Consider the following 121,896-nt stretch of genomic DNA (forward strand, 5'->3'; position numbering starts at 1 on the left):
TGGCAACGTAACAGCGCCACAGGTAAGTCGCCATTTCTCGAAGAGGCATTTAAGCGTTTCTATCCTACATTATAGTTCTGCGGGGAGTATATTTAGACCAGGTAATATGAAACTGTCGGTTAGCATCACCAGCAGAAACACAGTCTGAAATATTTGCTTAGGGGGAGAGGGGGGAAGGTTCAGTCAACATTTATGTATGCCTGTGCCTGTGTTTGCATCTTTGCGGGAGTATATATGCATACAAAAGTAAAGCCTTTGGAAGAAAGTGTTCGGCCCCACAGAATGTCCTCTCTCTCCCCTGCCCAGGCGGTGCCTATGAGCGCCAGCATTGCTAAATGAGATGCATTTAATGCTACCTAAAGTGAACCGTAGGTACATGTAATTTTCATTGCTGAAATAAAATATCTCATTCGTTTAATGAGATTGTGGCAAACCAAATATTATAAGAGTGGCGATGTTCGTGAATGCATTTCTGGGGCACCAAGTGGCAATATTTACTGCAGCACACACTACGCCCAACTTCAAAACAAGTCATCATTCAATGTACAGCTGTGTCGGATAAAATATACTGTTCTGGCATTGCAGAAAATGAGCTAAGGTGCGGAGAGATCAACAAACCTTGTGAAATAGTTACTGTTTGCTTTGTGCTTGGAGAGCGTACTGAGATTACAGTTCTGCGTTTACCTCTTGTGTTTTCCGGATAGCTGTCCAGACAATGTTCCACAATGAACGAAATCCTTTCATTTATCACGTCGTAATCTTTACAACGAACTTCTTCTTGTAGTGCTTTGAGAAAAACAGTTCAACAGCTGGTACAACGATTTACTCTAGCTTATGCAATTGGTCCCTCAGAAGAAACGCAGATGCAATTTATCGTGTGAGCGCATGTGTAGCAGCAGTTCTAGGCTTCATGAAACACGGCTGGAATCACTTGCTCTAAATTTCAACGTGCGGTGGGATGCCACTCTTTCTGTGCAGCCTACCTACTCCAGTCGTACACTGAATTTTATTCAGTTAATCCATACTTTGAAATAAATATCATGTTAGTAGTCAATGCGACTTTTGAGACCAGAGTTTAGTGAGCGCGCCGCTCACCTTTGTTCACTTTCGATTGTTTTTTGTCCCCCTTTTATACCACTGTTCTGCGTGTGCTCGAATCTGGACGTGGTCCCTTGCTGGATTCGTAAGATACTTCACGGCTGTTACTTCTAAAAATGCTCAGTACGTGGCAGTTCTGAAAGTGAATACAGCTCAAACTTGAATTATAGAAGCGTCGATCGCACTCAAATCATTTCATTAAATAGAGCAGTTCGTAAATTTTAAGAATGTGTATTTTGGTCCTTGGAAATCCACAACTGCACCGTAGCGACGTGCAAAGCTACCAGGACATTGTTTTTGCGTGAGCCCTTGCCTACGCGTGTAAAATGTCCGCTTTATATCGTCGATTTCACATGGCACTTCCCATGTCTCCCATGTCGGGCACCATGTCTCAACCATGCAGGTTGTAGGCTGTAGCTTGAGGCTATGGCAAGCTACCAGTATGCAAAAACGCAGAGAAGGCAGTGATTGCGCAAGGAAGAATGCAGTGAATGTGTTAACAAGTTGATTGATTAAGTTGCAGGGGCACAATCAGTGCTCTCTGTAGTATGAACGACGAAAAAAACTGAAGGAGCCACCACCGCCCCTAGCACAAGCAGGCAGGTAAAAGCATTACTTCAGAGTTTGAAACTGTGAGCACGAGTGCCGCGTACAGTCTCATCGAAGCAAGATAGTGCTAAGACTGCTCTATAGGATATTTTAGCTAAGTAGCGCCAAATTAACACGAAACAAAAAACATGTATGTGCCACACGTTTCAAATTGGCACAGTATTGTGCTGAGCCATTTACGGCCTGTCAGAATTTATTTATGATCCACCAAGCTTAGTACTTAACAAAGATTGCTTCATTATTTCTTTATGTATCGTCTATACAAAAGTTGTAACACTGCCTCAGGAACCCCGGATTTCTAATGCATGCTAAGATAAATCCAAGTAATTATTTCTTGTTCTTTGGAGCACTAGAATTTTATAATTGCTACGTCACTGACGTCGTACGCGAAGCGCGTTTAATGCCCTGAAATGTAAGTTGAACCATGGCGGCTGGATGAAAAAGCGCATGGTACGGCCTGCCGCGTCGAGCGGCTTTCAATGGGAGAGCGCGTGTCAGCCGTAGGGACAGTTGCGGCCTCGCGGCCGCCGCCACTCGTTTTGCATTGAGACTTCACAAAGAACACCGCGGCATCAAAGTGAAAACTGCACGGGCTCTGTTTTGGTGTCAAGCTCACAGCAAGTCACTTGATTCGCTATCTACTAAACTTCGTAGCTCATATACTACCAAATGAATTGAAAACACTAGTTTTCAGTGTCAGTACAAGCTTTACAGCGCACTGCCAGAATTGTGACAGGTAGATTTTGTTATAATCCGCAGAATAACGTAAAATATTTGCAACAAAATACGACTGATACATGCGCGTGGGCGCGAGGAGGGGCATCTCGAAAGCGACCGCAGCGCCGCCGCATCCGGATGTATTCTCGCTCGCTCTCTGGCGCGCCGATGCTGACACCTCTCCTTCTAGCCACCATGCCCACGTTCAAATTCACAGATAAACCCAGTAAAATGGCTGGGGGAACGGCCGCCATGATAGCTCAGTGGTAGAGCATCGAACGCGTAATTCGAAGGTCATAGTTTCGATTCCTGCTCACGGCAAGTTATTAATTATTATACTCACTTTTCTTCTTATGTACATTACACTGGTTCTAATAACTTCCCCTATGCATTCCTTGGCATTGCTGTATATATATATATATATATATATATATATATATATATAAGGCCGGGTCAAGTGACAGCCACGTTTTTATTATGTTTCCTCATCACAAAAGCACGGCTGTTGTAGGGCATTTGAAGTGCCTTCGTTTGAGTGAACACAGGCGCCTGATTGTCGACAATACAGAGTAGAACAAATAAACAGTAATGGATGACAGAACCGCATGACGGACACTGCCAGAAGACAAGCGCGTTGAGTACCATCGGCATTCACCAGTGCCCATGGGGAGGCTGACATAAAAAGACCGAATGGATGGTTTTATTATCGATAGACACAGAAGCCATAAGTTGGGTGCACAAGCTGGAGCAATTGTCAAGTCGTTTGATTATGCAAACGTGTAAAGAAATAAAAAAACAAAAATGTCAGGATAAGCCCTAAATTCAGAATAAATAAAATATTTTCATGCATCTTGTTCCAATAGTGTATTCACTGTTGAATTACTTGCATTATAATGAGAACGTCGCGATGGAAAGAGACGAAAACATTCGAAAACGCAAGTACGCAAGCAGTTGTGTTCGCATTTTGCAGGATTTTATCGCTCTTTTTATCTCGCAGTTGCAATATATTCACTTCATAACTTCTCGCTCCATTGTCAGCATTGAAGTTACATTCACTGAAATTTCAATGAGGCTCGAGTCCACTGTTAAGAGATCGCACACATGTTAAGTATATTTTGTGGCTGTTGCATCTGATTTTTTTTATTTATTTAAGGAATACTGCAGACAGTTTTTCACCATCCTAGCAGGAGAGCACCATCTGATAATGTATTGTATGAACACTGTAGGCGTGTTTGGAGGAAGTAAAATGTCGCCAAACCACGGCTGCTGTAGGGCATTTGAAGTGCCTTCGTTTGAGCGAGCACAGGTGCCTAATTGTCGACGCTACAGAGTAGAACAGATAAACAGTAATGGGTGACTGAACCGCATGACGGAGACTGCCGGAAGACAAGCGCGTTGGAGTGCTAGTATTTATTGTCTTATTTTGCGTTAAAGGAACAGTGGCAATTGCAATTGCTGAGGTTACTTATTCTAAATGAAATGATTTAATCTGCAGCAACGTTTTCTGGAGCGAAATACTCACAGTTATCATAATCAATTTAGATACATCACAAAGGTGTAGCTCTTTTAGATATGTTATTTGTGATCTTGTGCGATCCGAGTTAAATGTGCTCATAATTCTCACTCCCGCGAAAACTGATCGTGCAAGGTTCCATTTCGGGTAAGACAATACCAAAAATTTGCAAGGGCTGCCGGTATATAAAAGCAAGGTCGGTAATTACCTGGTGGGCACATGCCAGACGGATATTAAAAGAAAATTTCGCAGGTCATATAAAGCTGCACGCGCTCAATCGTAACTACCACAAGCGTGCCGCGCATGCGATTCTATGGGCGCTCGCGAAAACAGTCCCCCCCCCCCCCCTGGTGGCGCCACAGCGGTGACCCGGGAACTAGACCTGTCAAGCCAATTTTGAAGCACGCGGCGGGCCGTACCCATGCACTCTTTCATCCAGCGGCCGTGGTTGAAGAAATTCTCAAACACTGCTCCCCACGCCGAGATCCATTGGACAGGCTATCTGTCACTGCGGTTTACGTTCACGTGCTGAAGTTACTTCTGAAAACTTCTTTCGGTAAAAGGTACTTTGTAGTACTCCTCAGGAGCCAGTTCATGAGAGGAATTTGAAATGAGGCCATTTAAAAAAAACAAATACAGATCCTAAAAAATTTTAAATGATAGTCTAAAATACAGGATGTGTCACGAGTACAGTAACAACACTGTTGTACGAGTCGCAGAAACACCTGGCGAAGATGGAAAGGAGAAAGCCAGCCTACGAAATGACAAGCAGAGTTCCGAGATGCGTCGGCTTGGATGCGAATAGGCTCAGAGAAAGACTGAACTTCAGCGCGAAGAAAGGAGGTCTCCTGCAGGTAACGTTTCCAAAGAGTGGAACGCGCTGGCTCATGTACATATCTTACATTATTCTTAGGAATAAACAACCGATGTCCTTGTAACAATAATCGCCAAAGAACGGCGCTTCCTCGAGTACATGAATATCAATTATTTCAGATCACTTTCACCTCTGCGAATGTTCGCATTTGGATTTGGACAAGTGCTCGATGACCGTAGAAGGCAAGCTCATATACCTCGTCCGCAATCCTTGGGACGTCTCCATCTCCTTCTGCCTCACGATGACGAGCATGAGCATCTTTGGGTTTCAAGGTGTAAATTTCGAATATTTCGTCGATGCCTTCGTAAGAGACAACTTTAGCTACGGCGACAGGCAGGCAGGAACGCAACGTGTTGTTTTTGATTTTCGAGGAACTGAACAAAGATACCCATGAAGTGGTGCTGAGGCTGGCATATTTCCTTTGCGATAAATACGACGTTCCTTTAAAGAACGACGAACAAATTTTCGAAACATCACAGGTCCACTACATGCGCAACGTGGTAGTCCTGTATTTCACCGCTGAGCGTAACCCACAGTGCCACGAAGTGTTCTCCCGTAATAAGATCACCTCCATCAATGTCCATGATGGAGCCGAGAACATGTACGCGTACGTCAGGACAGGCAAAGTTGGAAGCTGGAATGAATGCTTCCTGTCCAATCTATTGCAAAAGAAAGAGAACCACATTCTTGAAGCAGAGAAATACTCTCCCTTCATGGGTCTATGGAAGGGCATCCGAGCTGAAGCGATTGCACGTATGCGAGATTCTGAATAAAGAAAAAAACATGGCTGATCTTTCTATCATAGGAACCGGTATACGAAAGTGAAACATGTCGTAAGGGATAGCTTGATTTTTTGTACATTGACTTAATAGAGCTTGTACAATGCCTACTGGTGTTTGACAGCTGGAGCACCGTTTAACGTGGATGCACCCAGGTTGACGCATACATCTTGATACCAGTTACTAACGTACAATATTCTGTACATTGATATATCAATGTACAAAATAATGGCTATCCTATATACAAGAGAGCTTGTACAAAATCTACTGGTGTTTGACAGCTGTAGCACAGTTTATTGTGGATGCATCCTCGTTGACGCATACATCTTCATGCATGCCGGTGACTAACTTCCATTATCAACAATGGAACAAACAGTGTGACAACTGTGTAATACGCTTCGAAGAAATTCTTGTACGATCAAATTATGCTACCGAAAGGAATGCAAAAGCAGGAAGTCTACCAACAGTATGCCCTTCTATAATGTCTCACAGTACTGAGAAAAGGCAAATGAGCTCTAGCGAATTTCATTCGTATACGCTTAACGAAAACAATAATTATGTACTATAGGACAAGAGAAAACTTTATATTCAATGGAAGAGGTTTCTTCGTGAAGAAATATTCAGTTTGAAAAGTTATCAAACAAGGCTTACGACGCAAGATTGGTGAAATAAATGGTGGCATAGCAAGTCTTAAGGAAACACTTCACTGCACTCCAGCATACTTTTCAATGACGCTGATTCAAAGATGCCTTGAATATATTTCCGCCTAGTAGATCTCAGTGAATGGTCAACACCCATCAGTGCCCCACCACTTTTACTTAAAGTTTATGGCCAGATCATGGTGAAATCTGATTGCAATTCAAGGGAAGAACTTCAGAAGAGGGAAGTCAGTGTCTCTCCCAGTTTTGGAAATTGTAATCATGCGAGAAGACAATAAAATTACAGTGTAGCATTAGTGCAACGTTACTGCAGAGGAAATCGTTGCTTTAGTGGGAACATGCACCATTCGGTACTAACTCAAAAAAGCATGTGGTGTAAAACCTCACAAAATGGCTTCAAAAGGCAGCCAAGTCTGTAACATGCACGTGTTATTCAGGCGCTTAAGGGTTTCTTCGTGAACTGCGACGTAGAAACAGGAATACGCCTTATATTTTGTGTTAACTTCCTGAACTCACCAGGAGTTGCATTCATGCCTATTTTAACAAGAAATGACTGGCTATTTCGTTAAGGGCAGTACACGTAAGCATAAAATGGTTGATGACAAAGCAGATTGGCAGAAAGAGCAAAATCAGTGCCGTGAAACACGCGTATTGCTAGCATTGAAAAGAGCAGAAACATCTCAGTGTCAAAAGATGTCCTTCGAGTGCATGGTGCCCTACATCTTCAATTCTAACGTCGATATTTGAAATGGCTAATCTTCGCGCACACTAAGAAACATTTCCAGGCATACTGTGAGCAAACTGTTCAGAACTCGAAAGCAATTTTTTGTATATTGTTTGGCAGTAGCTAGCAATTGTAATGCGGTTCCGTAAAAAAGTGCTCTGAGCAGAGTCCGCCTTTTCCTAATTTTTTGCTGTTTGAGGATCGAATGGTGGGTTTGGCTAATTCATCGATGATGTTTGGAACATCCGGAACTATATGCCTTACATCACTGTAGGGTATCTACGTCAACACATTCATTGTTGTCAACTCGTTCATGGTGTAACTTTTGTCAACACGGCCTCATAAAGTGTGAGGCCCATGGGATGGCTTCATGCATTCTCACAATAGAGTTCCAAGGGCTCTAAATAGTTAATCATTTGTTCCAAACAACAGTCTTTTTTGAAGGTTGCCGAGAACGTGACGTGAAAGCATTTTATGTTTAAACTAAGGTATTGCTCCGACAAATACATGACTTTTGCTTTTATTCTAGGCAAGTGCCCGTTGCGAGTAGATACCTTGTTTGTTTCTGATATACGAAAGCTTCCTAATATTTTCTATACCAGTTATTATGAAAATTTATCTCAAAATCGCCTTCTTAAGGAGTTCAAGACGTGTGCTAAAAGGTTGAGGACAGCGAAATTAGAGGATGTCACAGAACGAGCGCTCAAAAAGAGCGCGCCGCCAACTCCTCGCGACGAAACGCCGGAGTGACGCCGCGAGGTCAACGATAAAAGAAAAAGAAAAAAGAAAACAAGCTCCCCGGGCACGCTCCCTCTCCCCGCGGAAGCGTGGCTTTACCGACGAACCTCCTCACCCCACAACGGCGGCCGAGCAAGCCCTCGATTTTTCTAGAAGGAAAGGGGCGTGGTCATACCGAGTTGAGTCATCTGCCGCGGAGGGCATTCCAACCGTCTCGTCCTCTCCCCAGCCTTCGCTGCGTATCGCACCGACGAAATGACGAGAACCTTCTGGAATCTCGCGCGGAAGGTATTTATTCGAGCAGCCGAGACGAGAGAGCAGGAGAAGACGGAAGTTAGCGCCAGAGCGCGTAGGGATTCCGCCGTGTAGTCGGCGAAGGTTTTGTCCGTGGGGACAAAGCAGGAGAAGAAGAGAATTTCCACCTGAGAGGTGAAGGCTCGAGCTACAGGCAAGAGCGTGTGTCTCCCGCTATCGAGCGAAGACGCGTGGCAACAGCTGCGTGTGTGAAGCCGACGTGTTTCCGACAAGGAAGGTTGAAGCTTGGAGAGTGGCCAATTGAAGACGCGAGGTTTCCTGGAAGAGAAACTTCGGCGAGGTTCCCTGGAAGAGAAACTTCGAGGGGCAGCGGAACGGCAACAACGCTGGACTTTGAGTGAGTGATTCTCGGAAGAGTATCATTCAGACTTTTGTTCCAAGAACTTTGGACTGAATAGGTTTTCTATCTCTTTAGTCTTTAAGTGTCTTGGCTGTTCAATGCATGCGACTGCATTGTAGTGCGTATTGTCGTCTGTGTCCGTTGTTTCGAGTGTGGCTGATTGTACTGTGTAGTACGTTGTTTGTTTGGTGACCAATTGTATGCAACTTGTGGAGTGTGCATTCTTGTGTATTGTTTTCGATTTGCATTGAGAATATAGTTTTGTTTATCAACTCTCGGCTCTGACTTGTTCTTTGGGCCACAGCCAGCGTCCGCTGGCGCGCCGAAAAGGACCACTTCTAAATTGTCCACGCTTTCGTGGTGCGGCTCGGGGGGCCGATACTTTGGCCCTTGGAATTAGCCCTGTGATCGCCTCCCTAATTAACGGGACCAGTGCGTGACAGAGGACACTTGAGCTTTGTCTTCTAGAGTACAACTCACCAGCCTGATTGGCGTCCTTTCGAATCATTTTTAAATTCGCTAGCTTTACTACACTTCTTAGTAGACACGAAAACCATACCATGGAACAAAACATCTGTGCGATTGTAAATTGACCATTTTAAAAGTATATTATAATGCCTACTACGAATTCTGTTGTGAAGGTCCCACTACGCCATATTTTTTATAGAGTTGCCGTGATGTTCTCCTATAGGAAGAAGACTCTTGGCGAAGGGCGAATTAGGTTTATGATTATCTTGTCTTTTTTTATCGGTGTCTATGTGTTTACATAGAGTGAGTGCGTTAAGCTTTTGGACGGGAAAGGTGTAGTCCTGCGCGTCATGTTCGAAGTACCAAAGAGTCATACAACTTAGTTCCCAGACCTTAACAGAAAAGGGCACCGACACCGTTTTTTGAAGGTCAATTTTCTCTACCACACAAACCTCCTTTAACTGAGATGGTCCCGAGAAAGTGTCAAGCTCAGCGAATGCTGAAGAAATATATTATTTTAAAATTAAAGTCAATCTTTAACGGCTCACCTTCAGACACCAAAACTATAGCGTGATGTCAGGTTCCACTACCAATTTTTCAGACTTCACGCAACAGTCTGGCTCGCTGCAACGAATTCAGGAGACAAAACCTCCAGATGACTTCCTGTTCGTTATCAATGAAGCCACAGGTGCGAAACGGCGGCGGAATTTTTACAATATTGTTCATGGACCCGTGACAAGAAGCTATGTTTTAAACCAAGATACTGTCTGAACCAAAGCTAGCATTTCAAAACGCATTGTAATTGCTTTTTCACGTTGCTTTCACGCTTAGCAGTGCATTTTCCGTTAACTTGAGGGATTGACCTTTCATATGACACAAACAAAGACAACTGAAAGTTTTCGCGTCAGTACCCTTTTAACGACACTCATTGGCCCACATAACGTTCATATAAAGTTATCTTTTTGGACGCAATTTCGAGCGTGAGTGTTGCTCTAGAAAAGTGCTCCGGACCTGGATTGAATAACCATGAAACCAAACATTTTCATTGATAGATGCAAAAAATTTCTTAGCGAACTGCAGCCATTTCGAACGTTTCTATCGCCATAACTATCTATTGCTGCTCACATCTCGATCACGTTTTTTAACTTTGGCTACAAAAAAATTTGTGCGGAAGGGTAAACGAGTTCGATAAGTATGTCTAGTTGGTGTTGACATGAATAACGCGAAAATACCACGACGTACATCATCAGACCCTTTGAATTGACACACATGTGGTACATATATACCCGTATACCATGGACCCCGCTATGCAGTTGTGCGCCACTCGTCAGTGATAGTTTATATCCTCCCTGAAACAGCCAGAACATACGTTGGTAATTAAAATGCTTTGAAAGTGCAAAGAAGAGCTGACTTCGTCAGCACTGACCGTGACTACAAATGATAAATATCGGGATTCCGGCAAAAATTAAACCCTAGAATGCTGCATGGCGATGAAGTATATGTCTTCGTAATGTTTTTTCATTCCTCATCTTCTTTCCTCATTCTTCCCTCTAATCTTTGTTTCCTCTGTTTCTTCTCTCCTCCCGAAAGAGCGACCAGACGTTGTGCCGCTCGAGGTGGCAGTTGCCAGCTTGCTCTCTCCCTCTTTTCTCTGTGTCCTTGTGTATTCATGTATGGAAATCAAATAAATATTTAAATACCACAGAGCAACACCAGGTGCCGGAACTGCTTTCTAAAAAGACCGTATGCCGCCGTATTTTCGGTGAAACGTTAATTAAGCTTGCAGAGTTGGTTATCTTATTTTTAAACTGTACATTTGTACTATAGTGTTACACGCATCACTTAGGGTAAACTTCAATTGTATACATAAGCACCAGCCATGGATCTTGGTCTACGTAGCACTCGCAAGCACAAGAACTGCCCGTGCATCGTTACTCAACTGGAAAGAACAAGTTATATAAAGCATATGTGGCTGTTCAAGATATGTCTGTGCCTATGTGTGTAAATATGTTTGACGTCATTTCCTAATGTCTCGCTAATTGAAAAAAACATACCGCTGTCACCTTCAATCCACATGTTTCTCTTAACATCGATTCACATGGTACCTCAAATTTTCACTCAACACAGCGTTCATTTCTCACTCTCAACCGATAACGTCGATGCCAGAATGTCTGTGAAACAAACTCTGTGAAGCTCTGGCATTATAACCGATCTTTTTAATAATAAATAAGTGATTATCATGATCACTTACTAAAAACGTGCACATAGGCGTTCAACCAGTATGAACGAATTGTCCGGTAGCATGCTTACATTGCAGGTAAACTATTATTTAATGAAGAATGACTTAACAGATGGTGAGCTTCTAGCATGCCGTTCACTCATTCTCAGCATCTAATGAATGCGTGTAGACACAGCTAGCAACATGAATATGTAAATCGGAAATTAAATATATAATTTGAATCCTGATGAGATGTAGTATTATGCTTACAAGTCTTTTTAAGCATTGCTTTGAATTTTCATTAGGAATTAGAGATACTGCATAGTTCTGTAAGCAACAATCACACAGCTCTTCTCCATTCGCTATTATTGCAAGACTTGTGGAACAAAGAAGAGTTGACTGCTCGGAGACGTCTTTATAGGTATTCAGGACGCAGATAATGACTACATATGGTTGCGCAGAATAGTCTGTGCACTGCAAACAAAAGGTGTTGAACGCAAAGCCTCTAGTTCTCCGAGTGTGCTTCAATGGCGGGAAACACGGATTTCGAAGAATCCCTGAATCGCGCTGATTTTTTACACTTAGTCCAAAGGCGTGAGGGTGCGTGCTGGAGATGAGAACGGTGCATGTAGCTGCGACGTGATCGCGATAAGCATGTCCCGAATACAGACCAGAACAAAAGAGCGATCAGGTCATTTGCCTCATAGCACTCAAGAATAATCGCTACTTCTAGTGCATCGATAAAGAAAAAATGTCAGGGATGGCAGTTTTGTGGCCCCTTACTTCAAATATTGGGGGGACGGGGGAAGCTATAAATATGCAAAAGTGTCTGTGCCATCAGTAGTTTGCATCGCCAAAAGCGACTCACTTGAGTTATTGTTAACTTCAAAGTCAAGAGAAACATCACTTTTCATGCACTACCGTGCAAGTCCTGCACGAGACTAAATCTTACATTTATCCGTCAACTCGGGCTTGCAAAAAATAACAGGTGAGAGGGCATTATAATGTTTCAGGTATAAAAACGTGTGTTAATGGCACTACCAGCTCCAATACTAACAAGTTGATTGTAGTTCGAATCTGTTTGAATCTCAAGTTTGCTATTTCTTTCTGCATATGTAACAGTTTCTATTTAGCGCTGAAGTGTCAACGTGGTACATAGGAAGCCTCGCTCCTTGCTAATATGCTTTTTCTTCTATATATATTAATTTTCACCATATTACAGATTAGCCTCGAGCAGCAGAAAAATTGCGCCATCTACAAAATCGTCAGTCACGAAAATTCGATGGGAAATAAAGATGAAGTACTTAAATGTTACTGCTCCACATAGCTTAAGTTGGAGTGAGCATGTTCTTGGCATTTGGGAATCAGCTCAGCGAAAGTTGGAAATGCTACGACGCAAACTAAAACAGGCATCTCCTGATATAAAACTTAAGGCTTTGACGATGGTTGTTCAACCCACCCAGCAGTACGCGAGTGCAGTGTGAGACCCGTATCGACTAACTATAATAAATGGGATCGAGCAAGTGCAGCGTCTGGATGCACGTTATTTTTTCCAAGTACAGAAGTACTGAATCCACCACTGCATTGATTATTAAGGCAACCCTTGCAGGTTTATCTTCACGCATAAACATAGCCAGACCAATTTTTTATAATCAAATGTATCATGTTATGCTAAAAATCAATCCCCGACTCTACTCGATGCCACAAGGTAGAGTATCACCTCAATCTTCGCACGCTTAGGTTGTGAGACCTTACGTATCCAGAGTTCATATCTCCAATCATTCTTTCTTGTTCAGAACAATGGAAGACTGCGATAAACCAAACGCAGAAATATATTATGCTGCGATTTCACTCGAGAGTTTCGACAAAAAACTTCAGTCGCAGGATATTTAATATCTAAATACTTATCACGTATAACTTCAGTGCTGTTGTTTTGTATAATTTTTACGCGCTGTGTATGCCTTTTTTTCAATTTTTAGATCACATTGTGCTGTTTGTGCTATGCTGTTTGTATATTCTTATGCTATTTGCATTTACTGTTTCTGTATTGTAAACTGCCCCACTGTGTAACAGCCCAATAGGCTAATAGTATAGAAAACCAATAAGTAAATATATCTCCCCTGTAAACGGTATCTGTTTAAACTTTTACACTTTGAGTAGCATGCGATGCAGTGCATGGGTCGACATAAAGTTTCTTTCATCACAGGCGTCTTGTCCGACGTTAAAACGTCCTAGAAAAAGGAGCACACGGTGAACTTACTGCCGTTTCTGTTGCTGTTACTCGTCCCTGACTTTAGTTGAAGCACGCTACATGTGTTCATCGCGCGTGAGCAGAGCCTCGTTACCCGACGCCATGAAATGATCACTGAAAGAGTGAAAGAGAAAGAGGCCACAGCATCTTATCTAGCTTTTAGATGCGAAGCAGCTTTTTGCCTAGCCTGTGTAACGCTCTCCCTCCATCCGCATCACTCCTCTCGCCGCAGGTGTTGGAGCGGTGCCAAGTAGCTGACGCCCTCATAGCAGTGCGTGATGAAGTCTCTCTCTCTCTCGCCTACTACGCGCTAGCCACGTGTTAGCTTTCTGTCGCCTCACCCTCTCCACCACTCGCAACGCTCGAGCACACTCCTCTAGTGGGCATCATCTAACCCACGCCACATCTCTCCATCGCTCGGTGAGAAAAAACCACGAGTAGGTGAGTGCGTGCGTTCCGCGCGCCACGAGAATCTTGCGGCGCCGACAATGTGGACAGCGCGCCGCTGCTTGCCACGCAGTCGCGCTGACATCCAAGCGGATCCCTCGACTAAGGGCCCTCCCACCACAAGCCAAGAATCTCCCACTACTCGGAACTTCTCCGCAGAAAATGTCCTGTAACTAGATAAGTTTTCAACCACAATGACGGGCGGGGCGCCGTCGCGGCATGCTTCCCACTAGTGTGCACGTACCTTTTCCGGTTGTCGCCAGCATCGCGAGGGTTAGCGAAGCCAATCTCATTTACGAATATCGACGCAAACACCAACGAGGCGCGAGTCAGAGAATTTGAACGCAAGCGCAGGCATTGGACGACAAGCGACACCGACGGGGTACGAGTCAAGAACGACGATCACGTACGAGAATACAGACGGTGCATGAATAACACCGGCAAGACGCGAGCCAAGGAAGTCGAGTGCAAATGCCTTCAACGGGACCCACATACCATGAATTTGACGTTTCAGACAGACGGTAACTCGAGTAAACACTACATCAATTTACACTTCAAACCATTCTTTCAGCACCTTCGTGGACGCCCGTTTCAACCAGGTCAATGCCGTTCGTAGCACTGCAGCTTTGCATACCACCAGCCTTCACTTCGGAGAGATGGCCTACAGTTTTTTTTACACACGCCAGAACGCAGTAGCACGTCAGTGCGTTCTGGCATTGCTTGGACCAGATGTTGCACGTGCGCAGTAAAGGTGGTAACGTCACACACCACCGGATTGAACTCCGCCACAAGCAGTTTCACGTCTAAAAAAAGACGCGACGCTGTAGTTAGTGATTCCTGGCTTTACTTGTAAAGTGAAATAAGTGTTGGAGCACGTTCTTACACGAGAACAGGTGGATAGACGCTAAGGAAACATGCTAAACTTAGAAATGCAGTATACTAAAATGGCATGAACACCGCTACGTATATGCAAAGAATCAGCAGCAGCGGTCATGAAAGCATACGAGTTAACTCCCTCCACTCCTTTTTCTTCATCATTCAAGTTCTATCGGACCTCTCCCTCCAGGATGCAACTTTATTTTGCCGCCTGTGGTTAGGAGTAGCTTTTACGAAGGCGTACTCCTTTCGTATAGGAATGGCGAATAGCTCCCGATGTGAATCGTGCGACATGGACGAGACAATAAAACACCTACTGTGTTCATGTGAACGTTTTGCGAGCGAACGCAACTTGCTACGCGAAACATTAGCGACACTAGACAGTAGACCTTTTTCCGAAGAGAAGATCCTTGGTTCATGGCTGTACGCGTCGCAGGCCAGCAAAGCGACGCGGGCATTGCTAAGTTTTCTAAAGATGACCGGACTACACGACCGCTTATAAGCGTGCAATGGACAAGGTCACACCTACACACATGTTGCCCTTCACTTCTCTCTCTCTTCTCCTTTAATCCCCTCACCCCTTCCCCCAGTGCAAGGTAGCAAACTAGACGTGCGTTCTTCCCTTCCTCCTCCTCTCCTCAAATCAGGCCTAACATTTGCAATAATTAGAGAACCTATAGATTTAAAACTGTCGACTTGTTTATATTTATGAGATGTACCAAAGGTTTTCTGGCACACAATTCAGCAACCAACTAACTAATACGCATCGCTCATATTTCCCTTGCTAGCCCGTCTCCTTTGCCATAACAAAACGCTACCCAATTCTGCTCTGCATGCGCACATTTTATAATGCAAGAATACGTCATATTATAAGGGCTCGTGTTTAACGTCCGAAAACCACGATATGATTATGAGAGATGCCGTAGTGGAGGGCTCAAGAAATATAAACCGCCTGGGGTTGTTCAGCGTGCACTGAAGTCTGAGCACATAGGCCTCATGCATTTTCGCCCCATCAGAAATGTGGCTGCCACGGCCAAGATTCGCTCCTGTCACCTTCAGGTCAGAGTGCCACCGCTGTGGGTGGTGCGAGGGTGAGTTCTCTTCCGGGCCAGTTAGATGGTGACTGCGATGTAGACGCATGCGCTTCTTTCAGTAAATCTCACTAGAACGTCCGGCTTGTGTCATCTGCACTTCTGTGTTTGTGCTCATGTGTTAACATGCTGGAAGCCTTCACTTTGTCGTCATGTAGCAACTGGCCCAGAAAACCACACTGCTACAGCACTCCATATCCCTTTCATACACATTACCATGTTAGTTTTTGGATTTGCGCTACTGCTGTAAAGCGCAAAATGGTCCTATTTTACGTTATTCAGAACTTCTGGTTTTAGCCTAATTTTATCGGCATCCGTGCTTATAGCTCTTATCTCATACTTTGCGGCGTTCACTTCGGGGCTGCTTTTGATAGGCTCAACAGATATTGGATCTTGCAGGGAAAATATGGTTGCGGCTTTCATAACAAAAGAACACACACATGAGCTACCGCAACCTTATATATAATGATTGCACGTGGTTGCTCTAATCGTAGAATACAGTGCAACTAGCCTGATATAAGGGCATGTTAGTATGACTGTCGTAGCCACTGCTTATTCTATACGTCGCTAAAAGGTTACGCATGGCAAAGGCCATGCAGTTTGTGGCCTTTGAGGCACGTGATTTTTCGCGCATGTACGAATACTTGAAGTTTCTAATAAAACTGGAATATTTTCTTTGTTAGAAACACGTTAACTTTTAAAAGGTTGCAACGGATTTTTTTTCTTGACAGCGTGCTAAATATGATGTGTTGTGTCACAGCCACACCAGCCACATGTGTATTTTATGAAAAATAAAACATTGCACAAAAATTATGGCATATTCAAGAAGTGAAATAAAGGAGCGGGTAAAGCCGTGCTATTGTTGGGAGTTGCCATAAATCCGCCGAAGCATTGACCGCTTATGCATGTAAATGAGTGAGAAAGTGGTGTACAGTTATACACCGCGTTTATGATCAGGATTGCTATCTTAGGCTAAGTTGTATTTTGCTTTTATTAATACTGCTTTGTGGTATTGAATGTAGCCTGATGTTGGCAAAGACGAAGACTGTGCATGGTCCTCTGAACCTGCACTTTGTTCTTCCGCGCCCACAGCACGTGTGAGTGTGCGCGTAGATCTGCATTCGCGGACGCCTTTGCCAATTCGTGTCCAAGGTCAGCAGGCTCTCGAGTATCTTCAAGGTCCGTGGCACATCATCGCACAACTGTTCTGTGATGATCACCATCATCGTCATCTTGAAGATGTATAGTGGGTACCTTGCATGTGCTCGACTACGGCGCACAACAATGTCAATGAACAAGCCTCAACCTTAACAAGAGCTTCGTTTCTAAAACAGACGAGATGAACACAGACACTGCGCCGTGTTGGCGCTTCATCGTGTCTCCTCACTCTATGTCTGATGAAGTGACCGATGTCCACGTATTCGAGGAAGCGTCGTTTTCACATCAATTATCAATCTGTTCAAGATTATAGCAGTGCAATCTACAATGAATTGACGTCTAACACAAGTGGCTGTCTACAATAAAACAAAAACAGTGATATGGAAAAGCAGAAAATAAATTTTTGATGAAGGTCTATTGAGCTGACATTCATGAAACTTTATTTTACTGCTTTCAGAAACGCCTAGCGCCATGGAAAGGAAAAGGCCAGCCTACCAAATAATTGATGGAGTTCCGAGGTGTATTTTTCTGAACCCGGGTTTGCTGAGAGAAGGACTCAAGTTCAAAGCGAAGGCAGGAGATGTCGTACAGTCAACTTTTCCAAAAAGTGGGACGAATTGGCTGATGTACATAACGCAGCTCATTCTCAGGAATGGACAGCCCATCACAACGTATGAGGAGTTCGTCAAAGGATGGTGTTCAGTCGAATACATGGACGCCACTGACTTCACTTCACCTCTACCTCTGAGGACATTCGCTACACACTTGCCGTTGGACAAGCGTACCATGACTCCAGAAGGCAAGTATGTCTACATCGCACGAAATCCGTGGGACGTCTGCGTCTCTTTCTATCATATGGTAACCAACATGAGCATTTATGAATTTCAAGACGGAACATTCGAAGATTTTGTCGACACTTTTGTGAGCGGCAATTTCGGCTACGGAGACTACTTTGAACACGTAGCAGCGAGTTACGCTCTGAAGGAAGAACCAAATGTGTTCTTCATTACGTACGAAGAACTCAAAAATCACACCCGTGAGGTGGCGTTGAGGCTGGCGTATTTCTTGGGAGAGCAGTACGGCTGTGCTCTGGAGCAGAACGAAACGTTATTCCAAAAACTACTGGAGAGATCACAGCCCGAATACCTGCGCAGCGTACTGGTTATTGATATGACTGGCAGAAGCAACCCTCAATGGGACGCGGTGCTTTCAAATAAGAACGTTACCTGCAGGGAAGGCCACGAAGGCGACGAGAGCAAGTACTGTTACGTGAGAGTTGGAAAAGTCGGAACTTGGAAGAATTACTTCACCTCCGAACTGCTCCGCAAGATGGAGAATCGTATTCTGGAAGTTGAACAACACTCTTCCGTCATGAACCTTTGGAAGGACATCAGGGCCGAAACTATCGAAGTTCTGAAGGATTTTGATTAAAGACGGCTAGTATGGCAACATTGCTGTGCGTTCATGTTTTAATACACACGTATGCATTATTATACAAGCTGAGCCGACATACCGAGTATCTGAAAAGTGGTCACGAGAGAGAGAAAGAGAGAATGAACTTTTATTCTGAGAGAAGACAGGGATATGTCCCATTACACACCAGGCTTTGGGCACTCTCAATTTCAGGTAGACGTGGACCATGGCTATCTAGCGAGTCCTTTCTACCGACCTACCTAATTATTGGGGTCTGGTCTTGACAGCTCAGCCTCCCAAAGCTCTTCGTTTATTAAGGCGAAAGCCTCAGATGGTCTATGAAACGCGGGAATTTTTGTTGGCGTGTTCATAAAAATGCACACAAAAATAATGTTCGCGTGATGACGCCATAATGACGTCATAGATCGAGAATATGTCCCGTCACCACATGGAATCGTCATTTGGTCGAACACGGGTGAATCACGTATTCACTACAATACCAGGTGGGGCGCAGAAAGCCTGCCATGCCTCTGATCCTGCACACAGTGCAAAACCGCGTTTGATGAGAGTAAGGGAGACAATCAAGAGAAGACAAATCCATGCATAGAGGTTAACCAGAAGGTATAGTATACCTGCACTGAGGTTGCGAAAAAGAACATAGAAAGAAAGAGATACGAAACTGAAAAAAAATTTATATGATAAAGGTTTCATACGAACAAACTATGACATGGAAAAACAATCGTACGCTATAGCAGATTTCTTAAATCATTATTCTACCGTAATGAACTTGGTACCGGAAATGATGCACATTAAATGCTTCAAAAAAAAGTTAAGTTCATTTCAATACAAGAATAATTCTGTTTTTTACCTTCCTGCAGTCTATACTGTACGTATACTTAGAAAATCTGTCTGCTTTAAGTGTATATAGAACAATGTATATATCTGTAGAATCCTGTATATATTTGGCTAACGATTTATAGTATATGTAATCCTTTGTATGTATTTTTGATTATCTCACTGTCACTGATGTTTGAGTTATGTGTGTCTAGAAAGGGATGTGGCACTCAGTCAGACACTCGTGCCTTTTTGTCACACCTCCTAGACAGAACAAACGTCTACATTATTAGTCTTTGTCTGAAATAAAGTTGAAAAGTAGAAAGTTGCAAGATATACATAAAGAAGAAATGCGAAAAAAATCGCAGCCACACACATACACACACATGACAGCGTCCCACTCAAAGTTTTTTTTTTAATACGCCAGTAGCTCACAGGGAGCCTACGAGCGCTTCCATGGAGTTTTCTGCGATGTTACTTCTGGATGGTTGCATAATAGTCTCTCTTCCAATAGAGACTGGCCACCTAACTGTTTGAGATTGTGTGTCTAGAAAGGGATGTGGCCCTCAGTCAGACACTCGTGCCTTTTTCTCACACCTCCTAGACAGGACAAACGTACACATTATTAGTCTTTGTCTGAAATAAAGTTGAAAAGTAGAAAGTTGCATAGACAGGACAAACGTACACATTATTAGTCTTTGTCTGAAATAAAGTTGAAAAGTAGAAAGTTGCAAGATATACATAAAGAAGAAATGCGAAAAAAAAATCGCAGCCACACACATACACACACATGACAGCGTCCCACTCAAAGTTTTTTTTTTAATACGCCAGTAGCTCACAGGGAGCCTACGAGCGCTTCCATGGAGTTTTCTGCGATGTTACTTCTGGATGGTTGCATAATAGTCTCTCTTCCAATAGAGACTGGCCACCTAACTGTTTGAGATTGTGTGTCTAGAAAGGGATGTGGCCCTCAGTCAGACACTCGTGCCTTTTTCTCACACCTCCTAGACAGGACAAACGTACACATTATTAGTCTTTGTCTGAAATAAAGTTGAAAAGTAGAAAGTTGCATAGACAGGACAAACGTACACATTATTAGTCTTTGTCTGAAATAAAGTTGAAAAGTAGAAAGTTGCAAGATATACATAAAGAAGAAATGCGAAAAAAATCGCAGCCACACACATACACACACATGACAGCGTCCCACTCAAAGTTTTTTTTTAATACGCCAGTAGCTCACAGGGAGCCTACGAGCGCTTCCATGGAGTTTTCTGCGATGTTACTTCTGGATGGTTGCATAATAGTCTCTCTTCCGATAGAGACTGGCCACCTAACTGTTTGAGATTGTGTGTCTAGAAAGGGATGTGGCACTCAGTCAGACACTCGTGCCTTTTTGTCACACCTCCTAGACAGGACAAACGTACACATTATTAGTCTTTGTCTGAAATAAAGTTGAAAAGTAGAAAGTTGCATAGACAGGACAAACGTACACATTATTAGTCTTTGTCTGAAATAAAGTTGAAAAGTAGAAAGTTGCAAGATATACATAAAGAAGAAATGCGAAAAAAATCGCAGCCACACACATACACACACATGACAGCGTCCCACTCAAAGTTTTTTTTTTTAATACGCCAGTAGCTCACAGGGAGCCTACGAGCGCTTCCATGGAGTTTTCTGTGATGTTACTTCTGGATGGTTGCATAATAGTCTCTCTTCCGATAGAGACTGGCCACCTAACTGTTTGAGATTGTGTGTCTAGAAAGGGATGTGGCACTCGGTCAGACACTCGTGCCTTTTTGTCACACCTCCTAGACAGGACAAACGTACACATTATTAGTCTTTGTCTGAAATAAAGTTGAAAAGTAGAAAGTTGCATAGACAGGACAAACGTACACATTATTAGTCTTTGTCTGAAATAAAGTTGAAAAGTAGAAAGTTGCAAGATATACATAAAGAAGAAATGCGAAAAAAATCGCAGCCACACACATACACACACATGACAGCGTCCCACTCAAAGTTTTTTTTTTTAATACGCCAGTAGCTCACAGGGAGCCTACGAGCGCTTCCATGGAGTTTTCTGCGATGTTACTTCTGGATGGTTGCATAATAGTCTCTCTTCCGATAGAGACTGGCCACCTAACTGTTTGAGATTGTGTGTCTAGAAAGGGATGTGGCACTCAGTCAGACACTCGTGCCTTTTTGTCACACCTCCTAGACAGGACTGTGATGTGTGGTGCGCGTTCAAAGTGCGCGCCTTCGAAAAGTGCGCGAAATTAAAGGATGACCGAGTGCACGTGCTGCAGAACGAAAGGCAGCTGGCGATGCAGAAGGTCGAGCAAGCGGTGAATGTTTGCTCCGATAGCAGCGTTTGCTGGAGGGAAGTCGATTCCTGCAAGGTTGGCCTCGAACCTCGCGACAGCCTTACTTCGGAGCGAGAAGCTCAGATAGAGGAAGGCAGAGAGGTGGACAGCCAAGAAGGCAGGAGTCATGAGGAGTTTGTTGAAGCGACGGAAAGCTTCTCTGGCTGGGAACATATTACTTCCGTTAGTTGCTTGGGGACCTCTGAGAGGCCAAGCACCTATGAAGAAGAGCGCCTGGATATGGGCGACCTAGAAGCTGTGGAAAATGTTGTGGAGCAAAGCTTCGATAGCAGGGAACAAAGAAGTTCCATTCAGAATGAGGTGTGTATCAGAACGTCTCAAAGGCCGAGCACATTTCGGGAAGGGGTAGGGCTACCTCTCAATAGCTCCATGGAAGGAGCGCTAGAACGTCATTGGGAAGATGGCAGCGAATGCCATGAAGGCTCTGATATAGTGGCCACTGATTGTTTTGTACCGACAGAGGTAGCAGCAGGCACCACGTCAATGGTCCTAGACCATACGTATATCTCACTCAGAGAGAGAGGGGATTCTAGTTCACAGGATAGCGTAACTGCTATTTGTCCGAGAAAACACGATGGGAGTGCTGAAGCACTCTTCAAAATAAACAGTATCGAATCGGAGGTGGGCTCGATAGTAGGTATGGAGAATGCCAGACAGGGTCTTGAACCTGAGAACGTGATTGGTTTTGAACCTATAATTAAGTCCACTCAAGATGAGCTGTATAATGACCGAGCACAACGGCATCCCTTCTCAAGAATCCAGGAACCTCACACGCTTGTCGGAGCGTTTGGGCTTGCTGAGGGCACCCCGAGCTTGTGTTCATTAGATGGTGAACTAAAAGAAAGCATTTGTGTGAGAGATTGTGGCATTTGGACATTCGTGTCTCAGTGCGTTTCGTGTCGACGCCGACGGCTCGAGACCGCGCCCTGTTCCTCTGTGACCGGTAAGCGTTCATGTGGCCGGCGGGGGCGCAGACAAATTTGTGATGCGGGTTCTTGTTGCTGATTTGTTTTTCTCCCGGGCTGAGCCTCAGAGAGTTTTGTTAATAAGGACAAAGCCGTTCGGTTTCCAAGAAACACACAAAAAGTTTAATTGAAAAGAAAAAAGGCAAAGATTCCTCACAAAACAAAACACTTAATAAACAGTTGACTGGACATGACGAAACACATCTGTAAACACCCAACAAAAACGTTCAAAGTCAGTAACTAAACCTAACGTTCGAAAGGGGCTGAGTGATGGGAGTAGCGCAAGAGTATCGGTGCAGTCTCACCTACAAGTTGGTTTTCGGCGGTGATGAGAAACCGGAACGCCGTGACTCCTGCGTCACTGCGTGGGCTGGACGAGGACGAGGGAACGCTGGCTGCTGGCGACACGTCGAAAAGCCCTACCAAATCGTGATGGTTTCGGCTTGAGGAGCGTGGACACGTCGGAGACGGGAGAACGCAGGCTGGTGGCGACGCGTCCGGGAACTAGGGTCGACCTAGTCAAGCAGCTGGGCGCACAGCTCGGGCCCGGAGCCCGACGGCTGTAGCTCGCCTGCCGGAACCAAAGTCCGCAGGCCCTGGAAAGGAGTTCAGGACCGGATGGCCACGGTCCTTTGGAGCGGGAACCCGACAGCAGGAGGCCCCGGCCGGTGGAAGTCCTGTAGGCTCGGGTCCGGAACCCAACGGCCCGTCTTCAGCGCCCGGTCCGGTGACGACCTTCCGCTTGCACTGCCTGCCTCGAATTCCCCTTGCTCTGCTCTCCCCAGGCTCCTGCTTCAGCTCTGGCCCACTTGTCTCGTTCTGATTGGCCTTTCAAAACTCCGTGGTGATCAGCCATTGGCCCTTGTTTTCTTTATGGTCTTGGATGCTTGCGCTCCACGCTCTCACGTGTACCGGTCCTCGGCGTCGTCGTTGTTCAGGCGACCCAGCACGTGCACTCGGTCATCCTTTAATTTCGCGCACTTTTCGAAGGCGCGCACTTTGAACGCGCACCACACATCACATACGCCCCCCTTTCATTCAAGTTTTTTTTTTTTTTCTAAAAAAAAAAAACTGCCGATGAGTGCGCGTTCTGCACTACGTCACAATTAAACCACATATGTCCGCCACACAGTTCACTGCATTGCCCAAAGGTCCACATTCACTAACCTCAAAATACGCAAGAAGTGAGAAAAAGTATGGACACATCTAGCGGATTGTGAAAATCCCCAAATTAGTAGTACACCACCCCTTTTTTTATCATATATACCCTATCATCTCAAAAACTATACATCATGTTAATGTTACATTGCATGTAACTTCTTCAAATATTTACAAGCAACACCCTTCCATGGTCCGCAAGCAAGATCCAAAAGAAACCAGCGGGAAATCGAATTTGACGCTTAAGTTATAGCGTCCCGTACAAGACGTTTAACTGCTCTAACCATTTGACAAGAGTAAGGAATCGGAAGCCAGTGGAAGAATTCTCGACCGTAAGCTCGTATGAACCTAAAGCTGTGTATCACCAGGTTCCCCACCTCGAAATCACAAGCATACACGCTGGAATGTCTGTATGCCAGTCGGAGGCGTTGCCTCCAGGCGCACCAGTACAACCACGCCTGAATCATTTCATCCTTCCCACGAACGCCTTGCTTGAGCTCGTAAGCCGCTAATCGTTGAGACATCCTAACAGAAGCGACCTCTTCAACCGAAGATGCCAAAGAGCACCAGTCGGCGTCCTTCCTCGTACAATAACCTGCTGGACCATTACTGCCTTCTGGTTCACTTTCCATCCCTTCAGCTTTCTGTATTGCTTGTTCATCAATACTTTCAACCCTTCTGCCTGGGTCATCGTGATTACCCTCATTGTCACATATAGCTGACCTACATTGCAACTCTACTCTCTGTTCTTCAACAAGTGCTTTTGCATTTTGCTCCAATATTCTTCTAAAAGCATCATCTACAATTTCCCGAGAACACAAGCCATCTCTCTGTATGGGCAAGTTATAATCATGGTGAAAAACCATGTCCGTAGCGTCTGTTGCTATCTCCAGTGGCCCAAAACAATAGGTAGCTGCTACATCAGAGCTTTCATTATGGCATTCGCCGGCATTACCTAGGAGACCTTTTATTGCTCCTTCAGCGGAGCTATTCAGAGGCAATCCTACCTCTGAATAAAGTGCGCTTGACCTCTCACAGGTTTCAAAATACCCTTTACTCTGAATGGAACGTTCTTGTTCCATGCTCACGAAGCATTCCTGCGCTTCAATAAGCTTATCGAGTCTCCTAGTCTTTTGACTGTTTACCTCCCTGTCATACTCTTTCAGAGTTTCTTTCTCTAGCGAAAGGTCATGACGAGGTACAGGGTCAGTCTCACGTAAATTCAAATCGCTCCCGATGTAACTGCTTTCAGAGCACACCTCATCCACTGGTTGACTACTCTGGCTCTCAGACCACGTATATTCAGCGTTCTCCCTCTCAAGCCACTGCTGCAAATCCTCATATTCTAGTTCCAACAGTCTCTTCTTTTCGCGCATCTCTATCTCGAGCAGCCTTTTCTTTTCACGCATTTCTAGCTCAAGCTGCTCCTTCTTAGCGCGTGTCTCTCGCTCGAGCTTCTCTCTCCTAGCCCGTGTTTCTCGCTCGAACTCCTCTCTCTTAGCGTGTGTTTGCAATGCAATCTGCTGCTTTTTAGCGTCACATATCGCAGCCCGTTGCTCACGCTCCCTCTCCATCCGCTCCTCGTACCATACTCTAAACTCCGCTCCCGTCAGTCCCATTTTATCCGCCAACTCAATTAACTCCCACGTGTTCGTCATCGTGTTAACCGCGTCAAAAAATCTACTGGAAAAACAAACGACTTTGTCCTGTCGCTGCGGACGCCAATTTGTGATGCGGGGTTCTTGTTGCTGATTTGTTTTTCTCCCGGGCTGAGCCTCAGAGAGTTTTGTTAATAAGGACAAAGCCGTTCGGTTTCCAAGAAACACACAAAAAGTTTAATTGAAAAGAAAAAAAGGCAAAGATTCCTCACAAAACAAAACACTTAATAAACAGTTGACTGGACATGACGAAACACATCTGTAAACACCCAACAAAAACGTTCAAAGTCAGTAACTAAACCTAACGTTCGAAAGGGGCTGAGTGATGGGAGTAGCGCAAGAGTATCGGTGCAGTCTCACCCACAAGTTGGTTTTCGGCGGTGATGAGAAACCGGAACGCCGTGACTCCTGCGTCACTGCGTGGGCTGGACGAGGACGAGGGAACGCTGGCTGCTGGCGACACGTCGAAAAGCCCTACCAAATCGTGATGGTTTCGGCTTGAGGAGCGTGGACACGTCGGAGACGGGAGAACGCAGGCTGGTGGCGACGCGTCCGGGAACTAGGGTCGACCTAGTCAAGCAGCTGGGCGCACAGCTCGGGCCCGGAGCCCGACGGCTGTAGCTCGCCTGCCGGAACCAAAGTCCGCAGGCCCTGGAAAGGAGTTCAGGACCGGATGGCCACGGTCCTTTGGAGCGGGAACCCGACAGCAGGAGGCCCCGGCCGGTGGAAGTCCTGTAGGCTCGGGTCCGGAACCCAACGGCCCGTCTTCAGCGCCCGGTCCGGTGACGACCTTCCGCTTGCACTGCCTGCCTCGAATTCCCCTTGCTCTGCTCTCCCCAGGCTCCTGCTTCAGCTCTGGCCCACTTGTCTCGTTCTGATTGGCCTTTCAAAACTCCGTGGTGATCAGCCATTGGCCCTTGTTTTCTTTATGGTCTTGGATGCTTGCGCTCCACGCTCTCACGTGTACCGGTCCTCGGCGTCGTCGTTGTTCAGGCGACCCAGCACGTGCACTCGGTCATCCTTTAATTTCGCGCACTTTTCGAAGGCGCGCACTTTGAACGCGCACCACACATCACAAGGACAAACGTACACATTATTAGTCTTTGTCTGAAATAAAGTTGAAAAGTAGAAAGTTGCATAGACAGGACAAACGTACACATTATTAGTCTTTGTCTGAAATAAAGTTGAAAAGTAGAAAGTTGCAAGATATACATAAAGAAGAAATGCGAAAAAAATCGCAGCCACACACATACACACACATGACAGCGTCCCACTCAAAGTTTTTTTTTTAATACGCCAGTAGCTCACAGGGAGCCTACGAGCGCTTCCATGGAGTTTTCTGGGATGTTACTTCTGGATGGTTGCATAATAGTCTCTATTCCGATAGAGACTGGCCACCTAACTGTTTGAGATTGTGTGTCTAGAAAGGGATGTGGCACTCAGTCAGACACTCGTGCCTTTTTGTCACACCTCCTAGACAGGACAAACGTACACATTATTAGTCTTTGTCTGAAATAAAGTTGAAAAGTAGAAAGTTGCATAGACAGGACAAACGTACACATTATTAGTCTTTGTCTGAAATAAAGTTGAAAAGTAGAAAGTTGCAAGATATACATAAAGAAGAAATGCGAAAAAAATCGCAGCCACACACATACACACACATGACAGCGTCCCACTCAAAGTTTTTTTTTTTAATACGCCAGTAGCTCACAGGGAGCCTACGAGCGCTTCCATGGAGTTTTCTGCGATGTTACTTCTGGATGGTTGCATAATAGTCTTTCTTCCGATAGAGACTGGCCACCTAACTTGTCGAAAGCCCGACAAAAAGATTGCCTCTGTGTAGTGTATTCCGGGCAGTCACACAGAACATGTCGAATTGTTTCTTTGTCGCCGCAGTGCTCTCCGGTGGCGTTGTTGGACATCCGGAAGGCATACGTATGAGTAAACACAACAGCTTTGTGCTTGTTAACTAATAAGGCATGTCGATTGTTGGGCAAAAAAAAAAAGGAGTAGTCGGCACCACGCGTTGGCACCAACCTCTTCCTAAATACATTTAATTTAAAAAACGCGGCAACCAGCTACAATACACCCAAACTATAGTGACACCTCGGTGAAGCTTTGATGGAATGCTAATGTTAGATCTCACATGCAAGAAATGTGGCTCATTCCAATTTAATATGGTGCATTGGCCCTCAAGCATGCGAAGCAAGACGGGTGGTCAATGAATACATCAACTTGAAAGAAAAGGAAGATGGCTCATGCCATCGAGTAGCCTTTGGCGTCTTAGGCCCCGAGAGTTTGCTGTCGGAAGCCCAATGTGCAACAATTGTGACCTCGTACGGTCATGGTCATCGGTACAATTTTTACCTGTTTTAAATACGTTTCCCTGTGTGAGTGATTCAATGGTGGACCTGTTCACTTGAAGGCTGCTGACAGCAGGTACTAAAATCATTTCACGCCTACAATGGCCTTTAATTGCTGTGGCTGTTGAGTACAGGGTAAAGTATTGTGAAAATGCAGGTTATTTTCTTTTATTTGCCGTCTATTGACGGTCACTGATCTCTGGCAGAAATAGGTGCAGGAATGTGAATTTACAGGCCGTCGGTGCAGCAACGCCTCGGTGCGTTTAGGGAATAAGAGGCGTTTGGAGTTCACATGCATTTCATTGGACGGCTATACTGAAACGTTGAGGCTTTGTGTGGAGTTTGTGTGTGTTATACCCTTCAGTGACACCACGTGTGCGAGGGGGGGGGGGGATTTAAAGCTGGTATTTGTGGTGGTCACCGTGGTCTCGGTTAGATGAAATACAGACAGATGGTAGTCACACTGCGCGCGAATAGCGTGTGCTTGGTCAAGATAGTCGTCAAGTGAAAGCGACTCGTTAAAAACGCCAGGTCTGCGCGGAAGGTGCAGCACAGTCACAGCGAAAGCTAGAAGAGCAGCCTTTCAGAGCCTTTTCAAAACACTCATTGTGTAAGTAATGCTAGCAAACTTGCTTGATACCCACTAGGTCATTATTATTTAACATATTTGGGTAGTAGGCCGGCAATCGCTATGCTATTTTTTGTCATTCTGAGAAGCGTGGTATCCACTAAACACTTGCAAAGAATTTTCTGCCAATTGTTCATGCAGTAGCTGACGGCGATGAGAAATTATGGTTCAAGTGGGTATGTGCCATAGTTATTAGGAGAACAAGAACAAGCTTTTGTAATGGGTTGGAGCATCGGACGGCCCACTCGTTATGCTATTCGCATTGTGCGACGACTGGTTGCTCTTTCGCCGTTTCAAAGCGCTTTATAGGTCGTATTGACGTGATTGCTTTCCTGACATCAAGCCTGCCTAAGGAAAATTTGCCAACAAGTCAGAAGTACTGGCGTAGGTCAGTCGTAGAGTACTGGGCTCGCACACAGCGGACCCGGGTTTGAGCCCCACTGTGTCATTGGTGCTAGACTTTTTTTCTAATTTCGCGCGACGTGGTTACACACACTGGTGGCGGTGGCGGTGGTGGTGGCGGCAGCGGCAGACAACTGCGCGTGTCCCGAGTTGTGATCTCATAACAGCTTTCGCTATAAAATAATTAGGTGACCCGCATTGGGTTGCATCAGTGTGCGACGAGAACGCAAAGTATTGTGTTTCGAGCTTATTGTCGATTACTCGAAGATGAATTAATAATTCTCAACTTATATAAACCCAATCTTTCTGGTTGAAGTATAGCGGTGACCACGAAAACTTATAACGTGATTACCACCATAAAATTACGGCACGTACGCTGGCTCTACTTGATAGGTTGAAAACAAAGCTGGTCATTCTAGCACTCAATGAGTAATAACCTTTCACACTGTCTCCAAAAGCGGATAAACATCTCTAGGCGTACAAAGCGTAATATATACGGGAAATGTTTCCTGCAGCATCACACAGGCACTGTACGTAAACTATTCTTCAACGAAGAAACGATTCAATAAGACATACTTTTTTTTAGAATTTCAGCCGCTCTTACCAGGTCTTTAATGAATACCTTTACGCACATCATCAGTACAGATATATGAATTGCTAAACTTAATATAATTTTAACATTGAAGAAAAACGGGGGGGGGGGGGAGTGTCAACGTTGGTAATAGCATTTCTCTTAGCATTGCTTTAATATGTCTGGAAAATCAGAGCAGCTGCTTGACTTACTAAATACCAATCGGGCAACTTTTTCTGCTCCACCCTTGTTGCGGGGTGTAGACAACTTCTGTGATTGAAAGAATGTCCGTACAGATATCGGAGGGAGGCAGCAATTGTTGATGCACACCGCTGTGCTTATTGCTGTGTGCACTGTAATAAAAAATTTATTGAACGAAAAGGAGTAAGTGCTGTGAGTGCGCTCTTATCGCGGCAAACATGTATGCGGGGCAAGCGCTCAGTTTCACTGACCTCTCAGACCAATGGTCTGGACGGCTTGAAATGTGAACGGCGTGAGTATGTCCTGCGTCATTCCGGTATCCAGGTGCTGATTAAATCTCAGAACAAAAAAAAAACGATCAGGTAGCTTACCTGAGTAAAATGAACTCCTACTTCCAGGGGCCCACGATAGAGCAAAGTACGTCAGAGCGGATCATTTCGTAGACCGTGGCTCTGGGTATTAGCGACAAAATGTCGGTTTGAGCACTAGTGCACTTCTGCCATCAGTAACTACCCTGCGCACATAAGACTGACATCGCTTGTTGGAATATCAAGGTCGAGGAACACGGCGTCACTCTTCCTGTGCTGCTGTGCAACGCCTGTTTACGACCGACGCCCGCACTTGTCCACTGAACTCCTCCTGGCAAATAAGCAGAAGGCAAGCAGTAACTTTATACTCTACAAGCAATCACTGTACTGGCGCTGTTAGTTTCAAAAGTGGCATTCAGTTTTCATATATACTCTTTTGAACAGCAGCAGTGAGCTGGCGGAGTCGGACTGACGGGAACGTGGCTAAAGCCTTTTTTGTTTCTGTTCCGTTCTGTCTTTCTGTCCCCCATCTCTTCGCCCTTCTTATTTTCAGCTTTTTGTTCGCTGTTTTTTATTCATTCATTTTTTCTTTCTATTGTCTTCCTTTCTTGCTCTCTTTCTATTTATCGCTTTCTTCCCCCTCTTTCGAATTGTATACATGCTTTCTGTTGTAATGTCTCCTAGCCATGGCAGTAATATACGCAGTGTGTATAATCAACGAAGCTCTCATAGACCAAAAACAACATTTCTCTCTGTCACGAGACTGCGCTTCATATGCCACAGTTGGCGGTACAAGTGTAGTTTTGCTTGCGTTAAAATTGTCGAGGTGTTCGAAGAACAAGCGGAAGAAGACTCATCTTTGATGCGAAATTCTACAGCTGGTTATGCTGCATGTGGAATTGCCTGCGTTACAGCAACCTACCTCATCAACCTATGACAGTCTGGCTCCCTAAAATGTTCTGAACCTAGAATAAAGGGCAATATGATACAAGAAAAACAGCGTAGAATGTGTCGTTTCTCTCTGTCATTGCTCATTTCAGCCTTTGATAGTCTTTTCCACATGCTACCATGTTCGCAATCTGAAAAAAACATGGTTGACTTTCTAAATTTTCCGGTATAATTGCATGTTCCGGGTGCGCCAGTGCGGTGGGAAAACAGACAGACGGGAGCAAGCAGTGCATCTTAAAAAGACAAAGAATAAGTAACGTGATTTTCGTCATCAACCACGCTGAACAGCTTCGTTTCGCACACTCGCCCCACTTCCCTTGCCTTTTTTCGGACATAACGTGAAAGCATTTCAGCGATGGGAACAAATGGGTGAGGGTTTCTCGGCTGCTGCTGTGCGCCGTTTCGGACGTCTTTTTCGGCACCGATTGGAGATGCAGATTCACCGACGGTGACGAAGGGTCGCGAGCACTACGAACAGAGCGGACGCAGCTGGTCTTGAGCTCTGCGATTTGAGCTTGTTCTTGCATTCCAACGTAGCGGCAGCCTTTTCACAGGAAGCAATCCTAATGAAGTCAGTGCCCATGTCATCGTCATTCACAATTCACGGCAGTCCAAGTCGTAATATGAAGCAACAACGATTCTTTGGAGTAATATCACTTAACATCGCCTAAAAAACAGTCGTGTCATTAGGATCGTGCAGAAGCTAAGTTTGTGACATATTGCCGCCATGAACCGTCTAACTCAAGTCACTTCACTTAAGATCGCCTTATATCGCGCTACAGTTATTCATGTGACTAATTCATGCAACATCACGTAACGTCTATATACTCACGTGAATAAAATGAGCCAATAGCAGCCAAAAACCATGTAACAACTAGTCACCTGGATAAAATCACTTGACGAAACAGTGCGTCACGTGACATGTGCCCGTCAAAAAAATTGCCCGCAGCTTCCCTCGGGGGAACACTGAGGAGGATGCGGAGCATATAATTGGTTAACGGGGTGCTAAAGTGCGACTTACTTGGGTCGATGGCTAAATTGGTTAACGTGGTTGTGAAATGGGGTGTTAAATTGCGACTTACTTGGGTCGATGGCTAAATTGGTTAACGTGGTTGTAGGAGGGGGTGTTAAATGAGTGAACACGTACACACGTATGCGAAAGGGCGGCGCTGGTCGAAGGGACGTCGATCATTGTGTTTGTGGATTCGTTGGAATTCATTTCACCGCGACCTTGGACGTCGACGCGCCGTACAAACCAACCGACGAGCGGCAACTGAGCGAGCGAGCGCCGACCTTGAGTATATATACAGCTCGACGGCGCATGCACTGTCAGCTGTTGAATGTTCTCGAAGCGCGACGCCACATGCGCGTCCACTGGAGAATCAGGAGAATTGTTGATGTCGAACGCGGTGTGTAGAGGAGGAAGGGTGCACAGATGGTGGAGGAGTGAAGCACGCGCGGTGTGTAGAAGAGGAAGGGATGCACAGATGGTGGAAGAGTGGGCGACGGCGCGACGGCGCATGCGCGCGCGTCAGCTGTCGAATGTTCGAGAAGCGGTGCGGACGGCGCGGACGGCGCGGACGGCGCACTACAAGGCGCGAGTATAAGATGCTCCGCATCTAAAACACGTGACGTGTGCCTACAGTGAGACACCAACAGAAACTAGAGAATTTAAAAGCGTACCTATACTTAGTACTCCTAGGGAAACTTTATTATGTGCTTCAGTAAGCGGACAGGCTAGAATTCTATGGCCCGCAGGGATTATAGGGCTGAATATCATGTCCTTTCTAGTAGGGCGGTGCCCCTATTCTAAGGTCCCACTGGTACGAGCCATCCTTTCAGCGCCTCAGATCAGTCGTAGCTGGACTTGCAGGACCACGCTAGACAGGAACTTCACGCATTCGTCTACGTGCCTTTTTTTCGTGTGCTTATTTGTGGTGTGCAAAAACAAAGTCGGACAGCTGGCGGCACAAGGCTGGGTCACAGCAGAGCGGGCGGGCAACTAGGCCATCTTGGCTTGGCTGGCCTTTTGCCCTCCCACTTGCCCCTTGCTATACTACACTATATTATACTATACTTTACGCGGATGTGCTTGTTCTTTTTATATTTTTGTTAGTTTCGCCTTTCTATCTCTCTCTTTCTCTCTCTGTTGATAGTCAAACGTGGGCCCAGGCAACTCTGTTGTGAAGAAACTTGTTTAGCGGGGTTTCCCATAGAAATCTGCCAACACCCATTACATTGGTCTACTAAAAATCAACAAAGTTTGTGGCCGCATTCTTGTTAAGAAATGTACTGAGCGCATGGGCGGTGAATGAACGCGTAATGGCGATCATTTTCTGTCTATGACACACGCCAGACCCTGGTCCCAACAGCTCTGCTGTAAAAACTTAGCATCTCTAGCAAAAGCTTGGCGTCACTAGCAAACACTGAGAAAAAAACTATGTAGAGCACAAGCTCCACAGTTGGTTGCACCCTTGTGCGACTAGAGCAAGCTGCACTGTCTTCTTTTTTTATATATTACTTCATGCTGATTACCAATACGAAATCAGAATAAAGGCGAGACTGCACTCATAAGCAACACATGGATAACACAGGTTTACAAGAGCGAGGTTGATGTGGTTAAGCGGTGGTTCCCCATCCATTTATGCAATATCTTTTAGACCACCACAGCAGGAGGTGTTTACTTCCCGCCATTCTCTATCGTCTAGGCACCAACAAAATTGATGCACTGTTTGATATCTAAAGTCACTGAATACAAACACAAATTGCTCAGTGAGCCATTTTGTGTTTGCGCATCAAGAAATAATCCATCAAAGATTATTAATGCAACATATTTGAAAGTATTTATCAGTCTTTATGATTCAGTGATTCTCGCTGCAGATGTGGCGAGAAGGTGTCAAGCAAAAAATGCAGTGTAAAATGAATGCAAAATCTATTTGTATTCGGTGGACGCTGATAAAACTTTTTTTTTTCAAAACACCTATCGGTCATGCAAAGAAAAAAGCCAGCCTACCATGTAATAGACAGAGTTCCGAGATGCGTTTTCCTGAATTCAGACAGGCTACGGGAAAGACTCAAGTTAATAGCGAAGGGTGATCTGGTGCAAGTTACGTTTCCGAAGAGTAGAACACATTGGTTGATGTACATCACACACCTGATTCTCAAACAAAGACAACTGATCTCCACGTACGATTAGTTTGCCAAAGAATGGCGCTTCCTAGACTTTGTGGACATAGAGCACTTCAGCTCGTCTCTGCCTTTCAGAACGTTCGCTACGCACTTGGTGTTGGACAAGCGCACGATGACCGAAGAAGGGAAGTACGTTTACATCGCGCGCAATCCGTGGGACGTCTGCGTGTCGTTATACCACATGATGACCAACATGAGGGCTTTCGAATTTCAAGATGGAGCGTCCGAAAATTTTGCCCACGCTTTCATTAGCGGCGACACCGGCTCTGGTGACTACTTCGAACACGTAGCAACAGGCTACGCTCTAAGAGAACAGTCGAACGTGTTCTTCGTCACTTATGAGGAACTCAAGCAGAACGCCATCGAAGTGGTACGGAGGCTGGCGTACTTCCTCGGAGGTAAGTACGGCCATGCTTTAGAGCAGGACGAAGCGCTGCTCCAACGAGTGTTGGATAGATCCCAGCTCGAATACATGCGCGATGTGCTGGTGGTTGACTTGAGTGGCAGAGGTGACAACCAATGGAACGAGGTACTTTCAGGCATGCCCGCTCACCTGTAGCATTGGCCATGATGGAGATGAGAACAAATACGAGTACGTGAGAAAGGGCAAAGTGGAAGGCTGGAAGGACTACTTCACGCCGGATCTGCCCCTTGAGATGGAGAAACGAATTATGAAGGCGGAGAAGGAGTCATCTTTCATGGACCTCTCGAAGGACATTCGAGATGAAGCTTGCCAAGCGATGCAGGATGTTGAATAAACTCTCGTATCTCTTCAATGGTTGTGCCGACTTATTCAGGCTAACTCAGACACAGACAAAATTTGTGAACACCGCATTTGCTGACGAATGCACTTGCCGTGGTGAAGAGGACAAGCCCGCTCCTTGAAGCGTAACTTCCAGCAACTCGGCATGTACAAGAATGTATCGTCCCATAGAGCACTCTACATAGTACGGTATTCCCATATTTCTTTCAGTCTTCTTTCTAATTTATAGTTAACACTACTGTGCATGATGGTGAACCATGTATTCGCAAAGGTTGCTTACCAGCGCAAACGACAGGGCAGGAGACGACAGGAGAAGAGACGAGACAGAGCGCTGAACGACAACATGAGGCTGGAGCGAAGTCAGGAAAGGGCCCTTTGTATTAGAAATGAAACTCAAGAGACAGTGGGATCAGGTGTGTTGGTTAACCTTTATGATGTTATACCAACACGCCCAATCTCACTGTCACATCTATTCGCATTCATCTAGTAACCTCCCTGTTATCTCCCTCCCTTTTTCTGTCTCTCTGTTCTGCAGTGGTCTCTCAGTAAATAATGTCTACCGCCAGACATTTGCAGGTAGTCGACTCTGTTCTCGGAAAAATCGGCAGGCAATAAAGAGCGCCTAACTATCCCTACCGCAACTAATATGCGGAGTATCGAGAATGGTGACTTTCATAACAAAACAATCTCAATTTCTTTAGATGAGCAAGTGAAACGTGCTTTGCACGGCTGGTGCGTCTACGCATTTTTTCACCTTACATAAAGGCTTTATACATCTAATAAACTAGAATATTTCAATCACTTTACCATGTTCATCCCTGGTAACACACGAAATCTGAAGACGGTGTTTTGACTCTTGCCACACATACCGGATTATGTCTGCCGGGATTGACCCAATGGCATCTACGATGCGTTGCTGCAATATAGTGATATTAGGAGCTGCTATTTGGGGCAAAATATATTTTATGTGTGCCTAAATAAGCATAAGGAGTAATGTCATGTAATGTTCAGGGCCATAGACTTTGGCAGTCTCTGCCCGTATACCTGTTAGGAAAGATTTAAGAAAATTATGGACTTTCAGAGCCTAATGAGTGGTAACGCCATCTAGCAGAAATATAATAATTTTTTGCATGTCCTGTTGCTGGGAAACTGTATAATTCATCAGTGTATATAGATAAACATATCTGCTTATGTTACTTTTAAGAAATTCAGTTGATCAATGATTTAATCACACATCAGCCCACACAACTTTTTCATTCATCTATATCACAAATGAACAGAAACGTGATGGCTTTTCTGCGGACCAGTAATAAAAACAAATGTTCATCATAACTATAACCATGGTCTCTTAATACTTTTTTCTGGTCATGAAACTCCAACGGAAATTTCATATTGGGACAAAAGTGACCACCATGCGCGCCATCGTAACCAGGAGGGCAACGATCGGCCGCGCTTGGCAGGGCTGTAGCGCGTTCGCGGAAGGGTTTTCCATCAAATACATTCCTTCAGATTATTGCGTTTTCAACGCTTTCACTAACGAATCACAGCAGCTATTAGTATCGTCAAAGGGGCCCATAATTCGCTTGTCAAATTGCCTAAGTCCTTGATTGCTGACATTGTTTTAACCAAGTCCGTCTGTCTACTGACGCGCATTCGTTGCGTTCCTCAATTTCTCAATTCTCAATTTCGGGCTTAAACCGAACACTGTGACTGTTTCTAGATGACTGAAAGGTTAACATAGTTGCGCTAGATATTGCAGAGCAGCCATGCCCTGGTTCCACGTAATGTTCGTTTTCGGAATTATTGTCACTTTATTCTATAGGGCATCACGAAGCAGCCAATAGAAGTTCCCGTGCCAATAAACAAATCTGTATATCAGTGTCACTTGCCATCAATAGCCTTCAAGTACCTCTTGAGGAATATCATTCGTGATAAATCAGAAAAATTAAAAGGTCATAATGAGACACTACAAGACGGAAAGGGATGCTCAACTTGTGTTCTTTTTTTATTGGGTGTAATAATTTGCGCTCTTGATTTTAAAGAAATATGAGATGAAACTGTTATGACCTGTTATAGATATAGGCACTAGGTACTATTTAGAAACGAAAGATTTTGATTTTATGCATGCAGATTTCATAACACAGCCGAGTTTTGATATACGGAGCTTTTGTTTTTTATCCATTGCCGTGTACTCTCCCAATGACAACGACTTCTAAGTTCACGTTCTAATTAGCCACCCTGTTCCTCCTAGGCGCACATAGAAATCAACCAGGATCTTCCTTCAAACCTGTTGTTCAGTTTAAACGAATCAATTGTACTTGACAGTATACATTGCTCTTTGTGAATGTTTCCAGAAATATTCTTCATGCATTTAGATATCCCATTCAATCAAACTTCAGCTTTTTATGTGCGAAATATTTATGCCTGACGGAAAGGGATTTGTGCACCAGTGGGTAACATTTTGAATTTAGCAACTATCTTACGCCTTGCAAGCAAATGTAGGCAAACATGTCGGCATTTTTTTCTTTTTCTGAAATTACCGGCACTCGTCGAGAATTCCAAACTTCCATGAGCACAAGCACAAAGTTTATTCAAATCTGCATTTCATAAACTGTAGTTGAAAGTTGGAACATCGATTGAACAACACAACAAAAGTCTCTGAAAAAAAGTTTTCTCTGGCATAATTGAAGCTGTTGCTTCACGCTGCGAAGTTTTGCTTTCACTGTCGGCAGCTCCGATGATGATAAAACGGTGACCTCTGTATGACACTCTGCGTCAGCGTAGCCATTGCGATTCTCAGTTTTCGCAACATCTGCAAAGGGTGAGAAAGGGCTAAATTGATAAGGTAAGGAACCAATTTGGTTAGCGTAGTGAGCGGATAGGATACTTGCAAGCTTTGTGCCCGACTTACCATCGATTTCTTCGTCGCCTGCACTAAATACGTCTGCATTCGCGAGTGTCCCGTCACAATCCTAAGAAAGCTCTCGCGGCCTTTGCGAGGTGGGTGCTTCGTTGCACGTACACGCTGTTTTGGTTTGGAGAGGTAAGAAGGCAAACCTTCGAAAATCCTTGGTACGGCGTCTTCCACCAGTCTCTGTCGTTCTCGGGGCAGTGAAACGATGATTCCGTTCACTGTGCACACATTCGCACGTACAATGTCACTGGCGGCTAAAGGTTTTTCACACACGCAAGCGTTCTTTAAGTCGAATGAAAATCCGGCAGTTTCCACCTATCACGTTCTTCGGCGTTGACTGGGAAGCAGCCGGCCGAGCCGGCTTCCTGCCCCATCTACGCCAGCGCCATGGCGCGGGAAATGTGAGTGGTGTATGAAGCTCTCCCGTTGAGTGACGCTGGAGTTTCATGAACAGATAAATGTATTGAAGGAACATGGTATAACTAATTATTTCATCTTGAAAGCAGGGTAAACTTTGGTTGACACACTGCTCTGTACGATTTAAGGCCCAAACTTCCATTTTAAAAGAAGTCTTCGTATGACGTTTCTTGAAGGCAACTTCATCGAGAGAGTTGGTACTAATATTTATAGGCATGGCGAATTTTCTGCGCTGACAAAAACGGAAAAAGAGAAAGCACGAACGATTTCCGGTACGCAGAGCCACTGCGGAGACAGTGCAATAGACGATCACGCTTTATCATGTGGTCACAGGTCACATGATAATCGTTACCGAGTTTGGTGCATTTCATGGGCAGAAAAGGAATTGATACCACGTGGTAGCATGTTACTCTGTATTCTGAACAGTAACAGACTTGCGTTATTAGTTTGAGGCCTTCGAGATGTATCAGATTCACACTTATTCCAAGGTGTCTGAAGTAGCTCCCTCAATAGGCGGTAAACAAAAAATCAAAGCATATAATATTACAGAATAAGCATCTGTGCAAGCTCACTCAAAGCACACATAAACTCACACACGTTTCGAGTACCTGCATTCAACCAAGCCCAACTTTGCGGTGGAAGAGTTCTCACTACATGCGTAAGCTTTTTATTAAAAAAAAAGATGTTGACCTTGCATACCACGAGCTTGGGGTCCATCGGGCGCACATTATAGCACGTCGATGAGTTTATGTGGACCTCGCCACATAAACGTTTGATGCGTAGAATTTCCCATATTCCCAAATCTAGAGTCTAACGGGGCTTGGCGAGGTGTCTAGACTCTCTTGATTTCATCCTCGACGACCATATTCCTCAAAATATAATTTCTCGTTGATCCTTAAATCAATTGCCCAGCACGGCAGCGGTTCCCAGTTTTTAGAGAAGTTGGGGCATAACGACAACTGAGATTCGTGTCATCTTTGGCTGCTTGTCCACTGAGGTGGTGTAGCTGTGTTATGGTTCTCGGCTGCTGAACCGAAGGCCGCAGGTTCGAATCCGGACACAGCGATTGAATTTCGATGGAGGTCGACCAGTCTACTGTGCGAGTTCAATGCTCGTTAAGTAGTCAAAATGTCTGGAACTGTCCACTGCGGCGTACCTTATGATCGCATCCTGATTTTGTCATTTCATACTCGTATAATATCATTATCATTGAATCTTTTTAGGGTCGAAGCTCCTTATAACGACACCTGTTTGTCCCTCGTGGCCGTTGTAGTATGTAACAAGTATAACATTTTGACCTCCAAGCTGGTGCCGGTGAGAGATTTCTTCTGTGCGTTGTTGAACAATAAAAAATAGTGTTCGATGTACATGCCAATGGTTGCTAATGGGGAAAGAGAAACAGGAGAATTCGGCTTTTAATTAATGCGCACGCTGCGAATTTTTTATCGTTCAACAACACACAGAAGACAAAAAAGGTTGCTACGTTATACTCGCTTGGCGTAACCTCCTAGGTTTCAGAAAGCTTTAGCGAGCGTTGGGCCGCAGCATATACCATGAATGAACTCGAGGTGGTTAAAGGTTGGAAGCAGGTATGAAGCGCAAGCCGTAAAGTAAAAGCCGAATTCTCCTGTCTCTGATTTTCCATTAGCAGCCATTGGCATGTACATTGAGCACTATCTGACAGGAAAAGGTTGCTACGTTATACTCGCTGGGCGTAACCTCCTTGGTTTTAGAAAGGTTTAGCGAGCGTGGGGCCACAGTGCAATGAATACAGTGAACTAGTATATACCATGAACTCGAGGTGGTTAAAGGTGGAAAGTAGACCCGAAGCGCAAGCCGTAAGAACGTGTGCGTGTGCCACCTCTCATTCAATCCTTGGAATGTCTGCTGGATGGCGGTGCTTCTATGTGGGGAATATATGATGAAAAGATGCGAGAGGGTGGTAGTTGGAGTGTTGAATAGATGGACGAACGGACACACAGACAGATGCATGGATGGACGCATGAACGGACGCAGGGGCGGATGCATGGACGAACGCAGGGACGGGCGCACGAACAGACGCACGCACAGACGGGCGTACAGACGCATGGACGGTCACACAGACGTACGCATGGATGGACGGAAGCAAGAACGAGTGGACGGACAAATGCTTCACCCCACTCTCCATCATTCACTCCGTGGATATGCTGCCAATTTTTTTTTTACGAAGGCTGCAATTGCAATACTTACAGCGACCCAGAACACTGTATGCCGAGAAAAAGAAAACGCTGTTTTTCCAGCGCAGCTGTATTCATGGCATGGGTGGTGCGCAGCACACGAGTTATTATGTGGAGGTATCACTGAACTGTGCGAAATTTTCTATCTCTTGTTGTGCATTTCTGGAGTACATGTTTCAGATGGCAATGCTATACGCATCCCTACCGCGTTGTCACGACAGCCTTTGCAACGTACGCCAAGACAGATGAAGAAACGACGCCAGCTGCCACGCATCACTGATAGCAAACATCAAGATCTAGTGCTTTCGGGAATGCGCTGGCCGAAGTCGTACGCTGATTGACCCTAGCTGTGGCAAGTGGTCCAAGTAGAAGCACGAAAATGATGTCATTTTAGCACAGGTGTGCTCTTATATTCACGTTCCGGCGTTCCTGCCCATGACTGACATCACCCGCTGGAAATATTGCAGAGGGAGGACATGACACCGCTGTACCTTCACAACACTGCGGGTATACAGACGAGTGTCGAGGAACATTTTTATCTTGTTAACTTGTGCTGGCAAATTATCAGCCGGTGAACTATTATTCAGGCCACTTCATTGAAAAAAAAAATCAGGGGACCCTAAAGCTTCGCCTTTAGGAGTTGAAGGCGGCAGCGACATCCTGTTGTTGGTGCGTACTTCACTTCGTGCATGAAACATGTTTGAATTTGCTACGCACCCACTGCGTGGCCTCAAGGGAATAAAAGCAGTCACGTGTGTGGCTTTTCTAATAGGGTACTGGCTTCCGACCACAGAGCCATTATGATAATCACATATTGCAACGTCCGTTGGCAATGGACGCTTTACCGCGCATTATTACCGCTATATTTCATGTTGAGTTGTGAAACATATATGCAGAACGCGTGTGTTTGTGAAGCATGAAAGGTACTTTCACAGCATTTCCAAGCAGGGGAAGTTCTTTTCGCTGTTTTCACAAGCATAGGCGTGACCTTGTTGTAAAACATCCACTTGCCAGAAAAACGACCAGGGTTCAATCCCCACTCCAACCCTAACAACCCCGGTTTGCGCCCCACTCTGCTCCAAGGTTTTGATCATTTATTTATTTTAATTGCATCGCTCTCTTTTTTCGATCACGCATAATATGATAATTTTTCGCTCAAAACCAACGACGCCAACGCATATATCGAAGGCGACACCGGAGTTTCAGTGAAACGAGCTCTTTAACGTTATCCTGTTAAAAAGGTTTACGTTGGCCCTTAAAAAAATACAGCTTGTGCCTCAATATATTCTTTTCTTGGGCTCTTACCTCAATTCCTGTGTGTGTGTGTGTGTGTGTGTGTGTGTGTGTGTGTGTGTGTGTGTGTGTGTGTGTGTGTGTGTGTGTGTGTGTGTGTGTGTGTGTGTGTGTGTGTGTGTGTGTGTGTGTGTGTGTGTGTGTGTGTGTGTGTGTGTGTGTGTGTGTGTGTGTGTGTGTGTGTGTGTGTGTGTGTGTGTGTGTGTGTGTGTGTGTGTGTGTGTGTGTGTGTGTGTGTGTGTGTGTGTGTGTGTGTGTGTGTGTGTGTGTGTGTGTGTGTGTGTGTGTGTGTGTGTGTGTGTGTGTGTGTGTGTGTGTGTGTGTGTGTGTGTGTGTGTGTGTGTGTGTGTGTGTGTGTGTGTGTGTGTGTGTGTGTGTGTGTGTGTGTGTGTGTGTGTGTGTGTGTGTGTGTGTGTGTGTGTGTGTGTGTGTGTGTGTGTGTGTGTGTGTGTGTGTGTGTGTGTGTGTGTGTGTGTGTGTGTGTGTGTGTGTGTGTGTGTGTGTGTGTGTGTGTGTGTGTGTGTGTGTGTGTGTGTGTGTGTGTGTGTGTGTGTGTGTGTGTGTGTGTGTGTGTGTGTGTGTGTGTGTGTGTGTGTGTGTGTGTGTGTGTGTGTGTGTGTGTGTGTGTGTGTGTGTGTGTGTGTGTGTGTGTGTGTGTGTGTGTGTGTGTGTGTGTGTGTGTGTGTGTGTGTGTGTGTGTGTGTGTGTGTGTGTGTGTGTGTGTGTGTGTGTGTGTGTGTGTGTGTGTGTGTGTGTGTGTGTGTGTGTGCATGCATTACTACGGTTCAAAATTTAGCCTCAAGACATTTATTTATTTATTTATTTATTTATTTATTTATTTTCAAATACTGCAGCCCCGTTATGGGGCTATCGCAGGAGTGGGTACACAGCAAGAAATAAAAAGGTACAAAACAAAACAGCTGAATACACAAGTACATTGGCAGATCATAGAAATACAAAAATTTTACAGAGTTATACAAACAATGAAAGGTTTACAGCACACCGTCTTTTAATGCCTTCAAAAATTCATCTTTCTGCAAAGACTGACTGTGACCTGGTATGAGGTTCCACATTTCAATACATCGAGGAAAAAAGGTGTATTTGAAGAAATCAGTACGAGGATGAAACACAGATACATTAAGTGCGTGGCTGTTTCTGGTGGATGATGGTTTGGCAGGTGTTATGTAGTTGTTGTGTGGTGAATATTGCGGTGAATTAAATAAAGAGTGAAAAAGTTTCAGAGACTCGATGTCTCGTCTTTTAGAAAGTGATGATAGACCAAGCTGCGCTAGATGGCATGATGGTGAAAAATTACGATCATAGCGTCTGTAAATAAATCGAATAGCTTTTTTCTGGATGAATTCAACGCGTTTTATGTCAGTAATTTTATAAGGGTACCATACAGTGGCTCCATACTCAAGGATCGGTCGTAGGAGGGTTTTGTGTGTAAGCAGTTTTGTTTCCCTTGGGGCTAAACGTAGTGAGCGGTTAAGGTATCCAAGTTTCTTCAGAGCCTTGTTGCACGTTGTATCGATGTGACTAGACCAAGATAAGTTAGTAGTGAAAAGGAGAGCAAGGTACTTCTATTGTGAGACCCGCTGCACTACATAGTTATTAAAGGAATAATCAAACACAGATGGGGTTTTCTCTTTACTGAAACACATAGCAGCTGTCTTTTGGAAGTTAATGCTCATCTGCCAATTTTGGAACCACCTGCAAAAGTTTAAGAACGATGTATGGAGTGTATGATGATCATCAGGTGAATTTATTACGTGGTATAAAACGCAGTCGTCAGCGTAAAGACGAATTTCAGTGGAAACTGTGTCGGGTAGGTCATTTATATATAACAGAAAAAGTAATGGTCCTAGCACGAATCACTGGGGCACTCCGGAAGATACACGTGCTTTAGATGAATGGAAGGTGTTAAATGATACGTATGCGCTACGACTTGAAAGGAAACTTCTAATCCACTGAACAAGCGATTGGCTTTTTAGTAAGAGATTGAGTTTATACAGAAGTTTTGAATGGATGACAGTATCGAAGGCTTTAGAAAAGTCTATGAATAATGCGTCCACCTGAAGACCTAAGTCAAGAGCTATAGATATGTCATGAGTGAATTCTGTCAGCTGAGTTATGGTACTAAATCCACGACCGAAACCATGTTGTGCATTGGAAAGAATATTGTTAGTTTCGAGAAAATTGATGATGTGTTTGAAGACAAGATGTTCCAGTAGTTTGCATGAGTGAGAGGTTAATGATATAGGCCTGTAATTTAATACAGATTGCCTACTACCTGATTTGTGGAGTGGAAGGACCAGTGCAATTTTCCACGATGATGGAACAGTTGATGTTGATAATGATTTGTTGAAAATTACTGACAGGTATTGGCTTGTTCATAGAGAATAGCGATGAAGAAAAATATTATTAACATTGTCTGGGCTAGACGACTTTTTTGAATCAACATTTAAAATCAAATTTAAAACAGCTTCTGTAGACACAGAGACATCATCAATAGAAACAAGTGAGGCATGAAGTGGAGTGCGAGAAGAAATTTTGTGATTATCCTGAGCAAAGACAGACGTAAAGTATTCGTTAAATGCATTGGCAATGACCTGCGGCTGGCTAGAAGGAGTTTCATTAAGGACGAATGTACTAGTAGAGCATTCCTTTGGCGAGATTGAGTTCCAAAGTTTTCGGGGATTATTCCTAACCATATTTGTCAAGGTAAACGAGAAAAAGAAGTCTTTAGCAGCATTTATTTTTCTACGAAGTTCCTCCTTCAATGTATTGAATTCAGCTCTACGCAGGGCATTGCCATTACGACTTGCATGCCTTAGTCTTGATAGTCGACGCTTTAAATGCAGTATTTCTCTCGTTATCCATGGAAGTTCAGTATTTTTTTTAGTTTTTAGTGGTACATGTGTTTCAATACATTCTATAACAAGGTTTTCAAAATAAGACACCAAACTGTTGACATCACCAGTATAGCTAAGTTCTTTAAAAATGTCAAACTCGCTGCTTAAGGTGTCAATTATAGACACATCGTCAGCCAGGCTATAATCGCAAAAAGTTGTATATTCATAGCGACGTTTCGGAACTGTGCAATTAAGAGAGATCAGTGCATCTTTATGATCAGAAATACCATTAATGACCTGAGCTGTAAACCCCCCTGTATACAGTAAAGCACTGAGAAAAACGCAGTCCAGTATAACATTGTCCCTTGTGGCATCAGTGACAACTTGTTTAAGACCTAAGTTTAGTGAGAAATTAATCACCTTTCTACAAATTGATGAATCGGTGCCCAAAGTGGAGAGCGATGGCCATGAAATGCCAGGCACATTAAAGTCTCCCATGCAAATTAGTTTACCCGAAGAAAAGCCTTTTTGTTGTATAAAACTACTGAGTACTGTGAACTGATCTAGTGATGAACCTGGGGGAGGATAAAATAAACCGACAATTATAAGAAAGTTCGCGATATGAACCTTGCACCAGACGGTTTCAATATCTGCAGGTGACTTTAATACAGAAAAACTTAAATCAGACCTCAAGAAGATGGCAACGCCGCCACCTTGGCCATGCAATCGATCAGTACGAACAACATTGAACCCTGGTGGAGTAATTTCAGAATCATATATGTTGCCATGAAGCCAGGTTTCCGTGACGCCAATATTGTGAAGACAATAGGTAGCAAGCAAGTGTACAATATCAGAAAATTTATTAGCGAGACTTCTGGCATTTATGTTGAGAATACACACCTTATCATGATTCGGTCATTTCGTAAGAGTGGGGCGTTTAGAAGACTGTTTGGTGGATTTTACTAATGAGTTGGAAATACAGTCCCAGTCATACCGCGCATTATCTATATATACATGATCGTACCTTAACTGCACAGTGAAACCGTCATTCCTAAAGGATGCAATGGCGTCCCATAGTTTTTGGCGAATAATCCGTATGTGTTCAGAGAATTTCTCCGTTATACGCGTGTTAGAACCCTTCAGCTTAAAGCCATTCTTCAGCACCTTAATCTTTTCGCGGAAGTCAAGAAGTTTAGGAATGACCGGACGAGGTTTACTACCAAAGTATCTACCGATCCTGTGGAATCGTTCGAACTGCGGAAATTCAACTTTAAGTATGTCTGAAAAAAACTTCGACAGACTGGCCTTTAAAGAATCGCTATTTTCATCTTCCGATTCCTCCAGACCGTATATGATAATGTTGTTTCTGCGCGAACGATTTTCTAAATCATCATTTTGAGAAGAAAGCTTGTTGACTGTAGAAGACAGCTTTTCAATTTGGCAACGCAGTTCATTGTAGAATGCAGCATTGTGAGAAGGTGGAGTCTTCTCTAGAACAGTTAAGCGCGTTTCGATAGCCTCAAACCGGGAGTTGACAGAGTTACGCAATTCCGCGACATCTTGTTCTATTTTCTTCTGGCCAGATAGAATTTGAGAAAGCATTTCTGAAACAGACCGTTCATTGTCGGCATCAGAACTTGATGGATTATTAGAATCCGTTTGAGTAGGAGAACCTGTGCGCGATGTAAGGCCTGAGTTAGCCAAATTAGCCCGAGTTAGCCTTTGCGGAGGTCCCGGGCTTAACTCCACATCGCCGCTTAGTAAGAGACTACACAGGCCATGTACAATATCAGCATAGGATGAAGTAAGCATAAATGAGCAAATGTGGGGGCAAGGTACCAGCAGCGAAAATCAATCGTCAGAACGAAGGCATTGATTGATTTGATTTGTGGGGTTTAACGTCCCAAAACCACCATATGGTTATGAGAGACGCCGTAGTGGAGGGCTCCGGAAATTTTGACCACCTGGGGTTCTTTAACGTGCACCCAAATCTGAGCACACGGGCCTCGACATTTCCGCCTCCATCGGAAATGCAGCCGCCGCAGCCGGGATTTGAACCCGCGACCTGCGGGTCAGCAGCCGAGTACCTTAGCCACTAGACCACCGCGGCGGGGCGCAGAACGAAGGCAATACGCATTGCTTAGGTAACGTACCTGCACAAGGAACAGACAGCGATTAGGCATTGTGCTGGTGCTGCTGTCACCTTCCCCACAGAAGCGATGCAGTTGCGGCGGCGCTTTTATATCCTTGACCACCGACGTCACATCGGTGGGCGTTTTCAAAAGTACGCTGTCATGGATGATGTCATCGAAGAAGGTTGCCGGCATGCTGACGAACGAACCATGGCTTTGCTCCGAGAGAAGGACAGGGCAGTCGGTGCGCACGCAAGCCGAAACTTGCACGTGTCGATCAGCAACCGGTGAAACATCAAAAACCGTCTAAGATGTGGCTACCAAGGGAGCTGCCAGGCCAGCGCAAAACTGCGCAAGGAACAGACAGCGATTAAGCATTGTGCTGGTGCTGCTGTCACCTTCCCCACAGAAGCGATGCAGTTGCGGCGAGTATCATTACGGAGTGTGCAGTGGAAGTTGGAGGAAGGGTGGTTAGACAGGACACTGGCAAGCTTTTCCAGGAAACGAAGAACCTAATTAAGAAGTGTCAAATCATGAAAATTTCAAGTACAACAGACAAAATAGAACTAGCAGAGGTTTCGAAGTTGATTAATAGGCGTAAGGTATCCGATGTAAGAAGGTATAACATGGCGAGAATCGAACACGCTCTGAAAAACGGAGGAAGCGTCAAAGCAGTGAATAGGAAACTTGGTATAGGCAAAAATCGGATGTTTGCACTAAGGGACAAACAAGGCAAAATAACTACCAATATGGATAGGATAGTTAATATAGCGGAGGAGTTTTACAGAGATCTGTACAGTAGCCGAGACAACCACGACCCTAATACTATAAGAAGTAGCAGTAACCCAGATGACACCTCACCAGTAATGATAGAAGAAGTCAGAAAAGCTTTGGAGAGCATGCAAAGTGGCAAAGCTGCTGGTGAGGATCAGCTAACGTACGATCTGCTGGAAAATGGAGGACAGATTGTGTTAGAAAAACTAGTCCTTCTGTGTATGAGGTGTCTCCTGACGGGAAGAGTACCAGAGTCTTGGAAGAACGCTAACATCATCTGAATACATAAGAAAGGAGATGACAAGGACTTGAAGCACTGAACTTAAGTCGCCATTATTTCTTGGCACTTAACCTTCTCGTCCCAGAGCACACTCTCATGCGCCGCGCTATACGATGTCTTTGGAACCCTGAAACGTAGTAAAAATGATCACAGCATCTCTGTGCACCCAGACGCAAAAAAAAGAGATCTATGTATTCGCGAATTCAGTCGTATTTGTGTAGGAAAAGCGAGCAAGCAAAGTGTGCTTACACACACATCGAACGTTGTGCCCGGTGACCGCTTCACACGATTCGCGCAGCCGAATGCTACCCAAGAGCCCTCTATTGTCGTCTCAAGGAGTGATCACAGACGTATTCAGAACCGTCTTGTTCAATGAGCACCACACACACTATTACTAGCGCAAGAACAACGTGAAAGCCACGTACGCTAAAATGACCCCATCCGCTTTTTGCCCTGAGCAATATGGCAGCGGTCGGCTTAAGCCACAGAGCACCTCCACCACTTCAGAAGTTTTAGAATAACCTCTTTGGGCTAGCATAAGTAGAACGAACTCAAAAGGAAAGTGCTCGGAACAGTCACAGCACCAAAGTACATAAAGTGGAGAATGCCCGCTTCTCACTAGAAAATTTCGCGTTCAAATCGCAGTTGTGCATGCTGAGTTTTCATTTTTTGTGCAATTTCTTCTAGCTCTGATGTCGTTCTTTCCTAAACTCAATTTTGTATAACATCGCTGGGCTTCCTAGTGTGCCTATAGTAGTATGAATTATCACCACTTTACTCAGGAGAAGACCTTGGATGTGTGGTCTTCAAGTACAAGAGCCTAGAAGCCCAAATACAAAAGCCACACTAGCCCTTCTACAATTCTTGGGGGCAGCATGATTGAGCGACCACTGGTGAAAGCCTGCAATGTGCGTGTTGTATGAAACGTTGACCTACACTACTCTTTCATTCTTTCTTTTATTCCCTTATTTTGTTCTCCCCACGTGTAGGGTAGCAAGCTGGACGCATTCTAGTTGCCCTCCTGATCTTTCCTGTAGTCCTTCTCTCTCTTAAAACTAGCTTGAGTAGTTATGTATTGCAACAAAAAGGAACTTGAAATGTGAAATGAAATGAAAAAAGAATTTTACACTGTGCGCAATTATTTTCCACGCCACCGCAAACCATTCAACCAAACCTTAAAGTATGGCCTCTGAGATTTCTGATATTCACAAAAAAACTTGGATCCACACTTTATGTTTTTTTAATGCCTTGCGGTAGCACTTACAAAAAAAACGAAAATAGACTATTGCATGTGCATTGTCGTTATGGCAGAAAGAGAATCTGATCTGGAACGCGCTTGTTTTTCATAGTCATCAGCGTCATCGTCATCACTGGCGGATGGTAGATGTGGCTCGACCGTAAGGAGCTGTCACCCGTAAAATGGCTTTTTCTTCCCTCGAATAAGCCACAGGCTCAAAAATCACTACGTCCGAGCCTAAGTACCCGCTATCGGCCGACTAGAGCATGCCACACTCGGTCGTTACTGAGGCCGCTGTGGCATATTCACGACTCGTCCACAAGTGCGCACTCGACTACACTGAAAAGCTGCACATTTGAAGAAAACGTGAAGAGAAAAAGTGGTCGAAGACATGAAACGAGCGTGACGTATTTTTCCCCTGTGCCATCTCTCTCTGCTCAACGTCTAGTGCCTTGGTCGGAATGAGAGAAGAGGGGACGCAATTGCAGCATGTGTCAAATTTTTAAATCTCTGCTCGTACGTGACACATTACAGCGAAGGCTGTTATGAGATCACAACAAGGGTCGCGTTCGATGCCGTAGTTGTCCACCACCGCCGGTGTTCGTAACCAACCGTCAGTCCGTCCCCTATACGAAATTTTCCGTCCGTTCATCTGTCCATCCGTCAACTATACGAAAACCACTGATGTGCCATCTAATATCATATCCTGCGGCATATACGCACAATGCCATCTAGTGAGCAATTGCTAAAATTAACTAGAAGTGGCTACTAGTACAACTTATTATTACGAGAGCCACGACCCACACCCTAAGGAGCTTTGCCCCTAAAACACCAAGGACGCAGCAGGATTTGAACCCGAGTCCCTGGCGTGCCAGCCCCGTATTCTACCGCAGAGCCATGCCGGTGCTTGAAACTCAATTGCAAACTAGCTTTAGGCAGGCTTGACGTCGGGAAAGCAATCGCAATGGTATGAATAATCAAGCGTTTTAGAACAACAAAGAACAACCAGGTGTCACAAAATGCGAATTGTGCAACGAGTCATTCGTCCAGTGCTCCAGCCCATTACAAAAGATTGTTTTCGATCACCTATGAACTTTGGAACGTACCCACTTCAGGCATAATTCTTCATTGTAGTCAGCCACTGCATAAAAAATTGCACAAAATTTCTTGCAAGTGTGTAGCGGATACAATGCTTATGCTTAAAAACTACGAAGCATAATATAATGAATGTGTTACCATATATATGAATATGCTACCGCATAAAAGTTGTGATTCTTTATAGCGTAGTGGGTAGTCAGCAAACCTGCTTGTAGCAGTTGTCCAAACAGTGTTTATAAAAGGCTTTCAAAGACCGATATTTTCGCTCTCGCTGTGACTATGCTGCTCATTCCGCGCAGGCCTGGCGGTTTACTTCTAAAAATTTTTGTGGCGGCGATTTAGTGAGGTGCTAAACCCCTTCAGTGAATTCATTCCATGACTACTTGGAAAAGCGTTGCAGGGTCCCTTTAATAATAGATGAAATTCTGAGATGCATCGCGCTCAATCCCGACTGGTTGAGAGAAAGACTTCATTTCAGAGCGAGAAAATGTGACCTCGTGCAGTCAACATTTCTGAAGCGCAGAAGGCGTTGGCTATTCTCCATCACGCAATTTGTTCTCCGGAATGAACAACAGGTGGCCCCATACCAAGAGTTCGTCAAACGATGGCGCTTCCTTGAGTAAATGACTGTGTATGACTTGATGTGAGCTACTTGGTACACGCTCTGTGATAGAACAAAACGAGACGTCACAAGAGAACGAAAGGCAGCAAACAGCTTGTTTCGGAGGCGGCAATTCATAATATATACAAACTTCGCACAATGTTGTGCGCCCTACAAGCAAAAACTTGACATTTCTTATCTTATTCGAGTGTGTTCCTATCGCAGTAAACACGGACGAGGAGTAAGTCCTGAAACGCGCTATTTCTTTTCTCTTGGGTCAGTGTTCTTGGGGGTGTGTGCTCGTCATGAAAACCATATGTGCATGTAGCTGCCACGTCGTCGCGATGTCGACGTCCTGACAAGAGGATAGAACAAAAGAGCCGTCTGGTCATTTGCGTCAAAACAATGAGACGCTGTCGCTATCTCTAGTGTGCTGGTACAGAAGGGCAATGACTCTTTCGAAGCCCGTCACTCTGAGGACTAAGAGCAAAAGGCAGTTATTGCCCGATTGCGGGTGTGCGATCACTGACCGGTTCCCTTCCAAACAAATGACGTGGCTCGCAGAAAATTTCACATTCAAAAGCCACTACATTACTCTTGTGCTACACTGCAACACCCGTGCAAGACCGCAGCCTACATTCCTCCAGTCGACTCGTGTTTACTAATCACAACAGGTGAGCCGCCATTCTAACATTTCAAATTAGAAAACAGTATGAGACGCGTAGTAATACTGCCTACACTGATAAGGGGTGTTCAGTCCTAATGAATTCCCACTTCAAGTTTTTTTATGTGTGTGTTATTGTTGTTTTAATTGATGCTTAATATGTCAACGTACCAGACAGGAAGCTGTTCGTTCAACGAAAGACCGTATTATAGTACAAGTTAGCTTTGAAGTGCACAAGCAAAAATACGCCACTGCATTTGGTCATTGCTAATTTTAGCACTGGACAGCGAACCACTGGACAGAACGGATCTGACGCAAGCACAATATGGCAAGCACACAAGAAAAATTGGACTTAAAACGGAAGTTAACTAAAAGATGCTTCACTAGAACTCAACGATGCATTCATGACTAATTTAAAAATAAAACACCGCCATGCATGCATAAGGGAAACCAGTTCTCAGTGAAAAATATAATAATAAGTTTTGTTTCTATGACTATCCTCCGCAGAATGTAAACAGCAAAGGTCACCCCGATATTTGTTGACAGAAACGTATGTGCCTGACCAGTCGAACGAGTGGTGCTGCGATTTTCGAAGTCCTGGTTTCCCAACTATAGCTCATGGGTTGAAAAAAAGATTGTTGTGGTCGACTACACGTTTTTTTTATTATAGCTTAAGGCATTTTCTTGCCTGTCGAAAAAGGGAAAATGGATTGGGCCCAATGGAGATTCACCGGGGACGCCCTATTTCTTCGTATCCACGAGAATTTTGTCCTTGTGCACTTTCATTATTGGTTGGTTAAACTGTATTCAAAATACGTGATTAGTTTAATTTTTAAAATGGTAACACGTAAAGGCATTTCGAATATTTTCTCCCACATGGAATTCAATGGCCTAGCTATATATCCCGCTGTTTTTACTTCAGGACACCCTTCTACGTGTCCACTGATATTTATTGCATCTCAGAGGTAAAATATGTTTTTGGCTTTTACTACACGAACTATCGACGCGCGGAAGCAAATAGTATACACTTACGAATGATGTGGTCACGTGGTTGTAGTAATTTGTATCAAACCGTCGAACTAGCCTAACATAGCGGGTTGCAGTACCGCCTCACTTTTTTTTATCCTTAACCAAATTACTATGCCTTTTCAACATTATTGTTCTTCGTATTTTACCCACGTGAGATCGGAGCATGAGAGAGACGTTATGGCAATGGGCAATGTCTTCTCCCGTCGCGCGACGCCCAAATGGCCAGAGCTGCAACAAGTGTGCCCTTTCCGCCACTCTGATTCGTCGGTGCGCACACGGGACATGGTGTCACAGATTATAAAATTAAGCACCGTTTCACTGCTACAGACGCCATATCTTCACCCAATGAGCCATTCGGTGCTTTCGCGTCGATAATCAAACCCTACAAAATTACTAGAAGTACATAATTAACAATTGTTAATACTATGAGGCAACTTAGACTTTAATGTCAATGTCAGTTTAATCTATGTGACGAAAGTTCCCCTGCAAGATAATAAAATGTACAATTAAAAAATATTGAGCGGGGCTTGATGAAACGATGTTCTTATACTTTCAGCAACATCTGATGACATGGAGAGAAAAAGACCTGCTTGTCAAGTAATTGACGGAGTTCAGAGGTGCATTTTTCTGAATCCAGACAGGCTGAAAGAAAAACTTAAGTTCAGAGCGAAGAAAGGAGACGTCGTGCAGGTTACATTTCCGAAGAGTGGAACACATTGGATGATGTTCATCACACAATTCATTCTCAGAAAAGGACAGTTAATGACAACTTGCGAACAATTTGACAAAGAATGGCGCTTCCTTGAGTACATGGACACCAACGACTTCAGCTCACCTCTGCCTCTGAGGACGTTCGCTACGCACTTGGCATTGAACAAGAGCACCATGACTCCGGAAGGCAAGTATGTCTACATCGCCCGCAACCCGTGGGACATCTGCGTGTCTTTCTACCATATGGTGACCAACATAACCACTTACGAATTCCTCAACGGTACGTTTGAAGATTTTGTCGACACATTTGTCAGTGGCAATTTCGGATACGGGGACTACTTTGAACACGTAGCAGCGGGTCACGCTCTGAGGGAAGAACCAAATGTGTTCTTTGTCACTTACGAGGAACTCAAAAGAAACACCCGCGAAGTGGCGCTGAGGCTAGCGTACTTTCTGGGTGAGCACTACGGGCGTGCTTTAGAGAAGGACGAAGCGTTATTCCAAAAGCTACTGGAAAGATCGCAGCCGGAATACATGCGCAACGTGGCTGTTTTCGATGCGACTGACATAAACAACCCCCAATGGAACGAGGTGCTCTCACGAAAGAAGATTACCTGCCGGGAAGGCCATGAAGGCGACGAGAACAAGTACTGTTACGTGAGAGTTGGAAAAGTTGGAACTTGGAAAAATTACTTCACGCCCCACCTGCTCCGTAAGATGGAGAATCGCATTTTGGAGGCAGAAAAGCAGTCTTCTTTCATGGACCTCTGGAAGGACATCAGGGAGGAAACGATCCAAGTTTTGAAGGTTGCTGAATAAATAATTCTACTTTGCTACCTTTACTATGCGTTCGTGCTTTAATACATACTCATGCATGAATGTACAAGCTAAGCGGGCAGCGCACATGTCCAATGAAGGGTCAATAAAGGGAGAATAAACATTTGTTCTGAGCAAACCTGGTATAGGCCGAAAAGTCGGGACACACCAGCCTTGCGGCACTCGTTATTGCAAGTAGGTTCAAACCATGGCACTGCACGTGACGCTTGCAATGTAAATCACTTTAGACTAGCATTTTAGAAGTGTAAGGTTGACACTATCTCCAACCTTTCCCTCTTTAATACTGAGGTGAAATGGATTAGGGCTGTCACAAATGTCACTGTATATATTTTGAACACGATCACTCCTCCTCAGACCAATCTATGGCCATGGGAAGGCCCGACGTACAGGTGAGACCATCTCTTGTCCATTTGACCACCTGTCGTGGAGTCCAAGCAATGTATGTACCCAGTAGGCGCTTTGTCATTGCTGTGAGTTTCGCATCTTCACCATTGCCCGAAGGTGACAGCAGTATCGTAATCTAACGGCTCACATATTTGCTACATCTTTCCATCCGCTCCCCCCCCCCTCCTTCCCGAAAAGAAAGTAACAAACTTATATGCAGTTGTGATTAGGGTTTTTAATGAAGACCATGGAGTGGACCACAAAAAGCGCAGGAGCACTTGCACAGTCATATGTGATGCGAAGCATCATGCACATTATAGTAGTCTCTATATCTCAACTTTGTTCACTGTAAAACGCATATTTTACCCCTGATACAGGACACCACACTCGAATCTGCCCTGTGTCTGGCACACAGAACCATGCAGAAACCGGACTCTGGCACACATCTAATTGAACGCAACGAACCTCCTGCCTCGAGGCACGAGCGGCCTAGCCACGCTATACATACCTATCGAACGGACGCCTATCCGTTACCGAACATCGAACGGCATACTCGAGGCACAAAGACAGGAAAGGTGCTCTGAATCCTTATCTCATCCCAAACTCAGCGGCAAACGGGCAAGTAACTGGAGCAGAAAACATACACCTACCCACAGTTACGTAAATTTCACAAGATATTTTCCGATAATCACAGTGACAAAAGTCTGAAGCGCGGCTCTGCCCCGACACTCGAGTGCATACAAACAAAGATAAGCGCGCGCACGGAGGAGTAGTGCGGTGGCACCCCTAGTCACCCTATAAAGGAGGACAGTGGGTGTGCGCAAAATCTGCTGCATACATCAACGTAATGTGCAGGGGGTGCTCTACGATGAACACTTGCACACCCCCTCCTCTGAAAGGAAACGCTGCACATGCCTACGCATACATACCAGTGCACGCAGCGTTCGCAAGACGCCATTTCGCTGGTAATTGCGGGCGGACTAGTAAATTAGCCCTGGAAGGCGCGGATCTACAAACGGGACTTGGAAAGTCTAGTGCTGGCCCTCGATAAGGCCTGGCGAGATGCTATTGTCAATGGAGCCCTGGACAAGAGGCTGCATGCTCAGTGACCAGAAAGCCTTGGGGTTATTAGTTATTTCTCTCTCTCCTCTCTCCTCTTGTTGATCTCTCCTTCCCTCCGCATGATTCTCGCTCTGATGATGTAAGTTTCTCTTTCAATATATATATATATATATATATATATATATATATATATATATATATATATATATATATATATATATATATATATGTGTGTGTGTGTGTGTGTGTGTGTGTGTGTGTGTGTGTGTGTGTGTGTGTGTGTGTGTGTGTGTGTGTGTGTGTGTGTGTGTGTGTGTGTGTGACGTATCAAGCGATGATTGGTAGAGGCCGAGAAGGAAGAAGTGCAGAATAGAATAAACATGGGGTATGAGCCAGGCCACGTCACCCATTCATCGTAGCGTCACACAAGTCGACAGGATGGAGACCTACCTGCCCCTTCATCAGTCACTCATCATCGACGCAGTTCCCCAGAAGACACCCTGACCATACATGGACTACCGAATCATCGCTTAAGAGGACAACGACCAGCACCATGACAGAACCATCGGCTGACCTCGACATCCCCAAGTACACCGGATCAGCGGACGACGGACCCGTACAGGACTGGTTCAACCTGTTCGAACTCCACGCTACCGCTGCATCTTGGTCGGAACGGGAGATGGTTACGAACTTCAGCGACTACGTCACCGGTGAGGCATTCAAATTTTACCTGATTCACATATTTGAGAACGACGAGTCATGGCAAAAAATCAAAGAGGAGATGATTACCCGTTTTAATGACTATAGCCAAGACCTACTCATTGCCAACCATCTAGAGACAACCGCACACTATCGTCGATTTCCTAAGCAGTCCTCAACCATTCGAAAGCCCAGTGCGAATCGGCAAGTGGCTCAAGACAAAGTGGCACATGCGTTTACTTACAGAAGGCCATGCGTACATTGGGAAAAACCCAACCGTCAAGCGCGTTTCCCTTCACGAAAGCCGGTATTTTCAAAGTCGTCGCTCCAGCACACGACACGAGACGTTGCTTACCCACCTCATGCACTTCATTTTTCGTCTCGCATACGTGGTCCACCAACCGGTTTTTCATCACGCGGCTCTTCAAGCGTTCCTGACGCTCACCGTTGGCCTCATAAGGACATCATGTTCACGATAGACGAGTTGACACACCGAGAAAATACCCAGTTGAGCCATGCTCCTTCCGCACGGGTTCATGCATCACCGCCCCGTGCATACATACTCGACAGTCGAAGCAACACCGAAGGGTTAGGCACATCGAACGTCAGACGCTGCCATGCGCAAGAGCCTCTCGTAGTGAACAGTGCAGAAAAAGCTTCTGAAGAACTTTCTATCAACTCTGAAGCATCATCTTCATTGCCTGAATTGCATGACAACTGCTCAAAGACTACCAGCTGCCGACTGGATACCCCATCAGGTTGTCATGAAAACCAGCGCGATGTTCGAGAAGGGCCTCCACCGCAATATGGTCCACAGCAAGGTCAGCAACGCCAGCAAAAGCAAGTTCGTGAATCACAGACACTCCAACGGACACACCAACAAGGACGACGACGCAAAGCAAGCCTCTTAAAACAAATTCAAGAAGCGAGGCAACTTCGCATAAAGGATCGGCGCCAGAAACGCATTTGGCACAAAACATCAAGACTGCGCCTAAAATTACAGCTCCGAAACCTCAGGAAACACCGAACAAGACAAGAAGTTACCAGTTCTACCATGCAAAGATTCAGACACCATCCCATTAGTTTACGACAACGGAGCCAACGCCACAGAAAACTACGAAAGAGACTGAACGTTATAATTTGTACAACGCACAAACATAGACATAATTCCTTGAACTTCAGTTCTTGTACAAGCAGGCTGCAAGCGCTAATTCTGTCTCAGCCGCGACACAAAATACAGCGCGTACGACAGAGGATTCGGCGCCTACGACATTCGACCTTCAAGTGCTCCAAGGACTTCCAACCTTGTTCGTTCCTCGCAGCTGCTCAAGTAATGTCATGGTCAGTGCAGTTTTGCAAGACGCGGTTACCATCTCCAGAACGCCACAGCCAACCTCGCCCACCAGAACTCCCCCATTCACCGGACTGCCGCACTCATTTCTGAAGTTTTGCGAGTTTACGGAACACCACTGGGACATGAAACCAATTGTGCATTTTGACATTTGCGACTTCTCAACCTTGCCTTGTTTACTTTTTCTCGTTCGTAATCCATGCCTTCTTTCGGGGAGAGGGGGAATCGTGTGACGTATCAAGCGATGATTGGTAGAGACCGAGAAGGAAGAAGTGCAGAATAGAATAAACATGGAGTATGCGCCAGGCCACGTCGCCCATTCATCATAGCGTCACATATATATATATATATATATATATATATATATATATATATATATATATATATATATATATATATATATATATATATATATATATATATATATATATGGCCACAGGAAATTACTATTCCTCCGCGCAACGCAGACGTTGGGAACCAGAGAAACGCTAACGGCACGACTACGAGCGACGAAGCCAGTCGCAATGCACGAGCCGGCCCTGCATGCGCCCGGTACTCCACCAAACAGCCAACGCGCGTGAAGAAGAAGAGAACGAGGGTGCTCGAGGCAGAGGCTCACGAGGACTACCGCCCTTGGATCTTCTTGATTGCTGTGCGTCGTTAGCTTTGGGCACAGGTTCACCCTTAATAAACCGTGTAAATAGAACATCGTTGTTTTGAGGCTGCTACATTCGTTACATTTTCTGGTGGAGGTGCGGGGTAGATGATTCCAGCCCCCACGAGAGAGCGAAGTCCAAGCCCTGACCATCCGCAAGCCGTGGAGCTTACGCCGGTGCACCAACGGATCAGTCGCCGTATTCGAGAGGATTCACCAGAATTTGGACCACTTCCTCCTGTGCCAAGGGCATCAGCGACGGAAACAAGAAACGCCAACACCATGACTAGCCAAGTTGCACCATCACAGCTCATTGTCAGCCAGCCCGTCATACCGAAGGTGTTCCATGGTGACCCGTTCGAGGACGCCGAAGACTGGCGGGATCATTTCGAGAGGGTGGCGAACATAAACCAATGGAACGAAGCAGGCAAGTTGCGCAACGTATACGTCTCTTTGAAAGATGCAGCGCGAGTGCGGTACTAAAACCACGACGCATCTTTGACGTCCTGGGAAGAGTTCCGGCGACAGCTACTGTGTACGTTTGGCAACAATGATCGCCGGGAAAAGGCAGAAGCAGCTCTTCGTGCACGGAATCAACGCACAAATGAGACTGTCGCTATGTACATAGAAGACATGTCCCGCCTGTTCAAGCGAGCTGATCCCAACATGACTGAAGACAAGAAGGTGCGTCATCTCATGCATGGGGTAAAACAAGAGCTGTTCGCGGGACTCGTTCGCAATCCGCGACGTACTGTTGCTGAGTTTCGGTCGGAAGCAACAACAATAGAAACGACGCTGCAGCAGAGAGCCCGGCAATACAGTCGTAGCGTAGCCTGTACATCAGCAGGGGTCTTCTTGGCAAACATTGTCGATAATCTTGACAATCTGCGGGAGCTCGTCCGGTCAGTTGTCCGGGAGGAACTACGCAAGCTGCAGCCACCCGCTTCACCGGAACTGTCTATTGCGAATGTTGTTCGAGAAGAAATTCGGCAGGCCATGTGGGAGCCGCAAAGGCATGCACCACCGACACGACACGCGGTAACTTACTCTGAGGTGCTCAGGCAGCCTGCTGTCCATTGTGCACCTATCGAGACACCTGGTACTTACGCACCGACAACACGTAGCCCGCAACTCGCAGCGGCAACTCGCAGCGCACCTCTTCCGACGGAGACAAGACCTCGAAAAAGCGATGTATGGCGAGATGCGGAATGTTGGCTCCTGTGCTTCCACTGTGGAGAGGCTGGCCATTTTTACCGGTTTTGCCGATATCGTCAAGCTAGTCTTCGAGGATTTGCGGCCAACGCACCGTGTCCGCAAAACGGGGAAAGGCCGTCCGACATCGAGGAATACCTGTGCTCACGTCAGAGCTTCGACCTGCATCGTCGTGACCAACCGCGGTCACCATCCCCTCTTCGTCAGTGCTCGCCAAGCCCACGTTCTTTTCAAAACGCACCTAGGCATCGTTCGCCTGGTCCAAACCCGGGAAACTGAAGTGGGCGACCTGTGGAGGCGAGGCCGCCGGTGACTCGAAATACGAAGATCCTCCACTGCGACACCAGCGTGACGACGACGACGACTGTCTCCAGGTAAAGAAGTGCAGTAATGAGAAGATAACTTCAGACTTGCCATTGGTAATTGACGGGCTAGAGCTCATGGCTTTAATCGATACCGGTGCGGATTACTCTGTGATAAGGTACGATTTAGCGAAGTGCCTCAGGAAAGTTCTGACCGAATGGAGTGGACCTCAAGTACGTACGGCTGGCGGTCACCTTATTACGCCTCTCGGCAGATGCGCCGCAAGAGTTGAGATACGAAGTTTCAGTTACGTTGGTGACTTTGTTGTCCTGCCCGTATATTTGAAAGAAGTTATACTCGGAATGGATTTTCTGCAAGCAAATGGTGCCATTATTAATTTGCAAAAGTCCAGCGTATCATTTTCGACGGAACAGGCTATAAAGGTAGCTTGAGCAGACGAGCAATACACCACTCCACTGCGCATCGTCGATGATGATGTTGTTAAGGCGTTTATTAGCCGGCAACGAGCGAGAATATACAATGGCGACAGTCACGGTCAAGCACGGGCTCTCAGCGCGAGCGGCGTCCTTGTTGGGAAGCCCCACTAGGAGGTACTCAAGAGTTCGACCCATTTCATAGTTCGGAGGCTTCGCTACAATGTGACTGTACCGCCGCAGAGCCGTGTAATGGTTCTAGTCAAAAATTATACGTTTGGTGGCTACGAAGGTGTGGCAGACAGCAACATGAATGTTTTCCTGAAAAGAGGTGTTTGTGTGGCACGAGGGATTATCCAGCTACGAAGCGGGTACGCAGACGTCCTCCTAACAAATTTTGGGAACGAATTCCAGCACATCGCAAAGGGGACAGCCATAGCCTTTCTCCATTATGTTTGTGAAGCCACAGAAATATGCAGCCTTGAAACAACGTCAACGGATATGAAACCAACATCTGATGTCTGCGACGTAATATCCGTAAATCCCAATCTTTCAGTGATCCAACGTCAACAGCTATACGACCTTGTACGGGAATTTGGCAGCTGTTTCTCCAATAGTTCAAAGGTACGACGCACAACCATTGCAAAACACAGGATCGTCACAGACAAGACAACCAGGCCGGTACGCCAGCACCCGTGCCGCGTTTCACCAAAAGAAAGGGAAGTCATCAAGAATCAAGTACAGGAGATGCTTGAAGATGATGTTATTCAACCTTCTAGCAGTCCGTGGGCGTCTCCTGTAGTACTTGTCAAGAAGAAGGGTAACACGCTAAGGTTTTGCGTCGACTACCGGAAATTAAATGCTGTGACTAAATGGGTTGTATATCCCCTCCCGCGTATTGACGACACATTAGACAGAATTCGGTGTGCCAAGTTCTTTTCATCACTAGATCTGAAAAGTGGATACTGGGAGATCGAAGTTGATGAACGTGATCACGAGAAGACTGCTTTTGTTACCCCGGACGGACTCTATGAATTCAAGGCTCTCCCTATTGGTCTCTGTTGTGTGCCGGCAACGTTCCAACGCATGATGGACACTGTACTTTCCGGATTGAAGTGGCAGTGTTGCTTAGTGTACCTTGATGACATGGTAATCTTCACCACTACATTCTAGGAGCATATCAAGCACCTGCGAACAGTGTTAGAAGCAATCCGTTCGGGAGATTTGACCATCAAGCCAGAGAAGTGCCAATTCGGTTTCGAAGAGCTTCAATTCCTTGGGCACGTTGTCAGCGCCCATGGTGTGCGCTCTGATCCCGAAAAGACTGCCGCCGTTGCAAGGTTCCCGGTGCCAGCAGACAAAAAGTCAGTACGGAGATTCCTAGGTCTCTGTGCTTACTACCGACGATTTGTCAGAAATTTCTCGCAGATTGCAGAACCCTTGACAAAACTTACATGTACCTTTCTAGTGGGAAACAGAGCAACAAAGCGCCTTCAACGAATCCTTCCCTCCACATGTTTCTCGCTCTGATGTAGGTTTCTCTTTCAATATATATATATATATATATATATATATATATATATATATATATATATATATATATATATATATATATATATATATATATATATATATATATATATATATATATATATATATATATATATATATGTGTGTGTGTGTGTGTGTGTGTGTGTGTGTGTGTGTGTGTGTGTGTGTGTGTGTGTGTGTGTGTGTGTGTGTGTGTGTGTGTGTGTGTGTGTGTGTCGCTTAACTAACGCATTTGTGCTCCAAAAGTGAGGTTTTTAGGCTATATGAAAGGCTAAACTACTAATATGATAAAAATCGCTTTGCCATTTCAGTGTCCTTAAAGTCAGTGTCCTTAAAATCGCTTCAGTGACCTTAACGTTGCTGCACAGCCTCCTTAAACAAGAAAAGACCGCTTTTCGAAACGTGAGATCCACAGCACCTCCTGTTCCAAGCATATTTTTATCCCAACATGGACCACAAAGATTTCAAATATTTCATACAGAGCTTTTACGAAAAAACGTCGGTGTGGTCCCTAAAGTAATTATCGTGTCTTTTACAGGAATGATGAATTTCTCAAACTTTGTGCTAGGCCACATCATTGCGTGTATTTTTTCATTGACACGTGAAAGCATGTAATGTGTCTACAACCGTGTTCAAGCAGAAAATGAAACTTGCTATCCGGTGAACGGCTGTATCGTTAGTGACAGCGTCCTAATTATTTTGTTTCTTTGTAAGCTTCGAATAATGTGCTCTTTGAATCACAACGGCGTGATTTCTCGACAAAAGGTCACATAAAATGGAAGATCGTGCTGATTTTGTCTCTAAACTGACGGAGAACTTAAACTTCAATACACCGTTGTACAATCTGTCACAGCTGCATTACTTTTTAGAGGCAGCATTCGCAGGCAGACTCGAGCTAAAAAAAAAAGATGAGTGCTTCTCTTCTAGTCTCCACCGTACCAACAGCTCACAGCTGCGTCACACATGACCGACATTATTCACAGTAAATGCAAAAGTATTAAATGGGGCCTACGACGCTCTTCCCGTGAAATGGTAAAAAATTCAGTCGACATTTAGAAGGGCATTTCGTTCGTGCATATCAACCATAGGTGAGCAGTGATTGAAACCTTTGTCAAAAGACGACAGGGTAATATTGGCTCCGTTTATGCGATTGATGAAGCTTAACTGAAATCAACTATCTTGCTTTTTAAGTTTTTGGTGTCTGACTGTTCTGCATTTGTTCTCAATATGCTGACATGTTCGCCTCAAAGCGTAGTTTGGTATCGCGGTTGGATTGTTTCTACTAACAATAGTGAGTGTACTAGTACGTGGCAGTCTCGCAGAGGAAGACATAACGATTGCTTATTCAATCAAATCTTGTCGGGCACATTAGTAAGTATGGAACGCTTTCATTTTTGCGTCGGGAAAGACGAAAACATAAGAGGAGGCGTGACAGGCCCTCCAATAACAACTGGCTTGTTGCGAACGTTACAACAAAGTATGATGCATAGTCATGGGCAGACATGACGAGCGCATATTAATGCAGCACAACTTATCAATTAGCGAACAATCTTTCATCTTGAACCATACTTGCTGTTGCTCGATATAATCGGGACGGCTCCCTCATAGTTCAGTACTGAGTACTCAAAATTGTTAAACATTTTTTTTTCAAAACACATGTAAAATGAAAAAACCTAATCAAACTCTGATACCGGTTAATAGATGGGTAAGTGAACACGCGTGAAAAACTTAAAGAAAATATGTCGTTCCTCTGTTCAAAATGTGCGTGCAAACCGATACCTCTTGAATTCAAAGGTATGGGTAGTAGCTGAAACTAATCATCCCGTAAAGTCATGGAGGTGCGTGTGCTATCTGAACAAAAAGGTACTGATTATGTTATCTACACGTTTATTTGCGTGCACAAGAGCTGCAGGTTTTGTAATGTCACATGCCCTACAAGTGGTGTTGTCTTGATATGCGCTCGGTACGTCTGCACGTGACGGCGCTACATATTTCCTGACAACCTTTCCAATAAAGCCGTGGTTAGTAGCACCTGTCCCTTCTTCCCTCGTGTAGTCGTCTTTCTTAGCACAAAAATTAAGATGTGATTACTTATGCGCTGTATTTTGCTTCATTCTTTCCTTTGGTAGCTTTCTTACTTTTTTGCCTACACGAGTATGCAGCCGCACGAGCCTTCCAAATAAACGCGGATCCTACGAGTCGAGTAATACGTTTACGTATTTCGCCCGGCATGCAAACTCTGCCACTTTGCAGTGTGTACAATATTACGTGCTCAATCATGTATTTGTAGATTTTTCAAGCAGACGCTTCAGTTTATGCTGACCAGTTGTCGCCACTTCATCAAGTCTTGCTCTGGATTAAACAAAGGACCAGAGTCTTCGTCAGAAATACGCTTTCAGATGGCATTGCACAATCCCTTTCATTTCGCTTGCTTTCAACAGATCGTTTCAGACGTTCCATAGGATTCTTTTTCCATTTGATGAAAAATAAAATAATGGTTCTGTCTTGTTTTGATATTATATAAATATTTGAAATCGCATTCTTTGAAGCGCCAACGATTTCTGTCTGTATGCAACTCATGATACTCTTATGTCGACATTGAGCAACAATGCTCAAAGCCAAATCCTATCGCAGTCAAGGCGCCTGTTGAACCACAATGCACTGCAGAATTCTACATTTATTCCCCGGGATTATTGCACTTAATTGATAAAAACTTCATGATTTATCGCCCCCCCCCAACACCTAACTCTCAGCCATCGTCTTCAGCGTTTCATATTATTCATTGTCGGCCTTGTCACTTTAAATGACCGCAGGTAGTCTCCCTGCGCATCATGAGGTGTGTCGAAGGCTTTTTTTCGAGTTATAATGTCAGCTAGACTGCTCCCTGTCTATGCTTGCTTTATGATTCACTCTGCTATCTTCCGGCCACTTATTTTTGTATTTGTTGGGATATACCACGCCTAACCCCGATACGGCTATGAGAGACACCACAGTGGTGGGTTCCGTACATTTCGCCTACTTAAGGTTACTTAACGTGCACCTAAACCTAAATAAAAAAATTCACAGCATATCCACGGGGTGAATGATGATGAGTGGGCGAAGCTCCTGAGGGGAAATCATCGGTAAAACCGTGACTGTTTAGTGAACGTTCGCCCACTACATTATCAAGAAAGGCGTGAGAAACACTGTATGTGCATATGTACGGCAGGGTCCTCGCGCCGCTGCCGTGACGCTTGGGCCTCTCGTTCTCGAACGCTGGGATCTTGGCGGCGGCGTCGCGCAGCCAGACGACACGCTTCGGCCTCCCGCTCTCGTACGGCAGGATGTTGGCGGCGGCGCCGCGTAGTTTCACGGAGCGCTTCTGCCTCGCGGTCTCGCACATCGGGATTCTGTCTGCGAGCACGCGCTGCCGCCGCTCTGCGGCCTTATCGATTGGGCAACTCCGAGCGCGCGCCAACAGCAAACGGATTTTGTTGCAACGCTCCCCGCCACCGAGTAAACAATCGAAGAACTAAGCAGCCGCCGCCTTGTGCGCTCGCCGCTCGGCGGCGTTATCCATCGGGCAACTCTGAGCGCGCCCCAACAGCGAACGGATCCCCGCCATTTAGTAAACAATCGAAGAACTAAACTAGAGGTAGCCACGTCATCTAGTAAACAATGCAAGAACTAAACTAGAGGTGGCTACATACATACGCCGAGGATGGACAGACCCACGCCTTCAGGAACTTCGCCCCTAAAAGGCGTTTTTGCCTCTACCGACAATGCATACTCTCCGGCTGGGATTTATTCTTGCGATCTTCGGGTCAGCACTCGAGCTTCAAAACCGCTAGACCACTGTGACATGTTACAACACAATAATCTTTGTTCACCAACGCAGGCTGCCAGTCAACTTTTTTTAATTCTTTTTTACGCTTCGTGTTTGAGTCAAATGTGTTATAATTGGCAGTATACAGTGATGGTTCACATTACGGGGAAACTAGGCGAACTAACAATATAAGTCAGAGGGAAAGACGACAGCATTATCCACAACAGTACCCTACTAACTAGAAAATAATATAAATGCACGAGAACACATGCGCCATGAGTAGAACATTCGCAAATGATCCCGATGACCTCATAGTTACCGTCTACAATCAATCACAAGTAATCGAACTAACTGCAATAAATAAAAAGCCTTCCTTAGATTGAGAGACCCAATAAATTGGTATTTATTCGCTTTTGTGTCATTTATGGAAAAAGGAACCGCTGGGCATTACTATGGGAAATGGCGTGAGTAGTTCAATGTTCAATTTTCACCTTGTTAAACTAGACAGGTGTTGTCATCTAGTGGGGCACGGTTGAAGGAAGCAGGCCTGCCATCTAGAAGACCATGGCAAGAAATTGTTCAATGGCCGTTGTTGGTGCTGTGGATCCCGCTACTTTCGCCCTGCTGCTACTAGTGTCGGTGGCCGCGCAGTAAAGCCATTGTGCATAGCAATTGTGACGTGAGTTTCCACTTGAGGCGGGTAATTTAAAGTGCGCTAACACGGTGCGGATCACTAAAGCATTTCAAAAAAAGCACTTCCTTGGCACAAAAGTAGCACAACGAGGTTTCCGGAGCACTATTCAGGAATGAACATTTACTAAATATTGCTCTTTAGTGTCCCTTTAACGACAATTCCAAACTTACTCTCGTGATTTATTAATATCTGCCGTATGCGCCTCAGTCTAGCCCAGTCCTTTGACAATTTTTTTTTGTGAGTACATTCACCTGTGACTGGTAATTACGGCATGTCTGCATCAACGTGAGCCCTTTTATCCTTTCCAGCCTCCTAGTTACGTGCAAGTGGCCGGGCGGGGTTATAACCACGATAGGTAACTTCATTACACCGTCCTAAACATTACACTGCTGCAGTTACCAATAGTGGGTACATTTTATCTGTATTTTCTAGGAGCGAAGCTCCTTATGCTCGAACGATTTCCTTTCTCTCCACCCATGCATCTGTTCGTGCATCCGTACGTCTGTCCTCCCGTGTATCTGTCTGTCCATCCATCCGTACATCTATACGTCCGCCCGTCCATCCATCTATCCAAGTCTCAGTTCGTCGGTGACTTCAACGTCGATATTATGGACCTTAGCACTAACTTCACTCCATCATCAGCATTCACTGAATCGGCTGCCAATTTTTGTTAATTGCAAGAACAAGTTATAACTCGTTACGTGGTGTCATTTCTGCTCATTTACTTCTCTCCCCATTGGTACTTCGTTATGGTGGCCGCATCTTACTTTCCAAATATGTGAAACCAACGCACCCACTCATCTGCAACACCAGGACAACTTAGAAGTGATTCTCCACGCTTAATTGAACGCGGTTGTTCTGTTGCTTTAGTTCTCAAAAAAGTCATATCAGAACCAAGTATGCTGTTAATAAAACTGAAAATGTTGTTATGCACTCAAATTGAACAAATATTCGCTGATCGGGAATTTTCTTTAAATACTGGGCACTGCATATTCGCATCACTATCATTTCCAGTGGTTTGTACGTTCGGCGCGATCCTTCACCTAAGTGGGATCTCAGGATTACTTTTCTGCGGAATTACCCTCTTGTACTTCCCCGTCAAATAAGCTTTAAGTGTGTGCATCCTCCGGTCATAAGTTATTTGTTAGCAGTATAGGGACGAAGTTGTTTCAGCGCGTAAGCGTTAAAGAGCTCGTTTCGAAAAAAAATTCTGGCGTCAGCGTCGGCGTGTGCTTCATTGGTTGTGAGCGGAAAATCGTCATTTAGTCCATGACCAAAAAATCTACAAAAATGCAAATGAACTAAAATTGGGATCAAAACAGGATGTTCGCCTGACAAGCAGGTGTTCCGCCACACAGCCATGCGTCTGCTCACAAATACAAATATATTAACTTCCTCTGCATCAAAACCAGGATGTTCGCCTGACAAGCAGGTGTTCCGCCACACAGCCACGCATCTGCTTACAAATACAAATATAATAACTTCCTCTGCTCAGAAAATTCATAAAAATAACTGTCATACTTTAAAAAAAACATGTGTCCTACATATAGGCTTCACAAGGAAACCTGTATTATAGCAGTATTATTACGTGGTACAACCGTACATTGCCATCGGGTGTCAGTAGAAGTGACTATCATGAAGACTTCATAAGTTAAAGCCAGCCACATTTTACTAATAGGCTTTACTGTGCGTATCGTCTCAAGATCACGAAGTGGGTGCATAGCACGTTTAAAATCACTTCAACTGCGCAATAGATTGTGTTTAAAGCATGCTACCCATTACACCAAATGTAGCCGTATACGAAAGCCTCACTGAAACAAGCCATTTTCCACTTTAACAAGTATATTGTAGTAATCCAAGAATAAACTTCTCGAGTAACGTCATACAATGAAACCTATGCAGTAAGTGGTTGAAGTACGCACTATAGGGACAAGATATCGATATAGCGTTTCACTCTTAAAGGCGATGTTTAAGGGTTCCCCAATTTCTGACTATTTTCTAAACATGGAATCAGCCGGTAAAACAAGTCCTGAGAATGATTTGAAGACAACTTTTACCTCTCTCCATTAAGAGTGTAATTACTTAACAAGACATTTAGGCAATGGTTAGCTCAAAAAACTTTTGCGAAGCGATGGCGGCGAGCCAAAGTCTTTACGACTTCACACAAATAGGACGGAGAAGACAACGGAGTCTGCAAGAATACCCCAAAGCAATGCACGGCAATGGTCTCTTTAGGCACAATTATACTTTTTTTTACATCAAGCATCACTATTTCTTAGGTAATCTGCAATCTGTATAATATATACCCTCAGTTATTCTGAAGCTGCATACCATTTTATAAAACCACTCAAATTTAGGCCAATCTCCAACAGGGGGTACGCCTTATAAGGAATGGGTGAACAAGAACAAGAACAATTTGTATGAAGCCTATTTTCGCGCTCATATTACGTTTGAAAATGTCAAGTCAAATATTTAAATTTCCACTGTGTACTAACTTTTTTGTGAGTACAAGTGCTTTTATTTTTTCTCATTGACGATTACTGGTCATGGACCTTCTCAATTTCTCAAAACCTCACCGTCGAAACGTTATAAAGGATATTAAAATTTTGAGCTTCACCGGCATTTTAATATTTCTACAAAACCAAAATAAGGCCACTGTCTCTTGCTTTGAACTGAAGTTTCCTTAGCAAGGAAAGACGCAGGAGGAAAAGATATGTAGTGGTACCCACCACGACGAATTTCTCACAACAGAAAACCATCATGCCACAAATAACGAGGATGTTGTCGTGCAGGTTTACAGTACTCTACATAACAACTGTGTGACAGAGCTTAAAAGACACGGTAGGCTTCTTCTTCCCACGCGACGACGGTGGCTGCTCTCAAACTTCATTTGACCTGACGTACCGGCACGTTCCCACCAGAGAACGCCACACAGGAGGTTACGCTTTCCACGGATGGCTGAGTCGAAACTAGGATACCAAGCATGTGACCTCAAAAAATCGCGGTCAGAACCCCTTGAGGGGTTCTGACCGCGTGCACCCTTGAGGCCGTGTACACTTGAGGCCGTGTAACTATTGCGGTCAGAACCACTTAAGGCTGGAAACCCTTGAGGACGTGTACTTTTGAGTACACCGTGGGCCGCCGAAGCGACCTGGCTTTGTCGGACTTCTCGCATTCGGGTTTGAAACCAGACATTTCAGTGACGCGACACCAGTGATCCTCGCTTCAGTTTGAACCCGTAGAGTTCTGTCCTTGAGTTCACCTACTTGTTTTGTTTTAGGGGCGAACCTACTTAAAGAATGTGTCGTTCCTTCCTAGTCATATGTTGTAGTAGCCACTTCTGGGTATTTTTAAGTATTACTCACTAGATTATGTTGTGTGTTTAAATCCTTAGAAATATTATCACTGGAAGACGTTAGTGCTTTTCGTATAGTTGACAATTAAAGAGATTCTATGGTTTCCATGGTTAAAAAGATTCTATGGATTCTAAACAAATTCACTGGATATCCGCGGAGTAGAGATGATGAGTGCGGGGAAGCGTTCATCCGTCCACCAGTCCAATACGTGCTCTAGTGTGATAGGAGCGGACGAATGTACGAGCAGATGGACGGACGGACTGATCGACACAAAATCGAACGGACAGATGGAAGCTTAGCCCCACTCATCATCGATAACTCCGTGGATATGGTGTGATTTTATTCCTTCAGCCTTATGACACGTACCCACTCTGGGGATAACCCAAGAAGTTGTAGTTGAAAATGTGAAAATTTTTTCGAAAAGTGTCAGCTGACAAAACATTGAGAAATGCAATGGCAATAATACGTGATAGAATAAATTAGGGCAACTTAACCTCCGAATGGTTTTTCTTCTTAACATTTCCACCGTGCTCGCGGCCTAGGGGTCTTCCTACAGACCTTGACCACGCCAACTTTCCCGCCAATTTTCTTTTTCTTTTCTCGCGAAGCGGGGTTTCCCGCGTGACATTTCGCGTCGACTATGTCGTCTTCTCTCCGCGCGCTAAGTTGTGAAACATCGCTGCTACTCGCAGCCATTGCCTCCGAACGCGTCTCGAACACCATGGCGCAACACTCCACTCGAGCACCACCACATCACTACACTTGGCCACAAAATTCTGCGAAGTGACCATTCTTTTCCAGTCACTAGAATGGATTGTATTCAAACCTAAGCTTCTGCCATGTGCGCCTTAGTCCACCCTGGAATGGTAGCGTGACAAAGCATTGAGTTCCACGCGGACCTCAGATCAGGAAAAGACTTCGATGTGCATTCACCATGTTGGATATGAGAGCAGGGCATAACGCTCGAAGCTGAACTGATAGCCACACAGGTGTTTCTTTTCTTTTAAAATAGCAAACCCATTTCAAGGAGACTGGAAAACGGCCGAGTTCTGCGAATTGATCCATCATCGCAACAACACCGCAGAGCAAAAGAACACAGGATTGGAACAAGAACACACTCATCTTTGTATACAACACTCGTCATTGTCTCCTTGTGCGATCTGTGTCGTTTTGTCCTACATTTCCTAATTCTAAAACAGACACTTTCTTTTACCATTCCAAGCTCCTTTAAAGAGTAATTACTATGCATAAAAGCTCTTTTTATTTAATCACTACATTGTGCCTTTAAAAAAAGAATTCTATCAGTCAAAAGAATTGACAGTCACAAGCAAAGTTAAAGAACATTGATTTACAAATTTCTGTATCACTTTGTTACACGGCTTGCAGAAAGACGATGCAGAGGAAACGTCCAAACTACCAAGTATAGTTAAACACCTGCCTGCCTTGCAGACGGCCTGGGTTCAATCTTCACTCGGACTCGGACGTTTCTGTTTATTTTCTTTGCATCTTCATCAGTCCTCCTTTTTTTGGCCAAGAAAAACGTGAAGATTTTTAGCTCCCAAGCAAAAATGCCGATTCCCACGCCACATTCAGATTTTTTGCGAAACAAACTTTTTAACGCTCGCGTTAGCATGTGAGGCGGCAAACTTTAGCCAAGGACCCCATGATACAGATCCATAATTGACCCACACACATCATTATGTACGGTGTTACATCAACTGCTGCCTAAATTAATTAGGGGGGGGGGGGGGGTGCGCTCCCATAAACGTTCGTTTTTGTTGCAGTGTTGGTGGTCCGCTTCTTAGTGATGGAATCATTATGACAGTAATAGCCATGAATTGGTGGTAATCAAATTATTTTTATAATACTGGTCGTCTGAATTTGCCGAAGAAATGATGATGTCATCCAAGAGTACAGGAAGGCAGGCAAAGAACTTTACTTGATCCAAAGACGACACTCGCTCCCTCTTAGGGGGTGACATCGGTGGGCCGCGCCTACAAGACAGGACTGCATTTTCTGTACCACAAGTACTGGGTCCATTGCGCCTCGTTTAGTGTGTTTAGTGAATAATCAAACCTTACTAAATTACTAAAAGCACCTACTTAACTATCTTTACAAGCAAAGGCAACTCAGCCTTTTATACTAATGTCGGTTTAGTCTATGTGACAAAAATTCTAGTGCAAAATATTAAAAAAACAATTAAAAACAAAAAGGAATTTATTAGGCAATGTACGATCGAACGCTGTTCTGCTATTTTTAGCAACACCTGTTGGCATGGAGAGAAAAAGGCCTACTTTCCAAATAATTGACGGTGTTCCTAGATGTGTCTTCGTGAATCCAAACAGGCTGAAAGAAAAACTCAAGTTCAGAGCGAAGAAAGGAGACGTCGTTCAAGTTACGTTTCCGAAGAGTGGAACACATTGGCTGATGTACATCACACAATTCATTCTCAGAGGCGGACAATTAATGACAACTTGCGAAGAGTTCGGCAAAGAATGGTGCTTCCTTGAGTACATGGACTCTATTGACTTCAGCTCGTCTCTACCTCTAAGGACGTTCGCTACGCACTTGGAGTTGAACAAGTGTACCATGACTACAGAAGGCAAGTATGTCTACATCGCCCGCAATCCGTGTGACGTCTGCGTGTCTTTCTACCATATGGTTACCAACATGAGCATTTCTGAATACCGAAATGGTACGTTCGAAGATTTTGTCGACACTATTGTCAGTGGAAATTTCGGCTACGGGGACTACTTTGAACACGTAGCAGCGGGTTACGCTCTAAGAAAGAACCAAATGTGTTCTTTGTCACTTATGAGGAACTCAAAAGAAACACTCGCGAAGTGGCGCTGAGGCTAGCATTCTTTTTGGGTAGGCACTACGGGCATGCTTTAGAGAAGGACGAAGCGTTATTTCAAAGGCTACTGGAAAGATCTCAGCCCGAATACATGCGCAACGTGGCTGTTTTTGATGCGACTGACATAAACAAGCCCCAATGGAGCGAGGTGCTCTTGCGAAAGAAGATTACCTGCGGGAAAGGCTACGAAGGCGACGAGAACAAGTACTGTTACGTGAGAGTTGGTAAAGTTGGAACTTGGAAGAATTACTTCACGCCCCACCTGCTCCGTAAGATGGAGAATCGTATTTTGGAGGCACAAAAGCAGCCTTCCTTCATGGACCTCTGGAAGGACATCAGGGTGGAAACGATCGAAGTTTTGAAGGGGGCCAAATAAAGAATTCAACTCGGGTGCCTTTACTATGCGTTCATGCTTTAGTAAATACGTATGCATGAATGTACTAGCTGAGCTGGCAGGGCACACATCCGAAGAAGGGTCGAGAAAGGGAGAATAAACTTTCCGTCCTAACAAATCCTGAATGTGCTGAAGGGTCGGAACACACCAGCCTTGCGGCACTCCTCATTCAAAGTAGCCGCAAACCATGACACTACACGTAACGGTCGGGACGTAAACCACTTCAGACTGGTGCTTTGGAAGAGTAATGTTTCTCTTCTTAATGTCCAGCCTTTTCCTCAATAACAGTGAAGTGAAGCTGGTAAGTTCTGCCTGGGCTGTCACAAATGTCGCTGTACCTTTTGAGAACGTGATCCTTCCTCCTGAGCCCAAACCACGGTCATGGGAAGACCCCATACAGGTGGAAGCATCGCTTTCCCGTTTGCCTAGCTCAGGATCCTGCCCTAAAGTCCAAGCAATGTATATATGCAGAAGGCGCTTCATTGTCATTGCTGTAAGAATTCGTACGGTTTACCTGACATTATTTCTTTCTGAAATTTATTTTATCTGCTTGGGAGTCAGTGAATACTATTGCTTCTGGCCCCTAGGTTTAGAAGCCCAAAGCTGTCACTGCTTGCCATTCATCTTGTGAAGACGCTAGCCACCATTCAGTTTTTGGCCTTGCTGTCGGCGACTCTGATAACATGAGCTTCAATATAATCATTTCTATAATTGTGTAATTGTGTGATTCGCAGCATCTGTGTATCGTGTGTCAGTTTTTTAGGGGCAGGTTTTGGGTATCTTCAGTGTTGTCAGTGTTCTTGTTTTTACGTACATGTTGTGTCTAAGGGTGCTTTTTACCGAACACCGTTCTAAAAACGAACACGTGAGTGGCCTGGTAGTATGGCAACACTGGCGCACTGACTCAACAAGTTTCTGGCTCTGTGAGCATGTGCGCTCTGGCCAGGGTTGTCGATAATGGCCTCTTCGTGCCAGACCGGTTATTTACGACCCTGTCTGGCTACAGAAATTCGAGCTTCTCTGAAACGACCCGAAACCTTTGGCACCCGACATCGTCGTGGGTGCTGCCCTTGGTGGGTTCTTTAGAACCTTCTTAAAATGTGGCCGCTGACAAGCGGCAAGCTCCAAACCCCTGAACTTTCTTTAAATGAAGCTGCATTCCTCACCTCTTTCCAGGAAACAAAAATCTGTCTGTCTGTCTGTCTGTCTGTCTGTCTGTCTGTCTGTCTGTCTGTCTGTCTGTCTGTCTGTCTGTCTGTCTGTCTGTCTGTCTGTCTGTCTGTCTGTCTGTCTGTGTGGCTGGCTGGCTGGCTGGCTGGCTGGCTGGCTGGCTGGCTGGCTGGCTGGCTGGCTGGCTGGCTGCTTCCGGCTACCTTGAACGCTACCTTGGGGCATTTACTAGCCAACCTTTTTTATCATTTTGACAACCACCATTGTTTGCACACGTTTCGGTCATGTTGACCGTATGCGTGCACACACCTTCCCCGAGCCAGCGAATTAGGGCGCATCAGGGCACCCAATGCGTGGCGCACCTGCATAAACGTAGTCACTCGGGCATGGAAAGAATCACGCGACCACAGCACACTGTTGCAACCAGATTATACCACTGAGGTGCTGCGCGTAAAAGAAAATGCCAAAAAAATGGCCCTGGATTGTTGATGTCCGATCAGATTTCATGACTTCAAGCTAAAGTAGTATTACCAATGTCCTTCAACCCTGATATTACTGTGACTCCGTACTAATTTCTGTGTGCGGCTTTAAGATAAAAGAAGGCCATAGTTTAAAGAAAACTTTGTCAAAAGTTACTGTAGAACCTATATTGTAAAACTAGTACCGCACTAAATTCTAGACAAACGGTGGCACCGAAACTATAGTTATTTATAAATTAATTTTACAGCTTTGACTCGGAGGCCATTAACGTGGGCAAATAATAATAATAATAATAATAATAATACCTTTTATTTCTTCAAATAAAACAGTACATGTGACTAGACCTGCCAAAGCCAATTGGTGGCTTGAGTGGCAGAGCCTGGCAGACAGCAAAAAAAAACCGGACGCGTTACAAAATTGTATCTTATTGCCTAAGATGGATGATAGGACAAAAAACAACGTGCATATAAGATTAGAAACAACAGGGCATATAAGCAATAGTTACAAGCATTATACAATATTTACAGCAATTGAAAGTGAAAAGGTGTAAAGAAAAAAAGAAAGAATTAGAGCAAATGCTTCTTAAGCAAAGTAACACACTGGATAATTGTGCAGCATCATGCTTGCGAATGAGTGTATATGAAATAACACACGACATGCATTACAATTGTAGACAGATACGCCGTAGCAGTTTCTTTAATTTGTATTTTGTTTTTGTGCGAAAAATGCTGGGAAAAAGTACAATGAAATAGGTTGGTACAAAATGGGCTCGTATTACAGTTCCATACTTTGTCGAACACTGCGGCGTCCAGTAACGTACTCATTATTCTGCGTTCACGCTAACACAAGATCATGCTTCAACTTTTTAATCCTAACTCTATTTATAATGTTCTTTTTTCTTGTATTTGACTGCCAATTGGCACTAAGCTAGGATGGCCTGCTTAATTTGGATAATCTTGGCTTGATGTGTGAAGCCTACCCAACGGCAACCGTGATTCTGGCGGAAGATTTTGTTTCTTGGCAGAAACGTAGCCAACAGGGAGTGGGCATCGGAATCTTCCCCCTTTTCAGTTTCACTTGCATACACGCATGAACATGAACAAAGTATGGTTGATCCCTCTTCCCGCTCGAATATTCTGGGTACACCTCTGCTCTACTGTTATTTGTGCGTACAATCGAGCTGTTTGAGAGTTTTCTGCTAGGCATTGAAATGAAACAGTCTGTAGCAGCTGACAGTTTGTGAAAAAGAGAGAGCTGCACTTCAATCAGCAAGTTAAATCACACATGCCACGGCAAGATGGTGGTCGCCGGCATTATTTGGCCACCCCGCCGCGGTGGTCTAGTGGCTAAGGTACTCGGTTGCTGACCCGCCGGTCGCGGGATCAAATCCCGGCTGCAGCAGCTGCATTTTCGATGAAGGTGGAAATGTTGTAGGCCTATGTGCTCAGATTTGGGTGCGCGTTAAAGAACCCCAGGTGGTCGAAATTTCCGGAGCCCTCCACTACGGCATCTCTCATAATCATATGGTGGTTTGGGGTAGAATTTGGGGTGTTATTATTTTTGAGGCTCAGAGTGCGTGCTTCAGAAAGCAGTACTATGTTTACTAACCGCTTCGTCACAGCCAGCAGTCGCAACATGTCAAATAATTATTTAAGAATTGTGGCGGCTATCATGCAATCAAAATAACAAATTCCGTCTATTGCATAGGGGAATGCATTGTCCAAACTCGTACACAGATTCATTCTCACCGCCGCAGCCCATCCTAACGGAAACACTAACAAAAACGTTATTGTAACAAAGGTATGTTATTATCACCTGGTTCCATGTCGGTAACACTTAAGTGATATCACTCACTCAGAATCTTAATGCTGAAACAGGATTTGATGTCAATTCACCTTTGCAACGCCACATTTACAGTCGTGGAATGAAGTGCATTTTTATCCTGTTAATTCACGCTTGAAAACGAACAGCAGGTGATAAATCAGTAGGACATTCGCGAACTTTGCCTAAAACATGATATATCCTTCGTAGGAATACGCATAATACGGAAGTAAAATGTGTCCTTACAATAAGTAGTTTATAGTTGACTTTACTGCGATATAAGAATGTTTTCAGAATGTCTATTTGTGTTACGCAGACAGAGCACCATTCGACTTCGACGTACTTAAGTAGAAGTCCTGCCGCGGTGGTCTAGTGGCTAAGGTACTTGGCTGCTGACCCGCAGGTTGCGGGATCGGATCCCGGCTGCGGCGGCTGCATTTCCGATGGAGACGGAAATGTTGTAGGCCCGTGTTCTCAGATTTGGGTGCACGTTAAAGAACCCCAGGTGGTCGAAAATCCCGTATCCCTCCGCTATGGCATCTCTCATAATCATATGGTGGTTTTGGGACGTTGAACCCCACATATCAAAATCACTTAAGTAGAAGCTTGCCGGTACGAGTAAAATCTGAAGACTACCGTCCATAATCAATTAATAACTAGCCCACGTGACAGCTATACATAGTTTATAGTTGACTTTACTGCGATATAAGAATGTTTTCAGAATGTCTATTTGTGTTACGCAGACAGAGCACCATTCGACTTCGACGTACTTAAGTAGAAGTCCTGCCGCGGTGGTCTAGTGGCTAAGGTACTTGGCTGCTGACCCGCAGGTTGCGGGATCGGATCCCGGCTGCGGCGGCTGCATTTCCGATGGAGACGGAAATGTTGTAGGCCCGTGTTCTCAGATTTGGGTGCACGTTAAAGAACCCCAGGTGGTCGAAAATCCCGTATCCCTCCGCTATGGCATCTCTCATAATCATATGGTGGTTTTGGGACGTTGAACCCCACATATCAAAATCACTTAAGTAGAAGCTTGCCGGTACGAGTAAAATCTGAAGACTACCGTCCATAATCAATTAATAACTAGCCCACGTGACAGCTGTAATAATTCATGGACAGGACAATTGGCGAAAGTGTGACATGCAAACAGCGTCGCTGATCGTATGCGCACATTGCGCTGATGTCATCATTCTGTGACGAAGAGTGATTAACAACCCGGCCTAATTTAAGGGAAATACACCGTGTGCCAAACCTCCCTCTGGCCCTGCCGCGATTTTTCTCGAGCGTAAGTGGAAATGTGATACAAAGGCAAGGCAGACGCGGGGCACGCACACACACACACACACACACACACACACACACATATATATATTTATATATATATATATATATATATATATATATATATATATATATATATATATATATATATATATATATATATATATATATATATTTATATATATACGGGAAAGAAGCGTATACCTGAAGGCTCGTTTTTTCTTGTTTTGACACAATAATAGTGAGATCTAACACACAATAATGCCAAGGAATGTATAGGGGAAGTTGTTAGAACTAATGTAATCTAAATAAGAAGAAAGAGAAGTGGGTGAAAAAACAACTTGCCAAGAGCAGGAATCGAACCTACGACCTTCGAATAAAGAGTTCGATGCTCTACCACTGAGCTGTCACGGAGGCTATCCCTCCTGCCGTTTTATTGGGTTTATATGTGAATTTAAACATGGGAGTGTCAGTCAGCGCCACCTGTAGCAATGGTGGCGAGTATGCTCGCGAAGCCCTTGATCGACTCACATAGCTCGTCAAGTTGTCCATTATCGTCTCACCAGGTCACAGGATAGGCAAAAAGCCCGCTACGACCACCGGCATCGTAATATAACCTTTGCCCCAGGTGACCGCGTGCTCTTCTGGTCACCGTGTCGCCGTGTAGGTCTCTCCGGAAAACTTTGGTCCCGATACACAGGACCCTATTTAGTCTTACATGAAGTTAGCGATGTCAACTACGAGATAACGCCATTGCACTCCAATACGTCACCAAGTTCGTCACTTGTTGACATTGTCCATGTATCGCACATGAAACCCTACTTCTGTCGCACTTATCCGGACTCGCGCCGAGGCGGCGCTCCAGCGCCCGGGGGTCCTGTTACGGAAATGAAGTAAAGGAAGAGGAAGGACACAAACAGCTGAGAGGTGCGCGAGTGTGCCTATCAGCTATTGTGACTTTTGCCTCTAGGTTTTCCTCTGTAAAAGCATTTTATACTGAAGGCACCAACCCCGTAACAATAAATAAATGAATATATATATATATATATATATATATATATATAGAAAAAGGAGTAATTCACACACAACGAACGTTTCAGCACAGTTTAGTCCGACGTTTCGACCGTGGGACCGGCCTTCGTCTGGGAATACAGGGCATAAAAATCGCGCGCTTATATATGTCAATATTCCATTATAATATATATGTCAATATTCCATATTATAAGCGCGCGATTTTTATGCCCTGTATTCCCAGACGAAGGCCGGTCCCACGGTCGAAACGTCGGACTAAACTGTGCTGAAACGTTCGTTGTGTGTGAATTACTCCTTTTTCTATACTATCAGAGCCTGCGTGATACTTCCTATAATCCCTTATATATATATATATATATATATATATATATATATATATATATATATATATATATATATATATATATATATATATATATATATATATATATATATATATATATATATATATATATATATATATATATATATACTAATAACAAAAGTGATGCTGGGTCCGGGTAAGAAATCCGTAGGGAAGAAGACGCACGTACGAAGTGATTTTATTGACGTTTCGGTCGCGGGTCCGGCCTTCATCAGATATATCAGGTTTCTGATGAAGGCTGGCCCCGCGGCCGAAATGTCAATAATCACTTCGTACGTGCGTCTTCTTCCCTATATATATATATATATATATATATATATATATATATATATATATATATATATATACATATATATATATATATATATATATATATATATATATATATATATATATATATATATATATATATATATATATATATATATATATATATATATATATATATATATATATATATATATATATACATATATATATATATATATATATATATATATATATATATATATATATATATATATATATATATATATATATATATATATATATATATATATATATGTGTGTGTGTGTGTGTGTGTGTGTGTGTGTGTGTGTGTGTGTGTGTGTGTGTGTGTGTGTGTGTGTGTGTGTTTCTAGAGAAGGGAAGACAGAAAGAATATTAGGTGGGCAGATGAGATTATGAAGTTTGCAGGTGTAAAGTGGCAGCAGGAAGTACAGGACCGAGTTCACTGGTGGAACATGGGCAAGGCCTTTTTCCTGAAGTGGGTGTAATCAGGCTGATGATATATATCATGCATATTATCAGCCTGTTCCAAGCTCCGTCATGTAAATCATGGCATCCATGAGATGCATAGCATGGTATTGGTGTCCTTGCGACGTGTCATTCATGTTCGTCGTATGCACTCGTGTCATCGAGTAAATTTGGCTCTGCATCAACTATATCACTGTGCCGCGAAGTCGCCAAACATCGTGCCATGTAAATCATGACGTCATAATTATTGTCATAGCTTCGGTGTTACGATCTGACATTCCTGTTTGTCATAAACTCATGAAATGCCACTGGAATATTTGTATATATCGGATTGACGAAACGGCCACGAGAACACAAAGTTGTCGGCGGATGAATGGAAGCACTGATGGGCGGACAGACGCCGGCTTTCAAAGTCGCAGATATTCGCTATGAAAAGTTCCACATTTAAAATATTTGTCAACGCATTGATACGGGGCTGCCAAGTGTATGAATCTTCGGAGTCTAGCTCGAGAAGACGGCTAAGTTCGAATTCGACTGCCATGCATACTCCGGGACGTCGGTTTGATTACAAGTGTCGGCGGCCGCATTTCGAAGGCGGCGAAACGCTACAACGTGTGTTTTTCTAAATGCACATTATGAGATCACACGAGGTCACAATTCTATCACAACGGCAATCTTCATCGCAGTATCACTTAAAACAATAGATTTTGTTTTTTAGGGGGCGAAGCTCTTTATGGCGTCCCCCGATCGTCCCGTTATTGTAGTTACTTCCACTCGTAAGCGAGTATGTTTCACAGGGGATAGACTTTGAGGGGCAAAGTTCCCTAAGTCTTAGGTTGTGCACCCTCGATGTATGTAGTAGGTAGCCACCTCTCGTTTATCTCTTGGAATGTTGGCTAGTTCGTTTAGTTCTTGGAATGTCCGCTAGAACGTGGTACTAGCGTATAATCAATATATGACGAAAAGATTCGAGACAGTGGTAGTTGGAGTGTTCACTAGACGAACGGACGTACAGACAGACAAACGGACAGATACACCGATGCACAGATCGACCCATGGTTGGACGGACGGATGGATGCACCAACGGACGGATGGACGCTTCGCCCCACTCGCCATCATTCAGTCCGTTGATATGGTGTGATTTTTTTTAAACTAGGGTGAACTTTCACAAGCGTCCAACCCGTTCACTCAGCCCCACGTAAACGTGCTTTGACAGGGCACGCACTTCGTACACAAGCTGCAGTCATGCGATGGAAAGGTATCGTAGTTTGTGGGCAGTCTTTGTTTCGATCAATTAATCTAAGCGTCACTGAGGGTCCACATATACAGTGCCATGAACATGTGCTACGGAAAAATGCCAGCATTTCGAGAGAGAGAAAAATTGAATCGCATCTATTAGATCCCTTTAGGAGTCCAAACAAGGTGCAGGATGGAAGCTCGAAAGGATGAAAAATGTGTTAACGCAAAGTGTCGCCAGAGCTTCGACAAGCAATTGGTGTTGCCTTTTTCGAGGCATGAACGTTACCTTGAAGCACATCAGCTGCCTTGAACATTGGTCAGCTATAAATGGAGACTAAACTGAAAGAACAGATTGAATAACTTCGGGCTGATGACTAGTATTCTGAGAACTCCAATGGCGTCGACTTCACTATTACAAGTTTGCTAATACAGGAGAAAGTTAAGCTCTATGTTTAATTGCTTAATTTCGCCCCGAAATCTCCACGCGCAATGTAATGGATTACGCGTTGATATTCGGTCGCATTCTGGCCATAATGGCTCATCGAAATTTGCTGAAACTGGGCAAGACATGCCTATTGTTTTCTCATAGGAGCAATGAACTTTATTTGGAACTGACTAGGAACTGTGTGAACACTAGCAGGTGTCATCCAAATCTATAACGTCCCGGCATTTATTGCGGAAATATGAACTCTCTATCTCTCTCTCTCTCTCTCTGTGTGTGTGTGTGTGTGTGTGTGTGTGTTTGTGTGTGTGCGCGCGTGTGTGCGTATGTGTGTGTGTATGTGTGTGTGTGTGTTTGTGTTTCTGTATTTATGTGTGTGTGGGTGCGTGTGTGGGTGTATGTGTATTTTGTCGTCTAACTAACACATTTGTGCTCCAAATGTGGGGATTTCAGCATTTTGAAAGGGTAAATTACTTATATGAGAAAAAATCACTTTATCTTTAGTGTGTTTAAGGTTGTCAACCAGCTTCCTGAAACAAAAAAGACCGCTTTTCAAAACGTGAGATCCAGCGGCACCTCCTGTTTCAAGCATTTTTTCTTATCCCGACATGGACCACAAATATTTCAAGTATTTCATACAGAGCTTCTACAAAAATACGTCTGTGTGGTCCCAAAAGTAATTATCGTGTCTTTTACTGGACTGATCAATTTCACAAACAATGTGGTAGGCCACATCATTGCGTGAATTTTTTTTCATGTGACATGTGAAAGTATGTAATGTGTCTACAACAGTGTTCAAGCAGAAAATGAAAATTGTTATCCGGTGAACGGCTGTATCGTCAGTGACAGCGTACTAATTATTTCCCTTCTTTGTCGGCTTCGAATGATGTGCCCTTGGAATCACAACGGCGTGATTTCTCGACAAAAGGTCACACAAAACGAAAGATCGTACTAACTATAGCCTCTACACTGACGGGAAACGCACACTTCAGTACACCTATGTACAAGATGTCAGAGCTAAAACACCTATTAGCGCGAGCTGTCACTGCCGGACTCGAGCTGAAAAAAGAAAACAGTGAATGCTTCTCTTCTAGTTTTCACGGTGCCAACAACTCTCAGTTGGGTCACACACATGACCGATATCAATGCAGTAAACGGAGAAGTATTGAATGGGGATGACGACGCTCTTCGCGTGAAACAGTAAAAATTTGGTCAACTATCGAAGGGCGCTCCGTTCTTGCACATCAACAATAGGTGAGCAGTGAGTGCAACCTTTGTTATAAGATGACGCGGTAATATGGGCTCCGTTAGTGCTATTGATGAAGCTTAGCTCAAATACGTTACCTTGCTTATTCAATATTTGGTGTCTGACTGTTCTGCATTTGTTCTCAATATTGGGCCTGAGTTGACATGTTCACCTCGAAGCGTAGTTCGGTATTTCGGTGAGATTGTTTCTACTAATAAAATTGTACATGCAGTCTCGCAGAGCAAGACGTAACGATTTCTTATGCAATAAAATCTTGTCTGGCGCATTAGTAAGTATGGAACGTTTTCGTTGTTGCGTCAGGAAAGACGAAATCATGAGAGGAGGCGTAACAGGCTCTCCAATAACAACTGTTTTGTTGCGAACGTTGCAACACAATATGATGCATAGTTATGCGCAGATGTAAAGAGCGCATATCAAAACAGCACCACATATCCCTTAGCGAACAATTGTCAATCTCGAACCATACTTGTTCCTCGATGTAATTGGGACGGCTCCCTCATAGTTGAGTATTCAAACCCGTTAAATATTTTTTTCCGATTGAAACACATCTGAAATGAAAAACCCTCATCTCACTCTGATACAGGTAAATGGGCAGGTAAACGAGTATGCGCGAAAAATCTAAACAAAATCCGTCATTCAACTGCTGAAAATGTGCGTGTGACCTGATACCTCTTGAGGCCAAAGGTCTTGGTATATAAACGCCGGAACAAAGCATCTCATAAACTTTTAGAGGCGCGTGTGCTATATTAAAAAAATGTGACTGAATATGTGACCGACACGTTTATCTGCATGTACAAGAGCTGCAGGTTTTGTAATGCCACGTGCCCTTAGCATCACAAGTGATGTTGTCTTGATATGCGCTCGGTACGTCTGTGCGTGACGGCGCTACACATTAAATTCGAAGCATTTCTTTGCGAACTTCAGCGACTTTGAGCGTATCTATCTATCTATCTATCTATCTATCTATCTATCTATCTAGCCACTTACGACATTTAGCTCTCCTGGCTGTTTCCTTAATGCTATTGACACCAAACTTGGTATGGCATAACATAACTGTATGTAGAACATACATGACTAGTCATATCATGAAAATCATGATATGGATGTCATGAAGGTCGCGATTTACATTTCATGGTCTTGCTGCTCTTGCAGTGGTTTCGTTCACATGACATGTTGCAAAGCTGCTATGGTATGATAAAATTGCATGGGCAACACAAGCTACAGACGCTAACATAGAAATCATGACCTGCGTGTCATGTAACAACATGACTACATGCCACACTCATGATGCACTCGTGGTCATTTCGTTAGCATCACATATACAAAGTGTGGTATTGTGGTACCTGCATGGATGACGAATGTATTTGACTGGTGGAGACATGATAACCATGGATTGCACGGTCATGTAACAACATCCCTACATGCCACGCTCATGATGCGCTGGCGGCCGTTTCGCTAGCTCCACTTATACCAAATTTAGTATAACGGGACGTCAATGAATGATGAATGTGTCAGGCTGGTGCAAACATTATTAACATGAAATGTGTGTCATGTAAAAACATGACTAGATAACACCGCACAGGGGCGTCTGTGAAAGCAGGCGTTTGGTGTGTAGTGACACCACGGACCATAGCTAACGGGGGGGGGGGGGGGGGGGGGGGTTCGACCTCTCCCACACCTAGCCATGCGTGGCTGAGCCATGTCCGAGGAAAAGGGGATCCCAGGGGTTGAGCCGACGCCAGGTAATTGGACCTTTAAGGCCCCCCGGCAGAGGCAGCACAACCCTTTGGCCCCGGCTTCACGTAGATGGCACCCCTGGGCTGACCCACCCAGGGGAAATCGGCAGTCGACTTTTCCTTTCTCTCTCTCCCCTCGTCTTCGTCTTTACCTCTCACTTTTTATCTGCCCTGTCACCTTCTATCTTCAATCTACTTTCAATTGTTCCTGGCGGAAGGTTAACTTTGTGTAGGTGCCCAACCTTGGGTAACTATGTTTAATTATAGCGGCGATGTATGGCTGGCGCCTTCAAGTGTTCTACCTTGTAGCGTCCCCTTGTTGTGCTCGGTGGTGGGTGGTCACCATCGCCGCCAAACTTCAAATGCTTCTCATGGCAAAACCCTCCCCTTCTCTGAATGATCGGTCCCTAAAAACCGCACCGATAAAAGCTCCAAACGCACCCGAACTGATTGTGACCGCTTTATACACTTTTTGGTCATACACTCTCTTACAGACAGCGAGTCTGTTGCAGCATTGTCGGTCTTCTTGATAGCCAGAACTTTTAAAAACCTAATAGGCAAAAAATATGATGCAAAGAACCTGTCATCTGGTTATCTTCGTGTTAAAGTGACCCAAAAAGATCACTCAAACACTCTCCTGAAACAAAAGCAGTTTGCACACATGAACGTGTCTGTCACCCCCCACAGCAATCTTAACATTATCCAAGGTGTCATTTCAGAGCGCGATCTCATGCGAGAAACGGAAACTGATCTCCTTGATGGCTTCTGAGAGCAGGTCGTAATCGCCATACGTCGTATCACAATCAGACGGAAAGGTGAAGAAGTGGTAACCCCGCATATAGTATTAACCTTTAAACCGTTCCATCCTGCCTGAATCAGTGAAAGCGGCGTTCCTTCGTAGTAAAGTCCGTCCCTATATACCTGACCCCAGAAGGTGCTTCAAGTGCCAGAAATACGGACATGGATCAAACACCTGCCATGGAAAACTAACATGTGCGAAATGTGGTGACCATGAGCACCCAACCGAGAGCTGCACTTCGAACCAAACAGAATGTCCTGTCACGGGCCGCATGCCGCGTACTTGCGCACATGGGAAGCGTTCAAGAAAGAAAGGCTGTAATTCACACCAAGGTTACAGAAAATATCACATTCTCGGAAGCCAGGAAGAAAGTATCTATTTTTCTGGAATATCAAACGCTGACGCAGCTCACCTGGGAACCGAGCGGCGTCTAGTGACGGTGAGCACGCAATACAGATTTGCTGATGCGTGCACATCTCTGCCCCCCACCGAGCCGCTACCGGCTGCACCAACCTTCCAAGTCCCGGAGTTTGAACTTCATCTGACTCCAAGGACCACACAGACAACTGAGACATCTGTCTCTTCTGACAAACCCTCATTAGCTTCCGAGGGTCCACCGGAGGCAATGGAAGTGACACCAAGATCCTCAGCGTTTATGATGCTGACGGAATCCCCCCAAGTGAGGCGGGGCTCCATAGATCGCCTCAGAGGAAAGAGACACCCTTCAGTGAAGCCGCCTGATAAAGGCAGTGAAGTGTGAATAAGTTGCGCTCTTTTCCTCATTCGTGAAAATGGCTGCCGAAAGTATCATTCACTGGAAGTGCCGAGGCTTACTTAAGAACTTAGACGACATCTATGAAATACTTGCACAACACCAACCAAACATACTTTGCTTACAGGAAACACACCTAAAACCCACACACATTACCCTTTTAAAAATATATGTGGTATACCGAAAGGACAAACAAGGCACTGCCCATTCATCTGGCGGTGTCGCTATCGTGGTGCAAAAAGCAGTACCGTCTCAAAGCCTCACTCTGGTTACTGACTTAGAAGCAGTGGCAAAACGAGCCCTAATTTTTGGACGAATAACAACCGTGTGTTCACTATACATCCCTCCGGACTACCAACTGTCTACTAAAGAATTTGAAACACTCATAGACCAGCTTCCACATCCATTTATGTTGGTTGGAGATTTTAACGCGCACCACCCTCTATGGGGATGTAGGAGAACGGATTCTCGCAGCTCCTTAATTGAAAGCTTTCTGTTGTCTTCCCGCTCCTGTATATTTAATAAAAAAAGAGCCAACATACTTTAACATAGCGCTCAGCTCATATCAGCAATAGATCTTGCTATCAAATATCCTTCACCCTTGGCATGCACTGAGTGGGCTGTAATTCACAACCTCTACGGAAGTGATCATTTTTCTGTCGGTCTAAAACACACAGGAAATATGAGTAGGATGACTGCGAATGTAACCAGGTTCAGAGAACAGAATGCGAACTTGACGAAATTCCGAAAAACTCTCAAAACTATCATGCTCATTAATCGAAAACCTAGGTACTGATGAATGTGAAGCGTTGGTCACACATCACATTATACAGGTGTAAGGAAAGGACACAAAAGTGCTGTGTTTAGGTACGATTTGTGGCTAAAGGGACTAAAAGCACCGAGGAACGTCAAACCGAAACTGAAGAAGACAAGCGGAGGGCAGGTGGCACGATGGCGATAAGAAGAAATGAAAAAGAAGAGGAGAAGAAGAAGGAACATGCGAAAGCGAGCTCGAGCGTGGAGGCCACGAAGGCAGACGAAGCAGTGCGCCGATCGAGAGGACGAGTTCCTGGGAGCGTTCCTGAGCCGGACGTGGAACCCGTACGTGTCGGCTAGGTCGAGCTCCGGCGTGTTCGCTCGGGGTCGAGTCCGCCGGCCGGTGCAAGGTGCAAGGACGGGGCCTGCTGAACGGCTCCTGCCTGAACCTCAGGAGTTGCGACCCTGACTGCTGGCCGCGACGTCTGACTAAACGGCGCTGCACACGGTAGCGCATCCGTGTGCCGTCAGCCGTTCCAGCCGCTCCAGCCGTGCCACCTTTGCCCTCGCGCACGTCGACGATCGCATCATGTCGGGACGACGGGGACCCAAACTGTGAGGCAGCGTTTTCCTCTTGCGAACTGAGAACTCTACGCGCTGGACTCGGAGTAAGCGTAGCCGCGAGCTCTCCGCATAAAAGAGGTCTGACTCTCGTACATGTTGCGTGACGCTTGGCGTGTAGGGTTGGACATATAGTTTTATTTTCACCTGCCACTTCGTTCTCTAGTGTACAATATAACGCTTCTTTTGGTCACATCCATTGTTGATGTTAATCCTTTTTCGTCCGCTATCAACAAACACAGTGACGAACGTCCTTAACCATCACAATTTCTGGCGTCCGCGACAGGACTAAGCTCTCGCCTCACATCTGAGAGCCTCACGTTGTTTGTGTGTGGCGGACGAGGATGGACGACAAGAGAAAGCTAGTTGAACTAGGGAAGGAGATGGGGCTGAGTGGTGAGGCTTTGCTGGCATGGGTGAGCACGGAGGAAAAAGAAATGAGGGACCAGAGAGCGAAAGATCGAGAGGAGGCACGGCTAGCAGCACAGGTGGAGCATGAGCGTGAAATAGCTCGCATGGAGGCTGAAAGGCTCCTGCTCGAGGAGCGACGTCGTGTCGCAGAAGCGCAGCGGCCGAGCACGAGTTCTGCGGACGATAGTATGGGTGGTGGTCAGAGTTTTTGCAGCCCACACAAAATGATTCCGCCCTACAATGAGAGTAGGGACGAACTGGATGCGTACATCCAGAGATTTGAGAGGGTTGCCATGAGCCAAGGCTGGCCAACCGACAAGTGGGCCCTGTCACTGAGCTTGTGTCTAACGGGAGAAGCCTTGACCGTGGTAGGACGGATGTCTGCAGAAGACTCTACGGACTACGCAAAGCTCCAGCAGACGCTCCTCCAGCGGTTCCGTTATACAGAGGAGGGATACCGCACGAAGTTTAGGGATGCCCGGCCCGAGAATACTGAGACAGGTCGACAGTTCACGGGACGTCTCTGTGGATACTTCGACCATTGGCAGGAGCTGGCGAAGACTCCCAAAATATATGATGCACTGCGAGACAAGATGGTGTCCGAGCAATTCCTCAGGCGGTGCGACGAGAAGTTGGCTGTCTTCCTGAAGGAGCGAGGATGTCATAGCCTGGACACGTTGGCAACAGCGGCTGATCAATATTTGGAAGCTCAGAGAATTATGAATCTCGCTAGGGGAAAAGACGAAAAAGGGAAACCGATGGCTACAGCTAAAGTTGACACTGTCAGCGAAAGCAAAGGAAAACCGCTTTGTTTTCTGTGCAACAAGCCGGGTCATCGAGCTTCCGATTGCTGGACAAAGTCTCGAGCGCCCAAGTTGACGTCGTGCTGGATCTGTAAGAAGTCGGGGCACAGATCCGATAGTTGTCCCTCAAACTCGGGAAAACGTAGAGAGGCATCATGTTCCGTCTTGGGATACCAGAAAGCGCAGCATGAGAAATCAATGGAAGATGCGCCTGACAATCAGGATGAGAAACATTGTCATGACATGTGTTATGGGACCCAAAGCAACGCAACTTGCGACAACGGGTCAAAACAAATGCCAACTGTAAAGGGCTATCTCGAAGGGAAGCGGGTTACCGTATTGCGGGATACCGGTTGCAATACAGTAGTGGTGAAACGATCGCTAGTTCCTGACTGCAACTTGACTGGCAACACCCGTACCGTTCGCTTATTGGACCGATCTGCAAAAGTCTTACCAGAAGCAGAGGTGTACACAGATTCTCCGTTTTTCAGAGGTCAGGTGCTTGCTGTTTGTACGGAGAATCCATTGTATGAAGTTGTGCTTGGCAACATTGCGGGTGTACTGTCAGCTGCCCAACCAGCCCCGCAACAGCCAGCAGGACGTCCAAAACTAGCACAGATTCACCGTGATCCAGTATGCACTGAAGAAGAACCTGAAGATGCAACCTCATCTGATAGAAGACGACAAGATGACATGTCGGCGGCTGCAGGAAAAGAAAGGAAAAAGCCCAGTGAACTGATTGTTCCTCGGATCCGACCCCTGGATATCAGCCGGGAAGCGCTAAAGAATTTACAGCACGCAGATCCCACGCTGGAAACCTGCTTCGCCGCATTGGGAAAGATCATATCTAAGAAGCCATCAGTCACTGAGTTTGTGCTGGTACGTGACATTCTTTTCCGGCGCCATCGCACGGCAGAAAGGCGAGACTTGGAGCAACTTGTAGTACCCAAGGATCTTCGGAACACCGTAATGAAGATGGCTCATGAAGGCCTTCTGTCTGGTCACCAAGGGCAAAGAAGGACAACAGACCATGTCCTTACAGTGTTTTATTGGCCGGGTGTACGGGCTGATGTGATACAGTTCGTGAAGTCGTGCGACGTATGTCAGAGGACCGTGCCAAAACGCCTCGTCGGACGAGTTCCATTGGGAAATGTGCCTATCATAGACACACCTTTTCAGCGGGTCGCCATCGATATTATTGGCCCGCTGTCACCGACGTCATCCAAGGGCAACAAGTATGTCTTAACGATGGTAGACTTCGCTACGCGTTACCCGGATGCGGTGGCACTACCGAGCATCGAGACAGAGCGCATAGCGGAAGCACTAGTAGAGATGTTCTCCCGCGTTGGAGTGCCCCGTGAGATAGTGAGCGACCTTGGAAAGTCGTTCATCTCGAGTCTCATGCAAGAACTCGGTCGGCTACTTTCATTTCGTCAGCTACCCACAACGCCTTATCACCCCATGGCCAACGGACTTGTGGAGAGATTTAATGGCACTCTCAAACAAATGGTTCGCCGCATGTGTCAAGAACGGCCGCAACATTGGGACAGATACTTGGCTCCCCTGCTCTTTGCATACCGTGAAGTTCCCCAGACGAGCCTTGGATTCGCGCCGTTCGATCTCCTCTACGGCAGATTTGTACGCGGGCCAATGTTGATCCTTAAGGAACTGTGGACAGGGGCCAACATCGATCCTGAAACGAAAACAACATACGAGTATGTTATAGATCTCCAGGAGCGACTGCAAGACACCTGCAAGGTAGCACACGAAGAACTCCTGAAGGCGAAAATGACACGGAAGAAATATTACGATAGGAAAGCAAGAGTTCGACAACTATCACCCGGAGACAAAGTATTGCTGTTGCTACCATCAGATAAGAATAAATTGATCTTGACATGGAAGGGACCGTTCACAGTGCTTGAAAAACGCAGTGACTATGACTACGAGATAGATCTCGGAACACGGAGAAGTCTTTTTCACATTAACCTTCTCAAGAAATACCACGAAAGGGAGCCTATTGCTTACTGAGTATGACTTTGTGGTTGAGTACATTAAGGGCTCCGACAACGTAGGTGCTGACTACCTCAGCCGCATTTGACTTCTCCGCTGGTTAGCGTTTAGTGGTGGCACGATTTCTTTTCATGGTAATTCACCCTTTCTCTAGCGGAATGAACTTCTGTAAATGTTTTTTTTTTTTGCTATGTTTTCGCTTTTGGGTACTCTACCTCGCGCGCTTGTGAAAAGTTGTTTTCCCCCTAAACAACTTTCTTGAGCAGGGGGATATTTGTAAGGAAAGGACACAAAAGTGCTGTGTTTAGGTACGATTTGTGGCTAAAGGGACTTAAAAGCGCCGAGGAACGTCAAACTGAAACTGAAGAAGACAAGCGGAGGGCAGGTGGCACGATGGCGATAAGAACAAATGAAAAAGAAGAGGAGAAGAAGAAGGAACATGCGAAAGCGAGCTCGAGCGTGGAGGCCACGAAGGCAGACGAAGCAGTGCGCCGATCGAGAGGACGAGTTCCTGGGAGCGTTCCTGAGCCGGACGTGGGACCCGTACGTGTCGGCTAGGTCGAGCTCCGGAGTGTTCGCTCGGGGTCGAGTCCGCCGGCCGGTGCAAGGTGCAAGGACGGGGCCTGCTGAACGGCTCCTGCCTGAACCTCAGGAGTTGCGACCCTGACTGCTGGCCGCGACGTCTGACTAAACGGTGCTGCCCACGGTAGCGCATCCGTGTGCCGTCAGCCGTTCCAGCCGCTCCAGCCGTGCCACCTTTGCCCTCGCGCACGTCGACGATCGCATCATGTCGGGACGACGGGGACCCAAACTGTGAGGCAGCGTTTTCCTCTTGCGAACTGAGAACTCTACGCGCTGGACTCGGAGTAAGCGTAGCCGCGAGCTCTCCGCATGCTAGAGGTCTGACTCTCGTACATGTTGCGTGACGCGTGGCGTGTAGGGTTGGACATATAGTTTTATTTTCACCTGCCACTTCGTTCTCTAGTGTATAATATAACGCTTCTTTTGTTCGCATCCATTGTTGATGTTAATCCTTTTTCGTCCGCTATCAACAAACACAGTGACGAACGTCCTTAACCATCACAACCGGCAACAAAACAATCCATCCCACATACATCTAGCAACACACGGAACAAAAGACGACCTTGGTGGGACGCTCAGTGCAAAAATGCTCGTGACAATCAAAACAAAGCATGGTCAAAATTCGGCAGGTATCCTACTGTCGAAAACATGGTAAACTTAAAGCGTGCAAAAGCAAATGGTAGACGTGTCCGACGAGAGTCTAAACGACAGAGCTGGCAATCCTTCCTCTCATCAGTTAACTCGTACACTGACACACATAAGGTGTATAACAGAGTAAGAGCACTCCAAGGGCACAGCACTCATCCGGTGCCCCTTGTTAGTACTGCTGGTGATACACTGGAACACCAGGCAGATGCCTTAGGCCAACACTTTGAATATATTTTCAGCTCAGCGCATTATACAGACTCCTTTATGCGATACAAACTTGCCGAAGAACGTAAACCTATCCGTGATGAAAGGCCAACGGCAGGAAGGTACAATGTCCCCTTTAGTATAGGTGAACTAAAGGCAGCACTGGCAAATGGCGGCTGCTCAACAGCAGGCTCGGACAGGATTACTTACGGCATGCTTAAACACCTACAATAAGAAACGCTTCAAGTCGTCCTCATTCTTTTCAACATTGTATGGTCCTCTGGGCGTCTGCCCATGACCTAGAAAAAGGCAGTTATCATACCAATCTTTAAACTAGGAAAAAAAGCCACGCTTGCTGCTATTTACAAGCCTATTGCGCTGACCAGCTGTTTGGGCAAAGTGTTCGAAAAAATGGTCAACCGCCGCCTTGTGTGTTACCTCGAATACAATGGCCTCCTTGATCGTCATTAGGCAGGATTCAGATCTGGCCGGTCGACAACTGACCAACTGGTAGCATTTGAATCCTATGTCAGCGATGCCTTCATTCATAAACAGCACTGCCTATCTGTATTTTTTTACTTGAAGAAAGGCTTACGACACGACATGGTGTTATGGTATCCTCCGTGACCTGCGATCTTTTGAAGTGTCAGGAAATATGCTGAATACTATTGAAAGCTACCTTTCTGAACATACATTTGTGATTCGTGTCGGTAATGCCTTATCAAAGGGGTTTACCAAAAAAATGGCGTCCCCCAGGGTGGTGTTCTCAGCTGCACACTATTCATCGTAAAAATGAACTCCATAAGCACTATCCTACCTAAAACAACCTCCTACTTTGTATATGTGGATGACATTCAGATCAGCTTCAAATCATGCGACCTAGCCATTTGTGAACATCAGATTCAGTTGGCAGTAAATGAGCTCTCGAATTGGGCAGACAAAAATGGTCTTAAATTTAACTGTGATAAGACTGTTTGCGTACTCTTTTCAAAACCACGTGGCATAAGGCAATCCCCCAACATCTCAATTAAAGGACAAACCATAGCTACCAAATAAGATCACAAATTCCAAAATGTTGTGGTTTATCAAAAACTCAGCTTTGTTACCCATATCACACAGGTACGACTTAAATGCTTGAAATCCTTTAACCTGCTCAAGATTCTCTCGGATCAGTCATGGGGCACAGACCGTGACTGTCTACTGAACCTTCTCAACAGTGCAGTGCTATCACGTATCGATTATGGCTTGGTGGTTTGCGGGTTGCGTCAAGATCTGCATTGAAGATGCTTGACCCAGTGCACCCCCATGGACTTCGGCTGGCCAGCTGTGCTTTCTGAACCAGCCCAACAGCCAGCCTGTCATCATCATCATCATCATCATCATCATCATCATCATCAGCCTGACTACGTCCACTGCAGGACAAAGGCCTCTCCCATGTTCCGCCAGTTAACCCGGTCCTGTGCTTGCTGCTGCCAATTTACACCCGCAAACTTCTTAATCTCATCTGCCCACCTAACCTTCTGTCTCCCCCTAACCCGCTTCCCTTCTCTGGGAATCCAGTCAATTACCCTTAATGACCAGCGGTTATCCTGTCTACGCGCTACATGCCCTGCCCATGTCCATTTCTTCATCTTGATTTCAGCTATGATATCCTTAACCCCCGTTTGTTCCCTAATCCACTCTGCTCTCTTCTTGTCTCTTAAGGTTACACCTACCATTTTTCTTTCCATTGCTCGCTGCGTCGTCCTCAATTTAAGCTGAACCCTCTTTGTAAGTCTCCAGGTTTCTGCTCCGTAGCTAAGTACCGGCAAGATACAGCTGTTATATACCTTCCTCTTGAGGGATAGTGGCAATCTACCTGTCATAATTTGAGAGTGCTTGCCGAATGTGCTCCACCCCATTCTTATTCTTCTAGTTACTTCAATCTTGTGGTTCGGCTCTGCGGTTATTACCTGCCCTAAGTAGACATAGTCTTTTACAACTTCAAGTGCACTATTACCTATCTCGAAGCGCTGCTCCTTGCCGAGGTTGTTGTACATTACTTTCGTTTTCTGCAGATTAATTTTAAGACCCACCTGTCTGCTCTCCTTGTCTAACTCCGTAATCATGAGTTGCAATTCGTCCCCCGAGTTACTCAGCAATGCAATGTCATCGGCGAAGCGCAGGTTACTAAGGTATTCTCCAATGACTCTTATCCCTAACTGCTCTCATTCTAGGCTTCTGAAAACCTCCTGTAAGCACGGGGTAAATAGCATTGGGGAAATTGTGTCCCCCTGCCTTACACCCTTCTTGATTGGTATTCTGTTGCTTTCTTTATGAAGCACTATGGTAGCAGTTGATCCCCTGTAGATTTCTTCCAGAATGTTTATATATACTTCATCTACGCCCTGATTCCGCAGTGTTTGCATGACGGCTGATATTTCTCCTGCATCAAACGCCTTCTCGTAATCTATGAAGGCTATGTATAGTGGTTGGTTATACTCTGAGCATTTCTCTATTACCTGATTGATAGTATGAATGTGGTCAATTGTTGAGTAGCCTGTTCGAAATCCTGCTTGTTCCTTTGGTTGATTGAATTCTAATGTTTTCTTTACTCTGTTAGCAATTACCTTTGTAAATAGCTTGTGTACTACAGAGAGCAAGCTGATCGGCCTGTAATTCTTCAAGTCCTTGTCATCTCCTTTCTTATGTATTAAGATGATGTTAGCGTTCTTCCAAGACTCTGGTACTCTTCCCGTCAGGAGACACCTCGTAAACAGGGTGGCTAGTTTTTCTAACACAATCTGTCCTCCATCTTTCAGCAAATCTGATGTTACCTGATCCTCACCAGCAGCTTTGCCCCTTTGCATGCCCTCCAAAGCTTTTCTGACTTCTTCTATCATTACTGGTGGGGTGTAATCTGGGTTACTGCTAGTTCTTATAGTATTAAGGTCGTGGTTGTCTCGGCTACTGTACAGATCTCTGTAAAACTCCTCCGCTATTTTAACTATCCCATCCATATTGGTAGTTATTTTGCCTTCTTTGTCCCTTAGTGCATACATCCGACTTCTGCCTATCCCAAGTTTCCTCTTCAATGCTTTGACACTTCCTCCGTTTTTAAGAGCGTGTTCAATTCTCTCCATGTTATACCTTCTTACATCGCATACCTTACGTCTGTTAATCAACTTCGAAAGCTCTGCCAGTTCTATTTTGTCTGTTGTACTTGACGCTTTCATGATTTGACGCTTCTTAATTAGGTTCTTCGTTTCTTGGGAAATCTTGCCAGTGTCCTGTCTAACTACCCGGCCTCCAACTTCCACTGCACACTCCGTAATGATACTCGTCAGCCTGTATGTTGAGACAAATCGGTGGTCACTAGAACGGCGACGTCAGTTGACAAGGGTCCCGTATGCCACCAAGGTGCTTTCCTATGTCGACCACCCAGCTCGTGCGCTCTTGCAGGATACATCAAACGCCCTCCTATTTTTGAGGCGACCATCAGCTACTCTGAAATTTTGACAGAATTTCGTGCCGCCAAAGTTACAACAATCATGGATGTGGAGACGCTTACTAAAGATGGAACAAATTGCCGTGCGAGAAAAGCACACAAACGCAAATACAATTTGGCCCCATATAACCATAATTACACTCTTTGAAAACTAGCTATCTCCTACCATCCACCCTACTAAGTTGTAACGTACTCTGCTGATTTCATACTACTTTCATGAAATACAACTACCTAAATTCCACGCAAATGCAGCCTGAACCCACGAAAGGTAATTGTGCGCATTCTCCATTCTCTAATACTTAACGTAGTCGTGAGTGCCTACTTGTAGGTCACTCTGACGCCAACAAATCTCTCGCACAACAGATCGAACTGCATTTTTATACATCCGTGAAATGTATTTCTAGCCTCAATGTTCGGTAAAGCGTAACGCTTTTCTCAAAAGATCACCTTGATCTCTGAACGCTCTCTAAAATAACAAAAAGAAATAACCCTCGTATACTAGCCCGCTCGTTAAATGAATGAAGCTTCATGCCAGCCCATGTTTTTAAAGAACGCACAGGACTTTGCCGTGCGCCCTAGCACGACATCATACTGTCATTCAAAGAGCGCTAGCCTACACACACGCACCTAACCAAAGGTCATATCCTTATAACCTAGGCACTACTCTTTCAAATTTAGCGGGTGTACCAAAACTTCATTTGCGACTTACGTGCTCTTGTCTCAAAGAAAAACTCATTGCACGCAGTCGGTTGACTGATGCGGGTCACTGCCTCTGCATAACGCATAACAGCTTAGTTTAGAGCCTAACTAAAAGCTTGTACAATACTTACAAAAAGTCTAGAAGAGAAAAACTTCCACTACACGAACTAGCTGGGGAGATGACAAAGGAATACCGCTTTAAAACCAAAAATAAGCAAACAAACATGCTTCTAAGAAGATTTCCTTTGTCAGACTCTCCAGCTTACAGTTGTCGTTCTCTCTTCAGTCGTACACGCGGCGGTCGCGGTCTTGGCAGATTTCGAGAACGCCCAGTGCAACAACGTGCACGTGCTACCAGCTGAACGGCAGCGTTACGCCTCATTTGCGATTTCGGCTGACCTCTGTCAATCTGGAGGAGGGGATACGAGCAATGCGTGGGAAAGAGCGTCGGTGTCCTCTTTGTTCTAGCTGCCGAGCGGTGTTTAGCTATTGTGGCCTTTCTTCTAGGACCATGACGACACTCTTTTCCACGAAAAGCTCTAAATCTCCATCTCGCCTTCCGTCTGGAGGACTCGCGCTGTACACTACCAGTTCGCCGCTTGTGCCTTACTGCACGAAACAAAGACCTTGTTGTTGAACTGGCCGAGGATGTACTCTTCCGTCATCCGCCCGACTGATTGCTACCTCTTCCATGCCTTCGCTTTATCGCTCGCGTACGCTTCCCTCTTTTACGGCAACGCTTGTGACCAACCGTTTTCTTACAACTAGGAAATTGGCCTCGCGTTGCGTCATCGGTGGCTTTACAGCTCAATGGTGCACCATGACACTTTCCGTGGACGGAATCGGAAGACTGGTGCTTTACACGAGATTCTGTTTGCGAATCCGCTTTCTTTGTACTTTCCTTCCAGCGGCTACGACGCATGCAAACCGAGTTTGACGCCGATGCAGAACCCCTAGTTCTGTTCGCTACGCTCAAACGTGTCGAGCCTTTCTTTATACCCGTAGTGCATTTTGTCTCGCTCGTAACTCTCCGACGTCACCTGCGTCTGCGCGCTTTTTGCGAGTTGTTTCCGAGCTTTCCGATAGCAACTCACACTCGTGAACCCTCTCACAGCTTTGGTCAGCTGTCTCCGTCACGCAGTCTAAATGATTTTTCAAAAAAATCACCCATTTCACACTCTAGACTGGCGGACAGCTTGACACTCTTGGGAACAGTGCAGCTGCCTTCCCTCAAACACTCTAGCTCGCATTGCTGGGAGCTGCCTACAACCACACTGTTCTTCTCACTCTCTGCTTTCGATGCTGCTCCTGAGCTTTCTCCGGTTTCCTTGCCTACTACCTCATTTGCAAGCCCCACCGTTGCGACAAACACAGTTGAGGTCTGCACCAGCTTTTCTACAGCTATCCTAGCTGTTTCGCTAACATTTAACTGGCACAGCACCTCGTCGCACACGCTCTGGCCTTTGTCGGCCTCTCGCTTTGGAGTAGCATCTTTCGCAGCTCTCGCAATCGGTTCATCTTCGAACCTGCTGCGCTCTTCACATGTGCTAGCCTTCTCGATAGCTCCGGACTGCACCTCACTCACTTAATTATCGCACTTTTCGTGCGCTACAGTTGCAGAGGGCTGAATTTTCCGCCTCATTGCCTCGATTTTCTGTTCCAATTGTTCGAGCACCAAGGTGCGTGCTCGATCACGCTCTTTTATATCCCTTTCCCATGCCTCCCTTTCGCGTTCCTCTCGTTTCCGATCCTCTCGTTTCTGATCCTCTCGTTTCCGATCCTCTCATTCCCGTTCCTTTCTTTTCCGTTCTCTTTCCTTTTCTCGTTGCTTTCGTTCTCGTTCCCGTTCCTCTCTTTCGCCTTCCTCTCGTTTCCATTCCTCCCGTTCGCGTTCCTCTCGCTCCCGTTCCTCCATTTCCTGTTTTTCAAAAATCTCTACTGCGTTTTTAATTTCGTCCTCACTGGCTTTTTGCGAGATCAGCCTCCTAATCGCTGTCCTGCCCATTCCTTCCTCTATTTCAATGCCTAGATGCTTACTCACAGCCAAAAGTTTATCTCTTAGCATTGCCTTCCACGACATGATTGCCGTTGTACTTTGGTCCTGCATCTCACACATAATTAGGTGATCCCTACAACTCACAAAAGGTAATCTCCCTAATCCACACACAATCCAGCTTCTAATAAACTCACACAATTGAAGCCTGGAAAGTCAAAGCAAAGACCAAGCACTCACCACAGCACAGCACCATGTCCTGAAGTCCATCTCACCACTGCCAACCAGCTGTAATGGTTGGGGAAGGAAGATCGTTCGCTGATGATGGCATCCCACCGCTGCCACCAGTTGTTAAGGTTCGGAAGGAGGAACGCAGGTCGCTGGAGGATACGAGAAACAAAAACAAGGTTTATGACATTATGTACACATATTTACAGAAAAGGAAAAGTTAGTGGTTTCACAAACCACGAGCGTGGTGGTTGAACGTTCCAAAGTTCAGAGCAACGTCCAGCCCTCTGCGGCGTCGTTTTATGCCCTGTCAGGCTCCTCCTCTCCGAGTTGAACACCAATCACGCACACACAGGTGAGGGGGGCGAGCATGCACGGTCCACGTGAAGACTGCACTGTGGTGGCGCCAGCAGGGCTCTTCCTCATCGTGTGTGTGCCGTTTGTCGAGAGTTCCCACGATCCTGGCCGCACACTTCAAAGGGTCCACCGCACAGCTCGCCCAATTAGCGGGGTGATCTGCGGTGGCCGTCACAGTCTCTTTCAGGAAAACGCCGTCCCTGTTGCCCTCTTTCGTCGTGGCGTCGCGGCGACACGACGTCTCCTCCTCCGGCCATCAGGGACAATGCCTGGTGGGCACAGGCAGTCGGCCGGTCGGCTACTTGACTGAGGATTAAAGAAGCGCCGCTCCGCCGTCAGCTCTGGCGCCGGCCACAGCAGCTTCCCCGTTGCCAGTGGATCACCGAGATCATCAGGCACCACTGCTGCTTGAAAGGACGACAAAAGGGTCCGCATTTGAGGGACGGGAACTCGCCTTTGCTTGCTGCTTGGTCTGGATAATTGCTCAAATCTTCGACGGCGTCTGTCAGACTGGGCGCCGAAGGCATTGAGAGCCTCACCAGTGGATCGGCTTACGCACAAAGGCGTCTGCTCAGACGAATTTCCAGACCAGACTTAACAGTACTGAGTATTATACTGATGCCTCCAAGTCCTCGACAGTCACATGTGCGGCACATGGTCCCGCTTTCTCCTAATATAGAACAATGAACGAACATACCGGCATATTTACTGCAGAACGATATGGCATACTTTTAGCTTTAAGGCACATTTTAAAGGAGAAAGAACCAGCCTCAATCATATACACAGATTCTCTGAGTGCAGTGACTGCACTGTCCTCCACTAAGATACTCAAAAACCCAGTTACTAATACACTTATAAAAGGCATCACGTCAGCCCGCAAACCCAGGCTCAAAATCACGCTATGCTGGATTCCGGGAAACTGCAACATAGATGGCAATGAGATAGCGGACAAACTTGCGAATTCAGCTGCACTGCGCCCATCAGTTGACGAAGACAACATGCCGTATAAGGATCTGAGGCCACTCATCAGAAGCCGAATGCGTCGACAATGGCAAGAAGAATGAAACGCAGCAAATGCAAAAAACTGCACTTAGTAAAGCCAAGAATAGGAAGATATGTGACTGAAAAACGTAACAGGCACCAAGAGGTTGCATTGTACAGACTCAGGATCGGTCATACACATGCAACACATTCGCACCTTTTAAACAACTCTCCGGTACCATATTGTGCAAAATGTGGTGATGCGCTGTCTGTCATTCACGTTCTAATTATCTGCCCGTACCTCGAACCAGAAAAACTATGTCACTTCCCAAAGCTGTACAAATGACACATTTCGCCTCGCCCGCAATTTCTTGGAGACGATCCCTTGTTCCCCCCAAAAGTGGTCTAGTGTAGGCTTCCTACAGTGTAGGCTTCCTACATTCCATAACATATTCTCACTAATCTCAGCCTCCTCTCAATCTTGAGGAAACCGCTGAGAATTTTTTATTAAATGTCGTGAACCACGCACTCCTTGTCCTGACAAGGACTGTTGCCGACACTGCATTACTTTGTAAAACCTATAAGCATAGCCCGTTTTAAACCCATCAGACATTCTCACTACACCTATCTTTAAGCCCTATGCTCCACTCTTTTATTCTTGCAACCCTGAGTAGACTTTCTATAATCAAAATGGCCAAAAACGTGTGTTTGGCGATGTTTGGCCTGAGTTGGCCTTGTGATACTAAAATGTACCATCATCATCATCATCATCATTATGACTACATGATACGCTCATGATGTGCTCGCGGCCATTTTGTTAGCGTCACATTAAGAAATTTGGTATTACCATACGTGAATGGACGACATGGGTAAATGAAACATCCAAACATGATAGTCACGACATGCGTGTCATGTAACAACATGACTACATGCCACACGCATGATGTGATCGCGGCCGTTTTGCTAGCTTCACATATGCTAAACTGTATATTACGTGACGTCAATGGATGATGATGGCATGTGACTGGTGCAAATGTGATAATCGTGAGATGCGTGTCATGTGAGAACTTGACTACATGCCACAGTCAGGGTGCCAATACATTTCGACGTGACGTGGTACGCTTGCTCACCGGCGTTCATTTCGTTGCGTCACACCGGCGTTGCCACGTCAAGCGCCGGTCCTGCCATATACTCGCAGGCTGCACCACGCTGCGTTGCTTTCACGCATGCGCGTTTCAGTGCGTTCGGCGTCCCTCCGTCACGAAAATAGGCAGATGCAGTGCTGTCTGGGTAACGAAGTGGGTGTGAAATGCAGCATGCCGTCTCTCGCGCCGGTTGGCATCGGTCTGCGCTGACGGACGCTGGCCGCGCCGGTCGCACCTGGCGTCAGACTATAGAGTCGTCACATTTTGCTAACTTATAGCGGTGCTGTGCCCAGCGTGCATGTGCGTCAACGTTACTTTGAAGTATATTGGGCCCTTCATGATGCCCTCGCGGCCGTTTCGCTAGCTCCACATATACCTAATTTGGTGTTAGTGACGTCAATGGATGACGAAGGTATATGACTGGTGCAAACATGACAATCATGACACGCGTATCATGTAAGATCATCACAGAATACCACGTTCATGGCGTGCTCGCGGCCTTTCGATAGGTTCACATACACAAAATTTGGCATCACGGGACGTGAATAGATGACAAAGGTAAACGACATATCCAAACATGACAATCATGACACAGAAGTCGTCTACGGCATGAGTTACCTCCACCTCGTAACATTAGGGTGATTTAAAAGTGGCATATCAACCTTCCTCGTTCGTGCTTCGCATATCATCGATTCCCACTCTACGAGGGATCTGGCAATTTTTTTTCTTTACAACCTTTCCAATAAAGCAGTGTTTAGTAGCACCTGTCTCTTCCTCTCTCATGGGGTCGTCTTTCTTAGCACCACAAGTAAGACGTGATTATTTATGTGCTGTAATTTACTTCATTCCTGGCTTTGGCAGCTTTCATATTTTTTTCGCCTAGTCGAGTATACCTGCAGCCGCACGAGATCTCAGAAGAAACGCGGCTCCTACAAGTCGAGTAATACGTTTACGTATTTTGCCCGGCACGCAAACTCTGCCACTTTCCAGTTTGTACAATATTACTTGCTAAATTATGTATTTGTAGATTTTTGGAGCAGACGCTTGAGTGTACGCTTACCTATAGCAGTTGTTGCCGCTTCATCAAGTCTTGCGCTGGATCAAACAAACAATCAGGGTCTTCGTGCATTGTCTGCCGAAAGCGTCTTCCTGTCGATTTCATTCATTTCGCCTGTTTTCAACAGATTATTTTCAACATTCCATAAGATTTTAGTGCGGAAGGACCACACGGCAGTGCAGCACAGCACACAGGTTACCGATACAGAAAGTATAAAAATTTATATCATACCCACGAAAAAAAAACAGGGGACAGTGTATTCATCCTAAACGTGTACAGTTACCCGGAATTCACAGGGCACAGACTTTGAACTCTCTTTAAGCGCACGCTTACCATAGCGGGCAACCGAGTTGTAATAATAATCAGATGAGATTTTAATGCCCCCCTCCTCCATTGTACACGGGATTATAAACACGTTCAGCCCAAGGGCAGGAATCTCTGGCTTGACTCGCCGCTGGAAGGCCTAACACTCATCACTGACTCCACAATACCCACTAGGCAAGGAAATAGTGTCTGTGATGATACCACACCCGGCCTCACTTTTATAAAGAATACGCAATCTGCGCAATAACTGAATACACAGCAAGACCTTGTAAACGATCATTCTATCATTGAAATCCAGCTTTTTGGGGGCCCGCCAAACACATGGGCAAACAGCTTAGGCTAGTTGACTGGGTTAAATTCAGAAATATATGATAGGGCATCACATAAATCATTACAAATATTAACCAATGGACTGCTAATCCAAAGCAGGATATCTCAAAGGCAACAAATATAGTCCCACCGGAAGCTAAGCTTGAAGTTCTGGACAGTAGGCTATTACATATATTGGAAGCCAAACAAGGGCTGCAAAAACGCTGGAAAACGCAGAAATATAACAGAACACAAGGAGAAAGATAGCCACACTTAAAAAGGAAATCGAACAATATGCACAACAGCTTTGTTGCCAACAATGAGAAGAAATTTGTACCACCATGGACAACCAACTGAGCCTTGGCAAAACGTGAAATTAACTTCGACACCTCCTTAACACAAAAGACACAAAAACGGTACACAAAAAAAATATGAACAAAATTCTACATGTGTTTAAAGGCACAGAAAAAGACTTTCTCAAGGAGGTCGCGCTTAATTACATATCCCAGGCACCACCATGTACTAAGGCCGATTACGTCGGAGTGCCAAATCATGATCTTGATGAAGAATTGAACGAAGCCGAGATACGAGCAGTTCTACACAAACTAAATACTACGTCGGCACCGGGCCCTGACGCCTTTATGAACAAAACACTGCGAGACCTAAAAGATACGTCCATTGTCAAATTAACAGACTTCATTAACGAATGCTGGAAACAAGACCACATACCGCAGCACTGAAAAATGGCGCACGTCGTGCTTATACCTAGGCCATGCAGGCAAACGCTTACAGCTTGAAAATCTCAGACATAATTCACTAACTCCCTGCCTTGGTAAGGTAATGAAACATGCCTTACTGACCCGATTGACTAACTACCTATAGGACAACAACGTACTCCCATGTGCAACGATAGGATTTCGGAAAAATCTCTGTACACAAAACGCCATGCTACAATTAAAACACCACATCATAGATGACCTTAGCCGATCAACTCGAGCCATCCTCTGGCTTGATCTAAAAAAGGCATTTGATAATGTCACCCACCAAGCCATACTGAATCATGTCAGTAACTTAGGTTTAGGGGAGCGGACGTATAATTACATCCGGAGCTTCCTAACGGATAGGCAACCTAAAATCGTTGTAGGAGGCCTTACATCCGAGGAAATATCTATTGGTAGTGCAGGGACACTCCAAGGATCAGTGATATCACGTATGTTATTTAACTTAGTCTTAACTGACCTCCGAAGTGGATTAGAAAAGATAGAAAGTTTGCCCCACACAATGTATCCACATGATATTACTCTGTCGGTAAGCAACGGCAGCGATGGGTCAATTGAACAACGTTTACAAAAAGCAATCGATACCGTAGAGCATTACCTAGAAGGAACTGTTCTCACGTACTCAGTCGAAAAGTCTGAGCTGCTACTATATAGACAACCATTAAAAGGCCGACCTTCCAAGCACCACAACACACATGCCTACACAGACATACAACTTAAAACACGAGATGGACACACCATACCCATTGTTGACAAGATAAGGGTACTGCTCTTAATGATAGAGGCCAAAGGCACCACTGGGGATACGTTACGCAATATCGAAACGAAGGTTTCTCAAACGATGCAGCTAATCAAAAGACTTACCAAGAAGCATAGCAGCATGAAAGAGGCAAATGTCATAAAGCTGATCCACTCGTTTGTCATCTGCCACATTACGTATGTTTCTGCGTACCATAGATGGTTCACAGCAGAAAAAAAATGAAATTAAACAGCCTCATAAGAAAAATCTACAAACAAGCGCTGGCGCTCTTGCAAAGCACAAGTACAGAGAGGCTGTTAGAGCTAGGTTTACATAATACATATGGAGAACTGATAGAGGCGCAGCGTATTGCACACTACGAGCGCCCCTCTAAAACAGAGACTGGTAGATACATCCTGGAAAAATTAGGCATCACTTTCTACACACAATATGGCACCAAATGCGACATTTCTTGCGACATGTGGGCTAAGATCACAGTTCCTCCTTCACCTAAAAACATGCATCCCATGCACAACGCAAGTAGAAGGCTGGGCAGAGCCACGACGATGACAAAGAGCTACGGAAACAACAAAGAAGCGGTCTTCGTAGATGCCACCCGTTACAAACACAAATTCTGCTTCAATCGTGGCTGTAGTTAACTACAAGAAACAATGCAGCACCATTGATTTGATTGATTGATTGATTGATTGATTGATTGATTTTTGGGGTTTAACGTCCCAAAACCACCATATGATTATGAGAGACGCCGTAGTGGAGGGCTCCGGAAATTTCGACCACCTGGGGTTCTTTAACGTGCGCCGAAATCTGAGCACACGGGCCTACAACATTTCCGCCTCCATCGGAAATGCAGCCGCCGCAGCCGGGAATCGAACCCACGACCTGCGGGTCAGCAGCCGAGTACCTTAGCCACTAGACCACCGCGGCGGGGCACAATGCAGCACCAGTCTGGCAATACACACGAGACGTGTTGAAAGGGCATAGGAGATAGCTATAGCTTTGGCCATATTACAAACTGACGCATGTTATATAATCAGCGATTCACAAGCAGGTGTACGCAACTTTGCAAATAACAGAATCTCCCCTGAAGCTCTGCGTATTCTTAGAACAGGCAAAACCAACCAAGGCGGCAGATTTGTTTACATTCTCTGGTTCCCAGCTCACATACCCGACACCACGGAAGATATCAACCCTAACGAGGTGGCACACAACATAGCTCGAGGACTCACGTTTCAGGCTGCGACAAATGGTGATCCCTCGTCAGAATTTCTAAATGTGTGGGAGTTGAAGGACCGAATGACAACGTTCAATGAAATTACGAAACATTAAAAATTACAGAGGCGTGTTTACCCCCTCCTCATCATAAACTCAATAGGGCACAGTCTGTGCAAAGGCAACAATTACAAACCAGATCCTATAGCAATCCAGCGCTACTACATGCTATGTATCCAGAGATCTACGCAACCGCTCAATGAAAAGATTGTCAGGCACGAGCTTCCTTAGAACATATACTATGGCAATGCCAGAGATTAAAACCCAGTAATGAGAACGCGGCCTCCTCCAACGCCCTCCGCGCGCGTTGGCTGGCCGTGCTGCTCAGCTCAGCCCTGGATTAGCAGCTATGGGCAATCCAGTGGGCTGAGGAAGCCGCTAGGAGGCAAGACCTTCTAGCCGACACCTAGGCGGGAGCCCAGCCATTTAACACGCTGGATACAAAATAAAGTTTATTCCATCCATACACCCATAGGTTTTTTCCTGATTCGATGCAAACGAGAATAGCGGTTTCGTCTTGTTTCGACAGTAGTTAAATATTTGAAAGTGCATTATTTAAGCATCAGTGATTTTTGTCTGTACTCCACTCACAATGCACTGATGACGACCGTCAGCAACCGTGTTTAATGCCAATTCTCGTCGCCGTCAAGGCGCCTTTTATACCTCAGTTCTCTGTAAAGTTTTCTACATATGTCTTGCGAGTTGATCGCACTTCATTCATACAAAATTCTTGATATCAGCGCATCCCCCAAAACCCCACTCTCTGTCATCATCTTGTGCATTTTCACATTATATCTTGTTGTCTCTGTCACTCTAAATAACCGCAGGTGGTTTGTCCTACACGTCACGGGGCGTGCCGAAGCCTTTTTCTTGAGTAATGCAAGCTAGACTACTTCCTTTCTATGTTTGAGTAATGTAAGCTAGACTACTTCATTTCTCTGTTTGCTCTCACTTTTCCTCTGCTGTCTCTCATTTTTGTAACATAATTGCTGGGGTTCGCTGCATTAGAACCACGATGTGATTATGAGAGACGCCGCTATGGAGGACTCTAGAAATTTTGACCACATGAAGCTCTCTAACGTGCGCCTAAACGTTAGTTCAAAGGCCTGAAGCATTTTCGTGACAGCGGCGGCCGGGATTAAATCCCGGGCACTTTGGGTAGGCAGTCGAGCATCCTAACTACTAGACCATTATAGCAGGTGACCCCTCAATGAAATGTCCCCATTTTTTCCACCAAATCACGCGGTGTGGTCAACTTTTTTTAGGGGTGAAGCTCCTTAAGGCGTGGGTCTGTCCATCCTTGACGTATGTATGCAGCCACCTCTAGTTTAGTTCTTGAATTGTTTACTAGGTGGCGTGGCTACCTCTAGTTTAGTTCTTCAATTGTTTACTAGATGGCGGGGAGCGTTGTAATAAAATCCGTTCGCTGTTGGCGCATGCTCGGAGTTGCCCAATCGATAAGGCCGCTGAGCGGCGGCAGCGCGTGCTCGCAGACAATATCCCGATGTGCGAGACTGCGAGGCAGAAGCATTCCGTCAAGCTGTGTGACGCCGCCACCAAGATCCTGCCGTACGAGAGCGGGAGGCCGAAGCGTGTCGTCTGGCTGCGCGACGCCGCCGCCGAGATCCCAGCGTTCGAGAACCAGAGGCCCAAGCGTCACGGGAACGGCGCGAGGACCCTGCCGTACATATACACACACAGTGTTTCTCACGTCTTTCTTGATGATGTAGTGGGCAAACTTTCACTGAAGAGTCACGGTTTTACCGATGATTTCCCCTCAGGAGCTTCGCCCACTCATCATCATTCACCCCGTGGATATGCTGTGATTTTTTTCTTGCTTGCGGTCTGTGCTTGAGCTGGATGCGTTATATTTGTCAGTATACAGTAATAGCACGTGTTTCACTGAAACAGGAGGCATAAACTTTGTGTCGTGACTTAGTTATATCTGCCGTATGCGCTTCAGTCTGCCCCAGTTCCTCGGCGATTTTTTTTTCGTGAGTCGACTAACCTATATGTGACTGGTGATTTATCTTGTCTGCATCAACGTCAGCCCTTTGCCTTTTCTAGCTTGCAAGCTAAGCACAAGTGGCCGGGCTGGGTTATAACCGCGATAGGCAACTTCGTTGCACCATGCAAGAGATCTAACTGGTGCAATTACTAATAGTGGGTATTCTATATATCTGAATTTCTAGGAGCGCAGCTCCTTAGACTTCTCGCACAATGTCCGTTGTCTCCCCTCGTGCATCTGTTCGTGCGTGCGTAAGTCTGTCCATCCATCGGTCCGTACATATGTGCGTCCATCCGGGCATCGTTCCGTCCATGTATCTGTCCATCTGTCCATTGGTCCGTCCATGCGTCCTTTGAACTAGTTAGCCACTTCAACTTTGATAACATGGGCTTTACAACCTAGCTTCACTCCATCATCAGCATTCACTGGATCGGCTGCCATTTTTTATAATGGCAAGAAATTGTTACACTTTGTATACACGAAGTGCCATATCTGCTCCCTTACTTCTCTCGCCATTGGTGCTCCGTTGTTGTGGTCACGCCTGACTTTTCAAAGTATGTGAAACCAACGCACCCACTGAGCCGCTTTTGGGACGCCAGAACAACCTGGGTGATGCCTCAAGCTTAATTTAACGCGGGTATTTTGTTCTTTAGATCACAAAATTACATGATAATAATGTATGCGGCTATTATCAAACTGGAATTGCTATTCTTCACTCAAGTTTAAGAAATACTCGCTAATCGGACTTTTTTTTAGTAATAGGCAATGCATATTCTATTCAGTGACATTTCGAGTAGTATGTAGGTCTGGCGTGATCTTTGCCTTTGACTCAGTAGAATCTTATGATTACTTTTCTCTGCAAATACCCTTATGTTTTGCTTGTCAAATCAACTCTGAGTACCTAGCGGTCATAGGACATGAGTTGGCAGTAGAGGGACTCTGACGGTGCATTAAAGCTAGAGCATTAGAGAGCTCTTTTCGAACAAATTCTGGCGTCAACGTCGGCGTGGGCGTCTTTAGTTGTGAGCGAAAATGTGCGAAAAATTAAAAATATGGAAACCAGGAAAATGAAAAATGCTTCCTAGTCCATGTGAGAATCGGAACCAGGACGTTTGCGGCATAAGCAGGTGTCACGAACCTGCTTGCAGCCACGCATCTGCTTGCAAATACAGTTAAAATAACTTATCTGCCTTGAATTCAACGAAAATGTATTTCATGCTTTAAAAACACGCGCATGTTTTACAATGCAACGTCCTGTGTACAGTATTCTGAATACGATATGTAATATCTCAGTAATATTGGGTGATACAAGCGTACATTGCCATCGGGCGTCTGAGCATGTGATTATCATAACGACTTCTTGGTTTAAAGCTAGCTACCCATTACAAAAGGGGCACACGTCACCTGTTTCCTCAAGAGCGCGTAGTGAATTCATAGCAAGTTCGAAAACATTTTACCGGCATCATTGCTCGTGGTGTAAAGCATGCTACCCAATACACAGAAAGCCGCCATATGCGATAGCATCAGTGATGCAAGCCACTTTCAACTTTATCGATCACAATGTAGTAATCCAAAATTTAAACTTCTTGAGTAACATCGAACGTTAAGAGGTATGCACTAAGTGGTTGAAGAACGCACTATAGGGACGGGATATCGCTATCCCGTTTAACTCCTAAAGGGGGTGTTCAAGGTCCCCCTATTTTGGACGATTTTGTAACACGCATTAAGCCGGTAAATCAAGCCCGAAGAATGATTCGATAACATATTTAAGCTATCCCCACCAAGGGTATATTTCATTACGAGACACTTAGGCAACAGTTAGTTCAAGAAATGACTTCGAAGCGACCGTGGCGTGCTGAAGAGCCCGACTACGTACAACGAGAGGACGAGAAAAGTAATGGAAGCTGCAAGAACACACTGAAACAATGGAAACCCTTTGCCAACCATGTCATGCCTTTGATGCACAATTTGTATGAAGCTTAATATCATACCCTTTGTACACCCCAAAACCTGAATAGAAATATTTAATTTTTTATGTATTGATTTATTTCGTGCATACGTTGACCATTTATAAATAATGAGCCTTCCTAATGGTCGACTTTTCCATAGCCTGACCGTCAAAATGACATTGATGAGACAAAAAAGTTAAGCAGTACTAGCAAGTCACGTTTCCACAGAACCAAAAGAAATCCACTCCCTCTCTTCGCTTAGAAAAGAAAGAAAGACGCAAGAGGCAAAGATGGGTGGCGGCATCACGCTGAACTTGTCGCAATACCTAACCGTCACGTCACCGACTGAGCCTCGAAGAAAAGAAATGACGAAGCTGGTTTAAAAACAAACAAGAAAAACAGGAATTTTGAAGCCGCAATGAAAAGGAAAACGAAGGAATAATAACCCGCAGAGAACCTGTCGTAAGTTGCAACATAAAGGCAGTATTCTACTGTCCCGCTCTGACATTTATAAGGAGTCAGAAGCGCTGTTAACAGTGACCATAGCTTGGTAGGCTGACGTCTCATGAGGCGGCGATGCTGACGAGGTCACAGTCACCGAGGCAACGTGCCCGCCAGTCACTCGGGGCCTGAGGGTACATACGGTAGGCTTTTTGGCCACGCAAGAACCATGACTGCTCTCAAACTTCACTCGAGGTGTCGCACCAGCTCGTTCCCAACAGAGAGCCCCGCACAGGCGGTTATGCCCTCCATGGGTGGTTTAGGACCGGAGTTGGGGCTAGGACACCAAGTACATGACCTGGTAGAGTCACGAATAGAACCCCTTGAGGCCGCGTACCTCCGAGTACACCATGGGTCACTGGAGCGACCTGGCCTTGTCGGACTTCTCGCGTTCGGGTCCGGAAGCCGACATTGCAGCCATGTGACTTCAGCAACCTTCGCTCCATATTGTTCCAACCCGTTCTGCCTTCGACTCCGTCTGCTTTTTGTCCGCCTTATACTGTTGTTCATAACGTCTTCGGATGGGTTTTTTTTTCCCTCCAAGCCATCTTCTCATGGGTCATTCTACGAACATAAATGACACCATGCTGCAGTATGAGCGCCGGACGTAAGGCGTGAAGTGGAACCGATAGCCACTCTGGCGTTCATTTTCTTATAAAATAATAAATTCATTTCGGAGAGATTAAAAAAGGGCTGAGGTCTACCTTTTCATATGTTATTGCAAAAATACTGAAGAGCAAAAAACAAAAAGATAACCCCGACCTTCCCGAAGAGAATCGGGAGAAAATGCGAACGCATTTCTTCCGCACAAAGTATACAACGTAGTATATTTAATGGTGTAAGTTATTGACGAGACGAGAATTGATCACCATTTATTCAGACATTCATCAGACAGCGAATGGTCGACCAGTGAGGCGTGCGCTTCACACCTTGTGTATATACGTACGAACGAGCGGACGAGAAAGTGGGCGCAGAGAGGAGACTGAGAGGGAACGACAAGAGAAGGAGCAGCGAAGCACTGGACCTACCCACTCCTACGCTCTCTCCGCACACACAGGAGCTCCACTAAGCTCGCGCGATACGAGCGCCCTCACAAGCCAGAGCACGCTCCTCCTCTCCACTCACTTTCCGCTACTCCACCCGCGTCACCTGCTCCGGTTGCTAGAGTCGAGGATAAGCGCGCTCCCGCAGCTATTGCTATGGAAGAGGGAGATGACAGGGGAGAAATAACACGTGCCGGCACGCAGACGCCGACATACGCCGACATGCCCCGACTAAGAAATGCATTCGCTTTTAAAACACAAGAGTTGGGACAAAACACAGGGACACGCTGACCTTTGTATACAGCGCTCGTTATTGTCTCCTTGTGGCATCCGTGTGTTTTTGTGGTGCAATTTATTATTCTAAATAACTTTCATTTATCAGTCTTTATTTAACAAATAGGTATTGCACATAAAGGTAATTTTTATAGACTTCGTTGTCGCTTTAGAAAATAATCCTATGAAAAAATACTTGATACGGTCACAAGCAGGGGGAACGTCCATTTACAATTTTTTACATCACATTGTTCTATGGCTTGCAGAAAGACGATGCAGAGGAAACGTCCAAACTACCAAGTGATAGATGGAGTTGCGAGGTGCCCTGGTATCACTCTAGACAAGCTAAGCGAGACACTCGACTTCAGGGCCAAAGAGGGAGACCTCGTCCAATCAACGTTCCCGAAAAGTGGAACGAACTGGCTTATGTACATCACGCACTTAATCCTCAGAGAAGGAGAACCGATGACAAAGTACCAAGATTTTTGCAAGGAATGGCGCTTCATCGAGTACATGAACATCAAGGACTTCACCTCGCGTTTGCCTTTGAGGACGTTCGTCACGCACTTCGCGTTGGACAAACGCATGATGACCGCGGAAGGCAAGTACGTATACATGGCACGCAATCCATGGGACCTCTGCGTGTCCTTCTACCACATGGCAAACACTCTGTACATGTACCATTTCCGAGATGGCACGTTCGAAGATTTCGCCGACACCTTCGTAAGCGGCAACTTCGGCTACGGAGACTATTTTGAACACGTAGCCGCTGGCTACGCTCTTAGAAAAGAACCAAACGTGCTCTTCTGTACCTACGAGGAACTCAAGAATAATACCCGTGAGGTGGCATTGAAGTTGGCATATTTCTTGGGAGAGAAGTACGGCCGTGCCCTGGAGGATGACGAGTCGCTACTCCAGAAGCTCTTAGAGAGATCGCAGGCTGACAACATGCGCAAGGTGGTCGTCCTTGACTTGACCGGCAAAGACAACCCGCAGTGGAATGACATGCTTTCCCGTAGGAGGATCCCCAGCGGCGAAGCTCACACTCCAGATAGGGACAAGTACGCGTTCGTAAGAAGCGGTAAAGTAGGAAGCTGGAAGGATTACTTCACGCCCGACTTGCTGCGGAAGATGGAGAACCGTATTCTCGAAGTGGAGAAGAAGTCTCCCGTAATGGACCTCTGGAAGGACATCCGTGCCGATGCTATTAAACTCATTCAGGATACCGAATAAACAAGTAAACTCGTTCACGTGTTTTAATATTTGTAGCTTTCATACACTCTTATAGGCGCAGCTCGGTGAACACACTCATCAATCGACTCACTCTGACTTATACAGAATCAGATCGTGTCATGAGTCTGAGTGTATCAAGATGAGTGATATTTAGCTTGAATCCGAGCGAATCATATAGAAGAAACTTTTCGTGATTGTGAGTACGCGTGAGTCCAAAGCTCAAGGTATTCCAGAGAATGGCTAGTTGAACAAGTTGGTACTGATCCGTAAGTGTACTGCTCAAACAACTGGCGGAAACACGAAGTAGATAAAAAGGACAGACAAGCATTTGTCTGTCCTTTTTCTTTACTTCGTGTTTCCGTCCGCTTTTTGCGCAGTATATTTATGGAGTGAGTTCCACAAGTTTATTTTTTTTGCGCTGTGCACTTATAGAGTGAGTTCCACAAGTTTTTTTTTTTTTGCGCAGTACCCTTAAGGATAATTTCCACTTTTTTTTTCTGCGCGGTACACTTATGGAGTGAGTTTCACGGGTTTCGGTGACTTATGCTTACCATAAATATTTATTTATTTATTTATTTAGTAAATTGAAGAACTCCCACAACCGAAGCCATTATTCCAAGGGTGAAAGAATATAGCTTCATGCAAAAAGAGCAAACAAGAGAGAAGGCAAATTAATTTTAACATAAAGATAGGCCTCTCAACCACAAAACTTCTCCTTTGTTGGCACCTTTTCCCATTGGCAATTTACCATCCCTAATAGTATGTCCCACTTCGTGACTGGCTGAAATATAAGCTCACAAAAATGTTTTGTGACAGTCCTTGTTGAGAATACTGGTACTGAAGACCATGCACGCTGCTCTACATGTTAAAGATCCCCGTTCAGCATTGATGAATTCATTCTGGCAAGATATTCTGGTTGCTCATGCCACAATAAAAAAAGAGTTGTTGACTAAATCTCTTTGACAATTCTGATTGACCACTTTCTCAGAATTGTCTTGATGGACATATTCCATGGTATATCTTGTTATCCTCCTGCTTAAAAGTCACCATCCCAGTCAATATTTAAGTGTAATCATATTAGAGGTAAACTTATAATTCTTGGCAGCGTATGGAGGAGTGCGGTTTTTCACAACTTTAAGCCTATAGGAAAAAAATTTAGGCCCGGATCAGAATGTTACACTGCATATGTCGTCGAAAGACGATAGTCTTGCGTCTGGAGAGAGTGAAAAAAACGTTTATTTGATGTTCTGTGCAAGAAAGTTGGTCAATGGTATTCTGAAGGCGCTGCGTTAGTGCTTCGAGCGTGTAGCGGAGGTGAACGAGCGCATCGAGGCACGTTAGACACGAGCGCGATCTGGCAGTTCGAAAACGAAGGAAGGCGTGCGCGCCCGCCGAGAAAGACGCGCGCATGTCTCGGAGGTGATGAAGTGTAGAACGCAAAGCAACGGGCCAGTGCCACCGTGTCGGCTTAGCAAAGCGTTGGAAACACTTACCTTTTTGAGCATCGCGATACTGATTCATAATCGACGCACGCGTATCGTGATGAACCGGTATTATATCAACTGTTGCGTAAAATTAGTTATTGGGGTTGTGCTCACCTCAACGTACTTTTTGGTTGGCCTGTTGGCAGTCCGCTTCATAATAATGAAATCATTATTCAAGGTAATGGCCGTCCAATATTAGGCCTAAAATTATTATTCCTAATATTGCTAGTGAATGTTTGCTGAAGAAATGGCGACGCCATCTAAGAGGACGATGCAAGGCTGCTGCTTCAGGACTACCAGTACTGTGTCTATGGCGCATTGCATTGGGCTCGTTAAGTTACCGCACTCCAAACTCTGAAGATGCACACCCGAGTGCGCTCGGGTGCGACATCTGCAGCGGAGTGCATCTGAGCTTAACCGCGATTTCCGTCGACTGCCTTTGGGGGCCCGACAGTGCGTCGGCGGCGGTGTGGCGTTTTGCGGCAGTAGAAACGAGTGGGGAAAAAAGCCGGAAGCACGTTATTGTGGTTTTTCTGTAAGCCACAAGAGGCGCACGCTCTCGTGCACCGTCTCAAAGTAGGAGCGCGGAGAGTACGCTCCGTTATTACGCACCTGAAGTCGCTTTTTAACCGTTAGGTTCGTCAAGTTTACAGAAGTGCACTCCGCCATCTAGAGCGCGCTCGAGCTGCTCAAGTTAACGCACCCATTGGCTTAGGTGCTGAGCAGAATCCAAATGGCATGAATGTCCGCTCGAACAAGCCGTCACTCTCAATCCCTCTCGTCGCCGGCGATTTGACAGCAGCCTGTCTTCGAATCCACCGACGAGAATTGATTTGCCTTGCACAGCCACCCCAATGTCTTTTCTATCCGTGGGGGACGGTATACATGTTCTTCGTTGTGCATTAGCTCCAACGACGATAATCAACGCAGATCCACAGGGGTTTATCCTTAATTTCATGTAGCGTTATGACCACGTATAGGGCTTGGTCGACTGTATCATTCGGCTGTATGTATCGCGACGCTGTCCAAACGTCACGGTGCCGCTAGCGCCCAGCGATGCTAGCAGTTTTCCTGAGTGAAAACCGAGCAGTTAAAAATAGCGCGTAGCACTATTTACTATCGACGTCAAAGACAACTCGAGCAGAGCAAACACTATGAATTGTATAGTGCATGCCCCCCAGACATCACCATGGAATGGCGCGCCGCACTGTACTTTGATAGCACTGCCCATGCCCACAATGATGATTGGACGTTGCGCATTGTACCTTGGCTAATAGCGCTTTCCATTGGGCGAGCAGGAGCAAGGGCAACGAGCAGCCAGACCAGAACACGGGGGCCGTGGCGACGTGTGCTATCGTCTCCCGAAAAGAACAGTAACGCTGCTCTGAAAACAGAGCTCATAGCGGACGCGCATGACGCCAAGCGTCATGTGTCTGAACTTTACCGACGTCAGCACTAGGCAAGCGTCACTGCTACCTTCAGCCATTTTGTCACCGCCTGCCCGGTCATAAAACCAGAAGTGACTTTCTCTGCGCTCTAATTACTCCGCCACTGGCGACGAAACACCAAGGGCTACTCTTGGATGCCCTCGGCGCCGAAAAAGTGCTCCTCCAAGACCAATGAAACACAACGCCCTCGCCCCTTCCCGACCACTGGAACGCGCCACAACTCGCGAGAACACTTCGAGCGCAATTAAAATTGATACTGTTCGCCAGATGGAAACCCTTATAGCGGTTGCCATGGTACGTCTACTTCTGCAGCAAAGCACTAACGTGGTTCATGCCCGCAGGAATATTGGCACCACGTTGTGGTGGAATGCGAGCCAATGTTAGCGATGGACAATAAAGATTACGTCATGGTATTAGCTGTAACTCGCTGCCGACGTTACACTGGACACTGAGCTGTAGCCAACGTGCCTAATAAGCCCACGATATGCCAAACATCAAAATTACACAAAGAAGTCGATGCCCCTTAACTTGGCTCGAAGCCTCATAAGCAAAGACGTGGCTCAAAGTCAATATATTTGAAAACCAACAAGTTGCAGCCTCGACAAGTGGCAGTTGCCCAGCCCCTGTTTGGAATTTCATGTCATTCTTGGCGTTAGTTTTCGAAAGTCATCATAAGTAGCGTTATTCGCAGACTGCTACGCAGAATTCACGTTTGCTTCCTGTTTGCCGAAATATATTTGAGTGTGCTGCAGCTCTTATATAGGTTATGGTTAATTCTTTGGGTGGCTTCGCCGTCGTTGGCTTAACCGATAGCGCGAACGAGGACGAAAGAGAGCGAACGCGGAGCCTGTCGCTACCACCAACCATGCTGGCCTCTAACTTCGCTTTCTTGCTGCTTCACGCTCGCTCAGTCGGAGCTCGTGCGCATGCAGGGCTGGCACGAACAGCGGTGAGCGCTGTTCGGATGAACACGCGAGCGCGTGGCCGCGCGGGCGCGCATCATAGCGTAACGACGCATGCGCACACGCAGACACGGGAGCTGCTTTACGTCACCGGCTACGACGCTTGACCGCGCCCTCCCGTAGTAGCAATATAGTCAACTAGAGCTAGTTCAGTATAGTTCAGTATAGTTCTAGTTCACTATAGATCTAGTTCGCTATAGATCTAGTGTATATAGATCTAGTTCGCTATAGATAGTGTTCACTATAGATCTAGTATATATAGATCTACCTCACTATAGTAGCAAAGTGCCAGTCTGGCTTGTCTGTAGTAAAGCAAGAGCGGCGCGCTCGTGTGCGCCTGCGCCACTCGGATTCTATGCGCGGCCGCACTGGCTGTACTGGTGCTCCACAGAGCGCTGCCACGCTGAGCCGTGTTCACCCTAACAGTGCTCACCGCTGTACGCTGTGGTTGACTTGCCTTGTTCGCTTGTAGTTACGGGGCTGTCAGTGTTTCGCATGATTCGTGACGCCTACAATGCACAGTGTCCTGTAGCACTCGAGCACGGGAAGTTTCCACGCTATTATGTAAAGAATGTCATATTCGTTGACAACTGCGCATAGCCAGAACTTCAAACACAATTGGCAATTTCAACATGAAGCTTCGCTGAGAATTCGCATCACGCAGTATCGTGATTTTTGGTGAATTTTTTTTTTAAAATTGCTGGTGAAAGATTTCCTTCTTTCCAAATTTTTGTCATATGAAAAACGTTCGGCAGCTGGATAAGTAGGACATCAGTTACCAACATTCTTTTTTGTCAATTTAATATAACTTACAGTGACAGCAAAATATTCGCAGCTTGTCGTAAAGTTCTCCAGCCTGAGGGCAATAAAGAAAGCTGTATTCTGTATGAAATATAACCTCTACAATATATAGCAAAGCGCACAATGTTCTGCGCACAGGAAATAACATTGGCTGCTATTTTCCAAACTGTGTCGTCTGTCACAGTACCCGAGTTTATTCGCTTAGCGGGCGCTCAGCGTGCCCTTGATGTGACAATCATTTCTTCTATCAACAAAAAGCCACCATTAAAGCAAGAAACGGCCAGATAAATCGCGTCTCGAAAGTGATGGATATATTCAGCTTCATTCCTTTATGTCGCACTATAGAGCGAAAGTTCATGGCCGCTGCTGCTGTCAAATTCAACCGGCCAAAATATTTGTGAGTGAGTCTGCGAGGTAACAATCAGCGTCCCTGCTTGGAGGCCCGTGGTTGACATTGCTAACACCACATGTGAAAATAAAGCGGAAACAAACCATCCCCCTCATCATGTGCAACATCAAAGTTCTGGTCGACAATCGGAAAATCAACTAAAGGCCAGTTAACTTGTTCTGGCAACCGAAGAACAGGTAAGCAGCCATTGCAATCTTGGACGTCAGATGTCAGTAGAGCATGACTCTATTATTGCGAGAAATTGCATTTAGTATATTCGTATTGTTGCCAAATGTGGCTGTTTCTTTGCTGATTTTCTTGAGCTATCTTACTCATGTTCTAAATTGATGCTCGAAATGTTAAAGTGGTCACCTTGTAGTTTCGCGGGGTCGGTTGGTTTTGTTGTTGCTAACAATAAACTTTGGCGTACTGGGCCAGCATTCAAAAAAGGTGCTAACGCTACAGCTGTTCATAAGCAAAAATGTCAGGAAATCCTGATGCCTTGTATCATTAGCCAAGGCAGATGGGCAATAAGAAAGAGCTATTGTTTTAGAAAGTTTTGATATATCGCCCCCTGTTTCCAGGCAGTCTAGCGAAGTTAAGACAATGTGCCACTTCCCAGTAGTTCACTGCACTATCAGTTTCAGATATTCATTTCTACATCACATATGTGCTTATTTCATCTATGGCCATCACATATTACTTCCTCACAAAAAACTTGGAAGGTATTATCTCTAGAGCGGCCTCCATAGTGGTTTCAGCCCATGCCGTTGAAGCCACGCACACCAGAGAGATGAGCGCGCTAAGAACTGTGCTGTCGCTCAAGACACATGCATGGATCCAAGGAAAGAGGTGTTGTCGTATTGATCTCAGAAGCCCTATCAAACAGTGCTGTGCAGTGAACAATGAACGTCAGTTGTAGTTAGTTCATCGCATTGCGTTTTGTCCTTCAGTAAGGCGGTCATGAAATCCAAATGTGACAACAGCATGAACAGTATAAAAGAGGCGTTCGCCAATGGAACAATGATAAGGATTTCGAAAGCCATGACACCTTTTTGCTACGTATCACCGAGGTCATAGATAAAATCGGTTCGCAGGCGTCACGCATGCCAGTGGTCCTTCACTCCTCTGACATTCCCTGTTCAACTAATTCTTTACCACCTTTATTTTGAATGTATTTCTAGTTTGACTTTACGTTACAGTACGAATATTTTCATACCTGTCCATTTCCAAGACCTAAAGACAAGCCCATAGCTTCACCTAATCTCATCACTTCCCCTTACACCTTCAGTTCCTAAGTAACACAATTTTCGCGACCCTTTCATGACTATGCGAGATGACACCGGCAACCTTTTGGTGTTTAGTTTCCCGATCGAATTTTTTGTTTTCGCAAATCATAAATCTAAACCTCATATAAGTTTAAACGATTCAAATTAAAGGTTAAATCTTGCCTTTTTTACTCCACCGCGTCCCGTACCCTTCCTCCATCGGTTGTGTCTCGTACTACAGATTGCTTCTTCTTACTTCACTTTATTCAGATTAAGCCTTTATTTTCCCAATAGTGCTTCTGAGCGAGGTGCAAACGATGAAATATTCTCATGCAGGCAGTATCTGTGGAGCCAACTTTTGGACAAGTGGTCTTGCCCACTTCGATAGTAGATCGGAGCTGCTGCATTGAAGACAGGAACTGAAAACCTTGCAAAACCACTTGTGCAAGGATTTTCCAAGCCTCTATTTCTTTCACAATTTCAGTAATGCTGATGCCACACGACTCTTTTTTGCTATAACTCTTTATTCGTATTGTTGTGAGGAGCCGGGCTGCCGTATGTTGTCGCTATGTAACGTGGTTGCTTGGGCGAGTTGGTAACCTTCTTTTTTTCTTGTTTCTCGTTATTGGCGCTGTTTTTATGATAAGTATGTTGTCAGTTGTCGTATGCTGTGATCGTATGATATCGCCGCGGGCAAAACCTTATTTAGTTTCTGCATAAACTCTCCGAAAATTGTGGGACGATTAATTTATAGGGAATTCATTTTGCAGTTACGGTAAGTTATTTCAGAGTTCATGCGATCGCTGTGGTCGGTTGTGAGTTTGACTTTTTGTCAGTGTTTTCAATGTTGATGCCGACTAAACTAAAACATCCAGATCATAAATAACTGCTCACAATCACGATTTCATATGAAGTTATTTTTTAATCAATCAAACTTCCATATAGAATGACGCTAAACCATCGTTCGCAGGAGTACCTTCAACGTCATTTGCCCACAATCAATGACACCATTCTTACAGCCTGCTCCGTTATATGCTATCCAACCCAAGGTATTTGTTAATTCGGTAAATTAACGCGGTATCCCAAATCAAAATATAACTTCAAAATATGTGACGTCACACTAGCGCACAGGTGCCAGAACTTTAGGAAAATGTTCACTTTATGGCCCCTGCAACCTTCATTTTCCTCAATAAGTAGTGCTTCGACAACGAGATAATAAAAAAACAGGGCTTCATGAGCTGAGATCGCATTGATGAATAGATTCAGTGTCACTTAGAGAAGTAAAACCGCGCTAAAAAGAACCTAATCAACCGTAAGTAGTAAAAACTTAGAAAATATGTATAACGTTGTTGTGTAGCTTTGCAGGAGCACCTGGTGATAATGCAGAGGAGGAGGCCAGCCTACCAATTAATCGACGGAGTTCCCAGATGCATGGGCCTGAATCCCGACAGACTGCGGGAAAGGCTTAACTTCAGGGCGAAAGGAGGAGACCTGGTGCAAGTAACATTTCCGAAGAGCGGAACGCACTGGCTGATGTACATCACGCACTTGATCTTGAAACAGGGACAGACAATCAACACTTATCAAGAGTTCGCAAAAAATATGCGCTTCCTCGAGTACATGGATATCGAGGGCTTCAGCTCGTCCCTGCCTCTGAGAACATTCGTTACGCATTTACCATTGGACAAGCATATGATGACAGAAGAAGCCAAGTACGTCTACATCGCCCGAAATCCATGGGACGTCTGCGTCTCTTTGTACAACATGGCGATCAACACGACCATATTCCAGTTTAGAAACGGGGCGTTCGACGATTACCTCGACACGTTCGTAAGTGGCAATTTCGGATACGGCGACTTTTTCGAACACGTAGCAGCAGGCTACGCACTCAGGGAAGAACCGAACGTGCTCTTCGTGACATACGAGGAGCTCAAGAAGAACACCCGAGAAGTGACACTGAGGCTGGCATATTTCTTGGGGGAGAAGTATAGGCTTGCTCTAGAGAAGGACGAAGCCTCCCTCCAGAAGATCCTGGAGCGATCACACATCGATAGCATGCGCAACGTGATGGTCCTCGACTTGACAGGTAAGGGCAACCCAGAGTGGAAGGACGTGATCTCACGGAGGAAAGTCCTCAGCCCCGAAGATCAGGTTGCACAAGTGACGAACTACGAGTACGTGAGAACTGGAAAAGTCGGAAGCTGGAGGGATTACTTCACTCCTGAACAACTTAGGAAGATGGAGAATCGTATCCAGGAAGCGGAGAAGGAGTCCTCCTTCATGGACCTCTGGAAGGACATCCGCGCTGAAGCGGTTGCACGCATGCAGGATTCTGAATAACAGTCTCGTCTATGGAAGTTTTTGAACTCTTTTCTGTTTATATACACTCTTCCATCGGTGAAAAGTTTCCTTGGTGGCCGAGCGACCGAGACGAGAGGGAGTGGAGGATTGGATCGCAAAACAGAGCATGGATTGAGGGCGTCTCCTTTCTGGACTGTGGCAAAGGAGCACAAAGTACGACGTATGCTGTTGACACGGCCTCGGCAGTTCTTTTTTATGTAGGAGCTTGGTGGTATTACGCATACTTACTCCAATCTAGACGGGATTACGACGGCACCCAAGAACCTGTTTGATAACGTGTAAACACTCGCGTAGTCAAGTACATCCGTTAAATTGAGCAACCAGATGCTTCAAAGTAAAAAAGAATAGTTGCAGTCTTGCTCACAGAATTACGCAGTGAGGAGATGACTACGACAACATTTTTCTGATTTTTACTGCAATGCGTGTGCACCATCGTTTCGAGTTAATAATCGCACTGATAGGAAGAGTAGTTTCTCAAATGAAAGTGAGCTTAAGTAACTAGCACAAGTACGTGCCAATGTTTGGTGAAAGTACAATAAAAGACAAATATCTTTGTCAGTCTCATCTCAAAGGCACATTGTTTTGGGGAGGTTGAGTTCCACTCTCGGCGTGACGAGTTAATGATTGGGTGTATTTCATCGTGGAATATAAGTAATGAGTTTTGTTATATACTTACAGTGACCAACGAGCAACAAACGTCGAATGGCTTTTCGATTACGGCGAGTATGCGCATATGAACTTGTAAGTTCATTTTACAAGTGCCCCTCCTCGAGTACGTGCATTTGGTTACATGTATTGCTTTGGCGTACAAATGAATTCATTGCCCTTGCAAGGATAGATATGAGCTCGTGGCAAGCTTTCTCACTGCACTTCCAACTAACCATTTGTCGACGCACTAGCTAATGATTGAGTAAGTGAGAAAGTAATAGTAAGTGAGAGTATGTTGAAAAAATTGGCAGATCCCACGTACAGTGGGAATTCTTTACATGGGAAGCACGAATGAGAAAGATAAATAGGTCACTTTAAAATCACCACAACGTCACCAGTCGCATGAATATAGCAAACATGAAACAGGGGCAGAAATGTTATGCGCACTTAGGTATTTAGATGAGATGCAAGTGT

General features: G+C 45.2%; 5 protein-coding genes and 1 non-coding gene across 7 annotated transcripts; all 6 read left to right on the plus strand.

Annotated features, from left to right (window-relative positions):
• The first annotated feature begins 11,862 nt into the window (after positions 1-11,862).
• LOC119159893 (uncharacterized) lies at positions 11,863-18,326 on the plus strand. The gene is made up of 2 exons (XR_012888934.1): positions 11,863-12,040; positions 17,333-18,326. It is a non-coding gene; the product is annotated as an uncharacterized LOC119159893 (transcript).
• A 15,680-nt stretch (positions 18,327-34,006) lies between these two features.
• Positions 34,007-34,652, plus strand: LOC142785403 (sulfotransferase ssu-1-like). Its single transcript, XM_075883884.1, has 2 exons — positions 34,007-34,292; positions 34,402-34,652. Exons 1-2 carry the CDS (start codon positions 34,007-34,009, stop codon positions 34,650-34,652), a joined length of 537 nt encoding a protein of 178 aa, XP_075739999.1.
• A 17,435-nt stretch (positions 34,653-52,087) lies between these two features.
• On the plus strand, positions 52,088-53,720 carry LOC142761672 (sulfotransferase 1B1-like). The gene is made up of 2 exons (XM_075883808.1): positions 52,088-52,103; positions 52,724-53,720. The coding sequence occupies exon 2, from the start codon at positions 52,738-52,740 to the stop codon at positions 53,695-53,697; it is 960 nt and encodes a 319-aa protein (XP_075739923.1). The 5' UTR covers positions 52,088-52,103; positions 52,724-52,737; the 3' UTR covers positions 53,698-53,720.
• Positions 53,721-62,377: 8,657 nt separating this feature from the next.
• Positions 62,378-121,345, plus strand: LOC142785324 (3-beta-hydroxysteroid sulfotransferase-like). Of its 2 annotated transcripts, none has more exons than XM_075883765.1 (2): positions 62,378-62,454; positions 119,771-121,345. In XM_075883765.1, exon 2 carries the CDS (start codon positions 119,794-119,796, stop codon positions 120,751-120,753), a length of 960 nt encoding a protein of 319 aa, XP_075739880.1. In that variant the 5' UTR covers positions 62,378-62,454; positions 119,771-119,793; the 3' UTR covers positions 120,754-121,345. The 2 variants fall into 2 exon arrangements, with proteins under 2 accessions (XP_075739880.1, XP_075739879.1); XM_075883764.1 differs by lacking the exon at positions 62,378-62,454 and adding an exon at positions 117,155-117,342.
• LOC142785404 (sulfotransferase ssu-1-like) lies at positions 71,811-72,454 on the plus strand. The gene is made up of 2 exons (XM_075883885.1): positions 71,811-71,994; positions 72,117-72,454. The coding sequence occupies exons 1-2, from the start codon at positions 71,811-71,813 to the stop codon at positions 72,452-72,454; spliced, it is 522 nt and encodes a 173-aa protein (XP_075740000.1).
• On the plus strand, positions 82,171-112,077 carry LOC119169933 (sulfotransferase ssu-1). The gene is made up of 2 exons (XM_075883763.1): positions 82,171-82,312; positions 111,096-112,077. The coding sequence occupies exon 2, from the start codon at positions 111,103-111,105 to the stop codon at positions 112,060-112,062; it is 960 nt and encodes a 319-aa protein (XP_075739878.1). The 5' UTR covers positions 82,171-82,312; positions 111,096-111,102; the 3' UTR covers positions 112,063-112,077.
• Positions 121,346-121,896: the final 551 nt, after the last annotated feature.

Source organism: Rhipicephalus microplus, unplaced genomic scaffold, assembly GCF_043290135.1.
Source record: "Rhipicephalus microplus isolate Deutch F79 unplaced genomic scaffold, USDA_Rmic scaffold_21, whole genome shotgun sequence".
Lineage (NCBI taxonomy): Eukaryota > Metazoa > Arthropoda > Arachnida > Ixodida > Ixodidae > Rhipicephalus > Rhipicephalus microplus.

Bases quoted from the DNA above. Each gene is read 5' to 3' on its own strand.
- LOC142785403 (XM_075883884.1), top strand. From the start codon at position 34,007: ATGACCGAAGAAGGGAAGTACGTTTACATCGCGCGCAATCCGTGGGAC. The intron at 34,293-34,401 runs GTAAGTACGGCC...CTTGAGTGGCAG, and splicing joins GCTGGCGTACTTCCTCGGAG to AGGTGACAACCAATGGAACG.
- LOC142785324 (XM_075883765.1), top strand. From the start codon at position 119,794: ATGCAGAGGAGGAGGCCAGCCTACCAATTAATCGACGGAGTTCCCAGA.
- LOC142761672 (XM_075883808.1), top strand. From the start codon at position 52,738: ATGGAGAGAAAAAGACCTGCTTGTCAAGTAATTGACGGAGTTCAGAGG.
- LOC119169933 (XM_075883763.1), top strand. From the start codon at position 111,103: ATGCAGAGGAAACGTCCAAACTACCAAGTGATAGATGGAGTTGCGAGG.
- LOC142785404 (XM_075883885.1), top strand. From the start codon at position 71,811: ATGACTACAGAAGGCAAGTATGTCTACATCGCCCGCAATCCGTGTGAC. The intron at 71,995-72,116 runs GTTACGCTCTAA...GGCATGCTTTAG, and splicing joins CTTTGAACACGTAGCAGCGG to AGAAGGACGAAGCGTTATTT.